This window comes from Callospermophilus lateralis, chromosome 11, assembly GCF_048772815.1.
Source record: "Callospermophilus lateralis isolate mCalLat2 chromosome 11, mCalLat2.hap1, whole genome shotgun sequence".
Lineage (NCBI taxonomy): Eukaryota > Metazoa > Chordata > Mammalia > Rodentia > Sciuridae > Callospermophilus > Callospermophilus lateralis.
Window position 1 is genome coordinate 4,669,564 of NC_135315.1, and position 129,844 is coordinate 4,799,407.

Consider the following 129,844-nt stretch of genomic DNA (forward strand, 5'->3'; position numbering starts at 1 on the left):
GACTGATTCATCCTACTGTCCTTCCTACTCCCAAGCCCTCTCCCCTCCCTTCACTCCCCTCTGCCTAATGCAAAGCACCTCTAATTTTCTCTAGCCCTCTGCTGCTTATTGTGAATTTGCACCCACATATCAGAGAAAACATTCAGCCTTTGGTGTTTTTTTTATGATCGGCTTATTTCACTTAGCATGATCAGTCTCCAGCTCCATTCATTTACCAGCAAATGCCATAATTTCAGTCTTCTTTAAGGCTAAATAATATTCCATTGTGTCTATGAACCACATTTCCTTTATCCACTCATCTGTTGAAGGGCATCTAGGTTGCTTCCATAGTTTGATTATCGTGAATTGAGCTGTTTTAAACATCGATGTGGCTGTGTCACTGTAGTATGCTGATTTTAATTCCTTTGGGTGTAAACTGAGGAGTAGGATAGCTGGGTCAAGTGGTGGTTCTATCCAAGTTTTCTGAGGACAACCTAAACTCTCACAGAACTGCAGAGTGCCCGCCCCCAGGGCCCTTCCCCACCACCCCACCCTAGCCCATCCCCCACCTCCACACCTGTCCCCTCCCCTCTGCTCCTTGGCCTGCAGCTGGGCCCAGGCCCTGACCTACTAGCCTCTCCCACTTCCTGGCCCCGCCCAGAACTGCATCCTCTCCGGGTTGTGGGGCAGGAGGAGGTATTTTGTGTAACCTTCACGTAAAGGCTTTGAGAAGGCTCAGGGATCCTGCCCGGCTCCGGCTGTGCTCAGCCCCACGGGCAGCACGCACCCTCAGATGTGGCTGGTCCAGCCTCAGCCCTGCCTGGTGGAGCTCAATGGCCTTGGGCCATAAAATTTTCTGCCTCTGTCCTTGGTGGGTCTTGACCTGCTGGAAGATTGCGTTGGCATGGGTCGGAGCCACCAAGGCATGAAGGGACTGTCCCCGACTGTCCCCGAGGTCCCCTCCTGAGGCCCAAACTTCTGTCAGCATCAAGACTGCTGCTGTCCAGGGACGGCGATGGCGAGATTCCTGCTCTTCCAACAGCCCCTTCCTGGGCTTCCGCAGGTTTGAAAATCACTACTACCAGCATGTGGTTGGGAGAAGGGTCATGGCCCCACCCCGAGGGCCAGGTCTGCTCAGCTGCTGCGCCAGGTGGCCACAGAGTGGGCGGCCCCAGCAGTCGGAGCTGCTTCTCAGTTCTGGAGGCTGAAGTCCAAGGGCAAGGTGTCTGCAGTCTTGTGCGGGCCTCTTCCTGGGTTGCAGGTGGCAGAGAGCAGGAAGCAGGGTCTCCCATGTCTTCTAACATGGGGTGGAGGGGCCAGGGTTAGGACTGTCACCTGTGATTGGGGCAGTGGGATGCGAACATTCCATCCACAGCACCGAGGTGCTACAGATCGGCAATGCCTTTACTTACCGGCCGGGTTTTCATCACCTCTCGATCGGGGTGTCTGAGTAGGCTTATTAGGGGGATCCCGGACGAGCCCCCATATGTTATGCTCAAATTCGGGACCCCCAAAAAACCACCAGAGACCCAAGATCGATGTAAACAGCAAAGAGGTGTTTATTGTGAGCTAGCTCGGTCCTCCGCGCACACACAGCAACTGGTGACGCTGAGTGGCCCATAGCCCGGGGTTTGCAGCAGTTTTATACATTCTTTGGAGAAGGCAGGGACCTCACATACATCATAGCATCTCTTAGCAAATCATCACACACCGCGGGAAAATCAAATAACAACTCTAAAACATGATTAGCACATTCACTGGCGGGAACAAGTTGGGTAAGGGTGATTGGTCAGTACAAAAGGGGTATTCATTTGAACTGATTGGTTTAAGCCAAGAGGGGTGTTAGTGCTGAACTACATGGTTTCCCAACACCATAAACTACTGGGAGGGTCATCTGGCATCCCAGGTATTTCCCTGTCTCATGCTGATTGGTGGCTGCCAGGGGGTTGCTATGGATCCCACCTAGCCTGACTGAGTCAGGGACACCGGGCGCAGCAGATCTCTCCTGTTATTTGTAGATAAACCACTTAGCAGGGTGGGAATGTGCCTAGGAGTGCTCTGTGGGTCTTTCCAAGGACAAAGGCCATGTCCCTTCCTTGGACAGGCTTTGCTCTGAGGTAGAGGCTGGTTTTTCATCATCTCACAGGGAGCCCCAGCTCTGGTGCCTCCCTCCCCAGGAGCAGCCAGAACAGAGGCCCCTGCCTCAGCACCTCCTGCCTTGGGTGCTGAGCCCCCGCTTCTAACGTGCTGATCCAGGTCCAGGGTGGTCCTCGGGCCACAGCAGTCTTTCTTCTTGTCCCTTAGAGAAGGCAGGCGGGTGGCGAAGGGACCTGAGTAGATGGGCTTGCTGCTGGGTCTCCAGAGGACACTGACGGTCCTCAGCGTGATCCACCTGCAGGCCACGACGCGGCTGGAGAGACTGCGGCCCAAGGTTCACGGTAGGGCCTGCTCCTGCTGCGTTCTGAAGTAGTCATGGCCAGGCGTTGCTCAGAGTGTGCCCGGCGCTGTTTTGATTGAGGGCTGGTTAACTGGACATGGGACACATCACTACACTTCACTTGCAGGGCAGTGTGTCCTGTGGAGGGAACCCATGGACTCTGGAATCCAGGGTTAGCCAGGTGTCCACTAGGCAGAGTGGAGACGTGGGGTAGCCGTGTGCACTCAGCTGGGACACCTGGAGCACCCCGCCCCCCAGAACCCACAAAGCCTGCGACAGGCGCTTGCTGCTGAGCCGCCCTGCCAGGAATAGACTCATTTTAGTTCTTTAGATCAGATAAAACTGATCATTTAAAAATACACACATCACGGGATTCCATGCCTTCACTTCCTCATGCAACTACCACCTCTACCTATTTTCCAAACTTTTGCATTTCCCCAGAAGAAAACCCAATACCCATAGCAGTCACTCCCCACTTCCCCTCCCTCAGCCCCGGGGAACTGCTAATCTGCATTCTGTCTCTTCTGGACATTTCATATAAATGCAATCATACTCTATGTGACCTCCTGTGTCTGGTTGCTTTCACTTAGTATGACGTTTTCTGGGTTCATCATATCACAACCTGTGTCAGAACTTCACTCCTTTTTATGGGTGAATAATATTCTATCATATAGACATAGCGCACTTGTTCCATCTGCTCAACGGGTGATAAACCTTTGGGTTGTTTCTATCTTTCGGCAATAGTGAATAGTCTCCTCCTCCCCTTCCTTCTCTTCCTCTCCCTCCCTTTCCTTCCCTTTCTCTTCTTCAATCTTACTTTAGTTGAAATTTTATTTTAAATGGTAACACATGCACATGGCACAAAACTTAAAAGATCCCAAAGGGCCTCTAGTGACTCGTCTCCCTTCCAGTCCTGCCGCCCAGCCACCCGGCTCCCCTCCGAGGAGATGACCTGTGGTACCCGTTCCTGGTGCAGTGATAGATGAGTCCCAGGGGCACCCGCTGCCTGGCCCCTGAAGGTTGGCGGGTGTCACCAGGAAGAGGACCACAGTTAGAGGTGGCCACACTCTCCCAGGCCAGAACTGCCTTCAAGCGGGGCTGTGAGCCTCTGAGGCTGGGACCCCACCGTGGAGGTGTGTGGAGAAACGGCTGGTGGTCAGGGCGGGCGAGAAGATGCAGGCTGAGAGGCCGCAGTGATGGGGGACAGCCACCCGCGGAGGGAGGGGCTCCCCAAAGCAGGCACAGAGACCCCGCTCAGCTGCCATGCCTCTGGGACAATGGAAGGTCCCCGCTGCCAGGAGCCAGGAGACCAGGGTCAGCTGTCCAGCGGAGAGTGAGCGAGGAGAAGCCACCTGGGCTCTGATTCCCTGATACAGGAAAAGGTTAGAACAGGGAAGCTCAGCGTCTCGGAGCCACGGGCCCGAGAAGGGAAGGACCCCACGGGCCCGGCCGAGGCCTGGACCTGCTCACAGCTGGCTTCCTGGACCAGCCAGTGCCCGCCCCCTAGCTGGCCCCCGACCCCTAGCTGGCCAGGGCCTCCCTGTGCCGGGGCTGGTGGACACTGTGAGATCTCACCTCCCGTGGGAGTTCTGACAGCTGCTCCGCGGGAAGGCCTACGTGACCAGCCCCCACTAAATCCTGGGGTGCCAAGTCTCACATCACCACACTTCACTACGGGGAAGGCGCGTGCTCTGTGCTCCCTCCCACGGGAGGAGGGAGCGCCATACCTGGGCACCTACTTCTCCCGCGCCAGAGTCCCCCTTCTCCTGAGTCCTGTGACTCCTGTTAGTCACCCAACGCGTGGGCCATCTCAGGGCTCTCCAGCAAACGCTGCCTCGGGATCTGAGAACCGCTGTGTGCTGTGTCTGAGTCGCCTCGGCTACGAGTGGTCCCCAAAATCCAGACCCCTCAGGGACTCACAGGACAGCCAGGAGGGACAGGAAGGTGCTGGCCCGGGAAAGGTCGCAGGAGGGCCCAGGACAGGCAGCGCAGGGTCACCACTGTGCTCAGCACTGCAGGTGACCGGTCTCAGTCCATCCGGCCACTCTCCACCATTGGACCAGGAGCCACCCCAGCTGGGGTCCTGGCCACTCCCAGCTTCTCCGGGCCTCCCCTGCGCAGCCATGACCTGTTTCCAAGGTCGCAGGTCCCAGCCTGTCTTCAGAAGGCTTCCTGGGGACTGTGCCCACATTCACCATCCCATGATGCATTCAGTCCCCTTGACCCCTCCGAGGGTGACTTCCGGGGGCCCGCCTGCCCTCCTCTCTACCCACAGGCATTCAGGACCTCACAGTTTGGGAGTGACCTTCAGAAGGCCCACAGGGAGAGTGCCCTGGGTGTGGCCATGACTGTGGGGTGGCCAAGGGACTGAGTGTCCCAGAGAACCTGACAGCTGGGGGCTGGCCACCCATCAGCTCTACACCAGCTCTGCTTCTGCTGCTCCCACCACGGGGCGCTCTGTCTGGGGCGGACACCTCCTGCCCTGACCAGCAGCTGGCTTGCAGCTCTGTGGGGCGGGGCAGGGCTCTGAGCACCCCCTGCCCAGCCTAGCCATGTCCTGTCTGAACCTGCAGAGACTCACAGACACACCGATGACTGGACACCCCCGCCCCCGCACACCTCGCACCTGCACATGTGGGCGGCCAGTGTGCCCCCCTGGGCCAGCCTCCAGAGCCTCCCACACTCCAGGACAAGGCCAAGGAGAAGCTCAGCTCCACCCCTTGGGCTGGCCTGTGGGCGGGCCTCCTGGAGGGCTTCAGTGCCACCAGCTGGGTGTGTTAATGACATGTACCTTTTCATAATTCTGAAGGCTGGCAACCTGAGGGGAGGAGTTGGCAGGGTTTCCAGAGGCCTCCCACTGGCCGGTGACCTCAGAGTCTTGGTGTCTGCATCCTGCTGGCCTCTTCTTAGGAGGACAGCAGTCACACTGGAGGAGGGCCCCACCCCGGGGACTTGGGGTTAACTTACTCACCTCTTTAAACACCTGTCTCCAAATATGGTCTCGTGCTGAGTGACTGGGGTTGGGGCTTCAGGGTGTGAATTGGGTGGGGACATAACAGGTGCCCACTCGGAAAACCGCCATCCAGCAACCGGGGGGTTAAAGTCAGAGCCGATGTGGGTGGGATGGGGGTGTTTCTGCATTAAGTGGATTATGGGGAAGCTGCTGCTCAAAGCCTCAGCTATAATTAGGGAAATTACAGGCAGGGCTGAAAAGAGCAGGCCTCCCCTGCCTGGTAATTAGGGTGGGACTGTGAGGTGCGGGGCTGGGTGTCGCTGGGATGCTGGGATCTTACCCAGAGGCAGTGGAGCCCCCAGCTCCAGGCTGGCTCCCAACAGACTGGGCGGGGCTTCTGGTGGGTGGGGCCAGCTGGGTAAGGGGGCCCCCACCGCAGGGCAGCCAGTGGGCTTGGGGACCCAGAATGACTAGCTCCTACCTTCCTCTACCCTTTGCCCCAAAGAAGCAGGGGAGGAAAAGGGAGCCACATGGAGCCCTGAGCAGGAGGTGAGGCGAAGGCACAGCCCTCCCGCGTGCCATGTGGGTGCTGCTCCCTCCGTGCGCAGAGAGGAGGGAGGAGAAGGTGTGCGGGAGCAGAGGAGGCCCTTAGGCTGGGACAAGTCCATGAGCAGGACGGGGCCTGGCCTGCAGGGCCTTGCTCCCCAGGGGATGCAGGCCAGGCCTGAAGCATCAGGCTGTGCTAGGATTTGGGGGACGAGGCCCCCTGGAGAGGTGACGCTGAATTGAAGAGTGAGAAGGAGAGGCTTCACAGAAATGGGAAGGGAGGGTTCTGAGCAGCTGGGATAAGAAACAAAGGAGCCCTGGACCAGAGTGGGGGGGCAAGGCCAGAGTGGTGCAGGACCAGAGAGACGGGGTGGGAGACCTGCACGCCAGATCTAGGGTGGCCGTGGCTGGCAGCTGGAACTTACTCTGGCACCGTTGGTGGCAGAAAGTGAGGCCTAGGACAAGACTTCTCTGCTGCTGGAGGCAGGAGGGGTGCAGGTGAGGAGGGGGCAGGAGCCCGGGGAGGGCCTGTGGTCCAGGAGTGGGGGAGGCCAAGCCGTGGGACAGTTGGGGTGCAGTCCCCTAAGATGGAGGATCTGGGGAGAAGTGGACTGAAGAGCTTCGGGGTCTTGGCTCCAGGGGACCCGTTAGGCATCCAGCGGAGATCCAAGAAGGGCTCTGGAGCTGAGTCTCGGGGTTCAGGGCAGGGGGTAGCAACACACAGGACAGCAGCAGATATCACACAGCGCCCCAAGGCTGGTGTGCCAGGTCCCCAGGAAGCTCTGTACAGCACAGTGGCTGGCAGCCTGAGTGCTCTGCATTTCAATTGGAATGAAATGGAAAGGAAACCTTGCTCCTCCGTCCAGGCCCTCCCTGTGAGCACTGGGGAGCTGCACATGGCTGTGGGGCTGGACCAGGCAAGTAGAAAGACAAGATGGAGCCACCCCGTGCACACTCCTGTCCCCACTGTGCCCCGCTGGGCTGGGGCTGCCAGGACAAAATGCCACGCACCGGTGGCTTCAGTAGCAGCAGTTTATTATCTCACGGTTCTGGAAGCTGGAAGTGCAGGTCCAGGTGGGGCAGGGTGGGCTTCCTCTGAGGCCCCCTCCTGGGCTTGCAGGTGGCCCTCTTCTCACTGTGTCCCCAAATGGCCAATCCTCTGCACCGGTCTTTCTTCAGGTGTCCAAATTTCCTCTTCTGACAGGGATACTACTGGGATTGTGTCCTGCCCACCTCTTCAAAGGCCTGTCTGCAAGGACAGTCGCTGCAGGAGTACCAGGCCTAGAGGTTCCGCATGAATTCTTACTGGGTGGACGTCACAAGTCACCTGTGACACACAACCTACAGGTCCCAGCCCCAGACACTCTCAGCCCCGAGAGCAGATAAAGCCAGGGAAGCTGCCCTCCACTCTCTGGGGATATAGGAGCTTGCCCTGCCTCTGTCTCAGGTCTGGATTTAAATCCTAGAACAGCTCTAGAATACAGAACCGCACAGAAGGTATGATCGAGATATGGAAATTTGCATGGGGTAGAGCAACTATTCTAAAATATCGAAGTCACAGACTCAGGGATAGATTTTCTTTCACTTTCCAATTTCTTTCACAGTTAATGCATTAGTTATTGTTCTCAATAAAGAAATTTTGTTTTTTTTTTTTTCAAATCCCAGTTCTGCTATTTAATGTAAAACCATGGACAAGTCACTTCTTGGAGACTCAGCCTCTCCATCTGTGAGGCTCCAACACAGCCTCACAAAAACAGGTAGAGCACTAAAAATCACACCAATGGTTCTCTGATTTCTCATCCCACAGTCCTTTTATTTAAAAAATTATTGATAAGTCCAAAGGTTTTTGTTTATTTAAATATAAACATATATAAATATAAATATATATATATTTACTGTATTAGAAATTAAAATCGAGAAAGTTGACTTCTACTTATTAACTCAAAAACAGCAGCCCTGAGCAGCCGCGGTGGCACGTACTCGCCAACCCAGTGCTCCGGAGGCTGAGACAGGAGGATCTCGAGTTCAAAGGCAGCCTCAGCAACGTAATGAGGCCCTAAGCAACTTAGCAAAACCCTGTCTCGAAATAAAGTATAAAAAGGGCTGGGGATGAGGTTAGTGATTAAGTGCTCAATCCCTGTTACAAAAAAAAAAAAAAAAAATAGCAACCATGAACCACTCACTATAGGTTGACGTAAATCAGTTTTTATGAAGGAAAAAAAAAAAACACACACACTTTTGAAGCCATCCAAACATCAGTGAGAAGAAAGGCTCCGTTTCTCAGCACCATGCATCTCTTGAACATCTGGCTGAATAGAAGCCAGCTGGTGCGCTCTCTCTCTCTCTCTCTCTCTCTCTCTCTCTCTGTTGGTCCATTGCACTCGGCTGTTTTGATTGAGGTGTATAAATGAACTTGTGGAGCCTCAGGGGACCCACTTTGAGAACTGCTGACTTCATGACCCTCAGCACCTTCCCTGTGGGAGGGGTGGGCAGGTACCCCTGGCCTGGGTCTGAGTGCAACAGTCCGCACTCGGCTGGGCCCGACACAAACCCAGCAGCACAGGGCTGGCCTTGCACCCACACCCAGAGGCAGCAGGGGGGAGGTGGCAGGGGAAGATAGACTCAACCCAGAAAAAGCAAATATCTTGCCAAAAATATCTGTGAGCCGGGGAGGCGGTCCCAGCAGCCCCTCCCCACTCAAACCCATGGAAAGCCAGATGCGAGGCTCCGAGCCAGGACGCAGGCCCAGGGAACAGACCATTAAAGATGAGCTTCCAAGCTCTCAGACACACTCGTCCCAACCCCACGGAGAAAAGGTGCACTTTGTGGTACAATGAGAGCCCATGGTGCTCCTGTCTCTGTCCCTCTTCTCCACCCCGCCTAACAACAGGCGATAGACGCAAGTGAGCGTGATTCAAGGCAGACAGGACAAAGATAGTTTAACAACAAGGGAAAATCCTGCAGGAGGCTGTTGGGCCAGGCAGCCCTGCGGGGCGGAGAGCATGGCGCCCGGAAGGACCCGCTGGGTCTGCCTGGGCCCGGGGTGCACGGCCCGAAGACAGGAGCTGCAGCAGGGGGTGACATCAGCCCTGAGCTGGGGTACAGAGGGGACCTGGAGGCAGCAACTGGAACCAGAGCTTGCAGAGGTGAAGGACAAGCACAGTCCTCCCAGGCTGGGGAGGACCCCTCCTCCCTGTCCTCCCGAGGGACCAGCCATCCTAATCAGCCAGGCTGTCCTGGCCCGGAAGTTGCCCTCAAGCCGTGCCCTCCAATATCAGCCTCAGGAGCCATGTCCCCCTGCTGCTGTCCCCCGTCACCTCTCGCCTACCAACAAGCAAATGTTCCCAAAGAAGCCTGCGTCCTTCAGCATCCTGTGGGCCCCAGGCCCCCTCAGAAGGGGTCACGTCATCCTATAGTGACGCTGGGTGGCAGCAGTCTCTTCCTGTAGGGACATCACTCTCACCTTGAGGGCCCCACCCCTATGACCTTTCTAACCCTAATCACCTCCCAATGGCACATCCTGGAATTCCCACATGTAAACTTTGGGGACACCCAGACATCCCACCTCTGGCACTCTCCAAGGCTCCTTCAAAACACACACACACACACACACACACACACACACTCCGGGCCAGGGAACCTGCTAGCTGCGCGCTTCCTGCCGGGGAATGGATCGGGGCTGCCCTACCGCTGGCTTCCACAGCATTGTCATTTGCAGGGAAACATTCCCAGAGAGAAATGTTTAGCAGAGCTATGCTCTGTCCCCTGCCTCTCCCAGAGCCCCTCCCAGCCCCTGCAAACACACACCCGTCCCCCTTCCTCACTTCCCACTCAAAAAGGCTTGTCTCTGGGCAACAGGACCCACGGGCAAAGCCTGCATCCAATTAGAAGAACACTTGGCTTTGGCTTGGCTCTGCAGGTGGGGAGGGGGCGCCTGACACGTCATGTGGCTCTTCCTATGAGTTATTTCAACCTCACAGATCTCATGAAGTAGGACACACAATCCCTATTTTACAGAGAAGAAAACTGAGGTCTCACAGCTGGGAAGCCATTGGCCAGGATCCCAAAGGATTGTCCCGTCCCAGGGCCACGTGTCCTCTACCCCATCGCACTCCCAAACCGGATACCCCCAGGTGGAGTGGTGCCCCTCCTGAGGGCAGATTCCCAAGGGAAGGAAGGGCTGAAGAAGCAGAAGTAATGATTGACCAATGGACCTGACCCCAAGTGACCACACTGGATGTTCCCTTTACTTAAGTGAAAGGGGGCATGGCATGCCCAAAGCATGGGCCACCAGGTTGCTGGACAATATGAGCCTGCTCGCCCTGCCCAGGGCTCTGACCCTGTGTGAAGGCCCTGGCCTGGCCTGCTCGGTGGGCTTGTTGCTAGAGCCACAGCTGAGGCTGGCCAAGTCACTTCCCCCACAGTGGACACGGAGAGAACATCGATGTCTCCAGGGCAAGCACAGCGTGAGGGTTCATTACTGCAGATCCGGCCCTGCAGCCCTGGAGGCTGAAGCCGCGCCCACCTTTCAGGCAGATCCCCCATCTGGAACCTACACCGGCTGGCAAGCCCCTCGGCATGCTGGCACTTGAGAGCTGGTGTTTTCATATATAGGCTGCTGCCTGCTGTTACACATATCTGTAATTTGTGGATTTCAACAGGATGCTCTATCAGAGACAGAAGCAAGTTGTTGGCAAAATGTGCAAGTCAAATAAATTAATGGTCTATTAAATGAGGCTCTTCTTTCCAGATAGTCAGAAGGAAAATGCTCCCGATCTATAAATCTGCAGGTATTCACACCTCCTGCAAAATCAAAGTCGCACATCCCCCGACACACACAGGCTTGCACAGACAGAGGAGAGCATGGTGGGCAGCCTCTAGGTGACCCCCAATGAGTCTTGCCTCCTGGGCCCACGCTCTTGAGGAACCTTCCCCCTCAGCATGGGCTGGACCTCCACACTTGCTCCTAACAAATAGGATGCACGCAGGTGAAAAGATGTCATTTCCAAGATGAGGTTACTAAACCTCCAGCTTCTGTCTTACCGGCTCCCTCTTGATCTGTTACTCACTGGGAGGGACGCTGGCTACCAGGTACCGAGTCCCTCTGTGAGGAGGCTCACATGGCAGGAACTCTGGCCAATAGCCAGCAAGGAACTAAATTCTACCAACCATCTGTGAGTGAGCTGAGGAGCAGATTGTCCCTGAGTCGAGCCGTCTATGAGAATAAAACTCAGCCAACACCCTGGGGCACTCTAGACTCATGAGGGATTTTGAGGCAGAGGTGCCCTACCAAGCTGTGCCCACACTCCATAGAAACTCTGAGACAGCACTTGTTGTTTTAGGCATCTGGATTTTGGAGTAATATGTTACGCAGCAGTAGCTGACTAATGTGCAGACACGGGGACTTGATACAAGGACAAGTGCTAAGTGTCCATGTGCCCTTATTCATGCAGTCATAAATAAGATGCATATCTAAAAAATGAGCAGATTTATTCAGGGTTGTTGTATTATTGTCATTTTAATATTCAAACCCAAATTCTTCCAAAGCCAGAGGAACCCACTGGGCCTAAGGCAGGAGGAAGAGAGAGAAGGGATTTCTGAAGCCAAGAAGCTCGGCTTGTCTGACTTACCTCCAGTAAGAAACTCTCCCCTTCCATGCCTGGGAGAACTTCAAGTGTCAGCCAAAAAGGCATCCACCCTGCCCAGTATGGAATATAATTTCTATCCCTCATTCCAGCTTTTAAGAATCATTTTAATTTGGACGTCTTACATGCAGGAGAAGAAGCTGTCCACAGTCTCCCAAATACAGTAACTACCTAAAGGCAGATCCAAGACACATTACCCAGCATGCTGCCTGCCTCCCCTGGGCCATGCTGCAGGTGTTGACATGGAAAACGGGGAGCTGGGCTTCTTTGCTCCTCCTCAGGCCCAAAGCCATTACCCTGCACCAGCCTCACGGGCTCAAGGACCATCCCAAACTTCTGGTGTGACCTACTGACTTACCCTCTCGTGGGATGCCGATGAGGACTGATCCCTGAGAGTCATTTTTTTTTTTTTTTTTTTTAAAGGGAAAAGCGGAGATGGCAGTAAGAGCTGTCTTCCCTAAAAAGAACGCCGGCACCCCCAGGAGAGCCCAGGAGGTCCACTCGGGCACAGGAACCAGTCCAGCGTGGTCTGGTGGGAGGCTCAGAGGTGGCAGGAGGGAAGAAGAAGAAGAAGAAAGTGGGCCTGGGCAGGGCCCAGGAGGAGGGGCAGGGCCAGGCAGCTCAGGGAAGGGCCTGTGGGCTCAGAGCTTTGTCCACCTTGAGGAGGTACAAGCAAAAAGTGTCCTAAGGGCAAGAGCCACATGTGGGAGGGGCAGCAGAACCACCTGGAGGACCAGCATGGAGACCGAGGTGCACCCTGAAGATGGTGCCAGAGCCCTTGGCCCTTCCCACGGGGCCTGAGGGGGTGGTGGGCTAGGGCCTTCCTCAGTCCCATCATGGCAGTCGGGGGCTCCCCATGCACAGCACAGAGAGGCACCCACAAACACCCGAGCACACCCAGGGGCCCTGTGATAGCCCCAGACCTGCCGTGACCTGGCACAGACATGCCCCAGCCTGGAGCAGAGCAAGGCTCCTGGGACGGACCTCCCAGAGAACCTGAGTCTCCCCTCTGGAAAAGAAAAGAAAAGAAAATGGGAAGAACCTGCTAAAGCCTGCCCCTGCTGACCTCCCCGTGAAGGTCATTTCCAAGCCCCGGTGGCTTCCTGAAAGGCAGCGATTCAAAGCTCTGAAGACGACAGGTTTCCCTCCCCCACTCCCACCCATGGAGGGTGCCCCACAGGCCCCTCCAAAGAGAGGCCCCCCGCACATCTGTAACCAGACGCCTCGATGATTGTTTGGTCTCCTGGAAGCTGGTAAATAATTCAGGAGAAATGCTTTCCCCCGTTTTAATTAATCCACATAGAATTTCAGCGGCAGCAACACAGACTGGCTGCAGCCGGGCCCAGCAGGTACGGGCGCCTCATTAGCCCCAACTCCATTGCTAACAGAGATTTCACAGGAAGAAACTCGCACCCCACTGAAACAAGGAGGGCCCCACCAAGCGAGAAGTCCTGGGGCTCAGAAGATGCTCAGAAGATGCTCTGGCCCCAGCTCATCATTCAAGCGGAGCGTGGAGATAAGGTCAGGAAGCCAGCGCAGCCATGCCTGTAAGATGTACGTGCTCATGGGCACCCGACCCTGGACAGGGAGGAACAGAAACGGCCATCTGCACTCAGGGCTCCTCGCCGCTGACGCTCAGCCGTCCCATGATGCCCTCTGGGATGCCGCGAGGCGCACCAAGACCCACAGAAGGGGGCCTGCCTCAACCCAGGTAGAATGGAGGCCCCACCCAGGACTGTCCCCACGTGCTCTAAACGGGGGGGGGGGGGCTGTCCTGAGGCAGAAGGTAAGGAGAGATGGCCCCCTCTGCACAAAATATGGGGGGAAACAGGATGCTGAGACCAGAGAGCACACGGGTGGCCAGGGACGCGCTCAGCAAGGCAGGTGCCCTCTCAGGTGGCACAGAATGGAGGGGGAGCCCCGTGTGTGAGCCAAGGGGCAGGGGTTGCTTCTCTGGGGACCAAGGAGAGTGGACAGATGGAGCTCAAGGGGTGGAGGCCTAGAAGAAAAGTCTTTGGTTGTTTTGGGGGCTTATGAGGGGAGGGAAGGTGCTAGAGGAGGAGACTGCAGACGTGAGGACGCGAGGCCAAGGCGGTCAGTCAGCCCACCTTCTAGAGAGCCCAGAGAGCGAGGGATGCTGGGAAACAGCTGGGCCGCACCTGGTCGCACACTCGCTCTCCTCCGCAGCGGGCGGGCAGCGGCTCCCAGACAGCCCTGGCCACACTCGAGACCCATGAAGGAGACCTTATTTGGAAACAGTTCTTTGCACATGTAATTAAATTAAGGGCCTTGAGATAAAATCAGTGAGGATCATTCAGTTTGGCTGAAATCCAGAGAAAACAGGGCCAGATCTCGGAGGGAGGAGAGGGTCACGTGAAGACAGAGGGAGAGATTGGCGTGATGTGGCCACGGCCAAGGAGCCACGGGCCACCGCTGGGAGAGAGGAGGGAGCCCCTCCTCTAGAGTGTCCAGAAGGAAAGTGGCTCTCCGGCATCTCCTTTTAAAGATGTTTTTAGGGGCTGAGGTTGTGGCTCAGTGGTAGAGAGTCCGCCTGGCATGTGTGAGGCGCTGGGTTCCATCCTCAGCACCACATAAACAAATTAAATAAACAAAATAAAGGCGTTGTGTCCATCTATAACGAAAAATATTTTTAAAAGATATTTTTTTAGTTGTAGATGGACACAATGCCTTTATTTATCTATTTATTTTTAACGTGTGCTGGGGTGGAAGCCAGGGCGTCACACCAGCGCTCCCCCACTGAGCTGCACCCCAGCCTGCTCTCCAGCATCTTGATTTTGAATGTCTGCCTTTCAGAACAGGAAGAGAATCATAGTCTGCTGGTTTAGGCCACCAGTTCTCGGTCAGTTACAGCAGCCCAGGAAACTACCATGCCTCCTAAATTCAGGCTCCTGAGAGGCCAGGACTCATTCTACAGATGGACCATCAAATAGCCAGGAAGAAGGGACCTTGCCCGGCCTGGCCCGGGGCCAGAGAGAGGAGCTGAGGAGGGGTCAAGCAGGTCACTGGGAGCCCGAGCTAGGGAAGCCGAGAGGCCGGCCCAGGCAGGGCAGGGGCCAGTCTGCACAGGACACTCGGGTGGGGGCAGGGGTGTGCGAATGTGAGAGGCAGACAGGTGGATGGGTGGACACACAGCAGGGGCACAGCCAGGTGAGCAAATCCACTGTTTCAAGACTTGTCTCAGCTGGGCTTGGGGCCGGGCTTGTATGATGGTTGATTTTCTAGAGGAACTTCTGAAAATCAAGGCGGCTTGCTCATGGATGGTGACGTGTAACAGTGGCCATATGACATACTCAATTATTTAACCCTGGAATTGACTCAGACCAGTGTCCCCAAACCCTCCACAGAGGATCTCCATACCCTGCCCAGGCTAAAAGGCATCCCCTCTGTATCTGTGCTGTTCCCTCCCCCTCTCCTTGCCCTGATTGCCACTGGGTGAAAACAGTGGCCGGAGCGTCAGAGTGTCCCAGGACACCCATGGTGTGCCCCTGAGGGCCGCAACTCCCTTCCTGAAGACCCCCCTTTCTCCTTTTGCCTCAGCCTGATACCCAGGCCCACACCCAGGGGGACAGGGTGCAGGGAACCAGCCTCTCCTCCTGAGCTTGCCTCCCTCAGAGAACAGCCCGCTGGGCAGCCCACCCCTGCCCGGCCATTTGCAGCTGCAGGAGAGAGGAGGTGGACCAGCCAACGTCAAAACGTCCAGCATCTCCTCCCTTGGGTGTCACTGAGGAAGGGCCTGGAGGATCGAGGGTGCTGAGGGCTGCTGTAACATCACACCGAGTGCGGCCAGTGGCCCCCCGGACAAGAAAATGACCACATTACTGGCAGAGGAAGAGCTCTCCTGCAGCCTGCCCGCTGGGTGCCGAGCTGTGGGGCAGACGCTGCACCCCAGGCTGGCCCCCCTCAATGCTGCAGTCCAGACCCCACCAGGGGACCCAAGGGCAAAACCCACCACTGAAAAGAGAAAGATCAGGAGCACTTTCCCCTGGGTGGTCGCCGGTCAGCATGCTCCCCTCCCGGGGGGGACAGGAGAGTGGAGGTTTCTACTCAGTGAGGTCCTGGAGGGTCTCTCAAACGCAAAGTGGTCTCCCCTCTCATTTGCACCCCACTGAAGGACTCTCTGAGCACCTCCTAAATGAGGGACACAAGAACCCTGTCACCCAGCCACTTCTCCTGTGTCACAGATGAAACCGAGGCCCAGAGTCAACTCTCCATCCCCAATGACATCTAAGAAGTGGCGGGTTGTAACTTGAACCCAGATTTGTCTGTCCCCCTCCCGCACCACAGTGGCCCAGAGAGGGATCATCATGTCTGCCAGACAGAGCCCTCCCCATGCTCCTGGACGGCCCTCAGCAGGACACCTGTTCCCAACAGCTCCCAGTTGCCCTGGGAACGGCCAGTGTTTGGGCAGGGCTCCCCAGGGTTCACAGTGAAAGGGTTTCTGCTCAAGAGGCCGCCATGGGGTGTGCGTGAGTGATCCTGAGTAGGAGGGACTGGGCTTCCCCAGCCCTCTCCCCTGTGCTCGCCGCCTCCTGCTGAGCTCCAGTGACCCTCCCCTGAGGACCCCCCTCTTGCCAACCAAAGGACAGATATCTGGTATTGTTAAGGGGTGAGTGGCTCAGGTGACCACCTCTCAATGTGGCCAAGAAGGAAGCTGCCTGGCACCCTGCCTTCCCACTGTGGGAAGCCAGATGGCGGCAAGGCCACTGCCCACCTGCAGAGCGCCCCAGAGGCTTCCTGCCCCTCAGCGTGCAGGCCTCCCTGCTGAGGCTGGCCAGGGCCTGGCAGTAGTTCTTTCTTGTAGGCCTGCGGTCTTCTGCTCAGAGGGCAGCTGGGAACACAAGGGACCTGGTCCACTCAGAGCTCAGTTCAGGTCTCAGGGGCCAGGAGACACCGGGGCCCTCTGGGATACCCCCACTCTTTTTCCTTCCCACCGGGGGCCCCCGGCCTCTCCATCTATCTGACAGTGGAACTGAGCAATTATGGCAAACTGAGAAGTAAGTGCTGTCCTCAGGAAATCCACAGCAAAGCAAGGCCAGGTCGGGGGCAAAGTACCTGCCCCTGGACCCCTTTCAGCTCTGACTGTGCCGTCGGCCCTTGGCCCTCGGGCATGAGCTACCGACCCCAGGGAGGTGAGAGAAGGCCACCCCAGGGAGGTTGAGAGAAGGCCGAAGGGAAGTCAGGGAGGAGGAGAGTCCTGGGCAGGAAGTCCACCACGGCCAAGGGAAAGGGGCTCGGAGACACAGGGAAAGCACAAGTCCCATACAACTGTTTAACAAAGGGGAAACGGAGACTGCTACCGAATGCCCTGGACAGAACTCTAAGGCCGTGGAGAGTGTCGCAAGTGGTAGGGCTACCAGAATGAATGACCACAACAGAATCTTCCGGGTGCTGGAGGCAGCAAGTTCAAATCAAGGAGCCGCTGAGGCTCGGAGGGAGGCTCCACCCGGCCATGCCTCCTCCCGGGTTCTGGGGGCATCAGCATCCTGGGCATCCCTCTCTCTGCCGTCACATGCATCTCTGGACCTCTGACTCCATCTCCCCTTCACCTCTCCTCCGTGGCTCCAGTCTCTCGTTTCCTCCATAAAGACATCAGTGGTTGGGATTCAGGCCCTACCTGAACCTCTTCAACTCAAAGACATCTGCAAGGACTCTTTCCCAGGGAGGGCACCTGGCAGGGACCAAGGGTTAGGACTTGGGCATTCCTTCCTCGGGGCACAGGTCAGCTCACTACAGAAGACAAGGAGCTCACTCTGCAAAGAGAACCCGGAAACACGCAAGTCCCCCATCGGGGCAGCTTAAGTTGGACGGCAGCTGCGTCTTCCCGTGGCAAGTGTTGGAGCTGCTCTGTGTGAATCCAGGGGGCAAATCTACCCGCTGGGAGCAGGTGAGGTGCAGGGACCACTGGAGCAGTCTGGGCATCTCCTGGGCATCTCCATCTGCATTTAAGTAGAAAAGCAAAGGGACGTGCAGGGATCATGGAGGGGAAAACACCTGAGTCTCTGCTAGAACCCCAGCTCCTCAGTAGCACAGGCCTCCTCACACCCAGCCCCCAGTTCTCCTAACCAGCCACAGCCGTATTAAATGGTTTCAGGTAAAGTCTATGTCTACATCCACCTGTCCTACTGTACCACCTAGGAATTCCAGTCCTGTTAAAGCTGGGGCCTTCTGGGAAACTGAGGCAGAATGAAGTCCCCCCCTTCAAGCCCTGATTCTGGCCTTAAGTAAAAAAAAAAAAAAAAGGGCTGGGGATGTGGCTCAAGCGGTAGCGCGCTCGCCTGGCATGCGTGCGGCCCGGGTTCGATCTCAGCACCACATACAAACAAAGATGTTGTGTCCGCCGAGAACTAAAATAAATAAATACTAAAAAATTCTCTTTCTCTCACTCTTTCTCTCTCACTCTTTCTTTAAAAAAAAAAAAAAAAAAATTGAGACATGTCACTCAGAGTAACAGGCTTGAGTTTACCGAAGAGATAGTGTTACCGCTGTCGACCGGTGACAAGTCCTCGCTTCCCCAATGTTGAAGAATAACACCAGAGAAGCACGCCGAGGCAAGGTCAGAGTGGAAATTAGAAGTTTATTAAAGGACAGCAGAAAAGACTTCTCCCGGAGGAAGAAGGGGACCCAAGAGGTGGGATCCGTGGAAGGGCGGTGGTCTCCCCTTTTCATAGTTCCTTCAGTGATGGCATGTAGGTGGGAAGGCCCAGGGGTGGGGCACAGGTGGGCCAAAGAAGTAATCTTCATTAACGCTTCCTTGGGATGGGCTCTGGGATGGGCTTTTCCCGGACTTCATTAACATTCCAAGAGTTGTTGTGCTTTTCCCGGAATTCATTCTCAACATGGCCTCCATTGTGGATCTTACTGGATAGTAGACCTAACTTTAAATCTGGCTTCAATAGGAAGGGAAAGGGGACACTCCTCTCAAGGGAGAGGGGACACCATGCCTCTCCTGCACTCCAGGTTTGTTGAGGATCCCAGAGAAGTTTTCAGAGAGTCCCACCCAACTCCACCTCTTGACGTTTGACTGACCGCAGAAGGACATCGGACTTTCAAGTCCCCACTGCTCCAGGTCACCTTGGCCCATGCTGACCGGTTCTAACTGGATTTTTAACCACAAATTCTTACAGATTTTAGGGTCGGGAGGAATTATGCTTATCTCCCAGGCTTTCAGAATCTGGTCTATGTGAGCTTTCAGAGTAACTCGGTTCCTCAGATCCACATTATTTCGGGCTTGCAATTCTCCTGCAGATAACAGGTACTTTGAAAGGAAGGCGGCATATCCTGTCTTAGGCCAGACGGGGCTGCAGGTAAATTGCTTCTTGGAAAAGAAAGCATGTGGGGTCCGCACAGTGGGCTCATTTTATAGAATTTCTCCCTTAACCTCCTATGCCCACCACTCACATCTGTCTGCCCCCTGTCAGCCCTAGGAGGGAAAGGCCTTGCTTCCAAATGCATTCATATATTTGTTTCGACTGTTATTTTCCAGCCTTCCTGTTTTGCATTTTCTTCTTGGGTCAAGGACAAGAAGAGATAAATGGATCACGCTTGAGCTTACATGTGTTGGGCCTTCAGGCAAAACTATTTCACAAGAGCACTATCTGGAAAGGTTATCAGTTTCCCATTAATCGAGTTCTCAGTGTCTCCCAAAAAGAAAATGAACCATAAGGACAGTCTATGAGTTCAGGGATTTTCTTCGGGACATCAGAATTCAGGCCACCTGGGAGAACTGAGAATGGGGACCACCGGGAAGGGCCAAGCAGAAGCCTCCTGTGAGTGGCTGCGATGACATTTAACTCACACTTTTATTTACTATGCTGGTTCAATTCCTCTTCCATACCAGGCCCTGGGGGTAAGCCAGGAGAAAAGGAGACCACTCCAAACCTGCCAAAGCCCATCACGAGGGCAGGTTGCCCTCTGCAGGACATGGAGGGACATGCGCCCAGGTCTCTGCAGCCTCCAGGTTATTTTACGTTTTTGTTTTTGTTTTATGCAAGGCTCCAAAATCAGCAAAGCGATTTCTTCACACTCCGTGGCTGTAAGAGACCCCTCCACCTGGAACTTGTTCGATTCATGAGCAATGCAGGATTCAAGGACTCAAGGCCATGGCTGAAATACTTGCCCAGGCATTTGGAATTAATCTGAGCCACCAGCTAAGGGTGGGTGGTATCTGGGTGGCCAGGAACATGGAAACAAACTGTGGTGGAGTGGGGACTGGAACGTTCCACACCTGCATAGGAGAGATTTTACTGGCTAGAAATAATAGAAGCCATCACTGTCATGAGATCGTATTTTAAAGAGTGTGGCATGCCTACACACGCTGGGCTGGGACCGGATCCGGGTTTCTCAGTGGCAGGGCTTTCCCCATGTGTGCTCCAGGGCAGGCAACATCAGGAGGACACCTGGGGAGAGTATGGCTGCCACGGCCTGGCCTCTGGAGCTGCGCCTGGCCCAGATCTGCTCTCCTACGAGGGAGCCTGTCCTCCAGTGCAGGGAACTGCTTGTGCTTTACAGTCTGGTGAAACTTCAGAGGGGCTGACGTGTGTTAGGCCTTTAGGCAAAACTGCTTCACAAGAGCACTATCTGGAAAGGTCATCAGTTTTCCATTAATGTGGCTCAGTGGCAGAGCGCCCCCCCCCCTTAGCATGCTCAAGGCCTTGGGCTCAATCTACAGAACCACCGCTCCCCCCCAAAAAAGTTAAAACCTCAGTGTCAGGCTGTAATATCGAGCGCATGTCATTTGTCAAATGCATAGAATGTACAACACTGAGCGTGGACTCTGAGGAAAACTGTGGACTTTGGGTGACAATGTACCAAGATAGGTTCAATTATAACTAATATGTATTCCCCCTTGCCCTCGGGGGGATGTTGGTAATGAGGGGGGTGATGTATGGTAACTTTCTACTTTCTGCTCAAACTTGCAGTGACCCTAAAACATCTAAAACCGATGTCTAATTTAATGACTTATCAACAGTGAGATCTTGGACAACCCAACTCTCATGGTAAATGGGGAGCCCCAGGCTGTACAGTATGCCTGGCCCCCAGAGTCAGCTCCCCCAAGCAGAAAAGTTCAGGTTAGGCTTTGAGAGAGACGGCCGGCTCGGGTGCACGTGACCAGCAGCCCCTGAGGAAGACCAGGCGCAGGTGGGGCCACCACTCTGCAGCTTGTTGTCACCTGATCAGAGCTGCTGACCCATTAGAGGCGCCCTCAGGAATTCAGGCCCATCAGCTTTAGGGGGCCACTGTGCTTCAGGGTGCAAAAGACAGGCCACTCCTCAGACAGGGTCACTCTGCCTGACATAGGCAGTGTCTTCCAAACACTGAGAAGCTGTGGAGCCAGCTAAGGAAAAACCATGCGTAACAGCTGTGTGAGTTCTGCTGTGACAAATGACCACAAACTAATCTCATGGCTTAAAACCACTCACCCTCTGATAGCTCTGAGGTTCCAAAGTCCAGAAAGAGCTGGGCGTAGCTCAGTGGTAGAGAGCTTGCCTGGCATGGATGAGGCCCTGGGTTCCAAAGGGCTAGAATCAGGGGAGCAGCAGCCTGTGTTCCTCGGCAGGCTCGGGGAGGGCCTGTTTCCCATGCCTTCTCCAGCTCCTGGGGACTGCCTGCATTTCTTGGCTTGTGGTGCCTTCCTGCATCTTCAAAGTCAACCCCTGTCTCTGTCTCTGTCCCCATCCCTTCCGACTTCACATCTCCTTCTCTGATTCTGGCCCTCCTTCCTCCCTCTTATAAAGACCCTGAGATCACGTGGCCCCCTCCACCGGAACCCAGGATAATCTCCCACCTCAGGATGCTGAACTTCATCACTGCTACAGAATCCCTTCTGCTTACACAGGAACTTTTCACAGGTGCTGGGGATCAGCACGTGGACCCCTTATTCAGCACCTGGGTGCCCATTATTCTAACACATCCATGTAAGTGCTAAATTATTTGGGGACAGCTTCACTCAAAGAGAGACATTTGGTCTTTCCGAATGACTGAGGCCCCTTTCCGACGCTGAAGTCCCTCTGAAGCCTTCAACCTTGGCTCGTCCTTGCCACCTCCTAGGGCAGTGGTTCTCAAGGGGATAGGGATGGTTTCGCTCCCCAGGAAACACAACCCTCTCGGGAGGCATTTTGGTTATGCCCACGGGGGAAGGATGCTCCTGGCGTCTAATGGGCAGAGGCCAGGGGTGCCACTCAGTGTCCTGTAATGCTCACGACAGCCTCCTCTGCCCCTCACCCAACCACAGAGAATGACCTGGCTCCAAATGGCCGTTTCACAAGGCCAGACTGAGAAGCCCTGCTCCAGAGTCCCAGAGAGGAACACGCAAAGGAGCCATGCTCATGGCCACAGGAGAGGGAAACTGGAAGCCCCACTGCTCTCGGGGGGCCAAAAGAGGTGTGACCCAGATGCCTCAGTAGCCTGAAATGCCCCAAGAACAAGGACAGCACAGGTGTCCAGTGACTCCTAGAGACACAGGGAATCTCTGCAACTCCCATTTCCGCTTCTTAACCAGCTGCTGATGCCCAGGCATCCAGGTCCCCTAGGGCGGTCTACAGCCCCTGCTGCTTTCTCTCCAGCCCCTCCCTGCTAGTTTACTTGCCTGGTGCAAACATTTAGAGGTTCTTTTTTGACTTGAGATATATATATATATATTTTTTTTTTTCCCCCTTGTACTAGTGATTGAACTCAGGGGCACTCGACCACTGAGCCACACCCCAGCCCTATTTGGTATTTTATTTAGAGACAGGGTCTCACTGAGTTGCTTAGCGCCTCGCCCTTGCTGAGGCTGGCTTTGAACTCACAATCCTCCTGCCTCCGCCTCCCAAGCCGCTGGGATTACAGGCAAGAACCACCATACCTGGCGCCTTGCAATATTTTAAATCTCCTTTTCCTTTGCAGGAAGTGAAACCCACTCTGCGGCTCCCCCGAGGCCATTTTTCCTCTCTGCAGGCTGGGTGACAGGGTGGAGTGCACAGAGACCTTTCGGAGGCAGGCGTTGACATTCTCCCCATCTTTGGGCACAAGTGTTAACACTGGCAAGCTGACTGGGTTTGGGTTGGCTTCGCCATGGAAGCCCTGCAGTGTCCGATATCACAGACAGACGTGGTGAGCAATCTGCACAGAAAAGCCTGAGCTGGGAGACTGGCAGGTGAGGTCACGTTGGCCAGGGCCGGGATCCGCAGGCTGGGCAGCTACTCAGCATCTCAGCCCGCTGCGTGAATTTCAGGTGCACCGAGGAGTTTCAGCAACAGGTCCCTCCTCAGGACTTCAAAATCATCCTAACCTACTCTCCTCCCTGGATAATATTAACCCTAAGCTCTCCCAGACCTTTGAGGACACCATGCCCCAACATGGGACACATACCCGTCAGCCCGCTAAGGCGAGCTCCTCCCTGGGTGTTAGTAACTAGATTTTCTTGGACTGAATCCAAGAAAAAATACTATATGTTGAATTCAACCTCTAAAATCCTTAAGAAGGAAAAAAAGGCTGGAGGCTTGAATAAAAAACAAAAGTAGACTAGACTAGAATCCTAGTCAACCCAACAATTTGGTGAGTCCCAGTCAAAAGCTCCCCACCTCCCTGAGCTCCATCCTGAGCCAAAATGTGAAGGCGCTAATCTGTTCCAGCATCTGTGCTGCTCACTCCTAGGGCGTCTGTGTCCTCACTGAGGTTTCGTTGATTGGCTCTATTTTTTTTTTTTTTAATTAAAAAAATCTCTTCTTCCTGTATCACTGAGGTCAACAGCCAGCCCAGAAGATTCTTTTTTTTTTTTTTTTTTAAAGTGCTGGGGATCAAACCCAAGGCCTTGTGCATGCAAGGCAAGCATTCTACCAGCTGGACTATGATCCCAGTCCTAAAATTTGTTCTTTTTAGATATACATGACAGTAGGGGTATTTGACATACCTCACATACATGGAGTAGAGCTTCCCATTCTTGTGGTTGTACATGATGCGGGTATATTCATACATGAACACGGGAAAGTGACGTCTGATTCCTTCTCCTGACTTTCCCACTCCCATCCTCCTCCCTTCCCTTCATTCCCCCCCCCCCAGTCTAATCCACTGAACTTCTATCCCCCTCCCCATCCCCTATTGTGAGCTAGCATCTGCATATCAGAGAGAACATTTGGCCTTGGGTGTTTCGAGACTGATTTCTTTTTTCTTTTTTTTTTTAGAGAGAGAGAGAGAGAGAGAGAGAGAGAGAGAGAGAGAGAGAGAGAGAATTTCAATATTTATTTTTCAGTTTTCAGCGTACACAACACCTTTGTTTGTATGTGGTGCTGAGGATCGAACCTGGGCCGCACGCATGCCACTTGAGCCACATCCCCAGCCCCAAGAGACTGGCTTATTTCACTTGGCACGTGTCCTACCACAGAGCTTCACCCCAGTCCCTTGTCTTTTTTTTTTTTTATATTTATTTTTTAGTTGTAGGTGGACACAATATCTTTTTTTTTATTTGGTGCTGAGAGTCGAACCCAGTGCCACTGAGCCACAACCCCACAACCCTCCCCCTTGTCTTTTTTAAATGTTCAGAAATTCTCCTGAGTGTGCGTCAATGTCTCATTGTGGTTTTAATTCACACTTAACCTAATGACTAGTGACGCTGAGCATTTTTTCATGTCCTCTTGTTATGGGGCAGACCGTTCAGAGAACATACCAAGTCCATTTTGTTTAAATTGGAGTCTTTATTTAGCCTCGTGGCCCACATCCGGGTGGAGTTGGCGGCAAGCAAGCAGGGGCACAGAGCTGAATTGAGCAGTTAGCGAAACAGTGCAGTGGGTACATTGGGATTTCCCTGGGGACTTTCCAGGTTGGCATAGCAGCAAGCAAGCAGGGAAGAAGGGAAATGGGTCAAAATGACCCTAGTTGAGTACAAGTTAGAGAATGGTTACTAACATCTAAACGATCAATCGCTGACAGAGTACACTGCCCAAGAAAAATGGGAACCAAAGAGAACAATTTTACATTGCATAAGAATTACCATTTTTGGAGCTGGGGATGTGGCTCAAGCGGTAGCGAGCTCGCCTGGCATGCGTGAGGCCCGAGTTCGATCCTCAGCACCACATACAAACAAAGATGTTGTGTCTGCCGAGAACTAAAAAATAAATATTAAAAAAATTCTCTCTCTCTCTAACTCTCTCTTTAAAAAAAAAAAAATACCATTTTGGACTGGGTTGTGACTCAGTGGTAGAGCACTTGCCTAGCATGTGGGAGGCACTGGGTTCAGAACCACATACAAATAAATGAATAAAATACAGGTCCATCAACATCTAAAAAATTTTAAAAAAAAAAGCATTACCATTTTGTGTTGCCAAACATGCTATGCTAAGCAACTATTGATAGGCACAGAGCGGGAGTGTTCCCGTGGGAGAAGCATTTCTTACATGAGTCTGTTTGGCAACTGTTTGGCTATATGTCATTGCCCATATAGTGTGGCCCATAACACTCTTAGCCATTCATATATCTTCTTTGGTGAAATCAAAATTTTTGCCTATTTTAAAATTGGCTTTTCTTATAAGTTTTTTCTAATAATTTAGGGGCACTTATAATAACTCGGGGGGCACTCGACCACTGAGGCACATCCCCAGCCCTATTTTTTAAATTTTACTTAGAGACAGGGTCTCACTGAGTCACTTAGCGCCTCACTTTTGCTGAGGCTGGCTTTGAACTTGCAATTCTCCTGCTTCAATCTCTAGAGCCACTGGGATTACAGGTATGAGCCACTGCACCCACCCACCCACACACCTGGGTTTTCTTACTCAGTTATAAGAGTTCTCTATATATTTTGGATACAAATTTTGCTTTTCATCAGGCAAACAATCTGCAATATTTTCTAATCTAATCTAATCTGTGGCTTGTGTTTGCATTTATCTGAATTCTGGCTCTTGAAATAAAAGTTTTTAATTTTGATGAGATCCAATTCATCCATTTTTTTTTTTTTTAAAGCATCATGCCTTTGGTGTCATACCTAAAACTCTACCCAACCAGGGTGAAAGATTTTCTTCCATTTTCTCACATAGTGGCTTTATGGTTTCAGCTTTTACCATGATGTCTATGACCTACTTTGCTTTGGTATTTATGTACGGTGTAAGGTAAGGGTCTAGGTTTGTTCTTTTGCATGTAAATATTCAATTTCTTTTTTTTGTGGCAGAGTGGGTACCAGGGATTGAACACAGAGGCACTCAACCACTGAGCCACATCCTCAGCCCTATTTTGTATTTTATTTAGAGACAGGGGTCTCACTGAGTTGCTTAGTGCCTCACTATTGCTGAAATTGGCTTTGAATTCAAGATCCTCCTGTCTCAGCCTCTAGAGCCACTGGAATTATAGGCATGCACCACAATGCCCATTGACTATTCAATTTCTTGAAAAGATTATCCTTTCCCCATTGAATTATCTTGCTTTGTTTGTCAGAAATCAATTGACAAGGGGCTGAGGATGTTTGCTTGCCTAGCATGTGCAAGGCCCTGGGATCAAACCTGGCAATGCAAAAAATAAAACAACAAAACAAAGAATATTACAGACCTTAAAAAAAAAAAAAAAAGAAAAGAAAAAGAAAGCTGGGTGCAGTGGTGCATGCCTGCAATCCCATCAACTATCAAGTCTGAGAAAGGATTGCAAATCAGAGGCCAGCATCAACAACTTAGCAAGATCCTAACTCAAATTAAAAATGAAAAAAAACTATGGGAATGTAGCTCAGTGGTAGAGTGCCCCCAGGTTCAATCAGTACCAGAAAAAATAAATAAGAAATCAATTGGCCAGAAATATAAGAATTTCTGGATCCTCAATTCTTTTTTTTTTTTTAATCGATCTGTCCTTGTGTCAATACTGTCCTATAGTAATTATTGCATCTTCATAGTAAGTTTTAGAATTTAAAAATAATACTCTACCAATCTTGCTCTTTTTCAAAATTGTTTTGCTTATTCCAAGCCATTTGTATTTTCTTGTAAACCTTGGAGTCAACTTGTCAATTTTCCCCCAAAGAAATCCTATGGGATCTTGATAAGAGTTTGCTCGAGTCTATGAATTCATGTGGTAAAAATTATCTTCTTTATTTTTCCCCCCTCTTCAGTACTAAGAATTAAACCTGAGGCACTCTTCCACCAAGCTACATCCCCAGCCCCTTTTTGTTTTGAGAGAGAGTCTTGCTAAAGGTTGTCCTGGAACATGTTTCCTCCTGCCTCAGCCTCCTGGGATCATAGGTGTCACTACCATGCCTGTAAAAATCACCATTTTGACAATACTGAGTCTTGGAATCCATCAACATGGAACTTTCCTCCACTTATGTAGGTCATCCTTATTTCTGTTGCCAATGTTTTATGTAAGTTTTCAGCATACAGAAATTGTACTTACATTTATTATTGTTTTGATTTACTGTGAATGTAATATTAATTTCATTTTCAAATTGTTCTGTGGTTGATTTCTGTATATTGCTCTTGTATCCTTTCCACCTTGCTAAACTTTTTAGCTCTGGGATTTATTTGGTGGATTCCTGGGAGCATTTGCATGAGATTATGTCATCTGTGATGAACAGCAGTAGTTCTTCTACAATCTAGATGCTGCTAGAGGTGACAGTGTACCTTGCCTTTATCCTAATCTTCAGAAAAGAGTGCTTTGTCTTTCTTCTCTACGTGTGAAGGTGGCTGTGGGTTTTCCATGATGCACCAATTAAGTTGAAGGCATTCTTCTCTATTCCCACTCTGTGGGCAGCTCCTCATTTTTTCTGAGTTCTTTTATTTTTTTTAAGAGAGAGTGGGGGAAAGAGAGAGTGGGGGGGGGAGAGAGAGAGAGAGAGAATTTTTTAATATTTATTTTTTAGTTCTCGGTGGACACAACATCTTTGTTTGTACGTGGTGCTGAGGATTGAACCCTGGCGGCACACATGCCAGGCGAGCGTGCTACCTCTTGAGCCACATCCCCAGCCCTTCTGAGTTCTTCTTCATGAATGTGTGTTGGATTTTGGATTTTGTCAAGTGCTTTTTCTGAATCTAGTGAGACAATCATGGAGTTCGTTTTTCATTTGATTGATATGGTATACCACTGTAGCATAATGAACACACACACACACATATTTATATATATTTGTTTGGAATATATGTGTGTATATATATATATATATATATATATATATATATATATAAATAAAAGGGAGGGAGGGAGGGAGAGAGAGAGAGTGTGTGTTTTGGTTTTTGTCCCAAGTTCCTGGCACAAAGTTCCTAAAACCTCAGGAATTTCCTGATGTCAGGAGTATCTTTTGTTATTCATAGTGACCACAGGTGAGTTCAATGGTCCCAAATTAGGATTTCAATTTAGGATTTTCTACATTCACAATGGTAAAAAAAAAAAAAAAAAAAAAAAAAAAAAAAAAAAAAAAAAAGCCAGGTACACTCAATAGAAAACTCAATAGAAATACTTTGAATTTTGAACTCTGCTCTTTTCCAGGCTAATGACTCCAAGTACGATCTTTTCTTGTGAAGCTTTTTGGGCAGGAGGGCAGAGCCACAAAAGGCAGCCCTACAGCCTCAGGGTAGATAACTCTACAGACTTCTGTTGTGGTGATGCTTGGTAAGTTTTAAATACATTTCAACTTACAATATTCTCAACTTACAACAGGTTTATCAGAACATACCCCTCACCGCAAGCCCAGGAGCACCTCTACCTGTTAATGAGGTGACTTAAGTTGCTTCTAGACAGGGGCTGGTTGCCTGGGAAACCAACTACACAGTATCATATGTTGGAGCTTCTCAGCTTTTCCTCTGGGGTGGGTGCACGCTGGGACTCAGTTACCAGGGGCTAATGATTCAATCAAGCACACCTACGGGGGCGTCCGGATTGTTGAACACTTCTGTGTCTTGACAGCACAGTGTACCAGAGGCCATTGAAACTCACGTTCCAATCCCCAAACCAGCTTGCCCCCATGCTTGGCTTCCATCTGGCTGTTCCTGCGTTGTATTCTTTATGAACACAAAGCCATGTCAGTAAGTTAGCACTTGGCTGAGTTCTGTGAGTTGTACTAGCAAATATCAAACATGCCCTTCTTGTATCTGAAGTCGGGGAGTCTTATGGACTGAGCCTTTAACTTGTGGGGTCTGTGCTAGGCTGAATAGTTAGCATCAGAAAAGAACACCCAGTTGGTGTTGGAAAATGACTCTTTTTTATCAATTGATTTTGAGATGTTTAACCAATTCTGCTTTCCTGGGACAAATCCCACTTGGTCACGATGTAGAACCCTTTTTATGTATTTGTTTTATATGAATTAGGTTTGGTAATATCTTGGCCTCTATGTTCATGATGGATACTTGTCTGTGGTTTTCTTATCGTGTCTGGCTTTGGAACCAGGTCACACCAGCCTTATGGTGGAGTTGCAAAGTGGTCTGCTCCTCTGCCATTTTCTGAAAAAAATGTGTGAAGGGTAAGTATTAGTCCTTCTCTAAGTCCTTGAGATATACCCACAGAGAAAACTCTAGGCCCATGCAGCCATCTGGGCCTAGAGTTTTCTCTGTGGGTATATTTTTAGTGACTATTAAGTTTCTTTACTGGTCATAAGCTATTCAGAGTTCCTATTTCCTCTTGAGTCACTTTGAGTATCTTTCTAAGATTTCCTCCATTTCACCTGAATGGTCTAATTCTCCTTCTCCTTTGGAGGTGAACTTTCATTAATATTGAAGGCATTTAACCCATTAAGTCCCATCATCCCAGATGTGGGACACATACAGAAACTTAAATTGAGCAATGGAATACACCATTTGTAACTTTTGGAATGAATATTGTGTTAGGGTTCTATTCTTTTGAGAAAATTAATATGACTGGTGCATTTGAAAGAATAATTATATTTCCATATACATATGAGAAAATATATATAGGCTATAAATTATTTCCAACCTATTTTATGGTACCTGTCAATTTTGCCAAAACATTTAAAGAACTAAAAACTTGGGACTTAATGAATTAATTTTGGAAGTTGCCATATTTAACAAGAACCTAAAATACCAACAGAAATAGGCTCTTCAGAGAGACGGAATTATTTGGAAATAACAGGAGATGGCCATCATGGAATACATGTGCTATGATATGCCCCAATGGCCATGGGCATACCCAGAGGCAAAGCAAGACAAGTGATTTTGAAGGTGAAAGGAGGAAGGTCACATAAATTGTGAATCAATAATTCTTGGCCTCGTGGGTCAGTAACAGGAGAGGCAGCTGTCCAGGATAAAACAGGCCGCTGCTGGGCGGGCCTGCTCCCAGGTGCTCTAGGTGTAGGCTTGGTGCTGGGAGCCCTTCCCAGGGTTCCAACGGAGCATGCCTGGGAGGCCCTGTTTGGACTTCCCGGCACCAGCTGGTGAGGCTCTGGCTCCACTGATTCCACTTGGATCTGACAGCATTCACATTTCTTATTCTTGCTCGCGCCTAAATTTAAATCCACAATTCTCCCTGGTGTTTGCAGAGCTGCCACCACGCCCATGAGTTCAAGATGGTGAACTTTCATTAATATTGAAGCCATTTAACCCATTAAGTCCCATCATCCAGATGTGGGACACATACAGAAACTTAAATTGAGGAAGATGTGGTTTTTGTTTGTTCGTTTGTATTTAGGGGATTTTTTTGGTGGTGGTGAATGAACCCAGGTTTCGTGCATGCTAAGGAGACACTCTACGCTGGACTACATTCCCTGGCCTGGCAACCCACCTGAGGTTATTTCACTGCAGCCATCAGTTCTGGAGCAGCAAGAAAAGCATCAAGGCAACTAGACATTACAATCATCGTTCTGCAGCCAGAAAAAAAATAATTACACACCACGAAGGGACTTTGCCAAACAGGTTATTACTTGTGTCATGTTCTTTCTTTAAAAATGATTAATAGCAGCAACATTCCGTGAGTGGGCTGTCACCCACGGATGAGTGGCCCCTCCCACACAGAGACCAGGGTATGAGAAGGCTGTTTAGGGGAGGGAGTCTCACGGGTGACCGCTCAGGGCAGTTCTTCCTTTTCTGTGCCACAGTGTTTTCTTATGGCACACGGAAGCCATCCCTTGGACCCTCTCCATCTGTTCAGGATAGACCTTCAGTAGTTTAGCTCCAAAAAAACCCTTTTAGCCAGATAGTTAGTGAAATAAAAAAACAAGACTTGAGGCTTTGGCAATGGAACAGCAAGAAGGAGAAATTATGCGGGGAGGGGTCCAAGATGGTTCATCTGATTGGATGAGAAAACATACTACAGTTCTGTTTCCCAGCAGAAGATTCTGGTGACTTTAGGGCTTTGGGCAGGGTCAGGGGTGGGGATAAGGTGGAAGGGAAGTGCCTTGCCCCCAGGTGTGGTTCTTCACTCTGGGTTATGAAGACTTTGGTTCCTTCCACGTCCACGCCTTGACTCAGGGCTGCTGGTCTAGCACAGGGAGATCTGAGGAGCTTCCGGTTTGGTGAATGCAATGGAGGTACTGGGAAGGTGGTGTGCTGGAGAGGGCCGGAGGCCCGCACCCTACCCCCCACCTCACCTTACTCATCTCTTCCATTTTCTGACCCTGAATTGTATCCTAATAGACTGGTCATAGTAAGTAAATTGCTTTCCTGAGTTCTGTGACTCTTCTAGCATATGATAAAAATTGAGCCATGGGCCTGGGGAACCCCCTCACTTTATAGCTAGTGGGTCAGATACATGGATGGTCCCAACTTATGACAGGTTGATGATTGGTCATCTTATGGGAGTGAATCCATGCTTACCCGGAGGGGTTGGTGCTAACTCTGGGCAGTTAATGCTGAATTATCGGACACCTTGCTGGTGCTAGAGAATTGGTGGACATGGGGGTAAAAAAACACAGCAATATATATTTGGTGTTGGAAATGTTTAGGATAAAAATGTCTTCAGACTCATCAGTGTAAAGAGTATGCATAAAGGGATGGAGTTAATCCAGTTGTGAGGGCAATAAAAAACCGTGGGTGCAAAAGGAGCAGTAGGTCAGGAGAACAGGACTTCTGCCCCTGTAGCAACTACATCCAGACTGGGGACCAGGGAGGTGGGGCTGACAGGTTAGGAGGAGTTGGGTAGCAGGGGAAAAACAGGCCATTCCGGGAAACACAGGGAGAAAAGGCAGAGATGCTGGGTAAGTAGGATGGAGTCACAGAGCAAAATGAGGAGACCCCAGAAAGGGGTGTGTTCTGGAGACGAGCATGGCTTTGCACCCCGAGGTCTGGGTTTTGCATGGAGCAGTTTTGTAGTTTTAAGGGCCTGTAGGATCAGTTCTTAGAAGCTGTCAAATGTCGGGAGAAATAAGAAGTTTGGGCTTGATCTGGTAGGAACAACCAACAATTCTGAACAGGGAAATTTATTGAAAATTACAACATCCCTCACCTTCCATCTGTGGTCGACCAACGTGAGAGAGCACATGTTCAGAGAGGATTTTTAAAAATCCATTCCTCCCTGCATTAGTTTTAATTTGCCCCAAATTAATGTTTTGAAACAACGCAAGTTTATTACCTTATACTTCTGGATGTGGAGTCTGAAATTACCCTGCTGGGCTGAAACCAAGGTGTCGCCAGGACCCGTGCCTGTTGGAGGTTCCAGGGAGAATGTTCCCTCGCCGGTTCCTGCTTCCTCCACAGGCCACCATCTTCCTCGGCCTGTGACTCCTTCCTGCATCTCCAAAGCCCACCACAGCAAGGCCTGTGCACAGGCGTTGCTCTGACCCTGGCCCTCCCATCTCCCTCTTTAACTCTGAACTCTTTGATTACACCGGGCCCATCCAGATAACCCATGGTTAATTCTCCTGCCTCGAGAAAAGCTGATAATCAAACTTGTTCCAGCTGCACCTTAATCCCCTTGGACTCCCACCAGGGAGCTAACATATTCCCAGGCTCTGTGGATTAGAACAGAGTCCTTATTCTGCCTGCCACACTCCCCTGTGTACCTAGAAAACACTATAATAAACCTTATACTGCCTTGGCCATGACAGTCCTGGCATCCTGCGGTGACAAGCCACCTGTGGTACATGGCTGGAGCATAGCTAAATGTCCAGGCCCTGAAACAGACGATCTGGGTTTAATTTAGTCCCTTACCTACCAGCTTCGCCATTTTCAGTATGTTAGCTGGTCTCTCTGTATCTGGCTTTATCATTATAAAATGAGTGTAATAATGGTACCTCGCTTATACTATATTTGCAAAAATGTGAGAGAGAGCCAAACACTCAAGATTCCTAAGCAAAGTCTGTAGGCAAAGAAAATCATCCTTACCAAGTAGACCTCTGAGGGCACGGTGACTGAATGTGCGCCAGCTCATCTGGCATATTTAAATATTTAATATGAACAGACATAAATAAGCATGTCCCATTGGGCCATTCACTTTCTCTAGTATCAGGGGTTATGCTGACCCAGAAAGGAATGAAAGGGATGCTTGTGTGGGAAAAAAAACTAACTGTAAACCAACACACGGCTCTGCATCCTGCAAATCAATGGGATGGGCCTAAATGTTCCCTAAGTCAAAAGGGTTTGCTGATGCCAAGGTGATGTCTTTCAGTTACGCACGCTCTGGCTGTAAAGCATGCCCTGCAGAATCCCACAGGCAGAGTCTACCTGTGGGAGCAATTCCAGCCCTGGCACCCTTGCCGGCTCCCTCCCACAGCACCATTGTTTGCACAGACAACTTGCCCACATGCCAACTGAAAATGTTGGCTATGCTCCTTTTTCATTGAATTAGTTCATCTGGTTGTGAACAGCACCCTACCCACCTCCTGCAAAAGAGAGGCACAGTCTCCTCAGTCTACAATGAGTCATCAAGATTTGGTTTTCAGTTCATGTGACAATTATTCCAGAGGATCCCTTTCAAAACATAAAATTGAAAGAACCAAACCAATAAAAAAGAAGTCGAGCAGGCTTAGGATGTAAACAAAAAATAGGGAGAGTGGGGCTACCTGACAGCGACTGAAGGAGAAAAGAAAGGTCTAAGAGCTGAAATGAAGCTGAAATGAAGCAAAGACGGGATGCACCAGGAGCCTCCCGGGCAACGTTCCTCCAGCTGCAACCAGCTCTTCCTGCCCATCAGCTCTCAGTTCACAGCATCAGGGCAGAACTCCTTTGACAAGACCAGGAGACCTTCCAGCCTTGACTGCGGTTTGGAAAACAAACATTACCAGATGCCACAGAGGTGCTCAAAGCACATCCTGCTGCTGTCCAGAGCCACTGGAACATTCTAGTTTGTTGGCCTCAGATGACACCAATAAACTTTCTAGAACTGGGCTGGGGATGGAGCTCAGGGGTAGAGCACCCACCCTAGGTTCCTAGCACCTCAAAAACAAACAAACAAATATTTCTTGAGAGAGAAGAGGGTTGTCTATTTTACAAGCTGGAAACCAAAGCAAAGGAATACAAACAAGCCACGGTAGTTATGTGACATTTGAATGAGACGTTGACTTTTGAAAATTTTCTTATCAGTATCCATCTTCATTTCACTTTTAGATAAACAGCAAAGGCCCACAGTAGGACATTTACCCCTACTATGTGGACAGAATGATCCCATTTGCCCAAGGCTTCCATTTTCTTGGAGGACCAAAAGTAACACTACTGGACACTTAGCCATACTACAAAGAATTTTTTTTCAGTTCCATAGTAAATCTAAATTGAGAAAATAAAGGATACACATGTCCCGTTGCCAATCACTCAAATCCTTGATGTTTGTTCCAAGGAGTACCTACAAACAGGTTTTAGATTCTGTGGTTCCCCAAAATGGAGTCTTATCAGTTAAAGTCAAAGTCAATGTTCAGACCCTAAGGACTATAGCCTTAAAGGAAATGCCCAGCACAAATGAACCCGGGGGGATGGAGATATAGCTCAGTTGATAGAGGGCTTGCCTCGCATGCACAAGGCCCTGGGTTCAATCCCCAACTCCGCCAAAAGAAAAAAAAAAAAAAAAAGAACCCAGCACCACAGGGTGGTTGGAAGGCACATGCCAACCCTTGTGGAAGCCTCCTACCTGAGCCTGCTTCGTCACTGTACAGAGGCGGACCAGACTGCTCTCCTTCCCAGCTGGCCCTTGGCTGGCCTCTGAGCGTGTCCAGTTGCCAGAACAGTGGGAATAGAGTGGCTTCTGCCACAGAGACCTGCTTTCCTTCTGGGAGTGTGGAATTTGGGCAGAAGCCATACAGGCTTCCCATGTGACCAGACCTCAGTGAAAACATCAGTGCTGTAGGATCACCATGCTCACTGCTGTCTTCACAGCCGGAGGACAAGCAGGCCAGCATGCTCCCAGGATGGACAGCCCAAGAAAGCTCACACGAGGCTCCTCCAGAGGTTCCCCAGGACCTGGCTGTGTATCCCAGCCATGTCACTATAATAAACCTTAAGCCATGATTACAACTACATGCCCAGGGCTGTTCAGGGATGGTCCTCAGGTCTCCGAGACACAACACTCATGTAACTTTCCAAAATATTTTAAATTGGTAAGATACAAAATTCGACTACCAGGGGCCTCGCCTAAGTGGAGTCAGTGTTTCTTTTTATGACTTATTTCACTTCACATAATACCCCAAAGCCTATCTATGGCACGTAACAGAAGTTCCTTTTTAAGGATGACCTTGTGGTGTGGATCCAGAACAAAAGCTGATGGGTTGAAGACTTGGTTCCCAAGGCAGCAATGTCCAGGGGTTGGGTTTTTGGGATGATTGGATCCCAGAGACTGTAACCAAATCAGTGAATTAACCCATCTGATGATTTAATAACTGGAATGGACTACTGGAAAGTGGGGAAGCGGGGCAGCAGGAGCAGGGGTGGAGGAAGTGGTCACCAAGGCGGTACCTTTGGGGACTACATCTTGTCCCCTGACCCTTCCCTCACAGTTTCACAGCTGCCAGGAGCTGAGTGGATTTCCTCGTCATGACATTTCTGCCCTGGAGTCAGCCAACCTTGGATGGAAACCACAGGTCAAAAGAAATCTTTCCTCTCTAAGTTGTTTGTCAGGTAATTTGGTCACAGTAACAAAAAAGCTAACAGATGAATGACATATCACACACCTTTACCCCTCATCTGCTGGTGGGGACTCAGATGTTTTAACTATTAATTGGAACTTGTTTTTGAGAACTTACAGACTCCCCCTATAGATTCACAGTGGGTGGGTCAACAAATACATCAGGAAAGAAAACCTGTATATGAAAATCCAGAGTCCATGTTTAAAGGTTTTCAAGTTTCTGGGTGTGGAAAATTCCGGAGGGCAGCGGGGGCTGGGGGGGCATCTTCAAACTCTGAGAAAAACATTCATAGTTCAACAACAGTTTTAAGCTGGGGGCATAACAGTGTGTAAAGCATATGCTTAGCATGCAGGAGGCTCTGGGTTCCCCCTCTAACAGCAAAATGTAAATAATTAAACAAATAAAAGTCACTCCAGGTCTGAGCCAAATGTCAGCATATGGGACATAAATCTGCAGTAACAGCAGCACACCCATATACACACCCCCATGCAAGGCCAAGCTAAAGCATGGAGATAAAATCACTGACAGAATACATAAGACAAACACTTAAAAAATTAAATGTTTTATTTCATTGTCACACTTCATTTGTAAATAACTAATGCTGAGAATTTAAAAGATGGCCTTTGTGTTATTAGGTCATCTAAAGTGTCCCCAATTTATTCACACTATAGATACACAAAAACTGAGTAAAAACAAAACAACCCTCATCCCCCCAAAATAATGGGAGTACAGAACTTAAAGTGAGCAGCACAGCACACAGCAGGGAGCAGCCGGGGAAGTGGGCACTCACTTCACTTCTGGGGCAATCAACGCCAGGGACCCTACAAGCGGTAAGGCACAGCTTCCCTGGGTTCAACAAGCGGCTCACAGAGCCTGCTCCCCGCCCTCTGCCAGCACAGCCTTGCAGCTCCACTAGGAGCCAACAGGGCAAGAGCCTGGGAGAGGAGGGGCTTGGGAATGCCCCCGACATGAAAGGCTCCTGTGACCAGCAGCCTGGCCCCAACAACCCAGCCCCTGCACTCAGCCCTGTGTAACCCTCTCCTCTTGGGCCTGGCGACCGGCCAAAGGAATGCAGGAGACAGAGCTAGGGAGGAGGGCGTGACTTCCGCCTTGCTCCCTCTGGCTCTGGTCTTCTGTAGCAAGGGTGACTGTCATATGGTGAGCTGCCCCAAGGACAGCTCCACAGAAGGAAGATGGTCTCAGCCAACAGCCACATGAAACCAGAGACCTCGGTCCAGGAGGTGGTGAAGAACTGACTCCTGCTGGCCTGCCTGAGCCAGCTGGGCACCTCCCCCAGGGGCCAGGCAGCTTCCAGACTTCCATGGCAAGGGCACCGAGGACCCGCTCAGAACCCTCAGACTCACAAACTGTGGGATAATAGGTGTATGTTTCTGTAAGCGCCGAATTTTGGGGGTAACTTATTATATTGCATTAGAAAACTAAAATAATAATGAGCTTAGAAAGAAAACAGATCATTTGTCTTAAGTCTGAAAGAAATAGCATTGACAACACAGTTTTTCCACAGGGTCAACTAAACCAAGGGGGGTAGGTCAACTACAAGAAGAGCAGCCTCACAACCTGGAGCCCGAGAGCCAGCACTCCACCAGGAGACTTCTCCGAAGTTCACCTAATTGCAGGGTCTTCGACTCCCTGCTGCTGTCACCAAACACACGGAACTTCTTCAGATTTTTCAAACCAATAATAAAATTTCTAAATTTCTGGCAGGTTTAAAAAAAAATAATGAGCTGGGGATGTGGCTCAAGCGGTAGCGTGCTCGCCTGGCATGCGTGCGGCCCAGGTTTGATCCTCAGCACCACATACAAACAAAGATGTTGTGTCTGCCGAGAACTGAAAAATAAATACTAAAAAAATTCTCTCTCTCTCCCCCTCTCTCTTTAAAAAAAAAAAAGGGACAGAGAATGTTAAAAAAAAAAAAAAAAAGAAAACAAAGTATTGTTTGTCCTCTGGGCTAGATTCACTTGTCGTACAGCTCTTCTTTGGTACAGGTAAGCATTACACTGAACGCAAGCTCTCCCATCTCCAGGAAGTCTCCAGAACAGGCAAGGGCAGAGACAGAAGGCACTCGAGTGGCTGCCAGCCAGAGAAGGGAAGTGCCTGCTGACAGGTGGGGGGCTTCTTTTTGAGGTGAGGAAAATGTTCTCGATAATGGTGATAGTTACCAAATATACTTTTTTTAAAAAGCACATTAAATTGCACATTTTAAAATGATGAATTTTATCATTTCTGAATTACATCTCAATTATAAAAATTTTAAGCGAGTTCTTATAGAGGAAAGTTAACATTTCCACTTGAACATTTTCCTATATAGTTACATTCCACTCCCAGACATGTGACTGAATGGCATCTGCTATAAGATCACACTTAAGTGACAACATCCTGCCCCCCAGCTCAGACCTCCCTCTAGTTTTTCTTTCTTTCTTTCTTGCATTGTATCTTTCAGGAAAATTACTAGCAAAAGTCCTCCCCTAGTAAATGTGTTTACTCTTCTAAACATGGTTTTGTTTGCTGTGATGTTATATTCTTAAGACTTGAAATAATTTTTCCTCATTTTATACTTAATTGGCCACTCCTTGGTATGAACTATGAGGTAAGAAAACCTATCTAAGAAACGAGGAAAAACCTTTTCAAAGTTAGACTAAATGTCAGCACATCGCTATTTGAATGTCATTCTAGATACACATGTGGAGAGGCATATGCTTCTGTTACTATGTAGTAAAACACACTCCAGACCCAGCAAGAATCCTTACACGACATATGGCCTGGAATTCTCAAGGCAGAGAATACATTCACACTCTATAATGTGATTGTAAGGAGCTTGAGATAGATAAATGGAAAGCAGTATCGCTGAACAATTATAACTGATAGATTTCCCTTATTACACTGGTTTTAAATAACTAATCTGTAAACTTTAATCCAGCTCTGGCTGGCTCAAGTCTGAACTCTTTGATTTTCCACATTCAACATCATCCACTGTACTATGAAGACAACAGAAGTCACTTCAACTGTGCTCTGGAGCACCAGCTGTGCAGCCTCCCACGGGTACCTCATCAGATACTTCGGTAGTCAGAGCCCCGGGCCACAATGGCAGCAGCGTCCCATTCCACAGTGAAGAATGAAATAGTTCCAAAAAACCCAAATACCACCATGACCAGGAGCTGCCAGTGAAGGAGAAGGTAGTTGCTGTAGAAAAAGGCCACAGCTGCGCAGATGGACTACGAGAAAAACAAGACAAATTATACAGGCACACAGAGGCCTACCCAGCCTCACAATCAGCCCCACCCTGCAGACCCAAGGGATGTCTGTGACTGGCAGATCTTGCTCTCCTTCCCGCAGTTGCTAACTCACCCCCGGCCCCCTGAGAGTGGGTCACATCAAGGGAAGCCGTCTCTGCTGTTAAAACAGCCCTGTGCAGAGTAAGAAGGACCCTGTCTGCAAGGTGTGCAAATGGGGTTCTGGCTCCAGGGATGGGAACCTCCAATCCGAGCAGTAAACCAGAACATGAAATCTCTCAGCCAGTCAGGGAATCGTGCTACTCACTGCTTCCCATTTCCACGCAAATCCTTTTAAAGGATATCCCTGGTTTTCACTTAAAAACCACAAGCTAGTAACCACAGCAAACCAGGGGAAGCTTAAAGGAAAAGGGCCAAGGGGTTACCTGAACAAACTTAAAGATGGCAAAGGCCGGTGCACTGTCTTCAGAATAGAGAAAGCCTAAGATGCTAAGCAGCTGGGTGTTGAAGCAGCTGTCCCCAAGACCCAACAGAAAACTGCAGAGAATGGCAACTTCTTTGCTGAAAAAAATAAATTTAGTATAAGTAGTATCAACATTGCTAAAGCCACTTAAATTGTAAAAGCAACCCACCCAAAAAAGCATTTAATCTTCAAGTTTTAAAAACACAGAAACAAGAATGAAAAATATCAAAACTTATAAGGTCTCTTTCTCTCTCCTTCTTCTTCTTTTTTTTTTTTGCAGTACTAGGGATGGAACCCAGGGCCTCACACATACTAGGCAAACCTCTACCATGAGCTGCACACCAGCCCCTATGTTAGAATTTATACAGTAAGAAGTTATGCTCAAACTAGCATCCCTTCACATACTAGCAAACCTGGTCCTATTACTGATTTGGAAAGGAAAAACTTTTTTTAGGCTAGGCTCCCTTTGGATTTGGGGATCTAGACATCAATATCTGCATTTATAACGAATTAAGAGCTGAATGCAGTGACTGGAAGTCAGTTCAGTGGTAGGGCACTTGCCTTGCACAGACCAGGCCTTGCAAGGGAAAAACAAAAAAGAGTTGAAGTGCAGGCCATGGATACCCTCAAAACTGTCACAGATCACTCTGAAAAACGCGATAGCCCACCCAGCTCATAGAGTCCCTCACTGCTCTTTATTTTCCTCCAGGCCCTAACTTTGAGGTATTTCACTGCTCAAAATGCAGAGATAAAATTCAGATCAGACATTTCTATGCTCCCTCACAGATAAAGAAGATTTATTCGGGGGTAAAGGTTAAAAGCAACCATTGCAAAAATAACTTATGTTCCTCTATGGATTCCTACTCAAACTCATTCTGGCTATGGCAGCTGACCTCACAAAGATAACAAGTTCTGAAGAGGGCTAAGTGTCGGTTTCAAGTGTCTATCCATCCCTTCCTTCCCACTGCCCTCAAATCACCAAGCAATAGTAGTTACATACCTGGACCTGATGTAAGCATTGCTGTTTGTTCCCTCCACAGGGGCAATTGGGGCGTCTCCAGGCATGTTGAGAAATATTAAATAAAAAGCTATAAAGTGCACCAGGATGCCCAAAAGCACAACTGGATTTCTACCAAAACGATTATTCTTGCTCAGCAGGCCAAAGAGGCTTCCACCTATAAATTAAGGCGGCAGAAATGTTACTGAGATTACCAACACATCAAGTGACTACTCGTGTTAGAATCCAGAAGCCATGGAATACACGTTCTCAAATGTTCAGTGTCTTCCCCCAAACCCAACCCTTCAGCACCTGCAGGCAAAGAGGACTACCAAACACCAACTACCATAACAAAACAGTTGCTAGAGAGGATTTTGAATACAGACTCCTAATACAAAGAAATGGTAAATATTTGAGGTGATGTATATGTCAGCTACCCTGACCTGAACACTGCTGGAAGCAGCAAATGAGTCACTGCTTTGAACTCCACAGCCTTGGACAGCTAGGTGGACCTTTTGGGTCTCTCAGTAAAATGGTGTTGACAGACACACCTACTTGCAGGTGGTTGCTATTACTGGGGCAGAGTCTATGCCTGGAGTGGAATTTGTGGGTTCCACAGCTTTGAAATCAGATGCCCACTACTGGGGTGAAAGAGATACCTGGACGCCTAACTAGCCTTGTGGCACCAGCTGCCTGAGGAAGAATTACTGCGCCAGTGGTTTTCCACGATCAGGCCAGCTTCCCCACGCCTCTCCTCTGAAGACCCTTCCTCACAAAAAACTCCTCTGGTGTGTTTCACTATAAATAAAGAATTCGTGAGCTTTTCCCCTTTGTTAGGATCAGTCCCATCAGGTCTTTTCCACCCATCAAGTCCCTGCTTTCAGTAAAAATACTTTCTGTCTTTTGCTTTATTTCTTGGTATTACTTTTCAGCCTTTCACTTCCAGCTGGCGCACACCTCTGAGGGTTGCTATTCCCTCCCCACGCAGGCGGCAGGTGACAAAACACTACACACTGCACACATGTAATGAAGTGTTCAATACCCAGTACCAAGAAACCAGCACTATACCTCAGGAGACTTATCAGTGCACTAGACTCCTGGAAAGTCCAGAAACAGGATCAGTCACAAACAAAATCCCCATCTGTGACAAAGCATATGTCAGATCGCTGGACAAGGCCAATGCTCTTAATATATGGCACCGTAGCCATCTAGAAAAAAATAAAGATGCCCAAGAACAAATCCCAAATAAATCGGAGATCTAAATCTAAAATCTAAAGGGTGGATGCGCCTTGTGTGTCTCTAGAAGGGCAGCCACGGGACAAGCCCCGCACCACCCAGCAGCACTCCCCCTGAGAACACACAGCCTCCGTAACCATGAGGAGGCCTGCGATGCACACAGAAGGAAGACCACAGCATCCTCAGAAAGGAGAAATGCCTCAACATGTCAGCACCGTAAGACAAACATGATACCCGTTAGCAGAAGACACAAAAGCCCAACACAAACCCTGATCCTGGGCTAACCTGCGCAAGGAAGGGAAATGCTCTGCGGGACAGCCCTGCCTCAGACCCCACAACTCCATGCTGCCCCTCTGGCTCCACTGGCCTTTCTGGCCCTCTTCCCTCTGAGCCACTCTTCTGCAGTTCCCTTGGACTTCAGAAACAGGCCTGGCTCATGAGCATCTTCATGACAAGAGATGGAAACCATCCCCAAACAGCTGAGAGCCTCTCAGAACAGATCACCCCTCAATGACATCACCCGCCAAGTGGCAGTAAGCCAAAGCTGCGCCCCCTAGCAGGTATAACCTTCTCACAATGTGAGTCAAACCACCCACTCACGCGCTGGCTGATGATATTCCCAGAGCCTCAAAGAACCTGTCCTGAGATTTCGGTCAACTAGACCTCACCTGGCTCCATGATCTACTTTGCCGGCTACACAATCCTCCAGCCCTTGCCTTGCTCTCTGCTGTATAAAACCACAAAGTTCCTGTAAGTCCTTTGAGGACAGGTCTTTGGTATCTGTACCCTACCTCTGCTCTTCCTGGTGTGGCCACGCTGACTGAAAACTCTTTTCCTGCCCCTTACCACTGTTGCTCATCTCTTTGGCATACTGGACATGTGGCAGTCTGTTGGGACCCTGGGGCCCAGGCCCTCACTCCTCAAGGACTCCAGTAATGCTCAAGGATATTAGCCCAGATTATCCTAACACAGAAAAATTCCACAGCCAGCAGCTGTACTGTGGTGATGAGAGAGAACCCCTGTCTGTTCAGGAAACATACACTGAATACCAGGGACAAACTGTTGTGGTGTGTCCAACACTTACCCTCCTGGGGCTCAGACAAAATCACACATAAGTAAGAGAGGGCTGGGGATGTAGCTCAGAGTTGGATACTTGCCAACTCTGCATGTATGTGCAAGGCCTGGGTTCAAACCCTAGCACTGTAAAAATTTTAAAAAAGGATGAAAAAAAAGAAAAAGACAAAGCTGGGAAGAGAGAATACATGATGTTAGCGTAAAGTGCTTGTCGAAGGTGAATCTTGTTAAAGGATATTCCAGTGGTTTCTGAACTATTTATATTTTTCGCAATTTCTTGCAAATGTGGAATTATTTTTTCAAAAAGCTGGCAGACTACTATAGCAAGAGTGAGCTACTTCACAGGCACTGGATGGCAGAGGCTTAATGACCTCTCCTACAGCCTCTCTAGACATCTCGCGGGTGGAGGTGGCACCACTCACTCCATGCCCAAGATGCCCCTCCAGCCCACAAGCCCCCCGAGCATCACTGGACACACTGCCACTCGGAGACCTTCCTTGCATACCAACACGCTGGGTCTTAGTGGACTGCTCCAAGCCCAACTCCCACAGCATTTGTCCCCCTTCCTCACCCTGCCAACCCTTCCTCCAAATGTTCTCTCAACATACACAACTGTCATTTACCCGGTCCTGTCCAGGTGCAGGCAGTAAAGCAGGAAATACAGTCCCCAGTCTGCTTTCCCCACAGCACTTCTCACTGACAAGGTGAGTTTCGTTTCTTTGCAGGCTGTGTTCTCCCCCAGGAACACAAGCTCCACGTGGGCAGCTTTGCTTTTGGTTGACATGTGGATGCGCAACAAAGAGTGGCTGAACTGGTAAGTCCCTCATGTCTGATACTACATTCAAGACACTGCAAGTGGGAGCAGATCTTAGTTGAATGAGTAATAAATTATTATGGTGTCGTATAATAAAGATATGCATTGCCTTGGCTTCCAGTTCTGGGCACAGAGATCCTAAATCACTTGGAATTTCCTTAGTGGTAGGAGTGTTTTCTGTTATGCACAAAGAGACCTTTCCAACCACACTCGAGTTTATACTAATGAGGTAACTCTTAGGGAAGGAGGGTTGGTCCTAGACACAACTTCATGATGGGGACTGGCTGCCAGAAAGACAGAGCCCAATTAGAGGTTTAGAACTTATAAGACCCACCGTAGCAGGGAAGGGAGCGGGGAAAGGGAGTGCATTCATTCGCCAACAGCCAATGGTTCAATCTGCTAGGATTACATTAAATCTCCATAAAAGCCCCTTGACAGGGCTGTGGGAGCTTCCTAGCACACCCACAAGCTGGAAAGCTCTATGGAGACAGTCTCTTCCACTTGGGGGCCCTTTCAGACCTCACCCTTGTTCCAGATCATCTGGCTGTGCATTTGTATCCTTTACAATACTAAAAATTGCATATATCAACTACAGCGTTTTCCTGAGTTCTGTATTTTTAGAAAATGATCAAACCTAAAGGGAGGTGGTAGAGAACCTCCAAACTAAGTAGCCAAATGAAATGGAAGTGCAGAGTCTAGTGAAGGTGATCAGTGGGACTGAACCTGTAAGCAGAATGTTTTAGGAGACCACTGTTTAGGACTAAGCTCCTATACTGGGGCCCAAGAGACCAGACTAAAAATGACAGTGGAGTCACTGATGGTGAAGTTCCTTGCTCTGTACGACCTTCTGAGAATCAGATAACAGCCAAATTCCCAAATATGACAATGAAGTTTCCTGCTTCAATCCTTATAAGATGCAACCTGAAGTTAACATCAATCAGTTATTTTTTATGGTTCTGTCTCCCTGTCCCTGTCTTACGAGGAAAGGTATTTTAAAATGTCTTTTTCAACCCATCTCTATCCATACAACCAACTTCTCTGCTCAGCCCACCGGAACTTTTATTCTATGCCATGGAATGCAGCATTGCCTGATACTAGATGGAAAATAAGGCCAATGAGATCTTCGAGCTGTTGTTAATTTTGTCCTTCAATAAGAATTTGATGCTCACTCCAGGTAGTTAGTGTCAGAATAGGATCAAATGGCTGGACACACAGCTGGTTTTAGAGAGAACTAGAAGGTCAGGGATTCTGAGACACTCTGCATAAATATTTTAAGAGGAAAAATTGGGAAAGACCACGTTTGCTTATTTATGATTTCCAACCTGTGAATTATTTGGCAAATGTTTATAATTTACTTACCTTAGAATACTGATAATAGAAAAATAAAACACACCCGTTTGCGTAAAAGTAGAGAAAACAGAATTCAAGTACAGAGGTGAAGTATACTTAATGTTTCTATTTTAAGTACACTTGGTATTTTTAATGCAAAGACTTAAAAAAAAAAAAAAAAAAAAAAAAACCAACCTAAAATTTCTCCAATACCAATGAAGATTCCAGAAAGTCCAATGAGGCTTTTCTCTTCTGTTCCAAACCTGTTTATAGCACCAATGCAGGTTCCATAAACACCAGAGAAGAAAGTCAATTCCAGACCTTTAGGGAGAGAAATCAAGATTTAATTTTACATTCACTTTCTCCTTTTCCATTTTTTATGTCTAATATTATCGTAAATTCATTGAGACTGAAATGTTACTGCCCAAGGAGAGCCCAATTCTGTGCTACATAACTGATGAAAGGGAATTAGTAACATACTATGGATGATATGCTCGTGCCCGGCAAATGACCTGTTGCCACCCCAATCCCCTAAGCATGAAGGAGAATGGCCTTTGGGAGGTAACCATGTCAGGAGGGCAGAACCCACAGGACGGGTGAGTGCCCGTATATGAAGAAGGCAACAGAGCACCTGATTCCTGTCCACTTTGTCAGCCACATGAACACCCAGCAGGAAGACAGCTGTATAGTTCTAACTTTAGTATTCGTGCTGCCAAAGCAAACATGTCCACTGTTCTTAAACACACAGTAATGTCCAGGTTCAATCCCCAGCACACCACCCAGCCACAATAATGTTTTAATTAAGCACATTTTTTTCTAGGAAAAGAAAATTAGGGTAAATCCTTAAAAGACCTCCATTCTTTAATGCTACAAAATCTTAAATGTGAGTTTTAAAGATGTTTAATAAAGATGTTTTATGAGACACCTAAAATTAAAAGTAGCCAGGATGGTGACACATGCAGAAAGATCAAAAGGCAAGAGGCCAAGCCTGGTGCAGTAGCACACGCCTGTAATCCCAGCGACTCAAGAAGCTGAGGCAGGAGGATTGCAACAGCCTCAGCAATTTAGTGAAGCCCTAAGCAACTCAGCAAGACCTTGTCTCAAAATCAAAAATTAAGGGCTGGGGATGTGGCTCAATAGTTAAGTGCCTCTGGGTTCAATCCCTGGTACCAAAAAATGAAGTTAAGAGGCCAGCCTGGGCAACTTAATGAGACCCTGACTCAAATAAAATAAAATGTGAAGAAGGGTTGGGGAAGTAGCTCAGGGATAAAGTGCATGCCTAGCACATGTGAGACCCTGGATTTCATCCCCAGTGGGGAATGAAGTATTAACTGGCACTCCAACACTTTCTGGAAGAAAACAGATTTCCTATTTGTCCTGAAGACCTAAGAGTGCTCCACATGGGACACACCACATCACCACCTGTTTCTATTTCATTTCAAGGGATCTTAGTGCACATAAGTTAGAGGTTTTCTCCTGGCTGTTTTCTGTCATGCGCCCCCTGCCTTAGAGTGGCTGGTGCTGATGAGCTCTGAGTCCTGGCTTTCCTGCCCTTGTGCGGAAGCCTTCCACACTGAATTTGGGCTGGCCTTGTGATTTGTTGTCACCAAGAGAATGTACTGGAAATAATGCTGGAGACCTACGGGAAGGTTTGCTAGTCTTCTCTGATGTGTTTTTTGGGCCTTTGGCCTCTAGTAAGTCTGGCTCTCCTGCCACATTACAAGGTCCTATGGAGGGGGTCATGCAGGATGGACAGGCCCTGAGACGACAGGGAGACAGACTGCCCAACACCATCTCTCACTGACCCTGGCAAAGCACTACACATGCAAATGAAACTGGTCTTGGAAGGCCTATCCCCAGTCATCCTCTGAAAGCAGCCACAGGGGACCCCAAGCCATCGATGTTATCAGAAAAGCCACCCTGCTAAGCATAGCCAAAGCACAGAAGTCTGAGAAAAAACTGCATGGCTTCTGTTTTCAGTCCTTATAGTCATTACCAAACAAAGCAAAGTGAAGCGGCAGTTCCGTTACCTGTGTAAGCAGTAGTGACACTGAGAAGGAGCATCTCCTTGGTGACACACAACTTGAGAGACTTCTCTGAAAAGAAGAACATTCAGGAGTATTTAGTAGCTTTCCATCAATAACCAAGAGCTGTGCCATGTCCACCCAACTTACAATAACCACACTGTCCTGAATCCTTGTGTGTCAGGGTGAGAATAAAAGCAATCAGAAATACCTTATGTCCTGAGAATACGTGAAGAAGTACTAAAGATACACTAAAAGGATACTGCAGGAGTACTGGAATATGGTCAGGATCGGTGTGATAAGAAATTTTTTTTTTTTTTAGTATTTGGCGGACACAACATCTTTGTCTGTATGTGGTGCTGAGGATCGAACCCGGGCTGCACGCATGCCAGGCGAGCGCGCTACCACTTGAGCCACATCCCCAGCCCCGTGATAAGAAATTTTAATCAATCATTTTCAAGAATTTCCAGGAGAAAATACATAATCAAAATAAGGTTTAAAACAACATTTTTTTTGGGGGGGGAGGAGGGTGTTACTGGGGATCAAATCCAGGGCTTCATGCATTTTAAGCAAGTAAGTCTACCACTAAGCTATATCCCCAAGCCATTTTTTAAATTTTATTTTGAGACATGGTCCCATTTAAGTTGCCGAGGCTAACCTGGAACTCACAATCTCCTGCCTCAGCTTCCTGAGTAGCTAGGATGCCAGGCCTGTGCCACCATGCCCAGCATTAAAACAATAAAAAAGAAAGAAAGAAAAACACTAGCAAAGCATATTCACATAAAATAATCAGAAGATTTAGTTAACAAGCAGAAATTCTAACATATTATGTAGAAAACGAAAAGCTGCTAATTAAAGAGTATGAGGTCAGGCGTGTTGGCCATGCCTGTGACCCCATCAGTTTGGGAGGCTGAGAAAGAAGGATCCTGAGTTCAAAGCCAGCCTCAGCAATTTAGCAAGTCTGAGCAGTTTGGTAAGATCTTGTCCCCATAAAAACTAAAAAGGGCTGGGGATATGGCTCAGTGGTTTAGCTCCCATGGGTTAAATCCCCAGTACAAAACTAACTAACTAACTAAATAAATAGTATTGAGTTCCAATTAAGCAGGGTGAGTAAGCTTCTGGTAAGCTAAGGTACAACTTGGTGACTTCCGTTAACAGTATTATATACTTGAAATTTGCTAAGAGAGTAGATGCCAAAAATTCTCATCAAACACATACAAAATAATGTGATAATTACACAAGGTGATAGACATGTTAATTACCTTGATTGTGGTTATCAATTTCACAACATATACTTATAAGAAAACATATTGTATGCCACACATATACATTAATTTTTAATTTATCAAATATACCCCAATAAAACTAGAAGAAAAAATCTAAAACTTTTGTGCTTCAAAACATACTGTCAAGAAAATGAAAATCCACACCATGGTAAAAATTACTTGCAAATCATACATACGAGACGCATTCTCACAACTCAGTAATAGACAACCCAATTTAAAAATGGCAAAAGAACTGAGTAGACATTTCTCCCAAGAAAGATATATACAAATGCCCTAAAAGCATGTGAAAATATGCTCAACATCATTAGCCAGGTGATGGTGCAAATCAAAACCATAATGAGCTATCACTCCACACCACTAGGAGAGCTTAGTTAAAAAACAGGAAAACCTGGCTCTCTCATTCACTGCTGGTGGGAATGTAAGAAGGGACAATCTGGCAATTCCTACACAGGTGAGCTTCAGGAGACCACATGAGCAGGACTTCACTACTGCAAGAAATTAGAAAACATCCATCCACACCAAAGCTACACAAATATTCATAGCAGCACTATTCATGATGCCTGATGAACAGAAAGTCATGTTTTAGAATGTGCTGCAACATGGACAGCGAAGTAGAAGAAACAAGTCACAAAAGACACACAGTGTTGGGGCTGGGGATGTGGCTCAAGTGGTAGGTAGCGTGCTCGCCTGGCATGCATGCGGCCCGAGTTCGATCCTCAGCACCACATACAAACTGTGTCCGCCAAAAACTAAGAAATAAATATTAAAATTCTCTCTCTTTAAAAAAAAAAAAAAAGACACACAGTGTAGCATTTCAAGTACATGAAATGTCTAGAACAGCAACCCACAGACTGAAGGTAATCAATGTCTGCCCAGGGCTATGGATGGGGAGACGGGTGGGAAGGAGAAATGACTGCTGATGGGGATAGGGATTCTTCTTCTTTTTTCTTCTTTACCACATTCATTAATATGAAACTTATTAACCCAGTTTTACTGAAAAGGAAGCTGAACATCAAGACACATTACGAGAATGCAAATGACATAAAACTTTAAGAAGAAAAAAATTCCAGCAACTTAGACTATGTTTCTCATTATATTAGGGATTCTTCTGAAGTGATGAAAATGTTCTATAATTGATCGTGGTTGCACACGTTATAAATATCATAAGTTGTACTGAATTTGCACAGGATTTAATCTTTTTTTGGTGGTGGTAGTGAGGTTTGCTAGGGATTGAACGCAGGGATGCTTTGCCACTGAGCTTCCTCCCTTGCTCTTTTTATTTTTTTATTTTGAGATAGGGTCTCACTAAGTTGCTTGGGGGGTCTCACTAATTTGCTGAGGCTGACCTTGAACTTGTGATCTTCCTGTTTTAGCCCCTCCAGTCTCTGGGGTTTGGATTTAATGAATTTCTTACATGAGCAAATTGTACAACGTATGAATTGTATCTCAACATAAGTTATTAGATCTCCCAATCTCATACTGGGGACTGGACCCAGGGGTGCTCTACCACTGAGCCATATCCCAGCCCTTTTTATTTTTCAGACAGGGTATCGCTAAATTGTAGAGGCAGTCCTGGGATTTGTGCTCCTCCTACCTCAGCCTCCTCAGCCACTGGCATTTGCCACCAAACCTGGCAAGCTACTCTATTTAAAAAAGTGACACCTAATGACTCTTTTCCAGATTTTCTATGCTCTTTTTAAACAAGAGTAAAACTTACTATTTACATTATTTCTAATTTTTTTTCACATAATAGAATAAATATTTTTGAACATTTGTAGAGATCATTTATTTTTAATATCTCCTAAAGATAACTGCTTAGTGGAACGAGTTATTCCAATGGGCAAAGGTATAAATGTTTTTAAGGCTTTGATACTTATTGAAAAATCACTTTTCCTAAAGTGATATAAGCACTCATCCTCATTAGCAGTGTGGACTTATGCTTGCAAGTGCCCATCTCCCACAACACTGAGAATAATCTCCTTATTTTGTGTGTGGGGGGGTGGGATGGGGTGCCCTTACCATGGATTGAACTCAGTGAGGCACTAGACCACTGAGCCACATCTCCAGCCTTTATTTTATATTTTATTTAGAGAGAGAGTCTCGCTAAGTTGCTTAGTGCCTTGCTGTTGCTGAGGCTGGCTTTGAACTTCCTGCCTCCTGAGCAACTGGGATTACAGGGGTGCACCACCATGCCTAGCAAGAATGATCTCTTTGAAACTCAATAAAAAGTTTCGATTTGCCCTTCTTGTGGTCAAGCTATGACCAGCTCTAATGGAGCACTTGGGCCTTTCTCACCAGTTCCTAACAGCTCTGCACCACATCCTGCAAGCACTTCCTGGCCTCTTAGGTTATGTTGATGGACTGCAGTTTAGCATTTTATTAACAAAAAAGCAAGTCTTTTGGGCTGGGGCTGGGGCTCAGTGTTAGAGTACTTGCCTAGCATGTGTGAAGCCCTGGGTTTGAAACTCAGCACCGCATTTAAATACATAAAAGATCCACTGACAATATATATATATAATATATATACATATATTTTTTTCCCCTTTATTGTTTGGTCTATCTGCTTACAAGGCTATTCTCTACCCAATTATTTTCTTCAATTACTTTCATGGTTTGCTTTTTAAATTCAGTCTTCAATTGGTATAAGGTGAGCATAGATTCCTGTATTTTCCTACAGTCAACTGCCTGAACTTGCCTGGGACTTACTTTTACTGAATCTGTATCACTACTTGGGGGTGGAATTGAGTCTAGACTGTTCCACTAGCCTTCTAGTTCTCTGTTTTCAAATTAATTCATAATAGTTTTAGAGTTAATCAGGGTAAGTCTCTCACTTCTGACTCTCTCAGCTGTTTTCAGATATTTAATCTAACAGAAGAACTTTAGCATGATTTAATCAAGAGCAAAAAAAACCCATTCGCACCAAATGTTCTAGAATTGCATTACACTTACATTCAGTTCAGGAATTGAGTGCTTTTGGATGGTAAGTAGGAACCTTCTTTGCACAGCCTCCTTCAGAGCACCAAGTGGAGGAGAGTCATGAATGACCGTAGAAGATCACTTAAACCTTCTTTCTCCTGTGGCACCTCATGATTCACACTGCCCTAAGGACCTAGGAACCATCCTCTCAATGTGCTTTCCAACAATCCTGGGTGTTCACCTTTGGATGCTGCCCTTTCTTCATATTTCAACATCCATTCTCACAACTGGGCACTACCACATAAACAATAGCTCCATGATGTAACACACATGGCCCCAGATATTAGTTCCTCATTTTGGAGAAAGAGCTGAGACAAAGCCTGCCAACTTTCAAGGAAGGACATCCTGAATCTTGTCAACCATCAAGAGCCAACAGAGAGGCTGGGGATGTGGTAGCGCGCTCGCCTGGCATGCGTGCGGCCCGGGTTCGATCCTCAACACCACATACAAACAAAGATGTTGTGTCTGCCAAAAACTAAAAAATAAATATTAAAAAATTCTCTCTCTTAAAAAAAATAAATTAAATAGAGGTTAAGTTCTTTTTTTATTTTTTAGAGAGAGAGAATTTTTTAAATATTTATTTCTTAGTTTTCGGCGGACACAACATCTTTGTTTGTATGTGGTGCTGAGGATCGAACCCAGGCCGCACGCATGCCAAAAAAAAAAAAAGAGCCAACAGAGGGCTTCTGTGTTTAGGAGCAGGGAGGCTGCATCCAGGAGTCATCGCCACCCTTTCTTATCTACATGCTCACCTGCTCACCATGTAAGCCAGCATGGCTTTCTAGGGCCCTGGGAACAAGAAGGGATGCCCCGAAAAGGCCTACTAAAAACATCAACAGTCTTCCTCGACTGGTAAATGGCACTTTCTGTGAGTTTGCCTAACCTGAATCCTTTCCCCTCTGATTCCTCTGATCAATACGGTTCTTGGAGCTGGGGATATAGCTCAGTTGGTAGAGTGCTTGCTTCTAATGCACAAGGCCCTGGGTTCAATCCCCAGCACCACACACACAAAAAAGGTTCTTCTGACAGACAAGTCTCTAGACCTTCAAGAGTCAAAGGCGGACTTCGGATGATGGTGACCTCCCATCCTGTAGGACAACCAGGCTATGTCTCATTTAATTACATATGTAGCCTAATTTATAATTATGAATGCACTCCTGAAGGTGCATAAAACAAGCCTGATAAAACCATTCTAATGATACACTCCATATGCAAGGCCACCTCCCCTGTCCACAAGGCCCTTTCCAAATATAGGCTACTCTTGGTCAAAAGCATGCTTTAACTCATCTGAGCCAGCCACAGATGATCAGATCAAGAATTTGCCATATTCAAGACAACCAATGAAAAAAACTGTAAACACTTAAGGGCTACAGGGTCTATGTCACGAGACCCCATGGCCTATAGTGGGCTGCTTCCTATGGAGAGGAACTGGCACTCTTGAGATTCTCCTGCTGGGAAAACAGAGATGCTGAGAAGAGACAGGGACAGAATTGGAGTCAGATGCTTACTTGCTTCTGAAGAAACCAAAAAAAGGCATCCATTATGAGAATCACTGGCTCTGCCTGGCAGTATGGGTCCAAATCCCAGTGCAGTACCCATTGACTAGCTGGTTAGTCTTGAGCAAATTATTAAATTTCTCTAAGTCTCAGTTTTCTTTTCTCTAAAATATAGAAAATGAGCTGCATGTTATAGAACATTTGAAATTACAGAAGGGAAAGCACACGGATTTCAGCAGCCTGAAGCCAGGAAGAACTCTCAGGGGATGAGACTGACTGTCCTTACAACTCCCAGGTTGAGGGAGTCACTGTTCTACTCTGAGGAGTGGCAAACAATCCATCTCACCTCCCTGGGAACGCCTAGAGAACTCCCTGCAGCTGGTGAACCTGAGTGCTCTGCAGCCTCCACACACACCTGGCTCAGGTGGGCAGTCATATAATCATTCACACACCTGCCATGTTAGACCTTTATGAAAAGACTAATGTACGCTGAAGCTGCATACCTGGAAAAATGAAAATACTGAGGGATCGTCAATCCAAAGTTACCAGGGAAAGGGGAAAGGCAAACGCTGAAGGTGCTCCTGAACAGTTCTTGAATTTCAGACACAGAAAATACTTACTAAATGCATCTACTGCCTTTGTCATATTGTTCTGGGCAGACCTGAGAAAATAAAATAAAAGTAGGTTTTTCCCTTGAAAATTAGGAAAACAATAAAAACATTACCCAGATACTAAAACAAAGGTGCTAAGTGGAAATTTCATTTTCATCTCAGTTTGTGAAAGCTCTGTCTTCTCCATGGCCTGGCAGATACGTCCAGTATTCCCCAACACTCCTGGCACCAGGGACCCTTTCAAGCCCCAGGTCCTAGATGCAGACACTGTGTTCAATGTGCAATCCAGCACCTCTGTGTTTTGAACAACGGAAGACAGCTGTTTATTATCATAATAAATTCATTACATACGTTCATGTACTTCCCTTTTAGAAATGTCACTTTGGGCAGAAGAGAAATATACCCTATCTTGCTAGTTAAAAAAAAAATAAAAATGATCTTTAAATAGTCAATTTCCCACTATCCCTCCTATAAAAAACTAGGTCCTTCAGTGTTAAAATTCCTCAAGACCACTAATGTCCTAGGTGTGACATGGCTGGGATACAGAACAATAATTTGGTTGAAAACATGGGTTTTGGAGTAAGAGTACTAGTTTGCCCCTTATTAGTCCTGTGACATTAGACAAGTGACTTCATTTCTCTAAGCTTTATTTTCTCATTTGCAAAATAAGGACTCTGTCTCTTACCTGTGGGAGTTAAATAAGATGATGTCATCAAAATAAACTGAGAATAAGATTAAGATGACAGCGTTTTCACAAAGATTACCCTACCAGCCAAGTCTACTTCTCCTAGATTTTTAAATATAGCATGTTTTAACCAAGAGGAGTACTTTTTTCTCACCATCAAATTCACAACTTTCCTGGAAGCAAATTCTATGTAGTTTCTGTTACATGGCAGTGCCCTCAGACCAAAATCTTGTACTTTAGCCCTCAAAATAAGTAAGAACTGACTTATATTCTGCAGACCATTAAAATACAATCAATTCAGCTGCAAATCACTTAGGATTCAATGAGATAGTAAAGAAACTCATTTTACATTTTTTTAAAAATTTCATTTGCTATTGGGAATTGAACCCAGAGGTGCTTTACCACTGAGCTACATCCCCTGCCCTTCTGCAACTCTTGATGCCAACCCATAATGCTATACCCCTTCTCCACTTCATATTTCTATTTAAGATACTAGATGGTTAAGGTATGGGGCTCCTTTTTAGGGTCATAAAAATGTTCTAGCTGGGGCCTGGGGCTGTGGCTCAGTGGCAGAGTGCTCACCTAGCATGCTTGAGGTGCTGGGTTCGATTCTCAGCATCACATAAATGTAAAATAAAGATACTGTGTCCACTTACAAAAAACTAAAAAATACTTTAAAAAAATAAAGGTACTGTGTTCACCTACAACTAAAAATATATTTAAAAAAAAATGTTTTAGCTGGGCAGATGGTACACACCACCAGCAGCTCAGGAGGCTGAAGCAGAAAGATCACAAGTTCAAAGCCAGACTTAGCAACTTGGAAGGACCTGTCTCAAAAAATAAAAAGGGGCCAGGGATGTAACTCAATTGTTAAGTGCCCTTGGCTTAAATCCCTGATACAAAAAAAGTAGTACTATAAAACCGGCTATGCTGAAGGATGCACAATGATATGAATGTATTAAGAAGTGAATTGTACACTCTAAATGGTGGGTTATGTGGCCTGTGTTCTATCGCATTAAAGCTTTTAGGATAAAGCCTGTGTCTCCCACCCCACCAGAAAGTAAGCTCAAGAATGCATAAACTTGGTTGTGTTCAATTCTCAATCCTCTGAACAATCCTGGAATAGCAGAAACACTCAAGTACAGGGGGAAGGGGGGAAGGGGGAAAGGAGGGATGGAGGACAGCGGCAGGCACCAGCAAAGAAACTCCCAAAGGTCACCCCGCTAGCAGGTCCTCAGAGATGCAGACCAAGCAGTTGAGATAAAGGACAGACTGCGCAGCTCTTGGGCATCTTCACGTCACTGCTGAAAGGCCTGCATGTGGGATTCTTCAATATCAGTTCCGACTTACACCTTCAATGGCTTCTAACCCCACAAGTGACAGGCAGACTCCCCACCTAGCCTTACATGATCTAACGTGAACACTGTTCTCACCCTCCTTCCAGCATGTAGCGCCTATCTGCCCCTCTTCCTCAGCCTGGTTCTGGCAATGGCCGCCCACTGAGCCTCACTCCTCACCAGGGGAGGTCTCAGGGAGCACCCCCAGCCCTCCAGCTCCCCACCCACTTTCTTCCTAACCACTCACGGTGACATTTTCTTGTGTGTGCACTTCCCACCGAGGAGTTAAGTCTTTAAGACTTTTATAGTTAAGTCCCATAAGAGAACTTGAGTCTTGTCCACTGCTGTCTCCCTCAGGTTTCCAAGGAAGCCAGCACATGGGCAGTACTACTGGGACAAAAACATGGAGGCTCCAATTTGGAAGACAATTTAAAAAGCGAGAAAGCTAAACAGGCTGAGCAGTAGTCCTAAGAGCTGAACCTTATCACAGATACACAATCCCCTTCTCTAATACCTATGGTCTGTGCTTAAAGTTATGTGCCACTTAACGAGAGAACAGTGTGCTGAGAAATACATCACTAGGCAATTTTAAAAGTGCAAACACCACAGAGTGTACTCATTGGAATCAGGCCAGCTAACCGTGTCACTAAGCGATGTTATCTTATGGGACCACCACTGTACACGTGGCCCACCAATGTGCGCAGGCACATGCACACAACAGACACATACACATTTTGGATTAAAAAGGCAACACACAGAATGCTCAATGCTCAATAATGTTTATCTAATTAACAATAGATAAAAAGCTAAAAGACAACTTTCCCAATTTATCAATCACAAACAAAGCAAAATGAGGGGGGCAAAGATTAATTTCTCATTTCCCCTTCTCAAACTGAGACATTACTTCAGACAAATTTGCCTGTGATGTTTTAAGTTGCATCACCACTAAAATGTGCTCAGGTAATTTACAAAAACATGGCCACGTGCTTGTTTCTCATTTGGACTACTTTTGGGAAAGCACCTACACAGGTCAGTACGAGAATCAGGTACTCATAAGCTAAGGGCCGGTGGTGACAAGCAAGTGTTGTTGGCCCTCCTCTCACCCACCCCTCAGGAATCAGAAAGACCCAGAGCTGTACTACACAGACAGAAACCAAGGGCAAAGACTGTTTGATATTTCACTTTCTAAGCTCTCATCCTGGCACACAAAAACACATAAGAGGCCCGCGAAATTCAGCAAGGAAACTGGGGCTAGAGACGAGGAAGGAGAGGTTACTGCTACTGTGCAGGGTCACATGCGTCAGTGGCAAAGTTGGGGGCAGATATAAATCCCCTGTAAAACTTTTCACTGCCTCCCTTCCTCAGATGACCTTTGCCTTCTCCCTCCCTCACCACCCACCCTTATCTTCTTCCTTTCTTTCCTTGAAAAGGCTCCTCTCCTGTTGGCCTGTGGTAACCTTCAGGAGCATCAGATATAGGTCATGACAAAGCAGGGTGGTAGTCTCTAGATTAAACAGATTTACTTAAAATTTACTTTAACATGAAAATGAATGTCTCCAACATCTTACTCATTCATTTCCATGTCTTGGTCATCAGAAGACTCATCTTCTCCAAGGACATTTTCAGAATCTGGTTTCCGAATGAGAAAGAATAGAACTGTCCCCACAAGACTAATCACTGTCAGGGCAATAAACACAGTTCTTCGGTCACTCTCTAGGGAGAAAAAAGGAGAAAGCAGATAGCATCAACCAGACAATTCCAGAATTTACTGTTATATCTAGGGTTGTTTTTAACCAGTAAAAAGTTTCCTCATTAAATTCTGATTTTAATGCATGAGTAAAAAGTTAAGATTAGGTGATAAATAGGCCACTTTCACCTATGTCTTACAGTTAGAGAAATACTGACAATCCCAAAGAAAACAGTACAAGAATTTACTTGGGTTCTTTTAACCAAAGAAATGTACAGAAGAGGGGTTGGGGCTATAGCTCAGTGGTAGAGCACCTGCCTCGCATGTGTGAGGCACTGGGTTTGATCCACAGGACCACATAAAAATAAATAAATAGATATATTGTAACAATCTACAACTAAAAATACTTTTTAAAAAAGTATATATAAAAAAAGAAACATACAGAAGAAACAACTGAGCTCTCAAGTCCCCTTAAGACTGACCCTTACACCTGTCTGAGGTTATTACCTGCTTAGAGCATAGTCATAAACTATAATCCTCATTAATGATAGAATCCAAGGGAGAAGCTTACTTAAAACAAGCATCCGAGGACCTGAGGTACCAAAGTGCATTATAATACCTCTTGATAAAGCAGCAATGGGTTATTTTTCTGAGGAACTACTTAATAGGAATTCTTTTTGACTATATCTGAATGGAATAATGTAAATAAAACAAACCTGATATTTGAGTTTTCCCTTGCCAGGCAAAATATATGTAGAGATTTCCAAAGAACAAGCTGGGGGAAGAAAAGGGAGGGGAGAGGATGCTGGGGAATTATTGGAATACTTACGGTTTTTAAAAACAACTATTCCCATTATTCATTGAGAGAGACAGTCATAATTTTTAAATTAATCTACCTGCCCTAGGTCATTTAACAGTTTCAACTCCACCTTGACTCTTTCTGAAAAACTGGACTAACCCAGATGGAATTCAGACTCTGTCCATGCGAAAGTAACCTGATTCAGAGCTGCCCTCCACAGGGCTTGACTCACTTTGAAACATGTGACTTACAAACACTCTGGAAATGACTTCTTGGAAACAAGAAGTTTATGCCACTTTTAAAATCCTCGAGAATCTACAAAAACAAATCTATGATCTAGTTATCTGCATCTAATCAGATTCCTTATTGAGAACACCTTCCTAAGGAAGGAATCTTTCACACACTTCTTTTTATTTTTTCAGTACCAGTGAATTTTGAGTCAGGGTCTCACCAAGTTGCTGATTCTGGTGTTTGAATTTGCAATCCTCCTGCCTTAGCCTCCCAAATTGCTGGGATTACAGGTGTGTGCCACATGCCTGTTTCTTAATCTATTGCTCCTTAAAATTAAACATTTTCATTTGCTAAGCCTTGTTGGGGCCATAATTCTAGGCAAGACCCATGAAGTTAAATCCTCAAGGCAGATTCCTGAGATCCAATGGTCATAGCAAAATGACTGTTTTTGCTTTTTTTTTTCCCCTTAGAAAACACATAAAAACATTGGAATAATTAGTCTCATTTCTGAATTTTAGTGTATTTGTTTACATTTATCAGGCAGTGTAGCTCAGTGGGAAGGATATGGCTGCTGAAGTTCAGATAACAACAGTTTAACTTGGATGAATTACTATTATTTTCTCATCTGTAAAATGGAGCTAACACCTTCTCATAGATTATGTGAGATTAAGCAAAATAAGCAAAGAATCCAATAGTTTCTAACAGATGCTAAATACATGGAGGTTAAATTATTTTCTATTTATAAATCTTATGTTCCAATGAAGTAATCCATGCATTTAAAGTAATCCTATAAGATTCTGAATCTGTATCATATTCAGCCAGAAACTTGAGTCACAAAACATGAAAGATTTAAATTTTAAACAAAATAGGTTTTAATAAAAGGTCTGAAAAGAAAGTAAAGTAGAGACTGAGCTCCAAAATTATTATTACCTGGACTGTAAGAGTGCCCAGAAAATTCCACTGTTTCTCCCGATAGTGTGCTCATCTGAATTTATTGTCAGGCAGTTTCCTTGTGCTGTCCAAAGTACTAAAATTAAACCAAAAGTTTATCAAGAAAATGAAATCCCCTGTCTTTGTATATTAAAGGCATGATACCCATAGATAGGCCCCAGAAAAGAAAACAAGGTAAAAATCAAAATGCTCACCAGCAGCTGCAATTCCAATGAAAACAGATGCAGTGTAGAAGGACCATGTGAAAGGCTGGATAAAAACGGCAATGTACATGCTAAAATGTAACAGGTCAACGCATTACAGTCAAACCACACCTGAAACAGTGCCCAGCATGCCTCTAGGAATCAGTTATGCTCTTCTTTTACATTCAACCCGTATAGGATGTCTTGGTCTTTAAATGTGACCTACTCAAAATTTTAAAATCAGGCATTTTACAGGTTTACAAAGGCTTGTGCCAATAGTTTAGCACATGATGAACTACAGCCCTAGAGCCCAGAAGCACTTCATTACTTCATTTGAATCCTTATTAGTCAATCTGATAGAAAGTTAGATTATTTCACAGAAAGTTCTTTTCAACCCTTACAGAGATTTTTGGATACTATATATTAATAGTAAAATGAAAGCTCATAATACATCTCCCATCAATTAGGACATGGTATCCTTGAACAAGAAGCGGAGAGCCAAATCCCTAAATACCAATTATACCCTATTCAGTCCAAGTCTGCAAGAGATCTTCAAAGTTTACTATATGTTGGAAAGGTACTGGAGGCATTCTAAGCAAACAAGTGAAAAAAAGACTGCACTACTCACCTGTAAAATAAACCACTGGCAAACATAGAGAGCTGAGGTCCTACAATGGCAACCACTGATGGTGTAATCAAATTTGAAGCAGAGAACACTCCATAAATAATTGCCATGCTGTACATAACACACAAAAGAGAATTAAAGAACAAAATTCCTAAACACTGTCTCAGAAAAAATTAAAAAAAAAAAAATAGTATCAGACCTTGAATTCAGGGCCCCACACATTCTAGGTAAGCACTCTACCACTGAGCTACATTTCCAGCCTCTGCACCACTATTTTTTTTTTATTTTTTTTTTAACAGTACTGGGATTGAACCCAGGAACATTCTACCTCTGAGCTACATCTTCGTCCCCCCAACCACACAATTTTCTTTAAATTTTGAGATAGGGCCTTGCTAAATTGCCAAGAATAGACCTTGAACTTGTGATCCTCCTGCCTCAGCCTCCTAAGCCACTGGGATTACAGCATGTTATCATCATGCCTAGATTTTTTTGGATATAAATCCTTTTACTAAAGTACATCAATGACAACTTCATGTTTAAATATATTATTAAAAGACTATGCAAGGCATTTTATTATAATTACTAAGAATGACTTTGAGACTACTATTCTCTTTGCAGAATACTATGTACAGATATAAAATGACTAAAAGCTGATGTAATTATGAATCTCAAGTTTGTACAGTAGCCATCATGAGCCATAATGTCATCTTGAAGCTGCCCCTCTGTGTGTACAAAATCTTTTTCAATCCAATGCTCAAAACTGACAGGCTCTTTAGATGTGGTCTTTTCAATCTTCAAGGTCCACGCTAAGTAACTTTGTATTATAAGCTTTATTATATGTGAAAACATATGATGAACTCCTGGGGGAACATTCCTATGGTAGTCCAAAATGTTTCTGGATTCCCCCCAGTGATATTTTAAGGTGGGTGTTTTTCATCACTTGATGTAACTAAAATCACTTCAGCCCCTTCAGAGTTCAAACAGAGATCAAATTTTCTCATCTTCAAGTGTTAACCCTAAACCAGGGCCACTGGTTTCACCTGCAGTTCACACGCCCTTTCTGTGCATCCTGTCTCCCTGGGGCCAGGACCTGTAGCCTCCTCCAGCTCCCATTATGCCCAGTTTCAAAAAGTTTTCACTTTAAAATTTCTATTTAGAGTCTGTAGATTTGTAATAAATATTCACATTTGTCAGTGACTGCATTCTTAAACAGAATGTCATATAAAGTTTTCACTTGTACATAACACTGAAGTCCCGTCAGATGCTTTGAATCAATTTTCAATGAATTGCTAAGTTACAGTAACTGCTAACATACAACAGGTATTGTGTCAAGTACTTTACAGGAATTTTGCTCTTAATTTTAACAACTCTTACAAAAAAAGGCATTAATCTCGTTTCACAGAAAAGAAAACTGAAATACAGTGGAGGGAAATAAGTTGCCAGGAGTTCATCGGCATGGCTGGTAAGAATGGTGAGCCAGGTTCCCAATCCTGACAACCTGATTCCAGGAGTCTAGGTCAACTAGTCCACTCTACAAAGTTAGCCTACCACTTTTGGCAACTGCATAACATTTCTTTGCTACAATACCAAGCACCGAGTTGGAATGTATTTAACTCAAAATAATGGTTTCACTTGTACCTCTTACAGATTCTATGGACCCAGGCCTACTATAATATCTTGTACAAAGTGTGATTAAAACCATTTCCAGGGTCCTGATTTCATTTACTAGCCAATACTTGTAAAGCAAACTGTTTTCTGGCTTTTATGAATCAATATCAAATGTGTTCCTTCATTTTTTAATTTAGAATACACTTGAAGACACAGAATTACCAAAAAATGTGATATTACTATTAAGCCATCTAGAAAAATGGATACTAACATTCTTTATTCTCAAATATCATATATATATATGGTTTAACATAGATAATAACCAAATAAGAAGAGTTTGGGGACAGGGAAATGTCACAATTCAATACTTAACTATAGAAAGATTTGAGAAACCCATTTTAGAAATTCTATAATGTATGCAGACTTAAAAAATTATGTTGTACCAATAAATATATATAATTTTTGTCAATCAAAAATGTTTTGCCAGGAGCAATGGCACACATTTGTAATCCCAACTACTCAGGAGGCTGAGGCAGGACTTCGAAGTTCAAGGCCAGTTTCACCAACTCAGCAAGACCTTATCTCAAAAAATAAAAAGGGCTGAGAATGTGGCTCCATGGTAAAGTATCCATGGGTTCAATTTCCAGTACTGCAATAAAGAGAAACCTTTGTATACATGCACATATGTACTACCCCCATCCCCCTGCAGCTTCAATCATAAGATACTAGTGATCTGTGAAGGTCTTTACATTTTCCCCACCTATAAAATTGGAACTGAACACCTTAAGCAAAAATCTCAAGGTGCCTAATGAACTATAGTTGCTATGAAATCGCAAAAACAGGAAGATCAAATGATTCAAAAATCACATGAAACATTTGTGATTTCATAATGGACATAATGGACAGTACTTTATTAAATGTCATACACTACACCAAGTGATTTATCTCTATCAGATAAGCAAAGAAACTGGGATTACAGAAATAACTCTAAGGTAACTAAGTAAGCAATCAGGCTGTGTGTGAAGCAGGTCTTCAAAACACTAGTCTCTAATTCCACAGGAAACCAACTAGTCCCCTCGAATTGCATTATGTTCATCCCAATAAACTAGATGGCCAGAAAAAAGCAATCATCACTGATTCAACCACAGTATTTTATTGATTCAACCACAGTATTTTATTCCTAGTGATTCTGATGGAACTTACACAACTACCATTACATACAGTACAATACCTGGTATATCCACTGCCGTGAAAATCCGTGCTATTTAAGCTCCTGATGACAGTTTGCTGCGTAGAAGATAAAACTAATCAAGGAAAATGTTTTGCAATCTCCCTCCCCCTTGGAAAGTCCAATTCCAAGCACTCAGAAGAAAAACTGTCAAAATTCACAATGCAAGTCCACTATGAGAGGAGGAGGAGGAGGAGGAGAAGGAGGACAGCTGGAGCTGCACACTAACTAAAGGGGCCCGGAGGTAACCAGCGGTACCTGTGCTTAGGGTTCTATCACCTTGACCATCCCAGTATTAAGATGGAGCTTCACGCAGGCAAGGAACAAAAAACCAGGGTCGACACCCCAAACAAAGTCGAACTGAGAAACAAAGGGAACGTGAAGCACCCCGTGAAGGAGCGGCAGGTGGGAAGAGAGAAGGGGCCCTGTGCGCGCCACCGGACACGACTGGCGTTTTGCTTTCGGGGACGCAGGGACAGGCACTGCAAGCAGGAGGCAGGCGCCGACTCACCGCCACGTTGCCACAAGTTTGAAAGGCGGTGAACATAAACATAAAGGCGACTCCTAGGATGACGATGTTGAAGAGCTTTTTGGACTCCGGGGACATTTTGGCTCCGCCCTGCCCGAGCTCGACAGCGGCCCAGGGCAGTCAGCGCTCCCGGGGCGCAGCGGCGACGACCCTGAGGACGAGACGCGGCGGTGCGGAGCCGGCAGCGCCAGGAGCCAAGCGGCCGAACTGGCAGCTTGCAGTCGAGGGCCGGCACCTGGCGCAGGCTGACGCTGTGCCGGGCGGCACGGCCGTGCATTCCCGAGACGGGAGAGAGCGGGGAGAGGGCGACGCCTGGAGCGCCACAGGCAGGGCCGCTGCAGGCAGCTGGCGCGCACAGGGGAGAGCGGCAGCCCCGGCCCCGCCCTCCAGCCGTCTGACTCCTCGCGGGTCACGAGGCCTGTCAGCTGACCGCGCTGCGGCGCCCTCTGGGAAGGGGAGTCCCGGCTGCAGGGCCGCGCACGCGTACCGCAAGAGCCCCAGGCCCAGGGGTAGCGACCCAGCCTCAGGCCGTAGCGAGCTGCGGGAAGGGAGTCTGAGGTGGCGAAGACACAAAGCACTGGGAGCAGGACTACCACTCTGACAGAGGCGGGGCTGGGGCCGCACCCAGGAGCTGCGTGGAGCTCTCGTACTGGCGTGAGAAACAGGCGGGGATGAGATAGGGCCCGCCTCTCCTTCCTCCAGCCTGAGCGCCCAGGTTCTGCCTCGCCGTCTGAAAGAGCATTTCGCGGGCTTTCCAATTGCCCTAGGTTCCACTCCCCCCTCCCGCCTACGGTGACTGCGCGGTTTTTGGCCCGCCCGCTAAGCTCTGCGCAGGCGCGCCGGGCAGGGGTGGGGCGCGCGGCGGCGACGTTACGGAGCGGGTGAGGCGAGCCAATCAGAGGATTCATTTCCGGGTGGCGCGGGCGCCATTTTGTGAGAAGGGCTATAAACGGGCGCTGGGTTCGGCCGCCTATCCAGTTGCTGCTCAGGTGCGCCCAGTTGCGGAGCTAGCACGCCCGCCAGCCCGCCCCTCTTCCCGGCCTCTCCACGCGGAAAGCAGCTGCTAGGGCGCGGCGTCGCCCCCGGACCTGAGAAGACCGCCGCCTGCCTGCAGCGCGCGGGCCCTCCCAGGTCGTTAGAGTCTCGGCGCCAGTTCGCGGGGCCCCGGGCCGCCTCGGAGCCATGAGCTACGGCCGCCCGCCTCCCGATGTGGAGGGCATGACCTCCCTCAAGGTGGACAACCTGACCTACCGCACCTCGCCCGACACGCTGAGGCGCGTCTTCGAGAAGTACGGGCGCGTGGGCGACGTGTACATCCCGCGGGACCGCTACACCAAGGAGTCCCGCGGCTTCGCCTTCGTGCGCTTCCACGACAAGCGCGACGCCGAGGACGCCATGGACGCCATGGACGGCGCCGTGCTGGACGGGCGCGAGCTGCGGGTGCAGATGGCGCGCTACGGCCGCCCTCCCGACTCGCACCACAGCCGCCGCGGCCCGCCGCCCCGCAGGTACGGGGGCGGCGGCTACGGCCGGCGGAGCCGCAGGTGAGCGCGGAGGCGGGCGGGCAGGCGGGAAATGGCGGCGGCGGCGGCGGCGTAATGGCGGCGGGGCGGGGCGCGGGAGGCCTGGGGCCGCCGCTCACCGCGCCCTCCCTCCGCCCGCAGCCCTCGCCGCCGCCGCCGATCGCGCTCCCGGAGTCGCAGCAGGTCCCGCTCCCGCAGCCGCTCGCGCTACAGCCGCTCCAAGTCGCGCTCCCGCACGCGCTCCCGCAGCCGCTCCACCTCCAAGTCCCGCTCGGCGCGCAGGTCCAAGTCCAAGTCGTCGTCGGTGTCCCGGTCCCGCTCCCGCTCGCGCTCCCGGTCCCGCTCCCGAAGCCCGCCGCCAGTGTCCAAGAGGGAGTCCAAGTCCCGCTCGCGGTCCAAGAGCCCGCCCAAGTCTCCGGAGGAGGAGGGCGCCGTGTCCTCGTGAGCACATGGTAATGTCGGCGCCGCCGCCCGCCCGGCTGCGGAGGGCTGCGCTGGGCGTGTCGAGGGGTCGCAGGAGCATGAGTGTGGCGCTTAGCTGAGTGGCTGTTCGTAAGCTGTTTGAGACCTATTGATGAAAATGACTATTTCTTGCTGTTTTTATCCAACGTCTGCATTTTCCCCCTTTAAAGCTGCGGTCTCCTGTTTGATAAAAGAATATTGGCCAGTATTGCAGATTTTAACTGATTTGGCTGATCCTCCAGGGACCAGTTTCTGTGGGCGTGTATTGGAGCAGGTTTGTCTTTAAACGTTAAAGATGCACTATCCTCTTAGAGACAAACGATCAGTTCAACTATTGTTGTACTGATGGGACTTCGTATTCTAATGGATGTGGCAAACGAATTGCAATTAAGAAGCAATGAACTTTTTGGAACCCCAAAAGAAAGTTTATGCAGGTATTGCACTGGGTGGGGAAAGGATAGTGTGTCTTTAACTCTCAAATTGTTTGGTCCTGTTTTTTAAAAGGAAAGGGCCCTGAGTAGCTCAATAAAGACGTTAATCTCAATTGCCAAATGTTTTATTTGAAAATAAGTTACTTAAAGAATACAATAATTTCCCGATTTCCAGTTTTTGTTTGGATACAGCCCTTTTTTTTATTTTTCCTTTTTTTCCCCCCCTTACCTTTTTCCACCTTGATTATTCGGCCAAAAATTCAAATTTCTAAATGCTGTTGGTAGCCTTCAAAAATCTCTTAATTGGGCCTTAAAGACAAAAACAAAAAAAAAAAAAAAAAACGGATAGTGGCTGGGTGGAACCTTACTGTAACCTCCTTGTTTCACCAGAGCCTTTTAGTAAGTACATGCCTGAAACTGAAACCATGTGCACTACATCTTTGTAAGTATTGGAAGGTAAACTGAACCTTTTTTTTTTCAAACCTAGATGTATCCGAAAGCAGCATAACAGAGGACTTGGGGGAAAAAGGACTACATACTCAGTCCGTCGGTCCATCGAAGAGTCCTTGGAACAAGCAACTGGCTGTTGAAAAGGTTATTTTGTAACATTTGTCTAACTTTTTACTTGTTTTAATCTTTGCCTCAGGTGGCAAACTTCATTTTATGTGCCATTTTGTTGCTGTTATTCAAATTTCTTGTAATTTAGTGAGGTGAACGACTTCAGATTTCATTATTGGATTGGATATTTGAGGTAAAATTTCATTTTGTTTATATAGTGCTGACTTTTTTTGTTTGAAATTAAACAGATTGGTAACCTAATTTGTGGCCTCCTGACTTTTAAGGAAACGTGTGCAGCCATTACACACAGCCTAAAGCTGTCAAGAGATTGACTCAACATTGCCTTCATTCCTTAAAATTAAAAACCTACAAAAGTTGGTGTAAATTTGTTTATATGTTATTTACCTTCAGACCTAAATGGTAATCTGAATCCAAATTTGTATAAAGACTTCAGGTGAAAAGACTTGATTTTTTTTTTTAAAGGATTGTTTACCAAACACAATTCTAATCTCTTCTCTTATGTATTTTTGTGCACTAGGCGCAGTTGTGTAGCAGTTGAGTAATGCTGGTTAGCTGTTAAGGTGGCGTGTTGCAGTGCAGAGTGCTTGGCTGTTTCCTGTTTTCTCCTGATTGCTCCTGTGTAAAGATGCCTTGTCGTGCAGAAACAAATGGCTGTCCAGTTTATTAAAATGCCTGACAACTGCACTTCCAGTCACCCGGGCCTTGCATATAAATAACGGAGCATACAGTGAGCACATCTAGCTGATGATAAATACACCTTTATTCCCCTGCCCCCCCCACCCCATGGTAAATCTGATCATCCTCATGTATGAACTTAAAATATGGAAAATGTTAAGGAAGCAAATGGTTTGTAACTTTGTAAGTACTTAAAAACATGGTGTATCGTTTTGCTTATGAATATTCTGTACTATAACCATTGTTTCTGTAGTTTAATTAAAATGTTTTCTTGGTGTTAGCCTTTCTCAGAATATGTCTTGGTTTTTTTTCACCCATTTATCTGAAAGGCCTATGCAATTATGTCATTGGCTGTATAGTATGAAGGTGAAATGTTTAGCACCTGCCTTCCCTACACAAAAATGTTGGAAATGCCCGTTGAATACCTAAAATCAATGCTTTTTAAGGTAGCACTTTGAGATTATGAGTACCCTTCTAACTGAATGCCATATTGATGACTATGAACAATTCCAAGTTTTTAATCTTCATAGTTTTATTTTCATAATTATGTTGCCCATAAGTTGTCTAGGTGACACATCACAATTTTAAAGGCCAGCAGATTTGACCATCTTCAAGCCTACTTTTTTTCCTCAAGAAGCTGAAGTAGCCTGATCCTAGTTGCCAGGTTGCTAATCAAATTGACATGGTCCCAGAACAGCTTGTAGGTATAATTCAGAGACTGTCCTTTGCGAAGGAGATGACCAGCATTTCAACAGTATGTCTTCCTGGAAGTGCAGATTCTGCTATATCATCTTTGTCTGCATCAAAAGCCTCCAGAGGAATATGGACACATTTCATATCCCACTTGTAGAGCAAAGCTTCAAGTGACCAGTCAGCACTAGGAAAAAATAAATCGTTTTTTTAAGTTTACGCCTTTTCTGTTTTGTTGAGATAATTTAATTTCATCCTTAAACTGGGATTATTCCCTCACCTTCTAACTTGGTATGTAGACCACAATTGAACCTTGGGGTTCTTCTGCATCAGGAAGTATACTGTAGTTAAGATGTCTTCAAAGTCTGAAAGAAAGCATTTTAAGTGGATTCCTCTACAATGCATTTCTGACCAAATTTGTTACTAAATACTCTTACCTTCTGGCTCAAAGAATACATCAGATGCAAGAATAATATCTTGTGGTGGTAGGGCCAGAAGATCCTGAGAGATGTGACCCCAGATCAGTCCTACAACCTGCATACATGGCAGGTTATTCATTTGGCAGCTTTGCTGACAAATTTCTAGACAGTAAGGCAGCTCTAAGCTGTCTGACAGTATTACTTTAGCACCACACTTTGCAGCCAAAATTCCTGGAAGGCTCACTCCAGCTCCAATCTTAAAAAAACAAAAAACATGGAATATAAAATTGGAAATAGCAAGCACTTGGGATCTTATCCCTGCATTCTTTAAGATGGACATGCTTGGGCTAGGGATATAACTCAGTTGTAGAGTGCTTGCCTTGCAAGCACAAGACCCTGGGTTCTAATTCCCCAGCACCACACAAAAGATGGACATGTTAACACATCTAGGAAGCTTATTGGATTTGTTATGGCAAAAGTTAATTCCCTTGTGATTTCTACTGGGTCAAAGAGGAAAACAGGCATTTTCATTGGAATGTACAGGGAAGTAGGTTGGGGATACTTCTGCTGTAGTTTAGTCCTTTATTAGCACAATCTACAATCATTAGTTTGATGGTGACTTGCATAGGAAACTAGCTGGCATTACCAATATTGCTTTCCTGAGGCTAAAAACAGGTCTAACAACTAAAAGAATTTTCTAGCTGGGTCTTCTAACTGGCAAAGCTCTTTAAAGAATAATATCAAAAAATTATAAGTACCACCTGATTTTATGTTTAACAAGGGCTAATATCAAGTATGTAAACTTCAATCTGAACCCAGCATTTTGGGAGACATTGTACCTCTAAGACAGCCTTCCCCGGCAGAGATCTTCTGTGAAACCATAGGTACTGGGCCAGAACTACAGCACAGGGCCAAACGTACATTCCATATTGGAGATGCAGGACCTGAAAAGAATATTTTGATTGGCCCTGAATCAAGGCCAGCAGTTTGTTGAAACTGTTGGTTTCAAGCAGGAGCCTAAAAAAAAAAGTCTATTGGCTATTTCAGAACTTTAGAAGTGTAATAGTCAATTCAATAGAAACATCTGAAGGGGGTAAACAAAATATTTTGGAATGTCAATAAAAACATCTGCTGGAAGTTGGAATATTTATACAGAAATTACTGTCAGGCACTGGCATCTATTACAAAAATTACAGTTCACCAGTGCTCAACTTGGGTTATAAAACTTTAACCATTTGATAAACACTTGAGGCATTCGATCCTTCCACAGCATTTCAACAGTGCCCTTCTGGGCATATAGCTCTTGTGCAATGTGTACACCCTATTTATTGGAAGGAGATGGCCAAATAAGCAAATCATATATTACAAGTTAGTGCTAAACACTACAAACGGCAAAACAGTCATGTAGGAGCAATATGGACACAGGTGAGACCACAAGATGGCTACTATGATAAGGAGGCAAGATGACTCAGGAAAAGGTCCTGAAGTAAGCAAGGCTTCTGGCTGGACTGCACAGCCCTGGAAGGACAAGCATGGGACCTGGAGGCATTGTGCAGTGCAAGTCAGAGATAAGACAGAGACCTGATTCATGGGCCTCAAAAGTTGAGAATTTATTCTAAATGCAGAAGATACTGGGATTTTCAGCACAACATAACAATCTGCTGATGGCAAGTAGTATGGCCCTAGGGAGACATAAAATGGAGCTGAATTGGGTTGAAAGGGAATGAGTCTTCCTCAGTTCAAAAACATTACAGATTCGTAATTTACCAAGTGTGTGACACAGGTTAATTCAACTGGTCAGTGCTTCAGTTTTCTCAGCTTCAAAATACCATCTCAATTGGGTGAGATGAAAGGCACAAAGTACCCAATGTTGCAGCAAAACTTCTCTTCTGTCTAAAGAGCAAAGGGTGCCCCCTGGTGGAGTGGTAGAAAAAAGCTAAAGACCTAAAATCAGTCCACAGACAAAATCTTCATCACTCGATCTAATAAAAAACATTAGTGCCTAAAATATCTTAAGCACTAAATATAGGGGTACAACATGAATAGGGGCCTGGCCTGTAAATTTTACCCAGAAGGAAAATAAAGATTCAGCGAAAGACATCTGAGCAGAAGATAGTTGGGCAAGCTCGGGTTCTAAATTTAGGAAGTTTTTAAAATGTGAATCCGATTGGATATTACCAGAAACTGGTTCGTTCAACTCTAGTCTTAACTTCTCAAGCTGTTCCTTCCTCTAATGTGCGGATTCTAATACCTACCTCACAGGCTGCCATTAACATCAAATGAAACTACAACGTGAAAATGCTCAAAAATTATTCAGAGTGTGTGGCAGCCATGAGCTCAAAGAAAGAAGCAAGAATACACCCATTTATTTGGACAATGAGGGCGGGAAAAGTAGTGAAAAATCTACGACTAGGGGTGCAGCTCAGTGGCAGAGCGCTTGTCTAGCATGTCTGAGGCCATGGCCTCACTAAGAGTGTCAGCACTAAATGTGTTAAAAAATTGAAGCCTTTTAGTCAGGCCTGGTGGCCACGTTTAGAATCCCAGCAACCCTGGAGGCTAATGCTGGAGGATCTCAAGTTTGAGGCCAGTCTCAGAAATTTAAAGATTGCCTTAAAATAAAAAGGGCTGGGGATGTAGCTCGGTGGTAGAGCGCCCCTGGGTTCAAACCCAGTATCATCACCACTAAGAAAAAGAAAAAGTGAAGAAAAGGGAAGTCTTTCGACAAGATGAAGATTAAAGTTAGGAGTCGAGAGCCACTCTGCTGGCAGAAAACGCTCTGTGCGGAGAAGCCCCGTTGCTATCACGGTCCCCGAAGGCCTCACTGCAGAGGGGCTGCTCCTGCTCGGGAGCCAATCCAAAGCCGCGACGCCTCGGCTGCACACACCTGCGGGACGCGGACCTCCAGCTCGGCCCCGCGGGCTCCCGGGCCCCGCTCCTCCGAGAAGCGGAAGCGCTGGGCACGGGCCACATGTCCTGGAAGACCGCGCGCGCCCAAAGGAGAATCGGCAGGCCGCGGGCACGCGGGGGTCGGCGGAGGGCGCGGGGCCGCCAGGCCGTCAGGGACCGCTTCCCGGGCGCCAGGTGCTACGCGGCCTTCCGCCGTCCCTCCAGGCCGCAAGAGGGGAAAGGCCGAACTCGCGTGGGGGTGGGGGTGGGGAGTCGCAGGAGTCAGGAGGAAGAGGCACAGAGAAAGCAGGAAGCCAGCTTGACGAGATTCAGGAGAGGAGCATGGGCGGGGTCCCGGCCGGAAGCTGGTGGTGGGGTGGCCACGCACGGCCGGAAGTGGTAGCTCGCCGGAAGCGGGGCGGGGCGGTGGCCGATGCGACCTTCCCAACATGGCGCCCGCCCGGCGCGTGTGAGGGCGTACCCGGGAGGCGCCGAGGCCAATGGCGAACCGCGACGGGCGGCGGGGCGGGGAGGACGGCCGCCGCACGCCCAACCCGCGACTCGGGAGGTGGCTGAGGAGTGAATTTTCTGGAAGGCGATTTTAAAGGCGCCGGGCCGGAGCGAAGGGCGTCTCGGTGCCGACGCCCGGGCCAGGGAGGGGCGCATTAGCGGCAGGAAGCGAGCTGCGCCGAGGTCGTCGCGGAACCAGCTGGTGACCTCGCAGGATGAACCACAAGAGCAAGAAGCGCATCCGCGAGGCCAAGCGCAGTGCGCGGCCGGAGCTCAAGGACTCGCTGGACTGGACGCGGCACAACTACTACGAGAGCTTCTCGCTGAGCCCGGCGGCCGTGGCGGTGAGCGGGCCCGGGGTCGCGGGCCGGGCGTGGGCCTGCGGGAGCGGGGCGGCCTCCGGCGGCGGCGGCTCTGAGTGCGAGTTACGCACAGCACGTGGCCCCCTCCGGAGCCTGTGTCGGAGGTCGCCGACGTCTGTCATTGCTGGTTGGTCTTGGGGGACGTCCTTATCTGCCTCCGGGCCCATTTTCTAACTGGACAGGCCTTTTCTGGTTCCCTCAGGATAACGTGGAAAGGGCGGACGCTTTACAGCTGTCGGTGGAAGAATTTGTTGAGCGATACGAAAGACCTTACAAGCCCGTGGTTCTGCTGAATGCCCAAGAGGGCTGGTCTGCGCAGGAGAAATGGACTCTGGAGCGCCTGAAAAGGAAATACCGGAACCAGAAGTTCAAGTGTGGCGAGGATAATGATGGCTACTCGGTCAAGATGAAGATGAAGTACTACATCGAGTACATGGAGAGCACCCGGGATGACAGCCCCCTCTACATCTTTGACAGCAGCTATGGTGAACACCCCAAAAGAAGAAAACTTTTGGAAGACTATAAGGTGCCCAAGTTTTTCACTGATGACCTTTTCCAGTATGCAGGAGAGAAGCGCAGGCCGCCATACAGGTAAAGTATTCCGTAGCTCAGTGGTTCCCATCTCATCTACACCAGCCTTGGGTAGCAGAGTTCAGTGTGCCGACCTTCTTCTGGAAAAGTGAGTGAGCGGCTCTCCCTTGGCTGAACACTAAGTCATTTAGGGACCCACTAGGAGGAGATTGTGATTTAACTAGTCTAGGGTCTATTGGCTAGTCAATCCTAAAACTCCCCAGGAGACTTAAGTGTGCAATTAAAGCTGAACCACTGATGTCTTAGGGAAGTTTTAATAATTACAGTTTAGCAATAAACTATATCAGTAATTTTTTCTTTTTTCTGTGATATCAGTCCTCACACAGTTCACTTAATATGTCTACGTATCAGAATGCGTACAGTCTCAGAAATGAAGAAAAAGCCATATGCATAATATAATATATAGTTAAAACTTTCTTCTGTGTCCTGTATGCATAATTAAGTCACCTTTCCTGTCTTGGGTGTTTCTATCCTATAGGTGGTTTGTGATGGGGCCACCGCGTTCTGGAACTGGGATTCACATTGACCCTCTGGGAACCAGTGCCTGGAATGCCTTGGTTCAGGGCCACAAGCGCTGGTGTCTGTTCCCAACAAGTACTCCCCGAGAACTCATCAAGGTGACCCGAGAAGAAGGAGGGAACCAGCAAGACGAAGCAATTACCTGGTTTAATGTTATTTATCCCCGAACACAGCTTTCAACCTGGCCACCTGATTTCAAACCTCTGGAAATCTTACAAAAACCAGGAGAGACTGTCTTTGTACCAGGTATAGATGAGCTGGAAGAAAAACATTCTCTGGTTTTGGGGGCGTTATGACAGGTGTTTTCAGTACTGGGTCTCAAACCTAAAGGAAGCTCTACCACTGAGCTCCATCCCCAGCCCTTTTTGTTTGTTTGTTTGTTTGTTTGTTTGTTTAATTTTGAGACAGGGTCTCTCTCACTAAGTTGCCCAGGCTGCCCTAGAATTTGCAATCTCCTGCCTCAGCTTCTTGAATCACTGGGATTACATATGTGCACCACCACACGAGGCCCAAGTACATATTTTTTTAGAATACTTATGTTTTAGTTCTAGTTGGACACAATACCTTTATTTATTTTTATATGGTGCTGAGGACCTAACCCAGGTCCTTGCACGTGCTAGGCAACCACTCTACCACTGAGCTATAATCCCAGCCCCCAAGTACATTTTTTGATTGCAGTAATTTGTCTACTCATTTTTTTTTCCTGCTAAAATAATTTACTATATTTCACATTGCCTACTCACTTTGGATATATATCTCCACATCAGACAAGCACACTTTGATAGGTGAAGCTTACAAGAGTAAAAGTATTTGAGGTGGGTGTTCTCTTCCTAGAAGTTGAAGAACTTTCCACCTTTGGGCTACAGCTTTGGATTACCAGGGGTCAATAAACTTTTTCCATAAATGGTCAGAGAGTGGATATTTTAGACCCTGTGAGCCACACAGTCTCTCACAATCACTCGACTCTGCTCTTTGGAAAATATCTATAAATGTTCAAAACGGATCAAGTGTAGCTGTGTTCCAGTAAAATTTTATTTACACTTATCCCTGGGTCAGGAGCAGTTTACTACACTGTCGTGTCTGAGCTGTCCCTTATGGATAGGAAGGCCCGATTTCTGGAATAGGTGTCCCAGGGTGTTTGTGTGTAAGACCAAACCCTGTTGACTGTTTATTTGTTGGATTTCAGGAGGCTGGTGGCATGTTGTTCTCAATCTTGACACCACCATTGCTATCACCCAGAATTTTGCCAGCAGCACCAACTTCCCTGTTGTGTGGCACAAGACGGTAAGAGGGAGGCCAAAGTTATCAAGGAAATGGTATAGGTGAGAACCTTTTTGATTCTTATTTTGCTTTGTTCTAATTGCTACCCCAGAGGTAAAATGGCAAGAGTCCACAACTGCAGTACCATGTGCTGACTTTAGAGAGGCCCGGGCAAAGCTGGGGCTGCACACCTGACAGGGAGCAGAGAGAGGGACCAAGGTCAGGGCTGGTGCTCAGGACGCTTGCCAGCCTCCAGGTGGCAGGGTGAGGCTCTGCATGTTCTATCAAAGCCACTCCGACAAAACATGCTCACGATTGGGATCGTTTCTTGTTTTGCTTTGTTTTTTTTTGTTTTTGTTTTTGTTTGGTTTTCAAGGCTAGCACTAGCAAAAGAAGCCCTTTTGTTTAGGTTTTATTTTGGTTATTTCTTTTTCTTACCCAGACATATTATTCCCATTTGAACTTACTGCCTTCAGTTCTTATGAGTGAGGTGACTGCCCTGGAGACTTAGCTCCTCTGTTTATCCACAGAACAGATACAGCACGGGCAGCGGCAGTGCAAGCCACCCCCAGCCACCCCGTGCCACTGTGTCCCAACCCTGACCTGGAGGGACCAGCTCTCGGGGTAAGAGAGGGATTCTGGCTCGTTCAGTGCTCCTCCCTGCTGAGAGGGCCAGCAAGGGTGGTGGCTTCTGTTCCCCGACTCAGCACTTGAGGCCCACCTCCTCTGCCCTGCAGGCAGCAGAGTGCTGTGGCCCTGTCACTCCAAGGCCTTATGTACAGCAGGTCTTTTGTGGCGGGCGGCTGCTCTTGATGCCCGTTCAGCTCATCTTTCAAGTGCGGGGGGTGGTCTCTCTTGTTTGACACCTAATTTCTTATAATCCTAATTGTTTCTGCTCTAACTAGTAGAGTCTAACCAAACCCGACTCATTAGGGCTGTGCTGTGGAAAGGAGAGGTCTAAAAACTAAGAACTAGCTAAGAAAGTTTCAGGAAAAAAATAAAAGTAGAAGAGGAGCTGTTTCTCCCAAGGGAAGAACCAAGGCAAGCTTGGGGGGTGCTACCCCTATTGTGGTGGCCCAGCTGCTCATCCTGTGGGTAGTGATGGATCGCGTGGCACTAGAATGTCATTTTCTTTTAGAAAAATGTGGGTAGTCTAGGAGGGTCTGCGCCCTGCCGGGGCTGTGCTTCCTTGCCGTTGTACAGCAGCCTTCTGCCAATCCCTGGGTCTTTCTAGGTATTTCTAAGTGATGCAGGACTCCACTTGGAGTTACTGTGTGTGGGCGTTGCCACCTGTGACAGCACTGAGAAGGGTGTCTCTTGCCTCTCAGGATCTTGAAGCAGGAGCACCCTGAGCTGGCAGTCCTGGCAGATGCGGTTGACCTCCAGGAGTCCACAGGCATCGCTTCCGACAGCTCCAGCGACTCTTCCAGCTCCTCCAGCTCCAGCTCCTCTGACTCAGACTCAGAGGTAAGGCCCAGCTTGCCTGCACTGTGCCCTTGAGCTCAGGGTACCCTGCAGACCAGTGCAGGAGAAAGAGGCTGTGAAGAGTTTTCTCCTTCTTTCAAGCACCACAAGTGCCACCATTCCTGCCTAGCCCTGAACTCTGCCCATGCCACAGCTTTCCATGTGTACATGAACATTTGGTTGTTTGGGGAATCAGTAGATAACCCAAAATCACACAGCTAGCAAACGGTGTCAGAATTCAAACTCACATCACATCAAAGCCCTTGAGGTGGTAAATTGTAAGCCTAGAAACTCAGCAGACCCAATGGACTGCTTTAAGGTAAGAGTAATATTGGGTAAGGGATACACCCTTCACACAGGAAATTTGTGTCTTTTTTTGGTACCAGGGATTGAACTCAGGGGCACTCAACCACTGGACTATATCTCCAGCCCTATTTTGTATTTTTTATTTAGAGACAGGATCTCATTGAATTGCTTAGTACCTCGCTTTTGCTGAGGCTGGCTTTGAACCCTCGATCCTCCTGCCTCAGCCTCCTGATCTGCTGGGATTACAAGTATGCGCCATTGCACCCAGCTGAAATTTGTCTCTTAATGTCATTGTACTTGTGTTCTTTTACACATTGAGCTCTTTGTTGGAGGAGTGAAATTCTGTAATGCAATTTCAGAATGCCAGCTTGATTTCAACCCATAAACCTTTGGTGAGAGGCCAGTGGAGCAGGGGAACTTTGGCACCTTAGTGAATCTGTGATTCATAGGGAGCCAGAAGCATCCACAGAGGTTGATGCTAGACTGGCAGAGCCGCCATCGATGGCTGCTTTGCTTCTTGGAGAAAGGGGACAGGATCTCTGCTCTTTTTGTGGTTCTAGATTTATCGGTGAAGTGGGGTCCACCCAGGCTGAACCCTTGCTTTTCTTTCCTGTGTGCAGTGTGAGTCTGGGTCTGAAGGTGAGGGGACAATGCACCGCAGGAAGAAGAGGAGGACATGCAGCATGGTGGGAAACGGGGACACCACCTCACAGGACGACTGCGTGAGCAAGGAGCGCAGCTCTTCCAGGTGACAAGCACGGCTGTTGTATTCAGGGACGTGCTCACGGCGAGGGCAGGGCCCAGGGAGGGCAGCCTGTTGGGATCCTACAGACCAGGAGGGGGCTGACGCATGCCAGAGGAGGAGGACACTCTTGGAACGGGACCGCTCACTCGGCGTTGGCTGCAGTAGCTTTTTCTCTGCTACCTATGCAAATTGAGGAGGCTTGTTTTATCATAAAAAAGGCAAGAGTGTGAGTGGTGCCAAGGAGACCCTTTACACTATTTAATAAAGATGAGTCCATTTTACACCTGACATTTTTCCTTTGGGAGTACCAGACCGCCATTTTGCTCTCTCCTGTGGTCTGTATGGAAATCGCTTTCCCTGCTGGTGGGTCCTGGTGATGAGGTGGCAGCTGGAGCAGTGAATGGGGACCCTGAGGCAGAGCCGCCTGCCTCTCCTCCCAGTTTGCTGTGGCTGCTTTGAGTCCTCGGGCCAAGTTGGACAGCAGCAAATTGCTCAAGTTTTCTACAACATCTTAATCCCATTTCCAAGTTTATATTTTTTTTTGAAACAAGATTGGATCTAAAACTTCAGAATTAGTTACAATGTATTTGCCAACACCTGCCCTTATTCCTTTTGCCCACAACAGAGGGTGTTCAGTTTGTGTGTCTGAGGTCTTTAAATCTGAGTTCCTGTTTCAAGGTGCTGGTCAGGGTGTTAAACGGGGAGGTTGTGGGAAGGTGATAAAATGCTGACGTTTGTTAAGACTCTGGGTCTTATGTCCTAACCGGTACAGGTCACCTCATGTTACCTTTTATCTCTGAGCAGGTTAGCTTCATGAAACTTGGGGCCCACGTTCCCTTTCTGTTGTCTTTTCTGGGTTCCCTGGTCCGGCTGTAATTCTTACTCAAGTGGGTTAACCAGGCTGGAATGCGATTCTTGGCCCTGCTGTCCCTTTCACAGCCACACTTAAGGTCTCTTCTCTTGCCTTCCTAAGCTGTTTCTATTGTTATATCTGTTAGATCCGTGCTTGGTATGTGCCTTTGTGATTGTTGGGAAGGTTTTTAGAGGCTGTGTGCTGTCCTGCATACCTGTAATCTCAGCAACTCAGGAGGCTGAGGCAGGAAGATCACAAGTTTAAGGCCAGCCCAGGCAACTTTGCAAGACCCTGCCTCAAAATAAGAAAGGACTGGGAATGTAGCTCAGTCGCTAGAACTACCAGAACAGAAAGATTTTTAGAGAAAGCCCTGCCATTGCTTCAACACAGGTCCTTGGGGGTTCTTCTGCTAACCTTCTCACCAGCTTTGTGCCCAGCTGTGCTCTCTCTCCACATGCTGATTACAGGCAGTTGTGCTTCCCTTGGCAGGATTAGGGACACTTGTGGAGGCCGGGCTCATCCCTGAGCAGATAGAGAGACGCTCCTTGAGGTGGCTCCTGTGTACACTGGTGGCTGCCACCCTGCTCAGTTCTCACGTCTTCTGCTCCTACCTTCTCCTCTGTCTTCTTTGAATTTGGATCTTCCTTCTTTGGTCTGAGCTCCTGTCTTCAGCCGAATGCTGGTTTTACTGCTTCCCAAGACTAGATTGTCAAGAAGTCAGAAAGCTCTGCCAGCTCTGTGACACGCTGGAGCTGCCATGCTGTTGGGAAGAAGTCCTGGGTTGTCTGATCAGAACCACAGGCCGGAGGGGTGCAGTTCACTCAGCGTCTTACTGTGTCTGTCACCTCACTACTGTTGGTAAGGAACTGCTGCCTTTGTACAAGCAGAGACACTAAGAGTGGCAAGTGGATGTTGTCCCACCTGTGTGTGAACCTCTCGTGTGTAAAAAGTACTGTGAGCGTGTGCTGCCTTCCTGGATGTCACCACTGGTCCAGAGACCTTCAGGGGCAGGGCCCAGCCGCGTGCCCAGCACCACCGCCCCTGCGCAGTCCTGCTGTACGATTCCTCATCTTTCTCCAGAAGGCTCTCAAGTTCAGGCATTTTTGTACGGTGTGTTGGGGGGGGGGCCCACATTCACGTCTTCTGTTTGTGAAGACTGGGAAAGGTGTTGATTGTGTTTTTGTCTTAGAACTTGAATTATAAATAGGCCAGGTTCTAATCCATGGGTTCCATTCTTCCCCCAGTGTGACCCATGAACAAGAAGCTCCCATTCTGTAAGGGACTTCATGTCTGGTGTCCCCTTTATTTGACCTGCAGACATCAAGTGGGCAACTTATGTTACATTCAGGAAAGAAATTTTGGAAATGGTGCTTCTAGTCTTTGGGATCTGTGGATACTTCTGAATAGCTCTGGTGGAGTATTTGGGATCAACCAGCAGGTTTCCCCTCTTGCCCTCTAGATTCACCTGCTTGCCTTAATCTGTTCCTGAAGCCAAGTGAATTTAAATCAGAATAGCAGGGGTTTTCAAGGCCTTGCCCAGTCACACAGTCAGAGGCACCACACTGTTTTGCTGGAGTTTGGGTGAGAGGCGCCCAGGCAGAAATGTTGGCATGGTGTGGTGCTGCCTCTCAGAATCCCCTAAAACAGGAATGATCAGAGGACCCAGACAGTACCCTCTTAGCATTTGGGCTGTCATTTTCTGCCTCTATGTCCTGTGGCTTTACTTGAGGACGTTGGTCCTCTGGTTTCTCTTGGTACCAGGTTTCTGCAACGTGAAATGCCAACGCAAGTTCACCCTGGGCTGGTGGGAGAGCCTTTCTCTTCCTCCGGGGCAACACCGTGGCTGCAGGTGTCTCCTGACTTCCCTTCCAGCAGCAGCTCCCTATGCTCCCACAGTGGGCAGGACATATTCAGGCGTGGGTCAACCCTGCACGGGTAATCCCGTAATCCCCGCAGAAATATCTGAATGGTGTTCCTCCTCCTGCTTTTTTATTTATTTTTAATAGTCTTATCATCTTCCAAAAGCTTTTTCTTTTCCCCAGCATTGCTACTGGGCTTTCTGCTTGTCCTGTACCAAGTGCTCCCCTTTAAACTTCAGTTTAAAACAAAAAACACCCAAAGGGGGCCCTTTGCCACCAGGGGCATGGAGGGACACGTTGCCAGTGGCCTGGGAAATGGGGCAGGAATTGGAAAGGGAAAGATCATGTACTCACTTATTTCTCCAGATACCAAAGTTGACTCCTGGTTACTAAACACCACCAGGAATGAGGGACCTAGGCACCGCCACCTCTCCTGAAAGTGTTTGGGTGGTACAGATTATGTGCTGCTGTTCGACTCTTGCCAGCCCAGATAGCTGCAGAGCGTTTTATTGGTTGTAGCCTGGCAAGGGACTCATCATCCTCTCCCCCACGTAGTGCTCCGTGGGCCAGCCAGGCACTCTGTTGTGGAAGCAGAGCAGGAGCCAGGGGGAGAACCCTGTGGAGTGGGGAGCAGGTGGGGGAGGGCTCACATGTCAGTATTCCCTAGTCCTTGAATGGTGTCAGCAGGAAGGAAGGAGAGGATGGCTGCATCCCCCCATTTCCAGGGGTTGTTCTCCCAGATAGTGGGTCCTGGGAGAAGGAATTTCACACCAGTGACCACCTGATAGGGAGGAGCTGGGTAGGAGCAATAGGAGTGGGGGCACAGACACCTTGAGGGCCTTGGGTCTTCAGAAATGGGAGAATCCAGTGCTGCGCATTGTCCCCAGAGTGGTCCTGGGGTGTTCATGGTGTTTCCCTTGAAGGGAGGGCTGCTGAAGCTGGGGCACTGTTCACATCTCGTTCTACATGGCTGCCCACTTCTTCAGTGATTCAAGTGCTCAGCAGATCTGGTGCTGGGACAAGCCTGGGCCCCTGACCTTAATGGACAGTGACTGTGTGTTCATCAGGGTGGCTGGTCAGGGCAGGGAGACCCAGGGGGTCTCATTAGCACCAGTCTGTCTCATTAACACAACTAGAAAAGCAAGTGTCTGCCACGCTGAATGCAGGTTCGATAGCTCCTCCTGAAGGACCACCTCAGCTAGCTAGCGGCCAGCATGCCTGAGTCCACCCACGGCTTCTCTGTGGAGTGGTTTAAGGTTTCTAAACTAAGGGTGGGCAGGGGAAGGTGCTGGTGCAAGTGCTTTATAAACTTAGTCTCGGCCTTGAGCCAAGGACTTTGGGCCAGAGTGTGGGATGGAACAGAACCTTGCACTGTGGTAAAAAGTACTGTGTGGGAAGTAACAGGGGCGTGTGGCTATGGGTTCTTCAGGCTGTGTGTAGCTTTCCCAAAGAAGTGGTTTTGATGTGTGATGGTCTGGCTGCTCCTGCCCATCCCTTCCTGTCTTTTGTGAAGATGTTACATCATGTTACATTGTTTTCAGCAAAACTAGATGAAATGGGCCCCTAGGTGGTAGCTCTCAACTTTGTCTCCCTGTAAGTTCAAACCCTTGAATCCTAGCCCCTGCAAATCTCCCTGGTGGAGAACCAGCCCTGGCCGGCGGGTGACAGGAAACCACAGAAGAACTGGGCTGCCTCCTGAGCCCTGGGCTTCAGAATCCTGAGCCACCCCTGGTTCTGCTCCCTCTCACTGTGGGCCTGCCATGGAATGCCTATGGGTCTGCCATTGGATTGGTATTTTTAACTTTCACTGGGATGAAATTTGTTCATCATTTTAAATAAAGCAACTGGATTTGGATTTGTGTGTTTTGCATTGTTTTATCTTTGTTTTCTTTCATTCTTATTCCTTTGAAAGTCAGTAGAATGTAGTTTGTCAGATCTCTTAAAAATACACTTTAAAAACAATGGGAAAGGGTGACTAAAATAAGGCCCAGACACTCAGGCTACAAGGCCCACGGTGTTCAAAAGCCAGCACCCTACCCCAAATCCATTCTTCACTACAGTGTTGGGCTGTCCATTAACCAGCACAAACAGGACATGCATGTCCTCCAAAACTGTGTGCACCACAGGCATAAGCTTTCCTAATTGCTGGGGATCCTCCTGTCATAGCTGGAGCACATGAGGAACCCTAGATTGTCCCTGTGTCTTCTGTATTTAAAAAAAAAAAAAAAACACATACACATCCTGAGCCTGGCATGGGGGCCATGCCCTCCAGCAACTTGGAAGGCTAAGGCGGGACTGTAGTCTTGAGGCCAGCCTGGGCAAAAAGGAAAGAGGGTTGGGGTGTACCTCAGGAGTAGAGTGCCCCTGGGTTCAATGTCCTGGTACTGAACGACAACAACAAAAAAGAATCTTGGGGCTGGGTGTGTACACTGACAGAGCGCTTGCCTGGCTTGGGTGAGGCACTGGTTTGATCACCACAAAAAAGTTAAAAAAAGAAGCACTGTAGCATATTGGTTTATATCCAAGTATTAAATGAAGCCTAAGCTTTTTTTTTTTTTTTTTTAAATAGGCTCTCACTAAGTTTCCTAGGTTGGTCTCGAACTCCTGACTCAGGTGCTAGAACTGCAGGCATGTGCCCTGGTGCCTAATTGGAACCCGGCTTTTTGACCCGAGGGCATTTTTGGCATGGTGCCAGACAAACTGCCTGGCCTGTGTTTATTTGAAATAACTAAAGGGGTGGGGAGTGGGAGGGAAATGTTTTTGGTCACTATTTCTAACCTATCCTGAAAGGTTTTGGAGGAGAAATAAAATTAAAAAAAAAAAAACAGTATCCTTCCTTTCCCTCATTCCATCCACCGCCCTCCACCCATAACATCAGGAAACACACCAAGAGGAAGCCAGTTGGGGAATGGTGTTGACCCAGGAGTGAATTCCAGAGTCTGGGGGGCAGCCATCGCGCTGGGAGGCTGGGAGGCTGCTGGCTTCCGCCTGGAAGGGAGCACTCTCTGGCCTAGATCTGAGATGTCCTCTGTGGAAACACTGTCAGTGCCCAGGGGTGAAAGCCGCTGTGGACGCGCCTGTAAACGTGGCCAGCGCCAGGAGCCCGGAGCCCGCTGGCTGGCGTGTCTCAGGAGGCAGTCGGGATGGTGATTTCCGTGAGCCTCACTTGCCTCCCAGCTTTCCCCCGCAAGCACCTCGGTTTCCAGGGTGCTCTCAGGTGAACTTCCGCACAGGGCTGAAATGATGCTGTGGTGCAGGAGGGTGACATTCAAAGGGCACCCGAGCAGGGAGCGGTTCACACCGGTTTGCCAGCTGCAGAGCCGGGGTAGTTAGATTGTGCTCCTAGGCGTCGGGCCTGCCCAGGCTGGGGGTGGCGGAGAGTGTGCCCTCCTGCGCCTCCAAGGGTGAGGGCTCCAGTCCCCCAGTGTCCGAGTCGCCCCCTAGGGGCCCAGCGCCGGGGGCGGGGCGTGGGCGACGGCTCCGCCCTGGGGCGGGGCGCGGCGGCGGGGCGCGGCGGGCTCCCTCGGGGTCTCTGCGGGCGGGCACTCCGCGGCGGGGGCGCGATGGAGGCGCCGGCCGAGCTGCTGGCCGCGCTGCCCGCGCTGGCCACTGCGCTGGCGCTGCTGCTCGCCTGGCTGCTGGTGCGGCGCGGGGTGGCCGCGAGCCCGGGTCCCGCCGGCGCGCCCCCGGAACCCGCGTCCCCGGTGCCGGCAAGTCCCCGCGTCCCCGAGCCGGCGGCCGCCCCCGGGGGGCCGGGACTGCCCGAGGGCCCCGGGGAGCCCACGGAGCCCGGGGAGCCCGTAGCGGCGCCGGCCGAGGCAGAGGAGCAGGCGGCGGAGGCGAGGCAGGTACGCACCGGGCGCGCCCGCGGCGCCCTCCCACCCAGGGACCCGGGACCCTCGGCCGCTCGGCCGGCCCTGTCGACCCGCAGAGCCGGGGAAGCGGGGCCGCGAGGCCCCAGGCGGGTGGCCCCGGGAGGGGCAGAGCCGGCGGCCGGCAGGAAACGAGGGTCCCGCCGTGCCAAGTCCGCGGCTCGCCATCCTCCCCTGGAAGTGCCGCCGAGTGGCCGGCCGGCTGGAGTTTCTGTGCCCGTTCTCTTCCCGACCTCCGCCCCTGCGAGCCGGGAGCCGCCCCGGCACCGGCCCAGGCTCCGCGCGGCGGCGCTCCCAGGCCTCCCACGGCGCTTGGAATTTCGCTGCCCGCGGTCCTCCTGCCCCCGCGCCCCCTGTTCCCGCATCCACGTGCACGCGGTTTATTTCAAGGCGGGCAGTAGAAGTTGGGATGTTGACAATTTAGTACTTTTGGAGGGTGAAGAGAAAAGCTGCCTCTTTTTAGGCCCACTTGAAATCCAGATTCCAGAATCACTGTGGCGTTCTGTGAGGCCCATGGAGGGGACGGAAAGGAAGACACTGATCGCTGATTTTATTCTCATTTTCAAACTGCTTGTGGGCTTTGGCACATCCCCCATCCCACTTCCCAGGGCGCAGACAAGTCTGGCTTGTGTGGTGTGAAAGCTGCCTCCTGGGGGGTCCCCAAATATGCTTCAGCGTCCCTACCACAGGCCCTGGCTAGTGTTGGCCACCAGCTCTGCCTGACCACACTGTCTTACCCCAGGCTAACTTCATCCGCCTCCCCAGCCAGCCCCGTGCTCGCTCAGATGCACCTCTTAAGGCGGAAACCTACTTGCCCATGTTATCAGGATTTCACTGCCTGGGCTGGCTGGGGCCTCCACCACTGGCCCACCACTGCGTTTTGTTGTTTCCCAGTACTGCTCTATCTGAGCGGTAGCCCCGGCCTTTTTACTTTTTATTTTGAGATGATAGGTCTCGCGTTATCCTCGTGGTGGCTCAGCCTTGGAATTCTCAGCCTCAGATGGGCTTGGGCCACCAGGCCAGTCCCCCACCCCTAAGTCTAATTGTAACACTCTCTTCTTATTCCTGAGCTCCTTGCTTTGGAGGAGAGGACACTGCCCGGCAGTGGAAACCATCAGCAGGCTGTTCTGGTGTTGTCAGCAGATCTGCGATGCCCACTCTGTCCTTTGCTGGACACAGTGGTTTACACTGGAGAGAAGCAGAGGGGAGAGGAGGAAGCAGAGACTGCCCTCAGGCATTTCTCTCTAGCTCCCCAGACCCCCTCTGAGCAGGCGCTTTGCTTGACAAGTGGATGACTAATTGTGTCATTGGAGTGGCTTCTAACCAGCCCTGGGGAAGGTGGAGTGTATCTGAGCTAATCGGAGGCCATGATGCTCTGGCAGGGGGAGGCTCGATACCTTACCCAGTTAATGGCAGGTGGGGCTTAGACAGGCCGTCTGTGTTATATTTGTTCCCATGTTTGGGACTCCTGCCTCACTCGTGGTCTCATGGGACTATTCTCAGGACATCCCTGGCTCTCTATCAGCCCTACTCATGAATTGATCCTTTATCACCCAGCAGTAGGTTCTAGACTGCATGCCAATGTCCTTTGATGGCACACAGTCATTTCCTGTCCTCTGGGATACAGCACTTCTTCAACTTTCCACAGGGCTTTTGGCTGTCAGCACATGTGATATGTGATGTGGTAGATTCAGTAGTGTTGTGGAAATAGGGGCCTCAGCTGGATGAGGTGGTGCATGGTGCAGGCCTGTGATCCCAGGCTGAGGCAGGAGGATCACAAGTTCAAGGGAAGCCTCAACAACCTAGTGAGACCCTGTCTCAAAATAGATAAAAAGGGGAGAGGTTGAGCTCTGTGGAGGATGCCCTTGGGTTTAGGCTCCAGTGCCATTAAAAAAAAAAAAAAGGAAATAAAAGCAGGGGGTCCTCATCTAATTTGCCCCTACATGGGTGGATGCATATTCTCTGAGGTCCACTGTGTGTCTTGAAGGACAGTGTACAGTGTGAGGAGACCTGAGGCCGGCTGCCCTGAGGAAATCCACCTTGTGGAGAGTTCCCTAAGTCATCTTCCTTGTTGAGAGGTCTGGTCCCCTTTGGATTCAGGGCCCCAGCCCTTTCTGAGCTGAGCAGCTCCCCTCCCGCACGAGGTCCCGGATCAGGGCTGGCCCACACCTGTGTGTCCTCCCCACCCTTCCCAGGAGTGGCATGAACTGAAGCAGCTGCTTAGAAATCGTCTCGAAATTGACTTGGACATTTCCAAAGGTTTTCTGTTCTGAGGAGGAGGAGCTTAGGGGACAGTTGGGAAGAAGGCCCCTTGGGAAAATAACACAAGGGGCAGGGGACAGGGGCAGCCTCCTCTGGGCTCCCTAAGTGAACCCAGAGAGAAGGGCTGGAGGGGCAAGGGCGCCCCACCTGCTGTTAGCCCAGAAGTCACTGCCCAGGAAGGGAGGGAGAGCAAGCTAAGCCCTGCTCATGGGCTCCCTCCCTCCCTCCCTCCCTCTTCATTTTCCATGAACTGCTTCCCTTCTCATCCAATCCTCTTCTTTCCCAGCAAGGCCTGGGCAGTCTGGGGCAGCTGCTGCCTCTGACTCACAAAGCTGATTACTGAGAAGGCTCTGGAGCCCAGGGTAGCAGCCAGCCTTCAGCTGCTGCTGCAGATCACTCCCGACAGCACCCCCCGGTGCTGGGCACCCTCCACAGGACCAAGTGGCAGGAAGGGACCATGTATGGGCTGAGGCTCTGAGCATGAACTGAAGAACTGGAGGTGGGATCAGTGCAGCCCAGACCAGCAGCAGGGAGGGCCTCTCCCTTCCCGCCCTTCCCTTCCCCTCTACAGAGCAGCCAGGGCAGGAGTCCCAGGAGAGGGTGGAATCACATTATTGGAGCCATCGCATTTCTCTTATAGAGATTAGTGTGGAGTAGGGAGTGTAGGACGGATGACAGGAGCACCGCTTTCACAAAGGACTGTGAGCCAACCACATCAAGGACAAGAGCTGGTCCCTCCTCAGGCCCGAGAGTAGCAGGGTTCTGGTGCTTCACGTAGGTTGGGGTTTTAGAATTACCGGGAGGGGGGCTGGGATGGTGGCTCAGCGGTAGAGCATTCCCCTAGCACCCGCCTAGCACGGGCGGGACCTGGGTTCGATCCTCAGCACCACATAAAAAAATAAAGGCCTTGTGTAGTGTCCATCTACACCTAAAAAATAAATGTTTTAAAAAAAAAAAAAAAGAATTACCGGGAGGGCCTCTTACTTAATGGAAGTAGAGCTTCCAGCAGGGCTCTCTCTGTGTCCTAGGGTTCCCCATCAGCCTCATGTGCAAGGGGTCAAGGGCCATTCCTGGCAATAGCAACAAATGCTTTGTCTGTGCCAGAGCTCAGACATCTTGGCACTTAGGTGCTAGCTCTATTCAAACACAGAGTAGAAGCCAGGTACCGTGGCTTATGTCTCCAATCCTGACTGTCATGATTCAAATAAAACGTGGGTGTGTATGGAGAAAGAGAGCAAAGATGGCAGAATTGGTGTTTCGAAGTGAAGGATGTATGGTGTTCATTACTGTATTCCAAACCTTCAACTTTTCTGAAGGTTTGGAATTTTTCAAAATATAAATATGATACTGGAAAAACAGCCCAGTAGGCGTTCCCCAGGAGGGCTCTACTGTTTGCCCACTGCAGCAGTGGTAGCCTGGTAGCTGCACGGCCTCCCTCTGTCTGTCCTGGGCCTCTGGCTCTGCCTGGTTTGCTCCTCTGAAGTTAGGTCCAGTGTCTCCTTTCCTAGCTGAGCTTTGGCCACTTTGCTCTCTGTCCCTCCCACAGTGGGCAGGGCAGGCAGGCCCTTCTCCACAGTCCCTCCTGGCCTCCGTGATACTAGTGCGGTCTCACCTTGTTCTCACCAACCCCAGGTAGTAGGGCCAAGTAGGTATCTGGCAGTTTGTTCCTATCACTTTGGGTTCTTTCTTTGGTCAACCTGGGCTGATATATCACAGTACCTTAGTCTGGTGGCTTACACAACAGACACCTCTTTCTCACATCTGTGGAGGCTGGAAAATCCAGGATCAAGGTGTCAGCAGATTGGATCTTTAGCGAGGACTCTTATGGTGCAGACGCCACCCTCTTACTGTGTCCTCACGTGCCAGAGAAGGGGGGGGCTCTGGTGTCTCTTCATGTTCTGATGGGGTCCCCCACCCCACCCCAGGGGCTCCAGCCTCATGATCTAATCTAATCAGCTCCCAAAGCTCGCCCCCAACACACACACTAGGAGTTATGGCTTCAATGTACAAATTGGGAAGGGGAGCAGGGTGCACAAACGTTGAGTCCATAATAGGCCTAGTGATTGGCCGAGGTAACAGAACTGGAAATAACCCAACATTCATTAATTAAGACATTCGATTAATTAGAAAATAATGTTAAATAAGTAACTGTCCCTGTGTCCATCCACTGAACGGGCTGACTCCAGGGGCTGGAAACACAGCTGTGTTTGGGAGCTCAAAAGGGTGTTTTTTGTAAAGTTGTTTAAACTCATTTAATTTTTTTTTTCCATATAAGAAAGAAGTCTGGGGGCTTTTCTGATAGCTCAACTCTGTTCCTTCAGAGAGAAAAAGTCTTGATTGCACATAGAGAATTCAGCTGTCAGAATTTCTACCTAGTGAAAACGAGTTAAGTTGTAAAGACTGTGTCTTGGGAAGAAAGGTGCCTGGCCTTGGAAGGTTAGAAGTCAAGCACTGCTCAAGCCACCCTGAGACACTGCTCAGGCCACAGCCGGGGCAGGGGGTGTCGGGGGGTGAGAACCCAGGGTCCTTGATGGCGGTGCTCTTGGACCTCCAGATTCTAGTGGTCAGAGCTTTATGAACCACCTGAGCCTGGGCACACCGGACTTGCCACTGTCAGGGTCACATAGTGGACCAGGAGATATAGTCAGGCTCGGAGCCTCCTGGTGTAGGGTCCTGGCTCTGAGCTGTTTGCCAGCCTTGTGTGTGTGTGTGTGTGTGTGTGTGTGTGTCAGGGGAAGGGGTCCCAGGGACTGAACCCAGGGGGTTCTACCACTGAGCTACACCCCAGCCCTTTTTATTTTTTATTTTGAGACGGTCTCTCTAAGTTGCTGAGGCTGGCCTGAGACTTTCCATCCTCCTGCCTCAGCCTCCCAAGTTCCTGGTATTGCAGGTGTGTGCTGCGTCACGTGGCTCCCCCTGAGGACCCAGAGTTTGAGATAAATCTCAAGACAAGAAAATACCCCAACCCAATGGTATCTACTGACAACTCCCAGGAAACCCTACTCTAGTCAGACCACCCTCCTTTTTAACTCCTTATGACAGTTGAGACTGGGGCGTCCTCTGGTTGTGGACGCCAAGATATTTTTCTTTAAACATTTTTATTAGTTGTTGATGAAATTTTTTAATTTTATTTGTTAATTTATGTGTGGCGCTGAGAATCGAACCCAGTGCCTTACATATGTTAGGCAAGAGCTCTACCACTGAGCCACAGTCACAGCCCTGCCACAAGATATTTTAAAAGCTGGCCACCAGTATTAATATATTCAAAGTTGGACATGGTCAGATTGTTCAGCCTGATTTTCCACAACAAAATCATCCCTTCTCCGACCCCCTTAGGTCTCCCTTGTGGATCCTTTAGCTCTTTCCCAACCTCCTCCTTCCCTCCGTCCAGATGTGGACACTGGAGCTCACCCTGGTGATTTCTGACAGGGTGGCTGGAGTACAGACTGCTGCCCGAGGGCACCTTTTTGGTTTGTTTTATTTGGTGTGAAGCTTTTGATGTCCTCTAAACCCTTCGTGGGAGCACCGCCCAAAACTGCCAGCGTGACCCAGGGATGGAGCCTGGCAGGCCCTGCTGGTCCGAGTGGGCGGTCTGCTCAAGGTCGGCACTGTGCCTCCACTGGGAACCCAGGATGGGCTTCTGGTCTGGACTTCTCAACGCTGGGGGTGGGGACGCTGGTCACAGGAGCAGCCCACCCATGGCGCTTTGTCTCCTCTCCCTCCGGTTCTGGCTCCTGGCCTTCCACACTATGAGCCTGTCCTTGGGAAGGGCTCCCCTTTGCTCTTTGTCCCCCTGGAAAAGCTCATGCCAGTAATCTCATCGGAAGGTCTTCAGGAACTGGCCCACCGTGGCTGCCTTCCAGAACACTCCGGTCACCACTGCCTTCCTGATCCATAGCTGATAACACCCAAGAGCCTGTGCCCAGCCCCGCCCCCCCCCCCAGCCGTCCCCTGCATGTCTCTGAGCTGCTCCCTCTCTTCCGCCTTGTGCCTCCTTCCCCTCCCTCCCAGACCCCTCCTCTCAACCTGGCTGCCATGGCGGCGGCTGTCTTCTCTGCGGCTGTCTCCTCTGCTCGGCCACAAGCCCAGGAGTGGCCTTGTCTTCTCCTACCTCCCCCGACCCACAACCATTCCATCTCAGGTCCCATCTGTTGCCTGTCAGGGGTCTCCCAACAGCTCTCCTTGCTAGCTGCCACTCCAGGCCCAGGCTCCGTGGGCTGTCCAGTGTCCTCCCCCCAGGCTTCCTTCTACCTGGCCGCCCCTGCCCCACCCCAGAAATGACATCCCAGCTGCCAGCTGAAAGCCCTGCTTGGCTTCCCCTGCACACAGTTCCTCGCCCCCCTCTGCTCCCAGCCCTCGCCTCTGCTGCTAATGCAGCCGCAGCCCCGTTCCTAGCGCTCAGCTGGCGCCCCCGTCCAGACCCTCAGGGGTCTGCTGGCTCCAGCCCGGGTCTTCACAGGAGTCCTGCTCACCTGGCACATCTCCATGTCCTTGGCCACGCTGGCAGATGGACAGTCACCCCACCCCCTTCTCCCTCACCCTCCTACTTGGCCTTCTTGGTGGCACTTAATCCAGGGTGAGGTCATCTTTATTTTGGTGCACATTGTCTGCTGCTGTGCAATGTCTGCTCCAGAGCTCGGGCCTCACCCGCCAGTCACCACTGCATCCCTAGGTACCCAGCACACAGTGGGCACTGAATAAGTTCTTGTTGAATGAACAGGCAGCAAAAACCACAAAAAGAAACACAAGAAACCTCTGTCTCCTTGTTTCTGCCCTGGGTGGCAGGAAGGAGGCCTTTGTCTTCCGGCTCTTGGTCTAGCTCCACTGGGAGCCTGCCCACGGTGCCTACCCCAGAGAGGCAGCCTGTTCACGACGTGAGGTCACGAGGTCCCCTGTGCTACTGGAGTTCAGAAACTGGACAATCGGCAGTTAGTTCATCAAGGTCTCTTCACCAGCATGTGTTTGGCTTGAGGTGGAAGCCACACGAGATCAGTGATTTTATAACATTTTCTAAGGTGCTGGATGCCTTTTCCTTCCTTAACCTTACAGGGAAACTCCACACGCAGAGCTAAAGCAGAGCCAGCCTCTCATGCTCCTCCCCTTCTCCTTGCTGTGTTCCTGCGAACTCTGAGCTAAAAGCCCTCCATGTCAGGTCCTGTGACCTTGCTCCCCACCCTCAGGGTCCTCAAGGCCCTCAGGTGAGCTGCAAAGGACAGATCCTGGCCCCACGCCATGGTCCAAAGGAGCAGCCTAAGCCCCAGCCCGCTGGCCAGTCCCATGGCGCCCCCCCATGGTGGAAGAAGAGAATGCATCTCCGTAAGCCCAGAGACAGACCTCCTGGAAAGAAGAAAGAAGAAAGTGGACTGAGAACTTGGAAGCCAGGGATCACTGGAGTTGAGGACCGAAGTCAGTACAGGCAGGCGGTGTGGGGCCGAAGAGGGGATAAAAAGGGAGACCCAGAGACCGCCAAGCAAGGGAGTTGGGAAGTCAGCGTGGAAGAGGGAGCAGGCTGAACTGCCTCCCGAGGCCACCTGCAGTGCCAAAGGTGCCAAGGACCAGCCTGGGGCAACTGCTGGTTCTAAAGGGAAGCTCTTTGACACACAGAGATGCCTCCCCGCTCCACAGATAAGGATTTGGAGAGTGGAGCTGTTGTTTGGAGCGGGTGGTGGGGGATTGTTTCCTGGGGCTTTGGGGAGAGAATGGCAAGAACTCTACCCAGAGCCGGCGCCAGCTCATCTTCACTGCCCGGCAGCCAGCGCCCCCCTGAACGCAGAGGAGAAACCCACTGATGGCTTAATGCAATCCTTCTGGAAGGAGGGAGAATCGGCCACCCGGGAGGCAGCCTTCCCCGCGCGCCGCCTTCCCACCTGCCTTGCCCATTCTCGAGGAGGGAAAGACACCCCTTCTAGAGTGGGGAACAGCCTCCCACTCCCCCCGCCTAGTGGGGCTCTGTCCTTTAAATTCATCCAGATACCCAGCCCCGTTGATACCGACACAGCAGGAGGCAGCTCTGGGGCGGATCCTGTTTGCAGGAGCCCAGCCATCTCCCCTGGCAGCAGACAGACACTGTCTCAATCTCATCTCCCTGTCACCCCTCAACACATGTCCCTCCGTCTCTCTTCACTTGCAAGCTTCCCGCCCCCTGGGGTCTGCCCAAGTAGCCATAAAGGGCAACAGCCCGCTGCACAGGAGTCTGGCTTTCAGTGGTGAGAAGCCGCCCAACTGAGCCCCAGAAGCCTGCCTGTCCCCTCTGCCACTCTCTCTGCCCGTGGCCCCTGGGGAGTTGGCTGGGGCTCCTGGCCACAGAAAGGCCATGGGGAGGAACTTCCCTTGGCTTGGCCTCTCCTGCCCCCACTGGAAGAAAAAGCTGACTTGGAAAGTTATTCCAGAACATCAGTCAAGACTTGCTCTCTATTCAGTAACACAATACGAGACTGGTCCGTGTGGAGATTGGTGTGGGGTCCGCTGGGTCGACTTTGGGGACCAGCCAGGATAGTGTCAGCTGTCTGTCTCAGTGGGGGCCACGTGTTCACAATCTTCACAAGTTGATCTACTTGCCCTAGAAGCATGATGTGTTCATTTGTCAGGACTCCTGCAGCAGAATACTCCAAACCAGGAGCTTGACAGGAACATCATTTCTCACAGGTCCGCAGCACGAAAGTGCAAGTTCAAGGTGTGGGCAGCTGGTTCCTCCTGAGGCCTCTGCTTGGCTTCCGGATAGCTCCTTCCTCTCTTTCCTCACAGCCTCCACCCATGTTCTCATATGGTCTTTTGTCTGTGCACATTCCTGGTTTCTCTCCCTGTTCAAATTTCCTCCTATAAGGACAGCACTCCTGGACTAGGGACCCCCTAGTGGCCTCATTTCATCACTTGTTAAAGGGCCTGTCCCTAAATGCATCCTTCAGTATCTCCAGGGGATTGTGCTGGGCCTGGCCCACACTAAAATCTGCAGATGCTCAAGTCACTTATATCAAATGGCATAGTACTTGCGTATGTCCTGCAAACCTCTTCCTGTCTATTTTAGGTCATCTGTAGATTTTTTTTTTTTTTTAATTTTTTTTAGTGTCAGAGATTGAACCCAGGGACTCTCAGCCATGGAACCATCCCCAGCCCTTTTATTTTTAGTTTTGAGACAGGGTCTTGCCAAGTTGCTTGGGGCCTCATTAATTTGCTAAGACTGGCTTTGAACTTGGCCACCCTCCTACCTCAGCCTTCCAGATTGCTGGGATTGCAGGCATGTGCCACCACACCCAACTCAGATCACTTTTTTTTTTTTTTTTTTTTTTAAAGAGAGAGAGAATTTTTAATATGTATTTTTTAGTTTTCGGCGGACACAACATCTTTGTTTGTATGTGGTGTTGAGGATCGAACCCAGGCCGCACGCATGCCAGGCGAGCGCTACCGCTTGAGCCACATCCCCAGCCCTCAGATCACTTTTTAAAAATGATTTTATTTTGGTAATTAAATCATTTTCTTATGGTGTAGGGGATCAAATCCAGGCTTGTTCCACCTCTGAGCTACATTCTCACCCTTTTTTAATTTTTTATTCTGAAACAGGGTCTCACTAAGTTCCCAAGGCTGACCTTGAACTTGTGATCCTCCGGCCTTAGCCTCTGGAGAGGCTGAGACTACAGGCATGGGTCTCTGCACCTGGCTCTGGATGATTTATAATCCCTAATGCAATGTAAATGTTGTGTGAATAGTTGTTACACTTATTATTTAGTGAATAACGTCCATATGTGTCCAATACAAGCACGATTTTTCCCCCCATTTTTTTTTTTTTTTAATCCACAGTTGATTGAATTGGTAGATGGGGCCCTGCAGATTGAGGGCCAGCTCTGCTGTCAGGCTGAGGTCCTTGGGGTGAAGCTTTGATATATGAATGGGGGGGAGGGGGGACACAGTTCAGCCCATGGCACATGGGCAACAATCTTAGGGCATCGAGGAGAAGTCAACGGCTGGGAGCTGGCAGAGGGGTCCTCATCTGTAGCCCCAGGTACTCAGGAGGTGGGAGTCCAGGAGTTAAAAGCCAGCCTGGGTGACACAGCGAGACCCCATCTCAAAAAAAATAAAAATAAGAACCAGTGGCCTTTTGAGAGCTTCACAATTAGCACCTGAGCAGTTGCTCCCTCCTGCTTCCTTGAAGGCCCCAGAGTGACCTCTCTCAGAGACCCTGCTGCCTCCAGGAGAGGCCTGTGCCTCAGACCCAGAGGCACCTGGGGCTCTCCTGCTGCAGCCATCCCGCTCTGATACTAGACGAGGAGCTGAAGGCTGGGCAGCCCCAGCTGGGAGCCTCTCTGGCTCCTCCTGCCCTCATCTTGCCCCCCCCCCCCTTTGCATGGCTCCAAACTCAACTCTCCTCCTGCTTCTCCCTGTTGAAGGGAGGCTCCGGGCTTCCTGAAGGAAGAAACCTGAACCCTTTTCTGTGCCACCTTAGAACTCTGTGGTGCAAGCCCCGCATTTCTGTCCCCTGGTTTCTGACCATTTCGTGCCACACACCTCCCTGCAGTCATGCCAGGCTCATGCAGTAGCTGGAAAACCCTGGACTCTGGGCCTCCGAGCCTTTGCCTGGCTGTGCCCTCTGCCCAGAGTCCCCTTCCCACGACAGCTGTCACCACCCCTGTCTCAGGCCCTCTCAGAGTGCCGCCGCCCTCTGAGACTGTCCTTGCTCTCTGCAGGCCCAGCTAAGCCCCTTCCTTCAGGCCCCAGAGTGTCACCTCAATGCCTCGCAGAGTCCTGAAAACAGTCTGCAAAACTCAGCGTGCCCCGGGACCTTCTGTAAGGAAGGAGAGAGTGCAGTCCTCAGGAACTGCTCCTTGGGCCTCCCTCAGATGGCACACTCTAGCCCTGTCCCCGTCACAGCACCCAGCTCTGGCCCGAGGCTGATGCGCCCTCTTCCTGAGGGGTCTTCATCTTGGTCTCAACTGTGCTGCTTCTGAAACCTCCACTTCTTTTTTCTGGGGTCAGCCTTCCATTTTTCTGTTGTGCACACATTTTTATAAAACAAGAGCCAGATGCAATATGGAGGGGTGTTTTGTTTTGTGAAAAAGAATAAGGGGGACTGGGGGTGAAGCCCGGTGGTAGGGCACCTGCTCAGCATGCCTGAGGCCCTGGGCGCCATCGCTAGCACTGTACACAGGCACAAAAGGAGCCCTATCACTGTTTCTGTGTTCTCTAAAAGCCTAGGTAAGTGCTGGAGTGCAGAGCCTGGCTCTTCTATGAGGCCCTGGGGTGCCTCCAAAGAGTGCCGTTTGCTGACCCTCCCAAAACACCCGTCACTGCAGGACGGAAGGCAGCACCCCCAGGCCCTCCGGGATCATTCACGGCTTCAGCTGCGTCTTCACAGGCCTTTCCCGTGGGCCCAGAGCACCTAAGGACAGGACCTGTGCTCATCCTTTCTTATTTTTCTTTTTATCTTTGTGTCCCTGGCATCTAATAGGAGAATTGGCCTCCTCTCCATTCTCCTTCTGGGGCCCTCCCCAACTAGGGTGACGTCTGGTCTGCCTGTCATTAAAGAAGGCATCCAAGGCTGGGAGTGGGGGCACACGCCTGTAATCCCAGCGGCTAGGGAGGCTGAGACAGAGGGGATCTGCGTCTAAATAAAACACAAAATAGGGCTGGGGATGTGGCTTGGTGGCCCAGTGCCCCTGAGTTCAGTCCCCAATAGCCTCCCCACCCCCCCAAAAAAAGAAGGCGTCGTGTCAGTGTCGGGGGGGACAGCTGCCTACCTTCATGCTCACGCAGCACTTCACAGGCACTTCGCCTGTGACACAGCCGCTTCTCCAACTGTCCTGGCACCAACTGGACGTCCTATGGTTAAGCTCTCGGCACTCCCTGTGTGGGGTTGGGCAGACCCTGCAGGTGGCCTCAGACCTTCAAGATGCCGGTTGCAAAGTCACAAGTAGGAGACCCACACTTCCTCCAACTTGGCTGTAAATCAGGGCATCCGAGACCCCCTCTTCGGGTTGGATGGTCTGGCGAGGCGGCACAGCCTCTGGGAAGCACCTCACGTTGATGGGTTTATGATAAAGGTACAGTGACAGATGAACCACCAGAAGGAGGCACAGAGGACGAGGTCCCAAAGGTGCCGAGCAAGCAGCTCCGTCCCTGTGGAGCTGGGCCGTGCCTTCCTCCCCACCGTGGACGTCCAGGAGCCCAGAACGCCCCAGACGTTAGGGACTTTGCTCTCCCCACACAGGCAAGGCCCATCGCTGCCTCCACCTGCCTCAGGAAAAGTGGGGGCCCAGGGCTCCAAGTGTCCCACTGTGGCTCTGTCTTCCTGGAGAGCAGTCCCGCCCAGGGGCCACCAAGAGCTAACTCGGTAGAGCAGAAGGTGCTCGGTGTCCAGGGGACTCCCAGGGATGTAGGGCACTGCATCAGGAGCTGGGGCCAAAGACCAAACGTTGGGACAGAGCTGCTTCTGTTACTCAGAAGCACTGTGTCAGGAGCTGGGGCACAGAGCAAACCTGCTTTTTATCATGTTACAGTCGTATCCCTGCCTGCTCTGTTGGAAAAGATAGGCATGTAAAAAAATAGCCCCAATCTCGCTGCCCAGAGACCCCATTAGCATTGTTAAAATGCACGGAGTAACTCATGCACATAATTAGAAAATTCAAATTATTCTGAAATGTAAAGGTTGAAAGGAAGGCAGCCCACCCCAGCTCTGCTCCCTGAGGTGACGGCTGTTTCCAGAAGCTCCCCCTCTGCACTTAGGAGCACCATCACCCTAACACACGCCCCGAGGGCTGCTGGCCAGGCGCTGCTGCCTGCTCTCTCTCCCTAACACGCTGTTCTCCAGGAGTGCTGTCGGTGCCCCGGGCCCACATGCCCTGCAAGTCAGGGAACAGTTAGCATCTGGTGACCACGGGCACCAGCTCACCCAGCTAGACTCAGTGGGTGAACCGTTGCTCTCTCCAGCTATGGCTTGTTTTGCTGGGCACGGCATCACGGGATAGAAGTCCCGTCCAGAGGGTAGACCCTCAGAAATGGGGTGCTGCATCCAGGGGGGTTCCCATTCCTGGCTCCTGGAGAGGCCTGCCTACCTAGCCCCAGCCACGAAGACACTCCCTTTGCAGAGTTCAGAAGGTCTTTGGACAGCCTGGACACGTCCCTACCTGTGCAGGGGGCAGCCTGTGCACACTGCTGAGTGGAAGAGACAGTGCCCCCAGGCAGGCGCTCAGGCCCTGGTGCTGGCCACTTCTGACCACCAGGGGCTTGTGAAAGCTTGCCCCCCAGCTCAGCTGTGTTTTGGGGGCACCTCCCCCGGGGCTGCAGCCTGCTCTTCACTGCTGGGCAGCTCACGCCTGTCCACTCTGCTCTCAGACCTGTGCTGTTCCACATTCGCCCTCTGGGCTTCTAGGTCCCTCCTGCCCCCTGGCCCATGGTATGTCCCTGTCATCCTCCAACATTCCTGCAAGTTGAAGTCACTCTTTCCTCCCACAGAGGCCGCCCTGGCCATGCCTCCTGCCTTCTCTGTGTGGGAGACACCCGGAGCTGAGGAGGCGGAGCTCCAGTTTGGGGAAAGTGGACATGGAGATGGTCAGGCCCAGAAGGTGGCCTGGAGGGCGGAGCCTGTGATTTCTCACGCAGCTGCGCCAAGGCCCTGCCCCCGGCCTGGCCAGCGTTGCTCTTGTGCCTCTAATTTGCTCACTGCCGTGGGGGATGGGGGTCCCAGGCCCACTCAGCAAAATGGCCTCCAATTCCTAGACAAGCACCTGGGCAAGGTCAAGGGCCTGAGGTGCACAGGTTAAAGGAGCTTGTTCCTGGGCTCAGGGGACCTGGCTGCAGGATAGGCGTGACTGCTGGACCTGGTTACACTGGACCTAGAGCCCCTTCCCCCATCTTCTGTCCACCCTCTGCCACCATTTCCCAAGGCGGCCATCTGGCCCCATCCACCAGTTCACACGTCTCTTGAGAGTGTTCACACACCCCAAGAGCTGGCCATAGCCCCTTCTCTGCCTGAGGCACTGACCCCTGCCCTTGTCTTGCAGGAGGAGGAGCAGGACTCGGACAGTGAGAAGTACCCTCCCCTAGCAGGGCCTGAGGATGAGGACGGTGAGTGGGACTCCCTTGAGCTGCAGTCTCTGCCCCTCCTGCGGGGCCCGATTAGGTCCAAGCCGTGCTGGGGGTACCCAGCGCTGGAGGTCAGAGGTGGGGGTGCCTGGGAATGATGGTCTGGCCAAAGCCCTGCCCCCCCTGCTGCCACCTTCCAGAGTTTTCTGTCTACAACATGAGCCTGTGTGGGTCCAGGAGGCCCTGGCTTCTGTCCTGCCTGTTTTTGTTCTTAGCACTGGGGACTGAACCCCAGGGCACTTTACCACTGAGCCACATCCCCAGCCCTTTTTATTTTTTGAGATGGGTGTCTCAATAAGTTGCTTACAGCTCTGCTAAATTGCTGAGGCTGGCCTCAAACTTGTGATCCTTCTGCCTCAGCCTCCAGAGCCACGGGGATTTCAGGTGTGTACCACCTCACCCAGCTGACTCTATATTGCTTTTTTGTTTGGTTTTGTTTTTGTGGTGTTGGGGATGGAACCCAGGACCTTGCACAGCCTGGCAAGCCTCTACCATCTCCCCTGCCTCTCACGAGCAGGCTCAGTATGTCCCCTTTCTCTTCAAGTATCTCTGACCCATTTTGTCAAGACAGAAACCACTCACAGGCCGCCCTTCTGCAGACAGAAGGCACGGGAGGGACCACCCCGCCTCTTAGTGGCTGGGGCTCCCTGGCCTCCCAGCCATGCCATTCCCTGCTGTGGACAGTCAGAACCAAGTGCGTGGGGGGGGGGCCCTGCTGATCTGCAACATTGCGTTTCTTTCCAAAAGAAGCTGAGTACAGACAGCAAAATGTCAGCACTTGCTACACCTGCACAGCGAGCAGGAGTGTGGAGGCCCTGTTGCTTTTCTGTGTTTTCGATATTTTATAATTTTAAACAGCGAAACTGGCTGTGTCTTCCCCGCTAGTGGGAGCGGTGGAAAGAGGGGATTCAGGAATGTGGGGCTCAGTGAGCATCTGGCAGTGGGCGGGGGACCTCCGTCCCCACCAGGGAGGACCTCTTCTTCTGTATCATCTCCAATCAGGGACTCGCTGCAACTGGGGCTCTCCGTGTGGGACCAGGACTGTTAGTGATTTGGGGACACAGGCCCTTGGGTGTGCACGGGGGTGGCCTGGCAGGCCACCTCACACACAAGCTCACCGTACTTGTCCCTGAGCCCTCCCTCCTTATCTGCGCTGCTGTCCCTGTCTAGCCCCTGTCCCCATGGCTTCCTGCAGTCTCTAACGAAGCAGAGGGAGGGAGGGCTGGCCACCCGCTGTCAGGAAGCTGGGTGGACACCCATCCCCTCTGCAGCCAGCAGTTCAGCTCCCGGGCTGATTGTTTAGTGTTGCTAAAGTGGCTTCCTAAGCAACTCAGGGATTCAAACAGACTGGAAGACAGCCCCCTCCCTGGGCCTTCCACATCCAGCCCTCCTGATCTCACCGAATCAGATGCAGCTGTGTGTGGCTTGGTCCCTTTTTGTGATTTCAAGTCTATTGTTCTGTGTGGCTGAGTAAAAGTGGAGCCAATCAGACCTGCCAGCAAGGCCAGCCGACCCTACAGGAGCGCCAGGCCGGCAGCTGCCTCGTGTTTCGGTTTTCTAAAACAGCAACGCAGTTGTGTTGAGGTTCACTGGTTTTATCAGTTGCCTCTTCTGGGTTCACACTGAGGGTTGGTGGCAAGTTCCGTCTGCAGCTGCAGCTGTTGTCACAAGGGCTACAGGACATACAGGCTTTAGGGGATAACCAGGGACCCAGGCCCCTTGCTCCTTCAGGATGATCGCAGTGGCTCAGGGTGGCTTCTAGATCCCTGGCCTCATGCCTCCAAACTCTGGCCTCAAGAAGCTCAAGAAGACTCCGGAAGCTTCTGATGCTCGGTACCTTCTTTGGGCAAGCAGAGCCCAAGGGGAGAGCCAGCTGATGGGCAGGAGGCAGGGCGGCCTGCCCTCTCTGCTCAGTCCACAGGGCTCCCCGGAAACCTGGCCCAGCTCACCCCACCTCCTTGCCTCTCCCACACACACAGCCTACCGTGTCGTTCCCACCCCCCTTTTGCTCCTGCCACCATGCTTTGTCAGGTCCTCCAGGCAGACTCCACTGGGCCGTCTCCACCACACCCCCAGCTCCCTCTCCCAGCCTCGCCTGATTAGCCCTCCCCACCTACGTTGTCCTCTGCAGAGCATTTGGGACCAACTGCAAAAAAATTGTTTTAATCCAGGGGTTGAACCCAGGGCTGCTTAACTACTGAGCTACACCCCCAGCCCTTTTATTTTTTATTTCAAGACGGGGTCTCACAGAGTTGCTTAGGGCCTCGCTGAGTTGCTGAGGCTGGCTTTGAACTCATGACCCTCCTGCCTTTGCCTCCTGAGCTGCTGGGATCACAGGTGTGGGCCTTAGCGTCCAGCTAAATCATGTCTTTTAATTACATAAATTTGTTTGCTGGGTGTCTCTGCAGTCTCCCCAGCACCTAAAATTGTGCTCTTTGAGTATTTGTGGACAGAGTGAAGAGCAAAGTAATCCTTGTACACATGTAGCGGCTGCTCCCTGAGGAAAGCACCAGCCCCTGGGCAGCCGGCTGGGGCAGGGGTGACCCACAGGATCCCCCAGCCTTCTCCTCCTGGGCCAGGGTTTGATGAAGGAAATAGCCCCTGCAGAGTGCTCAGGTCCTGGACCGACATCCAGAACTTTCTTCTCTCAGCCCAGAGGGAGCCCTAATCCGAGAGCCTTTCCTTCCCTTGCGCCCACTGCTGACATATGCCGGCCACCACTGGGAAGAGACAGCAGTGACCTGGGTTGTCCTGCTGTGGGACAGAAGAGGAACCACCTGACATTGCAGGGACAGCGGGACATACGTGTAGAGTAGCAGCTGGGAAGAGAAGCCTCTGCGAGCTGCTCCCCCACCCAGTCCTTTATATGTTGGTGGAAATTAGAGGTGACAACCGAGGGCTGCCCCAGCTCTCCAGTCAGTCTGGGGTCCAGGCAGCTTCCTTCATAGGATACTTCGCTTTCCTCTCTTGCTGCACCCTCACCTCCTGTAGCCTGCCTTTACCCCGTGTCACACGTCCAGACCCCTGTGCCCCCAGATCTGGGTGGCTGCCCTTGTCTGCAGGCAGCTGTGGGGTGTGTTCTCGGGACGCTGCTGGCTGTGCCCTTCCAGACACAGCTGCCCCCACATCACCGCCACGTGGGCCAGTTGTGTTTCTAGGTCTCTAATAACCGTGGGGGAGGGATAGGAGAATGTGCTTGGCTGACACTCCCAAGCCCAGGAGGGCAGGTCCCCGTGGCCCACCTGGCACCGCTGCTTCCTGATGTGAGCCATGGCCGCCTGTCAACAGCTGCTGCCTGATGGCTGGGCAGCGTCCCTGGGCGTGGAGATGAGGTTGAGGGAAAGCCTCGCAGTAGGCAGCTTGGCAGGAACTGTTCACCAGAGAGGGACAGACACAGCTCGGTGGCTGGCTCCACCGGCCTGGGGGGAAATGCCACCCCAGGTGGGGAGGGCGCTTTCTCTCTGGCTGTTCTGTTTTCATCTGAGTCCCCATTTCCAGGGTGAGATGTGAGGGTTTCAGGGAGGGGTGAGATGGGCTTAGGTGTGGGTGCTGGGGCGAGAGGACAGTGTTGCTGAGTGTCCACCCTGAGACTGGGCTGGACGGGGCTTGTGCACGCTGCCCCTCTTTAACCGGGCTTCTCTGACGGCGGTGTTGCTTTCCAAACTACTAAAGGGGGGAGCAACCTGGGCTGGGGGCCCTCCTTGGACCCACCAGGCTCTTACCAGTGCCCTCATCCTCACAGGAGAGACCTTCTCCTTTAAGTACAGCCCTGGGCAGCTGAGAGGAGACCAGTATAAGAAGATGATGACCAAAGAAGAGCTGGAGGAGGAGCAGAGGTAGGCGAGGGCCCCTCCCGGCTGGCCGTGGGGATGCTCCCGGGCACCCGGAGGGCGCGGCCTCCGAGCCACGCCCCCGCAGAGCCCCTCCCCTCTTAGTCTGGGGTTCTTTTCCGTCTTGGTGGTTTTCAGCCTGGTGGGAAGGGGAGGGCTGGAGCCCCTTGGCTTCTATTCTTCCTTCCCCACCACCACATGAAAAAAATGAGATGTCAGGAAAGTGCCCAGAGCATGCCCAGCTGTCCCTAACGCGAGTCCACGACAAAAGCAATTCATCACCCAGGACGGCTTCTTGGTGCTCCTCCTCTGCTCTGCTGCATGCGGCTGAGGGAGGCGGCTGGGCCGCTTGTTTCTGGAATTGGGCTGCTGCACCCCCACCAGCCGGACTCCCTGCGCCCGCTGGGCTTCCCTCACCGCTTTCTGTCCAGCCATCCTGCCACCGGCCACCTGTGTGCAGGGCACCTCCGAGCCCTTTGGTTAATGAGCTGCTCCCTTTATGAGCCTGGGGACTGGGAGGGACCGGGCCCTCTGGTGAGCGTCACTAGCAGAACTCCGCCCTCTCTGGCTGCTCCTGGGCCCGGCATCCACCAGCATCAGGTTTGCTCTCCCACTTGGGCAGGAAGGCCCCGAGGCTGGGAGCCTGGGAGCGAGGGCCTGGCCATGCAGGCCCAGGTGGGAGCAGGGAGGGAGAGCCGCCTGGGAGCCCCGACTCCTCCTTGGGCACTGAGGACTGCCTCTTGACCCCGTTGCTGCCTTTATATTTCAGGATTGAGCTGACCTCTGACCTCACTTCCCTGTAGCAAGTTCCCTAGGTCCTGAGCCACAAATATTCTTGCAAATCCTTTTGGTAAGGAGAATGACGTCATAGACTAGGTGCCTCCCTCACACTGTCTGCTGATGTGTCCCCAACACCACTGACTGGTCTGAGCCCCCTCCCTGCTGCCTCGTAACTGAATGACGCCTTCCTGTCCCCCTGAGCCCTTCTTCTTGTCTTGCCCAAGCAACTGCAGGCCCAGAAGGCCCCTTTCCCAGGGGCAGAAGTTTCTGGAAGCCAATTAAGTCCCAGAGGGGCCGGGAGCCAGCTGATTGGGGTCCTAGTGCTCCTGGTGAGGTTGGGATCTTGGTGGCTATGGGACGTGGGTCGTGGTTCAGGCTAACCCTGAGGCTGGTTGGACACCCACAGATTTGCCTGTGCCCCTCAGAGCCAGGGCTGCAGCTCGCCACTCCCTGTCAACGCACGCCCAGTGTTGGACTCGGCTGTGTCCACGTGTTTTCCGTGGTCTGCAGCTGCATTGGAGCTCTCCTGTGCAGAGCTGAGAAGCCCATGGCCCAGGAAGAGAGGGCTCGACACCCCTGCCACTCTTGAAGGCCTCTGTGGATGCCACAGACAAAGCCACAGCTGTAGCCTGTGCTCGGGTCAATGCTCAGTGGGGACATGAGCTCAGTGAGTGGGCCACAGGCCTCAGGCAGGGCCAGGCTGCCACTGCCACCTTGTTTGGAGCTGGGGCCTCAGAATCAGAGAGAGAATTATCTCTGAATTATTTTCAAAGAGAGCAGCCCCCCCCCCCAACCATTGCCCAACAGGGCTTTCCGCAATTCAGACTCAGCTATTCTGTGGGTTGGACATTGTGCCAAGGAGCTGCTCGTGGGCTGAGGGAGGGTCCCTGGCTCCTCATCTGCACAACGCAGCCGCCACTTTGTGCCCCGGTTGAGGAGGGGCTGGCGGAGGTCCTGTTCGCCCCATTCCCACCCCTGCCCGCATGCTTCCTGCAGCTCGCATGCCTGCAGCATCCGCTTGCTCCCTGCATGTGGTCCCAGTGCGCAGCTGCCCAGGCCCCCTTGGGGCCATCCACCACTTCAGCTCCGCACATGGTGATGCTTGGGGTTGCAGAGGCTGGTCAATTTGGCTTTGTCTTTTCATCTTCAGCACGATACCTCCCATGGGGTGAGGGAGCTGGTGGCTGCTAGACAGTCCTGGGGGCGGCCGAGTCAAGGGAACTGCCCTGGAATTGTCCTAGGAAATAAAACACTCATGCTGTGGGCAAACTGCTGAGACCAAGGCTGGCAAGCAGGATGCTCTCCTCGCCTGTCAAATTCTTCCCTACCAGACGCTGTGCCTCCTTCTGATTATGTTCCAGGCACTCAGGGTGCCCAGCAGAGGGGCAGCTGGTTAACAGGCAAATGCTGCAGCTCCCTGACTTCAACTGCCTCACCTCAGCTGCCATATCTGCACCTAGAGCCTAAATCTGTATGGGGTCCTGTTTCTGGCATTCCCCTGGTTCTGGCTTGCTCACAGGATTTCAGGACATGGCAAGTAGGACAAGGAGCAGGAGGGCCCAAGAAGGTTCTCAGACACTTACTTGGACATCTGTGCCCTTGAAACTGCTCACAGATAAAACGCCCTCTACCCAGGGGCCAGCCAGTGGTTGGGTCTGTAAATCCAGAGTGGCTGCGACTTAGACCCTGCTGTCCTGTCTGCTCATCTCCAGTCCCCTCTGGGTGGGACATACTCATGCTCTCCTGGCTTTGGCTCTGCCTCTGGGGGTGTTCCTTGGTTCCAGCCACAGCTTCCCTGGGAGGTGCCACCTCCAGCTCAGAGTGTGGCTGGGAGGGAAGGTTGGCTTGCAGGCTCGTGACAGCTCCCCAGGGCAAGAGGCCTCCTCCTCACCCCCAGAGCTGGTGAAGCGCAAGGCTTGGCTGGCTCTGTAACTTGGCAGGAAAAAGACCAAGCGTGGCTGTCGGCTCTTTCTCAGTTCTTCCCACCTGCTAGTCCTGGGGAAAAGTGGAAGCCAGATCATACGTTCTAGGCACTCAGGGTGCTGGCACTGACAGATGGGCCCAGGCCCCATGCTCCTGGATCTGAAAGTCTGCAGGACTGTCCTGAATCTTCTGGAAATGGACAAGAGGGGTATCATGTTACGTAGTGGGGATGTGGAAGGGGTGGTGGGGGAACCAGGGCTGTGGGACTGTGATTCTTGTGCCTGGGAGCATCTAGGAGACCAAGGACAGACTTGGATTTCAAGAGTGAATTTCAACTTCCGCCTGAGATGCACAGACTCCGATCACCAGGAGATGGCGCCAAAGGCACATAATCAGATCCCTTGCAGATGCTCTGCGAACTCATTCCCCAGTGGGCCTGCTGGGGAAGCACTTCCTAGGGTGCCAACAGGCCAAGAAAGGACAAAACGCAGTCAGTGGCTATCAGGAAGATATCCCCTAGGGTAATAGGAAGGTGCTCACTTACCCATACAAAGATCAGCAAGCTGCTTTCTAGGCTTTGCAGAGGCAGAACATGCTCTCTTGGGGACCCACCAGGGGCTCTGCCAGCTCTGGCCACCTTGCAGACTATCTTGCTGCAACTGATGAGAAGCAAAGTGCCAGGTGTTTGAGAAACCAGCGTCTAACACGCCTTCTGCAATTCCAAACATTCTCCTTCCTTGTCCCCCTGTCCCCCTTTCCCTGGTACTTGTAAGATGAAATGAGTAAAATGCATTATCTTTTTCTCCCTATTTCTCTTTACAGAACTGAAGAATAATGAAGTTATCCTTAGCCTCTTCCTGAAAGCTTTCCCTTTTGGCATCTTAAAAGCTTGAGAGATAAAAATGGAAACCCCCAGAAAGAAGCCCATGCAGGCTTCTGGGGTCACTTGCCCACAATTCTGCTGAGATATAAACCCCCAATCAGGAGGAATGCCTTTGGCAGATTATGGCAGGGTCCTTTGGAATTCCTTGGGTTCTGCCCTGTTTGGAGATTTTCCCCGTTTATGGTGGTCACTTTGTTAAGCTAAAGGGTTTTGAAAGATTGAGCTCACACCTTAGATCTGGATTTTTTCTTATTACCCAAGTTCACTTGCTATATGCCTTTTACACTTATGATACCACCAATTTTAGCAGCTCTGACATTTCTAAATTAGTTTATCCCAGACTCCTCCTTTCATCCATGTTGAAACCAAACCCCCAAAGACTTTAAGTAGTGACAGACAGAGCCCAGCTCACCTATGCTCCCTAGCCCACCATGCCCCTTTCCCTCAGAGCCCACGTCCTTCGCTCTCTGCCAAGTGTAAGAGACACCATGTTGACCCCAGGTGCAGAGAGCCAGGCCCTGGCTTTCCGGCTGCCCTTCTTTTTCAAACGGGGGGAAGGCCTGGCCCAGCCCTCTTGTTGCTAAAAGGCCTTTTTACTGATGTTCTTACCAGCTCAGCAGAATCTCCACTTGTGCTTTGGCAAAAGCAATAATAACTGTGTTAGCTTAAAATAGACTTCTGGACTATGCCTTTTCCTAGTTTTCAGATAGACTTTACCAGAAAATCAGATCAGTCCCAAGGTAGTTTCTTGGATTTTTATATTTGACAATATTTATACTATAACAAACTAATCTGTAGTTCTTAGATTTGTTGGCTAAGACGTTTTTCAGAAAAACTTTCCACGGGATGGAAGGCCAGGAACGTCCCGCTTCCAGTCCCGCTTCAGGGCGTGCGTTCCTATGGCCTTCCCTGGCCTGCCACCGTAGGTGCAGGACAGCAACAGAGCCACAGCCACAGTTGGTGACTTCGGCACAGAGCCATGGACATGGCAAGATATGGCTCACAAGTTCCTACAGGGCAGTATCTGATACTCAATAGGGACTCCTCCAGGCACAGGTGCCCAGCCCTGTCTGGACTGGCTCCTAGGCAGCACTGATGAGCACCCGACAGCCTGGCTCTCTGAACTCAGCCCTCACCCAGCCCAATAAACTTTGAGGATGTGATCTCAGTTACTGTGTGTTTTTTCGGTTTGCTTTGTTTTAAAAACATAATCTAAATAATCTCTTTGGTACTGGTTATTTTAACTCTTTCATTTTGAAGCCTTTATCCTGTTAAAAACACAACCATCATAGCCACCAAAGCCACATGAAGTTGACTCTTGTCGATTTGGGGAGATGTCCACATCTGACTGACCGTCCAAGGCACTCCGCCCCACCCTCCCTGTCAGTGCCTGGCACCTCTTTCCTTGTGCAGAAGTGTACAAAGTCCCTATGATAGGCCCCTTCCCAGAACTGACTATAGATGCAAATTTCCCAGACAAAAGAGGCTGGGGTTTGGGATTGTGGTCATCCAACTGCTAAAATCCAACTGCTCAGGGGAAGAGACAGGGCTGAGGAGGGCAGGGTTATGGCAGAAGGAGTGTATTCTGTAAGTGTAAGGCCGGGCCCAGAGACCACCCTGCAGGAGGCTGGTGGCCCGGAAGCTTGCTGAAGCCCGCACCCTGGTGGACCCAGGATGGGACTGTAGCAGAACCCTTCCAGGGCAGGGCTGGGAGGTCCAGGCCTGAAGTATGGTTACATCCTCTCAAGGTGCTGGGCCAGTGGTGTGGAGGGCAGGCGCAGCAGAAGCCAGAAACTGGAGTAGACAGCTGCAGTGGCCATCCATGCTGACAGGCAAGGGCAGCAGAACAAGAACCACGCGGTCCTGGGCTCCTGCTCAGCCTCACCGGCCCTCGTGTTTGCTGTAGGAGTTGCCCCGTGCTGGTCAGATGTGTGGCCGAGCCTCAGAAGATAACAGCACGGCTTGCAAACACTGAGGCTAATCTTCACCCATGCCCTCCCCTGGTAAGAGGGGCAGGGCCACTGCAGGCCATAGGGCATCTTTGTGCAAGATAGAAAAGGGAGGTCATAAAAAGAAAAGGCAGCGCTTTCCTGTGTAGGGAAATCCCGAGGGACGATGTCAGCTGCCCCTGCTGCTGCCCCCTGCCCAGCTCTCCTGCATGCACATCTGGATGTGATGTGCCCGTTTCCCGGCCAGTTGTCTTCCTTCCTTCTCTGTTGGCTCCCCCCAAACCAAGCTCTCCTTACCTAATGGAGCGGTTTTCTTCCTCCTTGCCACTCTGGGAGCTGCAAAGTCAACTAGAAATTGAGGACCACAGGGAAACTGAGGATGGTGAACCTATGTGACACTTGGGGCCCCAGACCTCTGCAGCAAGCCTAAGACCTAGAATGCCTGCGTGGAGCAGCTGGAGCAAGCCAGCTCCTGCATTTTAGGAGGGTTTGGTTTTAGTTTTTTCATTCTGAAAAAGAAAAGGCAGTAACCAACGGGCGAGGTCAGTCCCACTCCACCAACTGCTCCCGGTGGTCTCTCCCCCCCTCCTGGGTTGGAAGCATCTTTTTCCTCTTGTCCTTTCTTCTCGACAGAGTTCAGAAAGAGCAGCTGGCTGCCATCTTCAAGCTCATGAAGGACAACAAGGAGACGTTTGGCGAGATGTCCGACGGCGACGTGCAGGAGCAGCTCCGGCTCTACGACATGTAGCCCTCACCGCAGACCAGGTCGCCAGCACCATGTGACACAGGGTGTCCTGGACACAGTGCCAGGCCGTTCCCTGACCCTTGGCCCACATATTTGCTACTTTCAGACTTTTGTAGCTTAACTTTGCCTTAGAACATAGGTGCAGATGTATGTTAGATGCAGATTTGCTCAGTTCTTGCCAGTTGTATATCATCTTAGAGGAATCAGCCTTGTTTTCTTCCAAGGAAGAAACCCCTAACCCCTGTGACTTTTGCTTGCTGCTGAGGTTCCTGCTGTCACATGGGTCATCTTCCAAGACAGTGTAGCCTCCCACCAGGCCCAGGCCAGTGGTCCCAAAGCGCTGACTCTAAGGCTCCACACTCAGCGCCCCACACATGGTGTGGAGAGAATTCAGGGTGCTGTGGGGAAGACTCACAGCCGTTCCTGCTGCTGGGGTGTCTCCTCTAATAACACGACAAACAGTCTCGCTGTACCTTAGAAGGATTTCTGGAAGTTCCTGTCATGTGGTCAGGCAGTAGGGGAGTGTGCTTAGGCAAAACAACAAATTCAGAGACCCAACTTTCACCCTGGGATCCCTGGGCTGAGACAGTGGTATTGGAATTAATCTCCTCTAAGGGTTTCACTCATTGAGGAAGAAACTTACTTTAAATATAATTGAGACTCATAATACATAAGAACACATAATACAGCGAGAACCGTACAGGACACTGCAGATAGGAGGATAAAGTCTGCGACGTGGGGCTACGGATGTGGCTCAGATGTGGCTCCATGGGAGAGCACGTGCCCAGTGCAGGCCAGATGTCCAGCAGGATGTGGGGCTGTGGATGGGGCGCAGATGGGGCTCCGTGGTAGAGCAGATGCCCAGCACTTCAGAAACACAAGGCAGCGTGCTCCCTGACACACACACCCCTTTCCAGGCGGGGAGGCCTCTACAGAGAAGGAGACCCTCATCAGAAAGAGCTGGGAAGATGCCAAGTGATCCTACGGGAACCATGCCTGGGACACCAGAAGGAGCACCTGGTTCCGGGAGGAGTGAATGTCGGTGATGATGGTGGGGCAGTGGTGGCTGCTTGGCGCCCAGGGGTCCTGCTTCTCACACCACTGGCAGGGACACGCGCAGCCCTGGAGCAGCTGAGTTACGGAGGGCGTGCCAAGGAGTGGCCTAAAGCTCTCAGTTTCTTTATTTGCTAAAATAAAACTGAACTAGCACCTAAGTTCAAGGAGCAGCGCCGTTTCACACACCCAGCTCAGCAGCCGTGGGAGGAGAGCTAACTTTCTCTTGTGTGCTCAGATGTGGCTCCATGGGAGAGCACATGCCCAGAAACTGGCCCTTTTTCGGGGACCGTCTCCTGCTGTGCTTCTTCCCTTGCTTCTCTGCTGAGGGCACGGGCTCCGAGCCGTCTGTTAGGGCAAACGCTGGTGCTCCTCTTCAGTTACCTTCGTCTCATCATTAATGCTTTTTTCCTTTTAAAAACTTATCTGTATCTGTGAGTGCTTTCTATGACCTGGGAATCCTTTGCTCCTTTTCAGGTCCCCTTCCCTGTCCCCCGACGCATGTCCATTGGCAGGGGAGGCTTAGGTTTCCCGCTCTCTCCCGAGGCTATGCTGCAAAACCCTTACGCTGCTGCTCTGGCGCCCCGTCCCCTCTCCTCCTCTCACTCTTGGCCCTTCTTTTCTGATTAGACCAAGCAGGAATGCGTCCTGTGCATGTGTGAGTCAAATCCTCATGGCTGGGGAAAAGCACAAGGAAGGAACTTTCTTACACTTGTAGCACCTCAGATGCTCAACAGCAGAGAAAACTCCAGCTCAGCTGGTTAAATGAGAGGAGTCCACAGGAAGAGCAGCCGCTGGCCCAGGATGGTCAGCCTCCAGCTGCATTCCCCCCGCTCAGGTCCTCGCCTTGTGGCTCTTGTTGCATAGCAGCTTTCCTCATGGTGGCAACATGGCGTAGGAGGGCCAGGAGCAGGAGAAGGGCTACCTCTTGCTTGTCTCTAGGAATAGGAGACAGATGCCTTTCCCACCTCTCTTCAGGTCCCAACTGGTCAGAATATGTCATGTGCTCATGATTCTGCCTATCATGGGGGTGGGGGATGGGACCACTGTGGTTGGTTGACACCTGGAGCTTGGGGCTGGGGGTAGCATCCTCTGAACACATGACCGTCCAGAGGGTCTACCAAACCATGCTTGCTAGACACTTTCAGGGCTTTCTTTCCTCCATCTCCACTGTGCCTCCATCACTGGACAGAATTAGCTGGCTGCTCACTTCCAGTACTAAAAATAGTCACCTTTTCTGGTGGCCATATGGAAGAACATGTGCGACCCAAGTAGGAGTCACCCAAGCTGAGGGTGGTGTTGCCGTGAACTCCCATGCTCCTCCCCACCCCACCCTGGATCATCTGTACTGGTTTTCGATTTTTTAAAACTTTAAAATGTAAAAATTTTAGTAAGAACAAATGCTTTGAGGTCATCCTGTTCTTTCCAAGTTGATCATAATACCAAGTTGTCGTCCAAAGGACTTGCTTGTCCTTTGAGTACAACAAAGCGTGAGTTATACTCTGGGCAGCTCTCTGGGCCTGGAAGGAGGAGCGCGTGACAGACTTCATCGGGAAGCATGGCCAGGTCTGGGCAGAACAGGCCTCGTGCCTTCTGAAGGCAACAGGGTCAGTCACGTGGAGCCAGGCACTGCTGAAAAGCAGCAGCGAGGCTGCAAGACAGATGGCCCAGAGAGACCCACAGCCATCAGCAGGCCTGCCATCTTGCCTGGCTCATGCTAGCCTCCACTTCTCACCACAGGGAAAGTGGTCAATAAGTTGTTTCCCTTCTCCTCCCCTTGCAGCGGTGAGGGAGGGGCAGGGTGTTAGCCCATTTGATGACATTGCCAATTAAAATACCCCAGGCCCATTAAGCCAAGCATGACTTTCTGGGTCTACTGCTGAGCCCCACAAGAATAATGGCCAATTGTCTCAGTTTTATTTTGTTCTTGGTTTATTATTGTCATTATATCATCCTTAAAGAAAGAGGGACAATAAAACACCATATCCCTGAGCACCCCCTCTCCATCTCCCAAAACCCAAGTTAAGGGGACACTGAGAGCAGGCCTGGGCCAGGATGTCCAGACACCATCTTGAAGGACGCTGGCCTTCCCTCATGCACACTGGGAACCAAAGCGAGCCAAGTTATCTTGTTACCACTGTTGACCCGTGACGAGTTCTTGCTTCCCCAATGTTGAAGAATAACACCAAAGAAGCACGCCGAGGCAAGGTCAGAGTAGAAATTAGAAGTTTATTAAAGAACAGCAGAAAAGACTTCTCCCGGAGGAAGAAGGGGACCCAAGAGGTGGAATCCGTGGAAGGGCTGTTGTCTCCCCTTTTTATAGTTCTTTCAGTGATGGAATGTAGGTGGGAAGGCCCGAGGGGTGGGACACAGGTGGGCCAAAGAAGTAGTCTGAGCAGGAAGGACTTCTGAGTTAGCACCTTCAAGTTTGCTGGGGGCTGTTTATTAACACTTCTTTGGGATGGGCTTTGGGCCTAGGGCTCTTCTCAGGACTTCACTAACATTCCATGAGTTGTCCTGGTTTCCTGGAATCATTCTCAGCATGGCCTCCATTTTAGATCTCACTCGGTATTAGACCCGATTTACCTAACTACACTGACTACCTAACTTTAAATCTGGCTTCAATCTGTGGAAAGACGCTTCTCACGTGCACCAGGACACTCGCTCCTTGGGATGCTGCTCAGATAAGCTCAGAGAGCAAGCTGGTGACGATGCCGTCCCTGCTTCCGCAGCCTCACCAAAAACCCCTCAATGCCCACAGGGCAGACTTGAGGGCACTGTGGCAAGGTTGCTCGTCCCTCACGCAGCTGGCCTCCATAGACACCACCACTGTGGTGAGGAGGCCCTGCGGAGAGGAGGCCCTGCTGGGTGAAGCACCGTGGGGGGCAGAAGTGCTGTCTGTCTGTCTGTCTCCACTGGACCTTCCCCATAACATTTCTCAATAAAGCCCTGTGCCTCACACATTGTCGAGGATAGGACTGCTTTCTTTGGTCTCTTGGCAACCTATCCCACTGCCCTGGCACAACTGGACCAGATGTGTGACACTTTTTTTTCCTTTTCTATTTTCCCTCGAGGGCTTCCAGCACATTCTCCATCACCATCACCAACACCAACACCTCTTCTCTCCTTGAGTAACCAACTTTATCAGCTTGGCTTTATGCTTCCTGCATTTTTTTTCCGGTTATGGTAAAAAGCTGTAGAGACCTATCATTTAGAAACCCCTCCATCTTCCTCGTTCTTTTAAGTGCTCGAGCCCAGCGTATTCAGCCTTTCTACTCAGACATCTCGTTTCTAGTCTTTTGCTAACTCGGAAAACCCTGGGGGAACTCTAGGCCCGGCTGTCGGACATGAGTGGGTTTTCGGAGGGGGCTCCTCCTGAAATTGCGACCCTTCCCAAGTCGTGTCTGACACTAACTGCAACCTGCTGGCTCTGCAGTCCTGTGCTTTGTGCTTTGCAGCAGCGGTAGGACCAGCGCTGCCTGAAGAGGGGGAGAAGTCAAGGTCACGTGCCTGAGGAAGCCTTGAACCCTGGAGTCCAAGGGCCAAGGGGGGAAGCGGACTTGCAGAGCCTGCCTGGTGCGCTGCTGTCTCCAAGGCCGCTTCTTCCCAGCGCCAGACTTTTCCTGGGTTTTTCCGGTTTTTCAGTAACACAGGGGTTTGCCAGGTCAAAGGTTGTTGAGGGCCACAGCCGAGTCAGGATGACGCATGGCATTTTTGCCAGAAGTAGTGGTTGAGAGATGACGCCCGCAAGCCATTAAGATGATGGCTTTTGAGTTCTCCCAGGGATTCCTGAGTTCGCATTGGTTGGGGAAGTGCCGGAGGAGGGATTTCCGTTGGTGGTTCCTGGAGGAGCTGCCTGGTGTTTGGGAGAGTTGGAGGAGAGTGTGTGTGTGTGTGTGTGTGTGTGTGTGTGTGTGTGTGTGGAGTGTGCTGGTGGAGCTCAGAAATAAAGTTCGTTCCTGCTTCAGTGGCTCCTGATCTGTGCCCAGCCAGACTGTGGCAGTCTCCAAGGCCGCTTCTTCCCAGACTTTCCCGGGTTTTTCGGGTTTTCAGTAACACAGGGGTTTGCCAGGTCAAAGGTCCCTCTGTGGGACAGCACCTATTTCTGCACCTTCCTTAGCAGGAAACGTCAGACTAGGACCTTGCCTCTGAGGCCAGGCTGTGAGCTCGGTGGTTGTCCTCTACCTTCTTCCCACTCTGACGACTGGACGCCCCCTGCCAACGATCAGGGGCCTTGTGCTCCCCTCCCCCGACCCGCTATAAAACCGCCCGCCCGCTTTGGGGGACCACCAACTGTAGCTTTTCCCAAGAAGGCCCTTTCTGGATTGTCCAGCCCTCGCTGGGGCCAGCACCTACTCCTGTAGGGCGTAGGGACGCCGCACTAGGAGTCACCGGTCCACTGCGGGAAAGGCCTGCCTAGTCGGCCTTCCTGGAGCCACCACGCCAGCTCCGCTCGTGGCGACCACGCGGACCCGCCCGTCCACCCCGCAGCGGCTCGCCGCCTGCCCACCTGCCGCGAGGCCCCGGCCGAGACTGTCATTGGACACTGCCCTCTCCAGCCCGCCTCCGGCCACGGTGGAAAGGCCCGGATGGGCCACACCAAGGCCCACCCCCGCTTTCTCTGTGACTGACAGGAGCCGCTGTCCAATGAGCAGCGCGGCCTGGCCGATCCCGCCCACAGCAGGCCCTCGCCAGCGCCCGGGCAGCCGAGCTCGCGTGGCGCGGTCCCGTGTCGCCGTCGCTGGCAGGTGCGTGCTGGGCGGCTACCCGCCGGCGGGACAGTCGGCCCGCGCTGCCTGAGCGCCCCAGGCGCCGTGCTGGACACCCTCGCAGCCCCGGCGCCTGTCCCCCCGGTCGGTCCGCAGGGCGGCGAGCCTGCAGGCCCTGCGCGCTCCCGGGGCCGCGCCGAGCGCGAGCGCAGCGGCAGCTCCGAGCGACACGAGGTCGGACTCGCCCCCGGCTGGTGGCCCAGGTGTGGCCACCAAACAGCCCCAGGCAGGGCCTCGGCGCTCCGCGAAGCTGCCCGGCGGCAATCAGGGTTCTTGTCTTTGGCCTCACTCCTTTAAGGACTTTGATTACTTTTTGTGACGCTCCAAAATGGGACATTCAGCTCCCGCAGGCTTGATCACTGATAGGTGGTGTCTAGTTCCCAGTTCAGAGAGGAAGCAGCTGCAAGGGGAGGAGAATTAAGAAAATTGATCCAGGAAGAAAGGATTTAATGAGAGGAGTGGAAGAAAGAGGGCAAGGCACAGTGGATTCGGGCGAATATCGGGGGTGTGAGTCGGCGCTTTCATACTCCAGACGTTAAAGGAGCCTGTCTTCAGGCCTGGAGCTGTGCCCGATGATGTCATGCAGGGCCAACCCGAGCTGGCGTGCTTTCAAGGCCACAGGAAGGTTCACTGACTTGGGAGTTTGTGTTAAAGGCAGAGAGCACTGTACCGTGTGTCTTGCAGGTGTTCTTCCCTTAATCTTTACAACTACTCTGTAAGGAGCCAACATCCCCCTGCAAAAGAAAACAAACGTGTATATATATATGATAACCCGATGTTTTAAAATGAACAAAGGATTTAAATAGACATTTCTCTAAAAAAGATACACAAATGACCTATACACACAAAAAAGTGCCCAACATGTAAGTCATATGCTAATCAGAACTACAACAATGAGCCACAGCTTCACACCCATGGATGAAGATTATAAAAAAGACAAAGTACTGGTGAATGTGGAGAAATTGGAGCTCTCGCTTGCTCTTGATGGGGTTGGAAAGTGGTACAGCTGATTTGGGAAGCAGTGATGGCTGTTTCAAAGTTAAACAGAGTTACTAAATGACACAGCAGTCCCACTCTTAGGTACTCAACAGAAATGATGACATGTCCACACAAACTAATACACAAACATTCACAGCACCATTATTCACAATAGCCCCAAAGTGGAAACAACTCAAGTTGTCTCTCAGCTACTGAACAGATAGACACAAGGTGATATAGCCACACAAAGGAAAATTATTCACCAATGAAAAGGAATGAAGCCACGACATGGGCTGCAACATGGGTGAGCCTTGAAAGCATGCGAAGGGGAGAAGACACAGAGACCACATATGGTAGATTCCATTTACTGTACACGAACTGTCTGGAATACGCAGGTCTACAGAGAAAGAAAGCCCCTGGGTGTTGAGGTGGAGTGGAGGAAGAGAAGTGACTGCTAGTGGGTACAAGGTCTCTCCGTGGGGAGCAATGGAAGTGTTCTAAAACTAGTGATGGTTGCACAATTCTGAATACACTAGAAGCCAATGAGTCGCACACTTCAAATACATGAATCGTGTGTATGAATTGTATCTCAATAAACGTGTGTCATACACACAGACACGTACACGCACATACATATGGGTGTAGTATTACCGGGGAAAGATGAGGTGGCAACGTGAGCACATACTACAATCTCTCCTCTTGATCTTTTGAGAGGATTTTTTTTTTTTTTTTTTTTTTTTAATCTGTAACCATGAGAGAAAAGAAAAACTGCCTTGGGTGTGTAATGACAACTAGTGTTCCTTGTGTGCTGTGCCTGCTCGGATACAAACTTCATGTCCTACATAGTTCAATCTTATAAGAAACATGGCTGTGGAGGTCAGGGGCCCCGGAAGCCAGCTCTCTAAGGAGGTCTGCTGGGGAGGAGCAGGACCCACATAGCAGGAGTTGAGCTGCCCTGCAGCCCTGGCCTCAGCAGAGGCCCCAGCTGGTCCGAGGGGCTCTGAGTTGCCCTCAGCTCTGCTCTCCCCAGAGACAGCGGCCTCCTGCAGGGGCTGGCAGTGGAAAGCTGCAGACAGCAGCACTCCAGAAGCTGGGGGTGAAGATGTGGGAGCCAATCAAATGATCCCATCCCTGACTGTTGTGGCCTGGATTCGCAGATAAGAACACTGAGGCACGGGGAGGCTCCCTGGTCCCTACACTGAAGGGGAGCAGCTCGGAGCTCCAAGGACGTCCTGAAGGCCAGCACAGCGGGAGGAGAGGCCCGTCCTGGAAACTCCACATGGGCCGCAGGACACAGCTGGCTCGGGAAGGGGGCTGGGACCTGGGGCAAACTACTAGTGTCTTCATCACACATTTGTGCTCCTGATCTCTTTGAAAAGAATTCAGGCCAGTGACCAAGAGAAACGGGGCGTGTGTATTAAAGGCAGGTCAGGCAGAGGTCGTCCCATCCCCAGGCCTCCTGTTGACTTTAGGAGGCTACCGTGTAGGTTGGAAATCTTGCCAGTGACGTTTCTTTCCACCTAGCAGGGAAGATAGGGCCACTCACTACACTCCCCTCCTGATGACTGGCTTGTCTCAGGAGAGGGGCTCAAAGCAGACACCAGCCCATCGGGCTAGGACCAGGGAAGGCCTCACTGTGGTTTTCCTAAATTCTTGACTGGTGGGAGAAAAGGGGTAGAATCAGAGGTTTGAAATACTGAAAGCTGTGGTGTTGGAATGGAACCCAGAGGTGCTGAGTTATTTTTTTATTTTGACACAGGGACTCATTAAGTTACCCAGGCTGGCCTCAGACTGGTGGTGTCCCTACCTCAGTCTTCTGAGTAGCCGGGATGACAGGAATGTGCCACCATGCCTGGCAAAATAATGAAATTTAATTTTTGTTTTGGGGGTATAATTTTAATTGTTTCAATTCCATGGTTTGAGACTTATTTTACTTAACTAATTTCAATTGTGGGGCTATAAGTTATCACACGTGATATGGTGATCATGGAAGATCTTAGGCCATAAATTTGGGGTACAGGCAGTACCAAGGTCACAGAGGCTCCGAATCACACCTGTAACCTGAAGGCCCACACCCTGATTACAGATGAACGGACAGAGAATGCAAACATTTGGTTTGGCCATAGCTCAAGTGGAGAATTCCTCATGCTGGGCTTCCCATCTGTCTAAGGCTGGGTACTTTCTAAATATTTCCTTGTGAGTTTTTGATTTACTTACTGTTTAATGTAATAAATTATAGGATTTAGAAATAGATCGTTAGGGACTGCTTTAAAATTTTTATGTGGAAAATTTGAAACACACACAAGAGCAGAGGGAATCTTGTCATAAAACCCCACACACTCACCACTTGGCTTCAACCACCTCCTTCCATCTCCCCAGCCTCTCCTGGGGCTTCTGAGGCCACATGTAAGACGTCATGTCATTTTGCCTATAAATACATCATTATGAATCTAACAAAAGCAGTTTTAAAACAATCACCTTACCATTGCCCACAGCCTGATTACAGATGAACGGATAAAAGTATCAATTCCTTAAGATCATCTCATTTGTGAGTGTCTTGAGTGCGTTTGTTCAAATCAGAACCCAAACAAGAGCCACACATTGTACTTGGTGAGGTGGTGGCACACCTCTACGTCAGCCTCTCTCTCCCTCTCCTAGTGACACTGAATCTAGAATACTCCCCCTCTGGATGGGCTGATGGTGTCCTCAGGCACAGCCTTCCCTGCTCGCCCATGACCTATATTTTCTGTACATTTAGCACTGAAGGCTGGATTTATCCAGCGCACAGTTTTGAGGCCACGATTCTTCGTAGTGTGACCTATAGACCAGCAGATGGTCAGGCTGTGCTGAACCCTGGGGTACTTCATTTCGAAAAGCAGTGTTTGCCATAAGCTACTCTATTTTGAGTTTAAGTGCTGAGGAGTAACTCTACACTTGGTTTGTACAAGTAAATAGCCATCATCTGCCTGGCACAACCAGAAGGCACAGACTGGGAAGTAAATGAATCACGCTGATAAAAATGGCCACCTATGAATATATCAAATTAATTAGAAGCACATGGATACATGTGCGTATCGAACTCCTATGGGAAGGCGGGGGATACAGCTCAGTTGGTAGAGTGCTTGCCTCGCATGCACAAGGCCCTGGGTTCGATTCCTAGCACCACACATACACACAAAAAAAAAATCCCTATGAGAAAAAGTAGGCCCACCAGCTCGTCCAACACACCAGGACATCATTTGAGGCCTTTTTTTCCGCTATAAAAGAGAAAATACCCAAGACTGGACACAGCAGCACCCTAACCCCATCTCCAGGTCACTCATCACAAACCTTGCCTAGGGAAATCACCACAGTGACCAATCTCTGATTTCTGGTCCCACTGGATTGCAGTAGCACGTGGTTTCTCCTGCCCCTGATGACCATGCATAACCCACTCCAAGAGGACACCCCGAGCTGACACTCTGAAACTGCTGTCCATCCGACCTTGGCCTAGATCAAGTTCCTATGCTTTGACAGCTCTGTGTCCTACACTAGTTGTAAAGGAGCTTCTCAATTCCAGCTGACCACCTACAGTGGCTTTTCTTTTCTTTTCTTTTTTTTTTTTTTTTGGTACCAGGGATTGAAATCAGGGACACTCAAACACTGAGCCACATCCCCAGCCCTTTTTTGTATTTTATTTAGAGACAGGGTCTCACTGAGTTGCTTAGTGTCTCGCTAAGTTGCTGTGGCTGGCTTTGAACTTTCAACCCTCCTGCCACAGCCTCCCAAGCCACTGGTATTCCAGGCATGTGCCACCACATCCAGCTGCAGTGACTTTTTTTTTTTTTTAATATTTTGTTTTAGTTGGACACAATACCTTTATTTTTTTTATTTTTATGTGGTGCTGAGGATCGAACCCAACGCGTGGCACGTGCTAGGCGAGCACTCTACTGCTAAGCCCCAGCCCCAGCCCCAGCCCCAGCCCAGCTGCGTAACTTTTTGCATCCATATCTGCTCTGTGCCTTGCTCTTCCTCCAGCCTCCTGGACCCTGGGGCTGCCTGAGCCCTTCCCAGCCTTTCTGTAACCAAGATCCAGTGACATCTACATCTATCTATCGATCTGTGTAAAGTGTGGTTTAAGTTATAGATATTAGAAATTAAGATTGGAGTAAAAGAACCTGTGTTTGCCCAGTTTGTGACTACCAGGTGACACACCAGTATTCGAAGAACTGCCACCAATGAAAGTGGTATAGTCTGTGATTTATTCAATAAACTGAAATTTTAGAAAGACACAAATGTGTGTGGTCTGTATTAATGGCATAGCAGGTTCACAAAAAGAGGGCCACGTTGGTGTACCGAATTCAGTGACCCAGGATTGGCTTGGGGAATCTGTGATGCCAGCCAGTTCCCTCCTTAGACTGCAGCTCCATCTCCTCGTCAGCATTCCTGACAGCCATGGTTGGTGGGACAATGGCTAGCTCTTATTCCCGCTGCTTTTAGCTGGAATTCTATGAAGCACTTTCCCTTATCAGTTATGGGGTCTTACAAAGCTATCTGTAAAGGAAAAGAATAGGATTTTATGTGGGTTCCCATGGACTTCTTTTCTCCCCCTGGTGATTTTTTAAATGTGAAAACAATGTTGGACCTTATTTAGACAGAAAAGTCGCAAGCACAAAGGACTCCTATGCAGCTTCCACCGGTTCTCGACTGTTCGCACTCCACACTGGTTTCACCATTTCCTCTCCCGTGTGTACAATCCGTGCTGAGATCTAAGCATCCAAGAGTGCCTGAGATGGCTGAACTTACTCCTGAGGTGCAGAGCTGGAAGCCTGGTCCTCCACCCCTGGGTGTGAGGGGCGGGGCCTTTCAGAAGAGATTAGGGCAGAAGGGCTCTGCCCTCATTGGATTAAGGTCACCATCCAGGACTGGGTTAGTAGATGCTGGAGTTAATCTGGGCCCCTTCCTTCTCACGCACAGGCATGCTCTCTCACCATGCTACAATGGATAAGCAGCCCTCACTAGATGTGGCCCCTCCACACATCCAGAACTTTGCAGCCTCCAGACTTTGAGCCAAGTAAACATCTCTTGTTTGTAAATTCTGTTCATGCAGCACTAAGTGACCTGAGATGGTGCCCCTTTGCCTGGAAGTGCTGTGGCCTGTGTGCCTACGAACAGGACGTCACCACAGTGAACGACATTCGGAAATCAACATGCAGAAGTCTGTCATCTAATCGTGGGGAAGACTTTGCCAGTGTTCTTTGTTGAAAAAACAATCTTCTCCAGGAACTGATCCCGGTTTACACTTCACCTGGCTCTCTCCAACCTCCCTCAGTCTGGAACCTTCCACCAGATTTGTCGTTCATGATCTTGGCATTTTGGAGGGTACAGACCGGCTGTTTATTGATTCTGTGAGCTCTTAATAGGCTTAGTCTTCAAAGGCTTCCTTGTTTTCTGGGATAAGCGCTACCCCACACTTGGCGCGCACTTCCTGTTCTCCGTCCTCTTGGGCTTTTTCTCCAAAAAAGACCTGGTCTCCCCCAGTGGGAAACGGAGCTCAGAGACGGAGCTGGGTTCTGCTGGTGCAGCAGTGGCAGGGGCCAGCAAGCACCCAGGAGGGACTCTTCCACTGTGCCTGAGCCTCCTCACTGGGGAAGAGCGGTCAGGCTGGTCTTTGAGGAGCAGTTTTTCAGATGCCTGGGCAACACAAAGGTCAGTCAGGGGGACTTGTGGACCTTGTCCATTCCTAGGACATGATCTCTGATTTTTTCCTACTAATTTTTTTTTTTTTTAAATAACAGACTATTTCATCTTATGGTCAGGAGGATTATTCATTCTTTCTTACCTAATATTCTTTTTGGTACCAGGGATTGAACTCAGGGGCACTCAACCCCTGAGCCACAACCCCAGCCCTATTTTGTATTTATTTAGAGACAGGGTCTCACTGAGTTGCTTAGCACCTTGCTGTTGAGGCTGCTTTGCCACGATCCTCCTGTCTCAATCTCCCAAACTGTGGGATTACAGGCGTGTGCCACTGCGCCCAGCCCCCTAATGTTCTTGATTTGCTGCAGTCACTGATAGTGAGAACTGGGGAGTCAGCAGTTCGTCCGAGAAGTGCCAGATCCAAGTTTAACACAAGACAGCTGGTAAAACCACCAGATTATAATGAAGCAGTAAATACTCAGTGCCGCGGAGGACACGCTCTGTCCAGGCAGTCCCGTGTGCCTGCCCAGCTCTGCAGCATCTGCTGGCAGGTCCTTCCTGCTACACATGATGTAGGGCAGAGGCTCCTGACTCCTGGGGAGTGGCTGCTCCGTCACTGATCCTCCCTCCTGTTTTGTGAATCCTCTAACAGAACAAACTTACTTGGGTCCTGGATTCCTGTGTCATCCTGGGGCCTCAACTCCCAGGGGAACAGGACATTTGCTTCTAAAAGTCCAGAAGAGGTATGCGCCACTTTGTGGTGCCAAGGAACCCCCACCGTTTGGCTTCTCAGTCTTCTAGGTGGTGCTACAGAGCTGTCTGAGAAGAGGGCCTCGGAACGGAACTTCAGCACTGGAGAAGAGGACGGGGACATCAGAGGACAGAGGTTAGGAGAGACCAGACAAGAACCCAAGTTCCTCACCCAGAGTCCTCAGCTCATTGAGGCAAAGTGCGAGGCACTTCCTGTCCTCTAACCGCTCAGTCCAATCATTCCACGCCAGCTCCCTCAGTCCCTGGACAGAGTCTCGGGCAGCTTCATCCCTTCAGGCTGCTAAAACACACCTGTCGGGCTCCAAACACACTGCGTGTCTAAATCAGACCTCTTCCCAGCCTCGCTGGGCCCCGCCTGCTGCTGAGAGAAGGGGACGGCTGGGGCGGGCAAGCCTTGCTCTGGGGTACCCACTGCTCCCCCTCTTTCCAAGGCTCGTTCCTAGTGCCCTGCTGTGGAGAGCAGGACGTGGGGAGGGCAGGCCAGGGAGGGTAAGGAGACCCTCTCATGGAGCTGGCTGTGGGTCCAAGGTGGAGGACTTCAGCATCTCATGAGGGGTTGGTCTCTGCCCTAGACAGATGGTGTCCCTGATCTTCCCTGGCCCCACAACAGCCCACCCCCCAACCTCCAGGGAGAAAACCCCACACTTTGGTTCAGAAGCCACTGGACGGCCTGAGGGTCTCGCCCCTCTTTTAACCTTTATGCTTCCTCCTAAGGAAACTGGGGAAACACCCAGGCTTTCGTAACTTGCCAGGGCCACAAGAAATGGCACAGGGTGCCCCATCATGCTCCTCAAAGCGCATGGCACTGTCCCCGTGTCAGCATGGCCATGTAGCAGGCACGCCGCGTCAGCCCACGGCCGTCAATGTGCACGCCCACCTGGGATTCCAGATCACAGACAGAAAACGCTGCATGTCAGAGGGAGACACAGGGACGGCAGGCCACGGAAAAGTGAAGGGAAAGACCCCTCTGGTCTGATTCCCGCGGAAGCGATTCCTTCACAACAGGTGCTCTGAACTGGAGCCTTGGTCCACGCTCCCTAAGTAAATGCCAGGGAAGGGACCGCGCTCCTCCTGTGGGGCTGTCCTCCTTCCTCAGGTCGGGTGTCCTCCTCATGTTGGACTGTCCTCCCAAGAAGCCTCCCCAGCCCCACTGACAACGGCAGCAGTCCACAGGACACCACCGGCCATACTTAGTCTGTGCTTTGAGGCAGAACAAAGCAAACCTTATAAAAACACACGGATGGCTGACATCCCCTCAAATCAGTGAGAAGCTGGCATGACCCGGACCATGGAAAAGTAGGGGCATCGAAACAACGTTTTCAGAAAGAATTAGATATTTTAACAAAATCATGGAATAAAACAGAACACCAGGCTTCTGCGCTCTTTCTTATCTGGCCATCCTGGGCTGCTTTTCTCCTGAGTGACGAACAGTGATGCAGAGGCAGCCTCAGTTCCCAGCCAGCAGAGCTGAAAGCAAGGTCTCACTCAGGCGCGGGCCTCCTCCTGGTTCTGATGGGTGCTCTTTAATCCACCAGAGGAGCGGGGAATCGGCCTCACCTCCCTGGTAAGACAGAAGCTCACTCAGCGCTTTCAGAGCCCAGACCTCTCTTTTTCTTCCCGGGATGCTGCAGATGGAAACAGGACCGGGTGCCTGCTGGACAAGTGCTCAAGTCCTCCCCTCGCTGCCCAGAGCAGCGCTCCCAGGCGCCACCAGTATTCACCCCAACACCTACCCTTACTTTATGCTTGCTCAGAACATTAATTGATTAATTAGTTTTGCCAGGGAGGGCACTGGGGCAAGGAGGATGAGATATAAATCAATGGAAACAAGGTTACAATCAGGTAAGAAGAGTAAATTCTAAGCCGATGCAAGTGGTACACAGTGGTAATCCCAGCCACTTAGAAGGCTGAGGCAGGAGGGTTGCAAGTTCAAAGCCAGTCCTAAGCAACTTAGCAAGACCTTGTCTCAAAATTTTAAAAAAATAATAAAAATGAGGGGGTGCGCTGGGGATGTGCAGTGGTTAAGGGCCCCTGAGTTCGATCCCTGGTACTGAAAAGGAAAAAAGAAAAGAAAGTAAATTCTGATGTTAGATTACACAGCACTGGGTCTGCAGTTAACCATAATGAAATATATACTCCAAACTAGCTAGAAGAGGGGATTCTGGAAAGTCTCACAAAGAAAGGGCAACATTTGAGGTCATGGATATGCTACTCTGTTTCAATTACTGCATAAAATACATATATTGGGCTGGGGTTGTGGCTCAGTGACAGAGCGCTGGCCTAGCTTGTGTGAGGCTCTGGGTTCGATTCTCAGCACCACATACAAATACATAAAATAAAGGTCTATTAAAAGAATATTTAAAAATTTTTTAAATACACTGTATTCAGGTACCACCACTGCGCCCCACCCATAAATATGTGCAATTGTTGCACATCCACTACAAAATAATTTTTTTGAGAGAGAAGAGAGAGAGAATTTTTTAATATTTATTTTTCAGTTTTCAGTGGACACAACACATCTTTATTTTATGTGGTGCTGAGGATCGAACCCAGCGCCCCGTGCATGCCAGGCGAGCGCATTACCGCTTGAGCCACATCCCCAGCCCACAAAAGAAAAATCAAATGTAATATTTCACTTTATTTTTTTTAAGAGAGAGAGAGAGAGAAAGAGAGATTTTTAATATTTATTTTTTAGTTTTCGGCGGACACAACATCTTTGTTTGTATGTGGTGCTGGGGATCGAACCCGGGCCGCACACGTGACAGGCGAGCGCGCTACTGCTTGAGCCACATCCCCAGCCCAATATTTCACTTTAAAGCCAAGAAAAACAATGAAGTTACTTCCCTGGGAGTGGAGAGGGACGGGCAACAGGCCAGGTGAGGGGAACGTGGCCTCACGTAGCTCACAAGCCCACGTAGCTAACACCTGCGAGACCAGAGCATGCCCAACGGCGCCCTCCAAGGCCATGGAGCAGAACCTGAGCTGATGTCCTGGGGCCATGTGGCAGAGGCCCAGCCGACCAGCCAGAGGCCAGCAGGGCTCCAGCACTTCCCCCTTCTCTGCTTGCTTTCTTGGGTGCTATAGGCACATTTGAAGCCAATGTCACCCCAATGGTGACAAAGCATAGGTGGCCATCTTCCTCCCGTGGCTTGGTTAGCACTGTCACTGTGGTCACCCTTGCCCAGGGGGTCTCAGTCACACACCTCAGAAGCATGTCTGTAAGGAGCCAAATCGGAGCCTATGGAAAGGGATGGGTTCCTGTGTCTTTGCAGTCTCTCCAAGGGCTGCCTCGGAGGCTCCTGGCATTCTGGGTTACAGCTGTTCAGTAATCACGTTGTTTTCTTTCTCTCCCACCTTTGTGGAGAGGTTTCCTTGGCTAGGAGGAGACTTGGATTTTCAATTCTATTTCCAGAACACTAGCTACCCTCCTCCACCCTCCCTCCTCATCTGCCCCTCTCCAAACACAATGACTTTGTATTTGTTTTAAAATGCAGGAAACACATTCTTAACTCGGGGCCTGATATTTCTTGATCCTTCGGGTTCAGCCCAGTTCCTGCCCGTGGGCTTCTCATGGCTTGCCTACTGGTCAGTTTCCCTACCACAGCTCTTCCCCTGCACAAACTGTTCAGTGATTCTCCTGTCTCTGTTCTAAAAGCCCCAATAGGGCAGGACTGGTCAGTGTGGTTCATCAGTGTTCACAGCATCCGAGGTGCCTGTTACTGGGGAAATAGAGTTACATAAGTCTCTTGCCAACACAGAACACCTCTCCACAAAGGCACCTCCAGCATTATAATGGTTAACATCAGGGGTTGGCTGCTATTTCCAACCCCTCCTCTCTGGGTACTGGTGGGGACTGGGCTGGATGATGTGGCCAGGGCAGTTTTCCTGCTTGCTCAGCACCCTCTGCCTCCCGTGTGCTGATGCCCACATTATTCCATGAGTGGCTGCCCTGGGAACACTGAATGCAGAGTCTCTAAACTTGAGCTGTAGCTGCCCCTCCTGTGGGGCTCGAGAGGCCCTGGGTTTTTCTGCTGTAACATTTGCACACTAGTTCATAGTACTTAACCCAGGAAGCCACGTGGTGATCTCTTAATAAACGTGAAATGAATCAATTCACAAGCAAAGGCTTTGATTGCTACAGTTCTTTTAGACAGAACTTGTTACCACAGTGCTGGGCTGTGTGTGCACCCACCTTCCTATTAGATTAATTCCTAGAGAAGGTTGAATGGCTCCCCTGTTCCAGAAGCGAGTAAACTACAATCTCAGAAAGTGAGCTCGGATTCTTTTGTCATTATTGGATTCTTTAGAACAAGTTACAACAACAACTGAGGAAATGTTGTCAAATAAGTCTTCTAGGACCTTCCTGACCTTTCCAGAGGCCTTTAAAGGCCAGCACTGTGGATGCGAGCAGAGGGGCGCTGGGGTACAGAGCTGACCACTTAGCTTCTCAGTTCCTGCCTCTGAGACCATCTACATTAAGAACTGCCGCAGCAGCCCAAGGGATCTCAACGGGTTGCTGCACCTGGACTTGGTCTTCCAAGAGCTGCACCTGTGATGATCTCCACCCAGGAGGGAGAACGTTCTGTATGGAAGAAACACCAGGCAGCTGACTTAATATCGAATCCTTGCCTGGGGCAGCCTTAATCACCTGGTCCCTCATTAAACAACAAAGAGGCACAATGAATTCACTTTCTTTTTTCCAAAGGGCATTAATTTTGCCTTTGAGTTACTGTGAGAAACTTCTAGGATCTACAGATGCCAGCTGAGTCTCTTACAAGGATAAAAATAAATATCATAGTCTTAGGAATGGGGGCATTCTAGCTAGGGAAAAAGGGAAATGCCAAAAGGGGTTAGAACAGTATCACCTTGACACTTGGGCAGGAAGACTCCTTCCCTGCACCCCTCACGTAGGAGGCCCCATATCGCAAACATCTGACGCACATCAGGCATCTGTTACTTGGATCCAGTGCTGGATGTCAGCGCAGGCTGATCTAGAACCTTCAACACGCGCTTTGGTGACTAACACTTTCCAGGCGCCAGGGCAAAGGCTCCTCCAGGACTCCGGCCCTGTGTCCAGAAACTCAAAGGTGAAGGTCTGGGTGCTCAAGACCTGCGGGATCTCCAGAGGCCAGCACCGCAGAGCTAGCAGCAGGGCACTCGGCACAGGGCTGACCACTTGCCTTCTCAGTCCTTCCTCTGAGACCAGAAGCACAACTGACCCTCACAACAAAACCCATCTTCCCTTCGTGGCCTCTGTGCACCACATGGGCCAGGCCTGGCTCTGGAGGGCCCCTGCATGGGCAAAGTAAGTTCCAAGGGACATTTGGCCTCAGTAAACAATAGCACAGCTACGTTAGATCTAGATAACATACAAATGGTAGGTCTCATTGTTTTGGCAACCAGACAGGCAGGAAACACTGAAGCTGTGAAGAGTTTCATTTTGATGAAAATACTTTTACCAGATTTAATTACATTTTCGAAATCGTTTTAAATTCTGCTTGATTTGAAAATTTTTGACTAAAATGTGATGGAAGCCTTTTAAGGGTTCAGACATGATATCTGACCCCTCCTTTGTACCCTTGCAGGCCCCACAAAAGTAAAATGGAGAGTTGGAGATATAGCTCAGTTGGTAGAGTGCATGCCTCGCAAACACAAGGCCCTGGGTTCAATCCCCAGCACCACACACACACACACACACACACACACAGAGTTAAAATGGAATACCTGCAATAGCTCTGTGAGAGGTTTACAGATTGTGCCTGGCAAACCACACTCCTCTGGTAAAAAATTATGTAAATTTAAAAAAGCATTTCAATTGTCCTAAAAATGGAGAAAATCCACTGAATTTCAGTGAGACCACATCTGTGACATTTGAGCCATGACCCATTCCCATCCTTCTCCCCAGGCTGGTAAGGCCAAGAAGATAGTGTCCCCCCCATCCCCCGCCTCCAACTCTAATGGAGGGCAACAGTTTCAACACCTGGAGGAAGGAAGGTCGCTGTGTCTCTCATTCTCCCAGCCCTGTTGCAAAAACTCTACTCCATTCAGGTGTGGCCAGGAGAACTGGGGAGCCCTTCCCCACCCAGAGCCACCTTGTAGGGTGGAAATTCTACACCAGCTTCAGCAGGTAGAAATCCCAGCAGACACATAAGCACCTGAACCCTCCACACAAACTAGAAACTAGACTTCATAGGATTTATTTAGAATTAAATAAACAAATGCTCGAGTAAACAGCAGTTATAATAGCGAACCCCAGAACAGGGTAGGGTGCAGTGTCTAGAGCTGCTGCAATATGCCATCTAAACTGTTTAGCTGGGCACAGTGGCATGTACCTGTAATACAGCAATTTGGGAGGCTGAGGCAGGCAGATCCCAAGTTTGAGGTCAGCCTCAGCAATTTAGCGAGACCCCATCTCAAAAACTAAAACAGGGCTGGAGGTGTAGCTTGGTGACAGAGCACCCCTGGGGGTTCAGTCCCCAGCACCAAAACAATGAATAATAAGTTAAAATATCAGGTTTTCATTGAAAAATTACAAGGCATGCAATGAAGTAGGAGCTTGGCCACACGCAGGGGAAGAACGCGCCCGGAAACCGCTGTTGCAGGCACCCAGGTGTTGAATACATTAACCAAGATGCCCTGAGCAGCTGTAAGCATCGTGTTCCACAGCCCAACTGTGCCAGGGCAGTGCGGTCAGTTGCTAAAAGGCCAAAATAAGAGCCTGGAGACACCGAGCAAGACGCTTGGTTTATCTGGGAAGGCTCACAAGAGGTCAGGGCTGTCCGAGGAGGTGAAGGAACGGACAGCACCGCTGCCCTCCTGGCACCTCCTCCAGCAGAGGCCTCTCCCGCACAGCACCGGGCCCAGTGGCAGCCACGTCTGTCCACAGGGCCCTGGGTTCTGCGCCATCACCACTGAGAGGTGTGTTTCAAGGTCAGGGTGCAGAAGTAGTAACGTCATCAGCATCCACTTGCTTAGCTTGCTTGTCTGACCAGCGTCCCAAGGAGCAAGGGTCCTGACATAGATGCAAGAAAGCAGCTGTCCACAGACAGCACCAACTCACCCTGGTTCCCATGTGCACAGAGAAAGCCAGCGACCTTCAAGATCAAATGTACCTGACATGCTGGCCCAGTCTTGCTCTCGGGGTTCCCTTTACTTGGCTGAGTTTTTGGAGACAGAAAGGGGGCTTGGTGTTTTACTGTCTCCCTTTGCTTTAAGGACAATATAAACATGTTTTTAAAACACAGCAAATCCACCAAAAACCCTAAATCAGGCCAAGCTATGATTTGAAAGTGAAGGTAAAGCAAAGACAACACAGATTAAGCAGAAACTAAGAGAATTAATTGCTGGCAGACTTGGTGTATAAGAAATACTAAAAGAAATTCTTCAGGCAGAAGAAACTTAGCCAAGATGGTGATTCAGATTCATGTGAAAAGATGCTACTTCAATAGAGGCAACCATGCAGGGGATGCCAAGCAACAGCGTGCTCACACATGTGCTCAGTTCTTCTTTTAACTGATTTGAAAAGCAACTGCAGCAACGGCATGCACCTGTAATCCAAGTGATGGGAGGATGACAGCCAGGGGGAGCTCAAGTTGAAGGTCAACCTCAGCATCTTACTGAGACTCCCTCTCAAAATACAAACTAAATAAGGTTGGGGATGTAGCTCAGTGGTGGGATACCACTGGGTTCAATCCCCAACACTGTAAAAATATGAAATAAAAAATAATAATAAACCAGGTGTGGTGGTGCATGCCTGTAATCCCAGCAGCTTGGGAAGCTGAGGCAGGAGAATTGTGAGTTCAAAGCCAGCCCCAGCCACTTAGTGAGGCCCTGAGGAACTTAGCAAGACCCTGTCTCAAAATAAAAGGGCTGGTTACAGGCTCAGTGGTTGAGCACCCCTGGGTTCAATTCCTGGTACAAAAAGAAGAAAGAAAGAAAAATAGTAAAGGTCAACTGCAGCTGGGTGTGGTGGCACACACCTATAATTCCAGTGACTAGAAGGCTGAGGCAGGAGGACTGCAAGATCAGGCCAGCCTGGGCAATGTAGAAAGACCCCGGGTCAAAAAATAAAAAGGGCTGGGGGCATAGCTCAGTTGTGGACCACCTCAGGTTTAATCCGCAGTACAAAAGAGAGGAAAAAAGAGGGAGGGAGGGGGAAAGGAAGGAAAACAGCACAAGTCAGCCCACCACATCACAGCTTCATAAACAGAGCGGTCTGAACGACCCAAAGTCAGAGGCCGTCAGACTGGCACAGAAAGAAGCCCCGGTGATGTGCTCTTTTCAGATTCAGATACAAATAGGCTACAAGTAAAAGGATGAAACCCTCCTGTGCATATGGCAACCGCACCGGGCAAAACAGACTTGAAGATGAAATCTACTCCTGGAGATAAAGAGGGACATTTCACATTGGCAAAAGCCGCATTCCACCAACAAGACATTGTGTTTCACGGCATAACTGTCACACCCTGATTTCACAGTCCCAACACTAATGGGTGACGTCCTGAGAAAGACTCACAAGGCGGGAATGTGAGGCGCACATGGAGTGATCAGAAGCAGGGCGCAGTCACCTGTGTCGGTCCCACTGAAATATCAAGCCGAGAGGCTCTGAAGGGAGAGTCTGACCCAGGAGAGCCTGACAATAGCCATCACAGAAGACTCCTCCCGCACAGGAAGTCTGTGACCTAACCCAACTGCTCCTGACGAAGATCCAGATCTTGACACGCACGCAGACAGGGACAGTTTACAGGCCAAGAAAAATGTGAAGCTGGTTATGTGACGGTATCCCCCTCCCCAAGCAAGGACCCCAAGTACAGAAGCGCTCCCCTCAGACACCTCTGCCCAGAGGACGTGCTCACAGCTCCGACACGGGCCTCCACCGAGGTCAGGAAGAGAAAGCTACTGTGTCCACTGATCCCAGGTTGTTATTATTATTATTATTATTATTTAGTATTTATTTTTTAGTTGTAGTTGTACACAATCTCATATTTATTCATTTGTTTATTTATTTATTTTTATGTGGTGCTGAGGACTGAACTCAGGGCCCCTCATGTACTAGGTGAGCACTTTGACGCTGAGCTACAGCCCCAGCCCCGATGCCAGGTTATTCTTGTTCCTGTGGTCTGTCTAGGTCCACAGAGCCACTGAGAAGGGAGCCGGGTTCCTACACCATTTATTTAGACACCGCTGGCTCTGACTTCTTCCTGGGTTTT

The 129,844-nt window shown here is 49.9% G+C and overlaps 5 protein-coding genes, 1 non-coding gene and 1 pseudogene across 17 annotated transcripts; 4 read left to right on the plus strand and 3 right to left on the minus strand.

The window, feature by feature from the left end:
• Positions 1–37,734: 37,734 nt before the first annotated feature.
• On the minus strand, positions 37,735–64,483 carry Mfsd11 (major facilitator superfamily domain containing 11). Its single transcript, XM_076869248.1, has 13 exons — positions 62,918–64,483; positions 62,410–62,465; positions 59,574–59,681; positions 58,958–59,037; positions 58,743–58,839; positions 57,499–57,557; positions 56,664–56,808; positions 53,083–53,123; positions 46,711–46,776; positions 44,876–45,001; positions 40,231–40,405; positions 39,193–39,328; positions 37,735–38,749 (listed from the first exon to the last, which is right to left on the minus strand). The coding sequence occupies exons 1-13, from the start codon at positions 63,011–63,013 to the stop codon at positions 38,585–38,587; spliced, it is 1,350 nt and encodes a 449-aa protein (XP_076725363.1). The 5' UTR covers positions 63,014–64,483; the 3' UTR covers positions 37,735–38,584.
• LOC143410360 (intraflagellar transport protein 25 homolog) lies at positions 60,169–61,218 on the minus strand (annotated as a pseudogene).
• Srsf2 (serine and arginine rich splicing factor 2) lies at positions 63,360–66,898 on the plus strand. Of its 6 annotated transcripts, none has more exons than XM_076869252.1 (3): positions 63,360–64,479; positions 64,600–64,910; positions 65,091–66,898. In XM_076869252.1, the coding sequence occupies exons 1-2, from the start codon at positions 64,118–64,120 to the stop codon at positions 64,901–64,903; spliced, it is 666 nt and encodes a 221-aa protein (XP_076725367.1). In that variant the 5' UTR covers positions 63,360–64,117; the 3' UTR covers positions 64,904–64,910; positions 65,091–66,898. The 6 variants fall into 6 exon arrangements, 3 of the variants coding, with proteins under 3 accessions (XP_076725367.1, XP_076725368.1, XP_076725366.1); XR_013092630.1 differs by having other exon boundaries at positions 63,361–64,479; positions 64,600–65,945; positions 66,448–66,898; XR_013092629.1 differs by having other exon boundaries at positions 63,361–64,479; positions 64,600–65,354; positions 65,839–66,898.
• Positions 66,899–67,112: 214 nt separating this feature from the next.
• Positions 67,113–70,969, minus strand: Mettl23 (methyltransferase 23, arginine). The gene is made up of 5 exons (XM_076869255.1): positions 70,599–70,969; positions 68,554–68,658; positions 67,733–67,970; positions 67,576–67,660; positions 67,113–67,482 (listed from the first exon to the last, which is right to left on the minus strand). Exons 2-5 carry the CDS (start codon positions 68,635–68,637, stop codon positions 67,317–67,319), a joined length of 573 nt encoding a protein of 190 aa, XP_076725370.1. The 5' UTR covers positions 68,638–68,658; positions 70,599–70,969; the 3' UTR covers positions 67,113–67,316.
• Positions 68,677–68,800, plus strand: LOC143411087 (small nucleolar RNA SNORA2/SNORA34 family). The gene has a single exon (XR_013155643.1). It is a non-coding gene; the product is annotated as a small nucleolar RNA SNORA2/SNORA34 family (small nucleolar RNA).
• A 133-nt stretch (positions 70,970–71,102) lies between the features above and the next one.
• Jmjd6 (jumonji domain containing 6, arginine demethylase and lysine hydroxylase) lies at positions 71,103–80,924 on the plus strand. Of its 4 annotated transcripts, none has more exons than XM_076869988.2 (7): positions 71,103–71,454; positions 71,675–72,063; positions 72,542–72,828; positions 73,769–73,866; positions 74,378–74,466; positions 75,171–75,309; positions 76,233–76,638. In XM_076869988.2, the coding sequence occupies exons 1-7, from the start codon at positions 71,326–71,328 to the stop codon at positions 76,362–76,364; spliced, it is 1,263 nt and encodes a 420-aa protein (XP_076726103.1). In that variant the 5' UTR covers positions 71,103–71,325; the 3' UTR covers positions 76,365–76,638. The 4 variants fall into 4 exon arrangements, with proteins under 4 accessions (XP_076726103.1, XP_076726101.1, XP_076726102.1 ...); XM_076869985.1 differs by lacking the exon at positions 74,378–74,466 and adding an exon at positions 77,700–80,924 and having other exon boundaries at positions 71,107–71,454; positions 73,769–73,904; positions 76,233–76,360; XM_076869986.1 differs by lacking the exon at positions 76,233–76,638 and having other exon boundaries at positions 71,105–71,454; positions 73,769–73,904; positions 74,373–74,466; positions 75,171–75,286.
• Positions 80,925–82,631: 1,707 nt separating this feature from the next.
• Mxra7 (matrix remodeling associated 7) lies at positions 82,632–109,500 on the plus strand. Of its 4 annotated transcripts, none has more exons than XM_076870558.2 (5): positions 82,632–82,917; positions 97,194–97,257; positions 101,018–101,111; positions 107,274–107,405; positions 108,303–109,500. In XM_076870558.2, the coding sequence occupies exons 1-4, from the start codon at positions 82,633–82,635 to the stop codon at positions 107,386–107,388; spliced, it is 558 nt and encodes a 185-aa protein (XP_076726673.1). In that variant the 5' UTR covers position 82,632; the 3' UTR covers positions 107,389–107,405; positions 108,303–109,500. The 4 variants fall into 4 exon arrangements, with proteins under 4 accessions (XP_076726673.1, XP_076726674.1, XP_076726672.1 ...); XM_076870559.1 differs by lacking the exons at positions 107,274–107,405; positions 108,303–109,500 and adding exons at positions 101,875–101,955; positions 104,631–105,859; XM_076870557.2 differs by having other exon boundaries at positions 107,274–109,500.
• Positions 109,501–129,844: the final 20,344 nt, after the last annotated feature.

Bases quoted from the DNA above. Each gene is read 5' to 3' on its own strand.
- Jmjd6 (XM_076869988.2), top strand. From the start codon at position 71,326: ATGAACCACAAGAGCAAGAAGCGCATCCGCGAGGCCAAGCGCAGTGCG. The intron at 72,064-72,541 runs GTAAAGTATTCC...TCTATCCTATAG, and splicing joins AAGCGCAGGCCGCCATACAG to GTGGTTTGTGATGGGGCCAC. The intron at 73,867-74,377 runs GTAAGAGGGAGG...TCCACAGAACAG, and splicing joins CTGTTGTGTGGCACAAGACG to ATACAGCACGGGCAGCGGCA.
- Srsf2 (XM_076869252.1), top strand. From the start codon at position 64,118: ATGAGCTACGGCCGCCCGCCTCCCGATGTGGAGGGCATGACCTCCCTC. The intron at 64,480-64,599 runs GTGAGCGCGGAG...CTCCGCCCGCAG, and splicing joins TACGGCCGGCGGAGCCGCAG to CCCTCGCCGCCGCCGCCGAT.
- Mettl23 (XM_076869255.1), bottom strand. From the start codon at position 68,637: ATGTACGTTTGGCCCTGTGCTGTAGTTCTGGCCCAGTACCTATGGTTT. The intron at 67,971-68,553 runs GTACAATGTCTC...TGTTTTTTTAAG, and splicing joins CGGGGAAGGCTGTCTTAGAG to ATTGGAGCTGGAGTGAGCCT. The intron at 67,483-67,575 runs GTGAGGGAATAA...ATTTTTTCCTAG, and splicing joins TCTACATACCAAGTTAGAAG to TGCTGACTGGTCACTTGAAG.
- Mfsd11 (XM_076869248.1), bottom strand. From the start codon at position 63,013: ATGTCCCCGGAGTCCAAAAAGCTCTTCAACATCGTCATCCTAGGAGTC. The intron at 59,038-59,573 runs GTGAGTAGTGCA...GTTACATTTTAG, and splicing joins GCCAGTGGTTTATTTTACAG to CATGTACATTGCCGTTTTTA. The intron at 57,558-58,742 runs GTAATAATAATT...TTCTTCCCCCAG, and splicing joins TGGGCACTCTTACAGTCCAG to CTTGTTCTTTGGAAATCTCT.
- Mxra7 (XM_076870557.2), top strand. From the start codon at position 82,633: ATGGAGGCGCCGGCCGAGCTGCTGGCCGCGCTGCCCGCGCTGGCCACT. The intron at 82,918-97,193 runs GTACGCACCGGG...CTTGTCTTGCAG, and splicing joins AGGCGGCGGAGGCGAGGCAG to GAGGAGGAGCAGGACTCGGA. The intron at 97,258-101,017 runs GTGAGTGGGACT...TCATCCTCACAG, and splicing joins AGGGCCTGAGGATGAGGACG to GAGAGACCTTCTCCTTTAAG.